Source organism: Malania oleifera, chromosome 11 (genome assembly GCF_029873635.1).
Source record: "Malania oleifera isolate guangnan ecotype guangnan chromosome 11, ASM2987363v1, whole genome shotgun sequence".
Lineage (NCBI taxonomy): Eukaryota > Viridiplantae > Streptophyta > Magnoliopsida > Santalales > Ximeniaceae > Malania > Malania oleifera.
In genome coordinates this window covers 10,549,783-10,693,961 of record NC_080427.1, presented here as the reverse complement: position 1 = coordinate 10,693,961, position 144,179 = coordinate 10,549,783, and the positions used below count along the sequence as shown (strand labels likewise).

At 36.6% G+C, this 144,179-nt stretch overlaps 1 protein-coding gene and 1 long non-coding RNA gene across 4 annotated transcripts; one reads left to right on the top strand and one right to left on the bottom strand.

Annotated features, from left to right (window-relative positions):
* Window positions 1-39,778: 39,778 nt before the first annotated feature.
* Window positions 39,779-109,494, bottom strand: LOC131167960 (protein BUD31 homolog 2-like). Of its 3 annotated transcripts, XR_009140191.1 has the most exons (7): window positions 109,186-109,478; window positions 92,459-92,556; window positions 92,171-92,358; window positions 76,312-76,620; window positions 65,921-66,023; window positions 65,466-65,608; window positions 39,779-40,122 (listed from the first exon to the last, which is right to left on the bottom strand). XR_009140191.1 is itself a non-coding variant. In XM_058127060.1 (4 exons), exons 2-4 carry the CDS (start codon window positions 92,550-92,552, stop codon window positions 76,465-76,467), a joined length of 438 nt encoding a protein of 145 aa, XP_057983043.1. In that variant the 5' UTR covers window positions 92,553-92,556; window positions 109,186-109,494; the 3' UTR covers window positions 76,209-76,464. The 3 variants fall into 3 exon arrangements, 1 of the variants encoding a protein (XP_057983043.1); XR_009140190.1 differs by lacking the exon at window positions 65,466-65,608; XM_058127060.1 differs by lacking the exons at window positions 39,779-40,122; window positions 65,466-65,608; window positions 65,921-66,023 and having other exon boundaries at window positions 76,209-76,620; window positions 109,186-109,494.
* On the top strand, window positions 64,275-69,757 carry LOC131167961 (uncharacterized). Its single transcript, XR_009140192.1, has 2 exons — window positions 64,275-64,941; window positions 69,008-69,757. It is a non-coding gene; the product is annotated as an uncharacterized LOC131167961 (long non-coding RNA).
* Window positions 109,495-144,179: the final 34,685 nt, after the last annotated feature.

Sequence of the window (144,179 nt, the reverse complement as noted above, 5' to 3'; positions counted from 1 at the left end):
AGCTTAGGGTATGTGATGCCCGAAGGCTCATACCCCCGCAATAAAATCATAGGGATAACATACACACGAAAATAAATAATGCTATAAAATAATAAAAATAAATATCATAATACATAATACAAAATATGAATATACCCAAGAATCAAAAATACTAAAAATATTTAATATTAGTAATAATTAAAAGTGATGACAATATTGACAATAATATTACTATAATAATAGTCCTATACTAATAATATCATATTAATATTGCGACGCTACACTATAATAGTAGTATATAGTATCATAATAATACCATACTAATATACATAGTAAATATAATAGTACTAACAACGAATAAATAACTATAGTAAATAATAAATATGATAATAATAGTAAGTAATAAATGATAAGGATAATAATAAATAATGATAGGAATAATAACAATATTTATGGTAATAATAATATACATATTTTATTTTCTTTAATATTGACACCCGGTTAAAGATTCAATACACACGTATATTGGCAATTAATTAATGAAACAAATCAAATTAAAGACAAACAAACAATGAACTTATGGAAACCTATTCAAGCCCTTATCAATATATAAACAATGAGTATGGTAACTTCTAGACTTATAGTAATAAATCAAATCAAATCCAATATACAATCCTACATAGTTAACATGATAATTTACATTACATACCATACAAAATAATGAATTATATCATATACATGATAATAGAAACAATATAATAAACCTTAATATACCTAAATTATATGTGCATAACAACCTTATAACCTAATAAACCATAATAATAAAAATAATATGAAATAATATATTACCACATTACCTAAATACATACATGACAAAAATACCAATAAACAACAATATTGCAAAATACCATTAAGAGCTATGACTTAAATAATACAAATTCAATAATAATCTTTAAACATCAAGCAAACATCCAATATGAACAAAAATCCTACACCAAAGAAATATAAACCAATTAGTATTTAATATGCCTGAACAAGAATAATAAAAACTTAAATATGAACCAAAATCCTGCACCCAAGAAAAGTAAATTGATTAATATTTACCATTATGAGAATAAAAAAAAAAAAAGGGTATTAAACAGTAAAGATAATAGTAAATAATATTGATTATATAACAAGTATAATAATAACAAGTAAAATAACAAGAAAAAAAAAAACTTAACTAAATAATAATAAACAAAGGTCAGTGTGTGCATATACAGCATGCATAAAAAAAATAAAAATAAGAATTTCAACTTTGTAAAATGCAAACTGAACCTATATATATTCGTGTGTGTGTGTGTGTGTGTGTGAGTGTGTGTAAGTGAGTGCGTGTGTGTGTGTGAGAGCAGGGAGGCTTACCAGAGGGGCTGTGTTCGGGAAGGCAGCAGCAGTGCTGCGTGGGTGGTCTGCTGGAGGCTGAGCAGGAGCTGTCTGGGCTGAGGTTTGCTGGAGGTGCGGCCGAGCGACAGAGGAGTCTGTGGCTAGGAGTGAAGGTGGTCGCCGGAGCAGTGGTGTATTGCAGAGTTGGAGGTCCCCGGTTGCTCGGGCTCGTGGTATGGTGCTCGGGTCTCGGCTGGCCGCGGAGGGTGGCCAGAGTTCCTGGAGGGCGGCGATGGTGACTAGGAGTGAAAGTGGTCGTCGGAGCAGAGGTGGATTGCAGAGTTGGAGGTCCCCGGTGGCTCGGCCCGTGGTATGGTGCTCGGGTCTCGGCTGGCTGCAGAGGGTGGTCTGGCGGTGATGCAAAGCTGAAGGTGGTGCTTGGGTCTGTACTGGAGGCTGCCGGAGATTTTGAGAGAGGGAGGTTGGATGGCCGTCGAGTGGGAGGGTGGCTGGAGATGGAGGTTGGCAGTGGGGGTGCCCGCGGTGATGATGGCCTCTCGGCTGGATCGTGAGTGAGGGAGAGAAGCGTGAGGGCGATGGGAGAATGAGGGAGGTGCTGTGGTTGGGAGGCCCTGCGGGTAAGAAGAAGAAGATGGAGAAGGAGGCTCGGAACGGAGAGGCGTGGCGGCTGTGCGTGAGAGAGTTGCTGGCTAGGTTTTTTTTCTTTTTGGTTCCCTTGGCCGTGCCCAGCCTCCCCCCAAAAGCCAAAAGAGACCCCCTTTTTAAAAAAAAATTTAGAAACCCTAATTTCCTATTTCCTTTTTGGTTTATTGCATTTTATTACACATTTTTTTTTTATTTTTCTTTTGGAAATAATATAGATGAGTATAACTACTAATATGGTAATAATAATAATAATAATAAGGTAACAATATATATCTATATATATATATATATATAAAATAATAATAATAAATAAAATAATAGTAATAATAAAAAAAATACTAATAATAATGATAATAAAAATAATAATAATAATAATAATAATGAAAATAATAAATAATAATAATAATAATAAGACTAATTAATAATAATAATAATAATAATAATAATAATAATAATATGGATAAATGAAATAATAAGAATACTACTAATAATAATAAAATAATAATAATAATAATAATAAATACTAAAAATGTTAACAAAATTAATAATAATAACAAAAATAAATAATGATGATAATAATAATAATAATAATAACAGGATAAATAAATAATAGTAATAATAATAATGATAATAAAGGTACTAAAAATAATAATGATAAAATAATAATAATAATAATAATAATAATAATAAAAACAGGAATAAATAATAATAATAATATAAATAGAAGTAAAAATAAAAATAATAATAATAATAATAATAATACTAATAATAATAAAAATACTAATAATCATAAAACAATAAGGGAACCCCTTGTTCTATTTGGTTAGGGCAAAAATAGGGTGTCTACAGTTACTAATAAGTGTCTTTTAGTGACAAACCTAACTTATCACTAATACCACAGAAATCGTCACTAATATTTTTCTGAGATAATTTATGCGCGAAAAATGTTTTCCCGTGATATTTTCCACTTTTTAGTGACGAAACTATTAGTGACGGTTTCAAATCCGTCACTAATACCCACTTTTAGTGACGTAATTGAATCCGTTACTTATAGTTTCGTCGCTAAAAACCAATTTTTTTGTGGTGGCAAGAACAAGAAAAGGTTAGCGAGGAGGCTAACCTTGCGGAAATTGAACATGTTGCTGGACAGTCATTGATGCTAATGGCGCACAGCTTAACCCAGGACCAAAGTGTTTGGTACCTCGACTCTGGATCGAACAACCATATGATTAGCAGAAAGAACCTATTCATTGAACTTAATGAGAAAGTTTAGGGGGAGATCTCTTTTAGTGATCTCTCTAAAGTCCCAATTTGAGGGATAGGAGATCTTCTAATCAAGCAAAAGGCCAGAGATCACACTTTCATCTCCAACGCCTACTATGTGTAGACCAACATCTTGAGTCTTAGACAACTTGTGTAGAAAGGCCACAGAATTAGCCTTAGAGATAAGCATATGGTGATATCAGACGCTCAAGGTAAGCTTGTCACTCGAGTCACAATGACAAAGAATCGGATGTTCTGTCTTGCCATCTATCACGACACGCCAAGGCATCTAAGTGTTGGCCTAACAAGGTCTTTCAATCGATTTTGGTGATAACGAACAAAGGAATACTTAACTTGGAAAGGTTGAGTTTTTATGTTTCAGGAAATAAAGTTCAAGTATGGTTCAAACAAAGGTCAAGTATGGTTCAAGAAAAGATCAAGACTGATCAATGATCCAAAGAGAAACTCAGATATTTGTAGCTTAAGCAAAGAATTTCAAAAGCCAGATTAAGGAGAATATCAAGCTTGTCATACCAAGTTTTTGGGAAATATATTGTAAGAATTTCAAAAGCAAAAATATCTTTGAAATATGTTTTGAAGCTCTTTCAAGAGATTATAAGGACTTAAAGATCTATTTAAGAACATTGAAACAAGTCTTGTTAAAAATCATAAGAGAAAATCAGTTTTTAAAGAAAAATATTACAACAAGTTCTTAGCAGATCGGATGACTGAGCTTTTCAGTTCAGATATCTGAAGTGGCAACTTCAAATGACTGAACTTCATGTTCAGACATCTGAAGATTAAGTGCAGACGTCTGAAGATTTTATAGAACAAAACAGAAGCAGGCAGTAGCAGTTCAGATGTCTGAATTTGCAACTTCGGACATCTGAACTTGGCACCTCAGACGTCTGAACCTCCTCTTTAGATATCTGACCCTATGTCCAGTTAAGTTTTCAAAGGGTTTCAGGAACTTCAGATGTCTAACCTCGAATCCTTAGATATCTGAATACTGTTCAACGGGAAAATTTTTAAAAATCTTATTTTTTAAATTATAGCCATTTGAACCCCAAATTTTCTAACAACTTGGGAAACTCTCCAAGGAAACTCTTGCAACAAGGAAAATTGCTTTGAAGTCTATAAATACATGGTTCTTGTAAATCAAAAATCACCCCTAGTATTGAAAATCTCTCAAGCTCTCTTGCTCTCAAAATCTCTCCTTGATCAATCTCTTGCAAGCTGAAAGTATTGCTGTTCTGATTTTCTTACTCATCAATTCCTAAAGAAAGATTACTGATTTCTCATCTGGAGAAAAGGAATTTGTTGAAATCTCTGTTAAAGCTTCAAAAGTTTGTTTCTTTCTTAATATTTATCTTTTGAAGTACATAATTTCAATTTGTACTAATCTGCTCCTTGTGTGAGCATCTCTTGTACACCAGCTTTTTGATATCTCTCTTGTAGATTTTGGACGATTCCAGGCTGTTGGACCGTTGACCAAACAAGGGTATATTGTTTGGAGAAGGCGGCGGGCTCTAACCTTAGTCAAGGAGTGGTTGTAAACAAGCGTTGTTCCATTCAGTAACGGAACTGCTATAGTGGAACCCTTCGGTGTTTTGCCAAGGGCGAGGACGTAGACTGTATTGAAGCTGAACCTCGTAAAAACCTTGTGTTTTTCTCTCTTCTTTACTTTCTATATTCTGTACTTGCTGTTGTTGTATGATTTAAAAGTGCAAGTTGCAGGTTTTAAAGTGAGAAAGAAATAAAAACTCTTGATATTTAGAAAATACGTTTTGATTAACTGTTTGCAGAAACCCAAAAGGGAGTACGTTGATTAATCTATGGAAATCTTGATCAAGAGAAGTGCATATGAAGAAGTCGCTCAAACAAGGTGGTAAACAATCACAGGGAAATTGACTAATATTCTTGGTTGAGTAGTTGAATTGTTTTGATTTCATTGATTGGTATGTGAATTTAAATTTCAGTATTTTCAAGTGTGATTATCAGTTATTAATTGTGTTTCTCTTGGTATCATAAGCAAAATCTCAAAAACTATTAAAATAAAAAAGAATCCAATTCACCCCCCCCTCCTCTTGGGAAGCTATTCCTAATTTCACTAAGGGCCATCATCAACAACAAAGATTGGATGTGGCATCTGAGGTTTGGACACCTCAACTTTGAAAGCTTGAAGCAGTTGGGAAGCAAGAAGATGGTGAACAGCTTACCCAACATCCAGCATCTGAATGAGATATATGAGAGTTGTGTTCTGAGCAAGTAACACAAATATAACTTTGGGAAGTAAGCCGACTAGATATCTACCATGCCGATCCAGTTGGTACACACAGACGTGTGTGGTCGATTGAACCCGTTTTCAAATGGACAGAATTGATACTTCCTCACCTTCACTAATGATTACAGCAAGAAGGCTTGGGTATACTTCACTATAAAAAAACAGGTTTTTAGTGACGAAAGTATTAGTGACGGTTTTAAAACTATCCAAATTCCTAAACAAAAGATAGGCTTAATTTAATGTTAAACTATTTTTAAAAGGATGAGTGAAACTTAAGAATCATAATAAATGAGGCAATATAGACTTAGTTCATTTAGAACGGACATTCATTTACATGTTTTTCGTCCGATAAGCTTAAAGCATTCATTGTCGTGGCAAAAACATTGAAAATATTATATACACTTGGCTGAAGATTTGAAAATTTTAAAAACGCATAAGTTGAATATATATATATATATATATATATATATATATATATATATATATATATAAAACTCACAAGGAGCATCACTTTCATAATCATTTGAAAAAGACATAATTAGGGATTCGTTTGGACATATGAGTTGCAATGTCACTGTAGAAAAGAACCAAAAAAAGTGGAATAATACTTGTCTACGAAACAATAAAGCATGCTAATTGGACACGTGTCCCCGGCTAGATTTATTCGCTGCATCCCCTTCCTTACGCAATGCTAATACCTTATTGAGTCATTGTGCAAATCCCCCATAAACTAATCTCACGTTGCGTTCCAGAGCATGCATTTTACATCTTAAGTTTAGATTTAAATACACTTTAATAAATTTCAATATAATTTTATGCTCCTCGTGTTTCGAGACACTTTGAACTTGAATTTACATTGAATTTAAATAAAATATAATATTAAATTGTATTAAAATTTGTCCAAATCCATTCAAATGTTCAAAATCTATGCTCTCGAACACAACATTACATTTTTCATTATTGATATTACTACCGTACAAATTATGTAATATGCATGATTATGAAATCTTTGCCAATTTGTTATATCATATAATTATTTTTCCTGATTATACTTAGCATCAGCTCTCCTCAATTTGGTATACTAAATTTTTTTTAATGACTCTTAATTTTTAGGATTCGCGGCTATCATAACATCAGCAAGATGTCATGCATGCATGCACTACAGTCGTCAGATGCAACTTTTGACTATTTCTTTATAATTTTTATTGTTATTTGAACAAATGGAGTTTTTGTATTTTAATTTGAATTTGTATTAGCATTTGTATTTGAATTTTGAATATTTTTAAATAATTTTTGTTATCTGAACATATGTTATTTCTTCATTTTAATTAAATTTGTATTTAAATTCAAAATTTTGAATGATTTACGAATTTTGTAGTAATTATGGTTTCAGTTTATATATTCGAAAATGTAATTATAGATTTTTATATAAGAATTCATGATTAAATAAAATTAGTATAAAATGTTGTTTAATTTTTCTAATTATTAGTGAAGGATTCAAATTCTTCGTCACTAATACCCTACTATTAGTGACAAATTTTTTATTCGTCAATAATACCATACTAGTAGTGACGAATTTCTAATTCATCTCTAATACCATACTAGTAGTCACGAATTTTTAATTTGTCAATAATACCACACTAGTAGTGATGAATAACTAAGTCGTCACTAATATCCTACTAGTAGTAACGAATTTCTAATTCGTCACTAATACCGCCCCTATTAGTGACGAATTTTTGATTCGCCAATAATACCACACTAGTCGTGACGAATTTCTAATTCGTCACTAATACCATACTAGTAGTTACGAATTTCTAATTCGCCAATAATACCATACTAGTAGTGACAAATATATAAGTCGTCACTAATACCCTACTAATAGTGACGAATTTATAATTCGTCACTAATATCCCTTCTAGTAGTGACGAATTTATAATTCATCACTAATACCCCTACTATTAGTGACAAATTTGAGTTGAGCTGTTATATACTATATAGTGACGGTGTTAGGGTTTTAGTGACGGATTAATCCGTCACTAATACTCCATTATTAGTGACGAAAATTATATTCGTCACTAAAAGTTAGTAGTAATGGCATATATAGCAACTATTTGAAAACCGTCACTAATACTCATAAATTCGTCACTAATACTATGAGTGACGAACTTATGACTATTAGTGACGGATTTTATTCGTCACTAATACCTTAATTTTTTGTAGTGCTTCCTGAAAAGGAAGTTAGAAGTGTTCAATAAATTCAAAGAGTTTAAAACTCTTGTCGAGAAACAGAGTGGTTATCGCATCAAGTCAATCCAATCAGACCAAGGAGGAGAGTACAACGATGAAGCTTTCCGAAAATTCCTTAGGCAACAAGGGATTTAAAGTCAGTTCACACCATCATAAACTCCCCAGTTAAACAGTGAAGTTAAGAGAAATAACCGCAGGAACCTTAACATGGCCAAGAGCATGTGCATAAAATTTTTTGGGCAGAAATAGTAATATGTGCAGTCTATCTATTCAACAGGTGTCCTACAAAGAGTTTTGATACAAAGACACCAAATGAAGCTTGGAGTACTCTCAAACCCAATGTGAGTCATCTTAGAGTGTTTGCTTTCATAGCCTACGCCAAGATCCTAGAGCCAAGAAAGACAAAGTTGGAAGACAAAAGAGAGAAGAGTATCCTTGTTGGATACGGCAACAATACTATGGGATATCAACTCTACAATCCCATCAACAAGAAATTCATTTTCAACCGGGATGTCATTTTTGAAGAAAATGAATCCTAGAAGTTGGACTAGGCTGAATATTCCAAAGATGCAGAATTAACGCTTGAAAGAGAAGAACCCATACAGACAAGAGAAGTGGCTATCAAGTCACAAGTTCCCGAGCTGCAGATAGCTCCACATGGTTTCCATTCACGACAGAGGAATGAAGCTTCATCACCAATTGAGCGCGAAATTTCATACATAAGGTCTAAAGGAGCTCGTACCCTAGCTGATCTATATAAAAATGCAGAAACTATAGGAGAGTATGTTACTCTATACTGTCTGTTGATGGCTAGCGACCCAATTAGCTTAAAGGAGGCTAACAAAGAAGGCAAATGGAGAAAAGCATGAGGATATTCGATCCATCGAGAAGAATAAGACTTGGGAGCTAACAAATTTCCCTAAGGGACATAAGACTATTGGTGTGAAATGGGTCTACAAGACCAAGAGGAACGCTCAAGAAGAAGTTCAGAGATACAAAACAAGACTTGTCGCCAAAGGCTACAAGTAGAAAGAAGGGATTGATTATGGAGAAACCTTTGCCTCAGTTGCTAGCCTTAAGACTATCAAATTACTAATTTCACTTTCTACAAAAAATGGATGGAAGATTTACTAGTTGGACGTGAAATCAGCATTTTTGAACAGTTTTTTGGAAGCAGAGATCTATATCGATCAGCCACCTTGATATGTGAAGAAGGACAAAGAAGATAGAGAGTACAAGCAGAAGAAAGCACTCTATAGCTTGAAGCAGACACCTCGTGCGTGGAACATGAGGATTGATGACTATTTTCAAAAGAATGGTTTTGAGAAGTGTCCCTACGAGCATACGTCATACATGAAGATTAAGACAAACGAAAGCATGCTAATTGCTTGCCTATATTTTGATGATCTGATCTTCACCAGCAACAATCTAGAGATGTTTGTCGCTTTTAAGAGGAGCACGGTCAAAGAATTCGAAATGATGGATATTGGTCAGATGACTCATTTCCTTAACATAAAAGTTGGGCAAAGTAAGAAGGGAATCTTCATCTCTAAGAGCCACTCAGAATGATAAAGTCAGGAGAGTCAAGTTAAAGGGGAAATGTTGAAAATTCAACTTGACAGTGGCAGCAAAATTTGATGGTGGCAGCTCCTCCAACCCCAGCCCACTGCATGTTGTTGAATCTGCAGTGGAGAGTAAGCAGCCAACCTCACAAACTCCAGTCACCTTTATTGATTTTAATTTCCACCTACCATCTCTATCTTTGCTATATGTGTAGATGTATGCGTGTGTGTAAGATACGTGGTGTAGAGAGGGAAAATAACCAGTGAGAGAAGCAATTTTGTTTTTTTTTTTATAATTCCTCTGTAATTTCCATAATAAAATCAAATGTGTTTTATTGTGCAATTGAGTGTTTGTGTGCAATTTCTCACTGAGTTCAATCACAATTAGTGATTGAGTCTCCTCCACCCATCAGAAATGACAAAAGAATTGTGTAACATTTGTAGAATACTATGTATGATATAAAATTAAAAATCCTATAAATGGTTGCAAGTTGCAATATATTTTGGTGTGTGTGTGTGTGTATACCTATAGGTGGGGTCGTTATTTGATATCAATTTATTTTGACTTGTTTGTGACATGTATAAAATATGTTGCAATGGGTTCAATGAAATTAAATATTGCATTTGGTTTAATAATCTTTTTAATAATAATAATAATAATAATAATAATAATAATAATAATAATAGAAAGGGAAGACTTTTGAGTCACGGGACTACGTGGAGCCAACCGACCAGCCAATGAACCCCCCCCCCCCCCCAAACTCCAAATGTTTCTTCCCAAAATTAAAGAAAGAAATATTTTATAATTCCCCAAACTGTCAATGCCAATGCTTAATAGATGAGCAGTGCAACCTCTAAAAAAATAAAATAAAATAAAAACAAATGAATAGTGTAATTATCGGCCTATAGTTTTTATTCAAACCTCAATAATGTGAGAGATATATTGGGTATAGACACCAAATTTAATATGATTTTATCGTGTGTGTGTGTATAATAATTAAATTAGGCAATTTTTTTACACATGACAAAAGCATATTAGACTCGATGTATATACTCAGTATACCTAATATTTTCTTTAATGATGTATTGTTTCATCCCATCTTTTTTTTTTTTTTTTCTCCTTGCTTAATTGTTGCCCTAAAAGTTAGAATATTTATATATTCAATACTATTTAATTTCATTTTATATCTTTATTTTTTTTTATCAATGCATATAGGATATTGACAGGTTACCTGTTCTATGTCTTAAGAAATATTATGTTAATATTTTTGTCTTTTCTTGACCTATTAAAAGTGTAAAACATAGATTACAACATGAAAGATATCTCATCTTTCATTTCATATGTATCTCTTAAATTTTACCTTCTTTCAACGTTCAAACCTGATATATTCAACGTATTAAAAGTTTCAGCTCTAATAGTTAAAATGTCTCTAAGGAGATCATGCCAACACTTTTCAATTTAGATGATGTAATTAGAAAACCAATGATACAAAATGTGACGGGTGTTTTTAAAGTTCCATCTCGTGACATATAGAGACACTCCGAAGAAAAATGGGGAAAAGAAAAAAGGAAAAGGAAGTAGCTTTTTAGAATTTGAGAAAAGAAGTTATTAAAAATTTAAAAAAGACTAAAAATTAAGACAAAAACAAAGAATTGATCTCTTTAATTTTTGAAAAGAAGGAAAAAGCAATGACTATAAAAAGTCTAAAAAGTCATCAAACAAGCTTGAGAGTCTAGTTATATGTTATGGAGATGTTAGGTGCACTAACAACATATTTTTTGAAAAAAAAAATATATCTTTTTTGAAAAACTTTGTCATCACTAATTGTGATAGTCTAAAAGAAATAAGAATTTTAAAAAAGACTTAAAAAGCGAATCCTACAAATCTAGTCAATACATCAACATGATGTATGGTCTCTCATTATTATTAGTGGCTAAGGAACAATTATTTTTGTTATAAAACCTTGTTCCAGTTAGGGAAAACAAAGAAAAAGAAAAAGAAAAAGAAAAAATTTTATGTGTTGATTAATTAAGCTTTATTAGGGACTTGGCTTTCTATTGATTTCCTAATCTCATATTAGAAAAGATTATGAGTAGTACTTCAGTTTACAAATGGTATATTTGGAATATATAGGGCATTGAAGATAGGTTTTCAAATTCAGGTGCACACATCCCCTGATCTTACCTTGTCTCATGGGCCGAACACTTCAAACTGTGCGAAGGGCTATACAGCAGTAATTGTGCAACATATTTTAGCTAGTTAGTCAAAAGTAACTACGGAATTACCATATCATGAACAAGTCCTCTCTCTCTCTCTCTCTCTCTCTCTCTCTCTCTCTCTCTCCTACTACAATTTCTATTCTACGACTCTCCATCTCTTATTTCACACGGTATTCTTTTATTTGATAGGATTATATCCCTATACCTAAAGGGGATAGACGTAAGATTACAATCTACCAATTTTCATAATTCTTCACCATTAATTTTCCGTACTAGAATGTTTTTACACCCAAAAACGATTAATCTTCAACAATTAACTCTCTTCCCCCACTTTGAATACTTAATTAGGAAATTTGAACATAGAGAAAATAGAAATCTTTTCATGGATAACATTCATGCTTGGAACTAACCTCCTAGTAAAGTGTCTTCTAACTCAAACCATGGTAGAGTTTATTACTTCACTCCCCACTATCTTACGTCAATTCCCTTTGCTGATGCTTAGCTAACAATGATAATAAATTCTTCTCTCCTTACCTGTACATTTTTAAAATTTTTCTTATAATTCTTCTATCTATCTCAATATATATGTATGTATGTATGCATTCTTTCAATTTACAGTATGTAAGGTAAAAAGAATTTAATGGAATCAAACCAAATACAATCAAATTCATCATTTAATTTTTTCATGCTTTCGCTCATGCCACAATTTATTCCGTAAATCAAATATGATGTTAGTATCATAGGGGCCAGGATGAACCAATTATCACTGGATCCCATCCCATGTCCTGTCCTGATCTCTATTAATTTTTTTTTTTTCACTAAACTAATGCTTGCTTCTTTAACCCATACAGGAACTTGATAGTGACTCAACTGGGATCAATTTAAAAAGCCTTCTATGACTCTCCATCTATCTCTTCACATGCATTATTAATTAATAATATCATTAATTACCTTCCATACGTACAAGAAGACTACATATTGACCCCTCGGCATAAGCTCTGGTGGTAAGGAGGTTTTCCCAAAGATCGCTTACAACGGTGGATCTAGAATTCAAACCTTACCGCTTGTAGCGCACCTCTGAATTTACCTCTTACGTGTTGATTGTGGACACGGTTGGCGTGAAATTAATCTAGTGCGTAAGCCCAAGAAACATTAAAAAAAAAAAGACTGCATATTGGATGCGTCTTTTGGATGTCAACCTGCACTCTTCAATGTCCATGCAATCATCCAAAAACTAATTTATATATATAGACACCAACCCTCTAGTTTTAAAAAGAAAAAAAAAACATAAAAGAATATAAAACACACAAAAAAAATACAAAAATTAAAAACCAAACACCAAAAATAAATAAAGAAAACTTTATCCATGCATCACAGCCTTAGCTGTTGACCACAAAATTTCATACTCATTTATTTTCCAACAATGATATAGAATTATTTCTTCAACGTGCGTGCTTCCGTGGCAGCATATATTGTATACACACAGATCAATCGAAAGCAAATATATATTAAATTGTTAGATCTTAGGTGGATGATGAAGTTGATTCTGCGGTGGGCCTGTCCTCGTTGGATTTCTTACATAACCCAAATTTAATTAAGCTGAAAACTGCAATACTCTGCTTCTGTTTTTTTAATGATCATAATTAAGATATTATACGTATTATTGAGGTTGTTCTGATGGCCCCATTACGCTATTTCTCACCTACCACTGCCCTGAAAGCAGCGGGCGACCTTTCGTCTTAGGTCGTTTTCCCTTAAAAATATTCCAGTATGGCATGCAGGGTGACCTTCGAAGTACCCTCCCCAAAGTCAATCTACCCTACAGGCGACTCGGCCACAGTCAAATGTGACCGTTTCGACGAAAGGTGGTGTGCGGCGGCGGCGGCGGTTGTTGAGGGAGAGTCAATGCATGTGCATTCCCTTCCATGCACCCGGCCTGGCTGAATTGCTTTGTCCTTTGTTCTCCATTCTTTGCATGCTTTTCTTCCACGTTGGATTTTTTATTATAATATCATTCGTAGAGGCAATTCAAAATATTTTATTTATTTTCGTAGTTCTGACTCACTGGCCATCAGGACCTCTGTTTAATTGTTATTGTGTTATTAGTATTATTATTACTATTATTGAAGATCTCAATAATTAATTAATCTCATTTAATTAATTACACTTCATCACAATGTTCATTTAGATATGAGTTCACCACTTCAGAAATTCATTTCAAGATATTTGACTATTTCTAAAACTCGCTTTACTACTAATTTACTTTCTCAGGATAGTGTATGATTGTACATGAATTTAATCTACCATGTTAAATTGTGATATTACATCATTAGTGGGACCATTCAATTATTCAAAAAGGGGGTAAAGAAAATATATTGTTGCTATGTCTGTAGAAATTAGGTTATGATGCTCCTATGTTATAAAATTCTCCTTCTAAAATTTGTAAGCTAAAGTTCATGCCATTAACTTAATGTTAAACGCATTTTTTGACATGTTGATATGTATGTTTCAAGGTATATATGCACTCTTCCACGAAAAGAAAGTTACTTTTGTTGATGAAGTTGGTGACATAATTTAATCGATTTGAAGCTAATCAATCAAGAAAATCAAGTACATGTTTTACGATAAAGTGGTACAATAGAAAATAATATAAGTAATTAAAGATGGATGGATGATTTTTCTATCTAGTTGATTATGTAAGTGAATCTAAGTGGCCGAGCACCACAGTTAGGGGTGTAGAAAAATTACTGAAATATAGAAAATCATATCGAAATCGAACCATTTAATATTAGAATTTGATTTTTTGATTTCGGTATTCGATTTCAATTTTCTAATTTAAAAAATGATTTTTTGATTTCGGTTATACGAAAAAAAAAAAAGTAGGGATTAGAACCTCTATGCATGAGCATGAGAGGCTTTCTCCCATGTTATTTGGATGTGCAATGAACCCCTCACTCTCATACACACACACTAACACATGTACCCCATGCCTTCCCACTCTCCCCCACCCCCCCCCCCCCCCTCTCCCTTCACTCCCTAAGCCCAACCATTGCCTAGTGACCCAATCCCACTCCCAGCCTTCACCCTTCACATTCCCTTGATTCCCATGTCCCACATCGGGTGGCCATTGCTTTCAGGGGAGCCTGTTGGCCCTAGAGTTGAGTCTAGAGGGGGATGAATAGGCTCTTCTGCATACTTTCGCTTTTCTCTACAAAATATAAATCTACTTTTGATACTTCTAAAACTCACTTTACTACTAATCTACTTTGTCAAGGGGTAGTGTATGGTTGTATATAAATTTATTATGTTAAACTGTGATGTCACATCATTTGTGGAACCATTCAATTATTCAAAAAGGGGCTAAAGAAAATATATTATTGCTATATCTCTAGAAATTAGGTTATGATGCTCCTATAAGTTAGATGATGTCTTGTTATAAAATTCTCCTTTTAGAATTTGTAAGCTAAAGTTCATGCCATTAACTTAATCTCAAAAGCTTTTTTTTGACAAGTTTATATCTATGCTTCAAGATATGTACTCTTTCACAAAAAGAAAGTTGTTTTTATTGATGAATTTGGTGACATATTTTAATCGATTTGAAGCTAATCAATCAAGAAAATCAAGTACATGTTTTGCAATAAAGTGGTACAATATAAAATAAAATAAGTAATTAAAGATGGATGGATGATTTTTCCATCTAGTTGATGATGAAACAAAGAAAACAAAATGATATGAAACAAAATTTTATTATTTTCTTCACGTTCATTTTCATTGATGCAGGTTGCAATTTATATACATAAAGAAGAATATTCTTTTGTAATAGATTTCATCACTGCAAATGGAAACATTACACATGTATAATAGAAATTTATTTAAGAATTTTGGCTTGGCACATCTTCAGTATTTTCTAATGAGGTGTCCTTTGGGGAGCTAATCATTTGTGGTAATGGTAGTACTATTACGCCCCTACAAACCAAACATGTTTGGAAGAACAATGAGGCTTGATCTAAGAGTTGAAAATTTAGAAATAGATAAGGGCTTTGCAAATATATCAGCAAGCTGATCCTTACTTGAGAGAAAAGAAACTTGAAGAGCTTTTGCTTAAATTCGATCTCGTACAAAATGATAGTCTCAATATCTACATGTTTGGTATTAGAATGCAGTACAAGATTCATGAATAGGTAAGTTGCCCCCAAATTATCACAGTAAAGAGTTGGGAATTTTTATAAGAAAATTCCCAATTCTGAAAAAAGAGGCTGTAGCCAGAGCAACTCACAAGTAGCATGAGCAAGAGCCTTATATTCTGCCTCCGTACTTAATCTAACTATAGTAGATTGTTTCTATGAGCTCCATGAGACCAAGTTTTTTCCCATAAAATACACAATAGCCACTAGTTGGTTTTCTGTCATCGGGGCACCCTCCCCAGTCTACATCGGTGTATGCAGCCAGAAATGGAGTAGAAGATGGTTGAAGAAATAAACCATAATGAAGTGTATGCTTCAAGTAGCATAAAATACGCTTAACACTACTAATGAGATAAGCATGAGGCTTGCTTGAACTGACAAACACTGTTGACAGAGAAAGCAAGATCTGGCCTAGTGAAGAGCAAGTCACTATAAAAAAAATAGGTTTTTAGTGACAAAAGTATTAGTGACAGTTTCAATTTCGTCACTAAAAATGTCTTATTAGTGACGGTTTTAAAAAAATCGTCACTACTAGTGTAAGTATACTGACAGTTTTTCAAATCATCACTAATAATTAACTTTTAGTGGCGAAATTGAAACCGTCACTAAAACCCAAATTTTCTTCTCAAACCATCGCGGGAAACCACTTTTTGTACGTAAACTATCTTGGGAAACTATTAGCAACGTTTTTGGGAGTGTTAGTGACAAATTGAAAGCATCACTAAAAGCCACTTATTAGTGATGGTAAAATAACCGTCACTAATAGTATTATATTAGTCACAGTTCTAGAAGTCGTTTCTAATAATGCATGTTGACTGTAAAAAAAAGTCAACAATATTAGTGACGGTTGCCAAGAACCGTCACTAATAATGCATTATTAGTAACGGTTCTTCTAAACCGTCACTAATAGTGCTTTATTGGTAACAATTTATATAACTGTCACTATTAATACTTTTGCTGACTAGGATAAAGTCAACAATATGAGTGACGGTTTATTAGAATCGTTACAAATATCCTATTATTAGCGACGAATTTTCTAAATTGTCACTAATAGTGTTTTTATTTAAAAAATATAAAAATTATTTATTTAACTATATTAGTGATGGTTTATGGAAACCGTTACTAATATGTTGGTATTAGTAACGATTTGTGGAACCGTGACTAATAATGCATTTGTTGACTGGTAAAAGTCAAATATATTCATGATAGTTTATGAGAACCATTACTAATAGCCTATTATTAGCGATGAATTTATTAAATCATCACTAATAGCCTTGTATTAGTAACGTCTTATGGAACCATCACTAATAATTAAAACAAGTAGTTTAACTTACAAATAATCCAAACCTAAAGGTAAGTCCTTCCCACATAGACAGAGATGGCCAAGGAATCACTTCGTCGTTCTAGACAAACATGCCAGCTCCATTAGTGTTCTAGGTCACTTAAGTGGCCAAGATGTATGCACAACAAAACCAATGCTACCCAAAATCATGTACATTTTGAATGAACAATTTAAGACACCTATGATACATGATTCAAACCAGGATTTGATCAAATATCCAAATAGATTCAAAAATCTCTGGGTATCATCCCGGCCCCAAAATCATTCTACTTTCCAAAGCAGCACCCGAGGATTTCCATTACCACTAGTGATTCATCTCTTACTTGAGCCTTGAAAATCGAGTTAAAACTAGAGACATGCTCTGGTACAGAGACTTTCCTCTAAAGATCTTTTTCTTTGACAACTTCCACTATGTCATATTCACATTTTTTTCAAGTCAAAACATGTCATTTCAACCCTCCAATGCTTGTATAATGTGCAAACTTCACCTTTCCTGGGAAGGATGGTATATTCACCCTTCTTATCAGTAGATTCCACTCTTACTTCATGAAGAAGTGGACATATAAAAAGAGTTGTTGATATTGTCCAGTAAGCAACTTGATACCACAAATGAGAATCTAGATGAGTTGAAGATAAAATACAAAGAGAAAAGCATGTTGATCCTAGGTTTAATGGGACCAGAACCCTTACACATCATATTATATAGCTTTTTCCCCCAAGGAAGTCCCACTTTCATCCTCTGCAAAATATTTTTCTAGTTTCTTTGAGACAGATAGACTTTGTTTTATTATGCAAAGGTGTCACGGAAGCATTACTTATTTTTAGCTTCTTGTATGAATCAAGTTCTGAAGATCTTTTCTCGCTTTTCCTAATAGAAGCAACCTTTTTCAAATCTAAAGAAAAGATCTATATGTCTGGTCATGGATTGGGATTGTTTTTAACATAGTGGACAAAAAACAAATGGATGAGCTGTCTTTGATAGTGAACATTGGTTGAAAAGATTCTCTAAATTTAAATATTTTCAAGTTCATACCTTTTGGATTGACCATGTATAGACCAGGGTAAGTGTGGTGAAGTTCTGCAATGATTGGCCTGATTTTTTAAATGCAATAGAGTTTGAGAGATCTTTTGAAGTTGTTCATCACGTATAGTAAAAAGGAATGGGATGCACAAAAGAGAAACAGAGTGCTTTGTTCAAATGTCTATATATGCATATATGGTTGGTTCCTCGTGAAAATGATTACAATTCAGTAGGGTGAGTAAGCTAAGAGGCTATCTTCGTAGTAGTGGACAGATAAAAAGAGTTACTGATATTGTCCAATAAGCAAAACTTGACACCACAAATGAGAATATGGATGAGTTGAAGATAAAATACAACAAGAAGAGCATGTCCTAGGTTTCCTGCATCCAAAGCCCTTACATATCATATTAGATAACTTTTCCCCCAAGGAAGTCACACTTTCATCATTTGCAAAAGATTTTTCCAGTTTCTTTGAGACAAACTTTTTAGTATTAATGTGCAAAGGTTTCACAGAAGCATTACTCATTTTTAGCTTCTTGAATGAATTAGATATTGAAGATCTTTTCTCACTTTTCCTAGTAGAAGCAACCTCTTTCAAAATTAAAGGAAAGATCTATATGTCTGGTCATGGATTAGGATTGTTCTTAACATAGTGGACGAAAAAATTGGAAGAACTGTCATTGATAGTGAATATTGGTTGAAAAGATTCTCTAAATTTAAATTTTTCAAGTTCATACCTTTACGAATGACCATGTACAGACCAACGTAGGTGTGGTGAAGTTCTACAATGATTGGACTGATTTTTTTTTAAATTCAATAGAGTTTGAGAGATCTTTTGAAGTTGTACATCACATACAGTAAAAGGAATTAGATGCACGAAAGAGAAACAATGTGCTTTGTTCAAATTTCTATGCATATATGGGTGGGTTCCTAATGAAGATGATTACAATTCAGTAGGACCACTAAGCTAAAAGTCTATCTTTGTAGTAGTGGATAGATAAAATGAGTTGTTGATATTGTCTAGTAAGAAAAACTTGACACCATATGTAATGACCCGAATAATAATGGGATTTAAATAATAAAGAGGAAGGGAAATGGAGATAGTAACAGGAGGAGGAAGTCGACTTCGTTGACGACATTGCACTTTGAAAGAAATAATCGAGGGAATCATCAGGGCTTCATCAACAAATACAAGGGATTCGTCGATAAGTGTATAAGAGAATTCATCGACAAATACAGGGTATTCCTCGATAAAGGTATAAGAGAATTCATCGATGAAGACAGGATTCTTCGACGAGGAAATACCGAGAGAGGTTTGAGCCAACTAAATTTCGTCGATGAGGACTGAATTTCGTCGACGAAATTATTAAAGGATTCGTCAACGAATGACGTGGCTAATCGACGAATCCCTTGCTCTATAAATATCAAAATCCATATTTTTAACTTTCTAAAGAAGCTAACACTTTTTTCTCTCTCTCCCCTTCGGTTCTCTCTCTCTCTCTCTCTCTCTCTCTCTCTCTCTCTCTCTCTCTCTCTTTCATTGATTTTGGGCTAAATTTACGCTAGATCGACAATCCGAAGCCACCACAACGCCCCTGGGGAAGTTCTCTCCAAATTTTCCGGAGCGGATCGTTGGTGAAAGTAAGTTGGAAATCATCTCTGAGTTGAGGTAAGGCTTTTTAAGACAAATTTGGTCTTGCTATAGTTATAGGAAATGATATACATGTAGAAATACTGAAGTTTAATACTGAGAGTTTTCATTTTCAAGGTATTGGTCAGGAAATCCTTCGGGTGTTAAACTAGAATATTTTGGGAGCTTTCTCAATAGTCAGGTAAGGGGATAAACTAAGCTAGTATTTTATGAAAAATATCTATATTGTTATAGCCTTTGATTCTAGGAAAATAAATATATTTATATACAATTTATATTTGGAAAATACTGTTGAAAATGATGGTATGTTGGATATATGAAAAACCTATTTCGTGTGGCATGAGTAGAAATGATAATGAAATACTATTTTCTGGGAATGTATTAATGATATGGATTTTTATAATAGAAAATCGGCGTACGGGCCGAGATTTTTATATGTTTTTCCGGCGTACAAGCCGTGCTATGGATGTGATTTGCTAGTGGACGGGCTGTGCTATGATATGATTTTCCAGTGTACGGGTTGTACTATGATTTGCCGACATACGGGCCGAACTACGATAAAATGTGTAATACCGGAGTACGGGCTGATGATTTTCATGATATACGTACATATGCAAGATGATATGATTGATCTGATAATTAATGATATGAGATATCCATGTATCACAGTTTCAGTATATGTTATATAATATCAGAACCTGGTTGGTTTGGTTTAGGCAAGCACTTGTACGGTATCGTTGCTATGTGTCCATGGTCTTCGTGATCATGATATTTGTGTTAACGCCGCTGCACGGAGTGGTGTGAGATTGGATGGTCAATGTGGTTTTTAAGAAGTATGTGAGCGCCCCTGGTGTACGGACCAAGTCTGGCAGACCCATCAGACTTACAGACTGTACTTTTGACTTGGCAGTGGTCGGTCAACCATTGTCAGGTCTGGCCTTCGGACCACACAACCCAGTCATGTGGGGGTAATACATGACAAAAGTCAGCTAACCTACCAGAAATGTTTTTGTGTTATTATTATTATATAAGATGAAATATATTTATGAAAATGCAGTATGTTCTGCCATGTTTTAATGATATATATGTTTTCCTAGATTTGATATAACAATTACCGAATATGTTCTGTATGGTATATGTATAATACAGAATACTCATGTTGCCACACACTAATATTAGTTTATTTCTCTTACTGAGAGGTGTCTCACACGAAAATTTTATAAATATTTAAGGAGCCCTAGATAGGAGAGTGGGAAAAGCCCCGCTAACCAATAGCTATTGTCTGCCTTTCTTTTGAAGGATAAGTTTTAGTAGGAACAATTGGATTTTTGGTGGGAAATGTCCCTAGATTTTGTTTTTGGGATGTATATATACTGAACTACAATTGATATTGTGACTCTAGTATTTATGGTAATGTGATGGATGTTTTCGAATTTATAATATTGTGATACTATGTTTCCTGCTGCTTAGACTTCCATTTTGTGTTCTGATGTATCCTTGGTACCTGTGGGTCCGGGTGGATTATGACCTATTGAGTTGGGATTTGTGATATTGACGTAAAAAAAAAAAAAAAACATGGAAATTAAGCAGGTCATCACACCATAAATGAGAATATGGATGAGTTGAAGATAAAATACAATGAGAAGAGCATGTCATAGGTTTCCTGCACTTAGAGCCTTTACACATCACATTATATAGCTTTTCCCCCAAGGAAGTCCCACTTTCATCATCTGTGAAAGATTTTTCCAGTTTCTTTGAGATAGACTTTGCAATATTAATGTGCAAAGGCTTCACGGAAGCATTACTCATTTTTAGCTTCTTGAATGAATCAAGTCTTGAAGATCTTTTCTTACTTTTCCTAATAGAAGCAACCTCTTTCAAATTTGAAGCAAATATCTATATGTCTGACCATGGACTCAGATTATTCTTAACATAGTGGGCAAAAAAAATGGAAAAGTTGTCATTGATAGTTCCAGGCATATATATATATAGAGTACCAAGCATATATACAAAGTACCATTTGAATACATTAATACTTTTTAGTATTAATGTGCTTGATGGCACATGGTGATGAGGTATTGTCTTCCTGCTCCTTAACTTCATATTATTTCAGATGATGATGATTATGATTCTAATAGCATGCCTACTTATAAAGAATTGCAATATGAATCTATTCGTGTGTCAAAATTTCTAGATAAAATCACTAAGGAAAATGATTTTTTGAAAAAGAAATGTAAAAATTATTCAAAACTTGTTGAAATGGGAATATCTATTCATTCTGCTTGGCAAGAAGAAAAGAATGTTAAAATAGCTGAACTTGAAAGAAAATTTGAGGATAGCTCCAAAATTATTTATAAATTCACTGAGGGCCAACACAATTTTGAAAAACTCCTTGGGGCCCAAAGAAACTCTCTTAGTAAAGAAGGTCTCAAATTTAATGGTATTGAAAATGTGAGATGACCTAATCTTTTCTTTGGACGTTTTACTCAAAAATCAAATTCCCAAATTCCTCCTAAAGATCCTCGGTGTCGATTGATATGTTTTAAATGTAAACAGATTGGTCACATTCAATTTGATTGTCCATATAGAAACAAGCATGTAAAAATTAAAAAGGTGTAGAGAGTCAAAGGTGAATCAGGAACTAACCCCTTTGGACCCAACAAAATTTGGGGACCAGAATAAGTTACTTAGATATTTTTGCAAGTATGCTTAAGGTTATCATCTTCCAAGGACAAATGGTACTTGGATAGCAGCTACTCACAGCACATGACTGGCGACAAAGCCAAGTTTGCATCCATCACTCCCAAAGAAGGAGGATTCGTGACATTTGGGGACAACACAAACGGGAAATTCATTGGTGTAGGTAAGGTTGGTAAGGAACCTTCTCTCGTTATTAATAATGTATTTCTTGTTGATGGCTTGAAACATAATTTATTAAGTATTAGCCAATTGTGTGATAAAGGGTATAAAGTTTCTTTTGAAAATGATAATGCATTGTCGAGAGTAAATCTGATAATAAAGTATTTTTTTTTATTGCTGAACGTTATGAAAATGTATACACCACTAATTTTGATAGTTTAGCTTCTTAATAAGTTACATACTTTTCTACAATAAACGAAACTAGTTGGTTGTGGCATAGACGTTTAGGACATGCTAGTACGGACCTTTTTTCAAAACTTGTGAAAAAGGATTTAGTCAAGGGCCTGCCAAAAACACATTTTGTAAAAGATAAAATTTTTGATGCATGTCAAATGGGTAAGAAAACTAAATCAAGTTTTAAGAAAAATAAATTCATATCCACCACTAGACCACTTGAAATGTTACACTTAGATTTATTTGATCCTAATCAAGTTCAAAATCTAGGTGGAAAATTGTATGCTTTTGTTATTATGAATGATTATTCTAGGTTCACATGGATGCAATTTTTTTCTCATAAAGATGAATCTTGTGAACAATTCACTAAGCTGTGTAGAAGAATTCAGCATGAAAAAGACTACAAAATCACACACATTAGAAGTGATATGGGAACTAAATTCAAAAATAATGGCATAGAAAACTATTGTGACCTAGAGGGCATTTCACATAATTTTTCTACACCTAGGAGCCCACAACAGGATAGAGTTGTAGAAAGAAAGAATAGGTCCTTGCAAAAAATGGGTAGGACAATGCTAAACGAACATAAGTTACCCAAATACTTCTGGACCGAAGCAATGAACACTACTTGTTATGTAATGAATAGAGTATTAATCAATCCCTCACTTAATAAGACTCCATATGAATTGTGAAACTACCATAAACCTAATATTTCCTATTTTCATATTTTTGGTTGTAAATGTTTTGTACGTAGAAATAATGAGCACCTAGAGAAATTTGACTCCAAAGCTGATGAAGGTATTTTCCTGGGTTATTCACTTAACAGTAAAGCATATAAAGTTTTTAATAAAAGAACATTAACTTTTATTGAATCTATTCATGTTGTGTTTGATAAATCTAATCTATTTTCTAAAAGAGATGATGAAGATGATATTGATATCAGAAAGGGACTAAACAAGTTATCTATTGAAAATAATGTGGAAAAAAATTCAGAAATCAATGATAAATCAATTGAAGAAAATAAAGTTGAAAGTGAGGTTCAAGAATTGCCTAGAGATTGGAAATTCATTAGAAATCACCCTTTAGATCAAATTATAGGTGAACCTTCACGTGGTGTAGCCACACGGTCTTCTTTAAGAAACCTAATTAGCCATTTTGCTTTCTTATCTCAGGAGGAGCCCAAAAATATTAAGGAAGTCATAGAAAATGAGTCTTGGGTGATGTCTATGCAGGAAAAGCTTAACCAATTTGAAAGAAGCAAAGTGTGATCCTAGTTCATAGGCCCGATGATCATACCATTATTGGTCGACCGAACCTTAAAAATGGTCGACCGACCCTCTTGGGTTGCTTGAATTTTACCAAGGTTAAAACGAAGTTAATTTTTACTAACCCTATTTAAACTTTTCCAAAAATACCAGATAAGTTCCAAACGGTTATAATTCTTGGTGTGTCTATATATACCCCCTCATTTGCATGGATTAGGAACCAATTAGCAAATACAATTAACAAATTCTCTCTAAAATTCAAAAACCCTATTTCTCATATTCAAGCTCCCCTCTTCCATTCTTACTTATCCTCATTGCAAAATTGTTTAGTAAGAGTATTCTTGTGATTATCTTATAAGGCTTACAGTCTCATATGCTCTATTTGATTAAGATTTATTTTTATTTGAGAGTAAGTTTAGAATTTTTCTTTAAGGCTTTGTCAATAAGTCTTCCTTGGGACAACTCCTTAAAGCTTTTGAGTTTTGCATCATCATTGCAATACTCAAGAGCTTGTATAGTATTTTGTTTGGGAAATAATTTTTACAAACCGATTTCAAATATCTCTTGTGCTTATTTTTTAGAAAAACATTTTTGAGATATTTGCTTCAGTATTGAAGATCTTTGTTGCCGCATCATGTGTTTGATATTATTATTTTGACACAAAGATCCTAACACTTACACTCTCACATTCTGATTGGTATATTAGCATTATATTTGAGCGTAGATATTATGACTACATTAAGCTTATCATATCCTATCATACTGTAGTGTGTTAATTATACTAGTGCAAATCTGCTTGATTGAGAAGCATAAACTTTGTACGCAAATTGTATTGTAAATATGTTGTATTCCAAGCGTGGCCTGAAGGGGTGATAATTTAGCCTAGAATGATTGTATAAGTTGAGGTCAACCCCGTTAATTGATCTAGTTGTATTAGGTGCCGCTCCACCCGTTAAGTAAGTTTTAGCGGAATCCTTGTACTTGTGAGCCAAGGCGGTGTTAGGAATATACGATCAAATTCCGAAACCTGTGAGAAACAAATAGAGAAAGAATAACGCCAAAGAAAAATTCAATCACACGCACAAGACAATATTTACGTGGTTCGGCAATTTTGCCTACGTCCACGGAGTTGCAGGGATTTCAATATTATCAGGAAGAAATCACAGAGAGTGTGGCGATACAATTCTCTCGCTCTCGTTCTCTCTCGCGGATACAACCATCGAAACCCTAATCACCCGAAAGCACCCTTTTATATGTTGCGCCTAGGGTTCCGTTCCGAATGGGCTCCAAAAAATTTTCCCCAGGGGCGTTGCCCCCGGACCCCCACAAGTACGGCTTGTACCGCTTAGTCCATGAGCGCTGCGGCTTGGGCCATGAGGCCCAAGCCTTCGCTCCATGGACTAAGCCTTAGGATAGAAATCTCTAATTAAATAGAGGTCGGGTCGTCATCCAAATCAAAACATAACTAGGCTCCACAAAAGCCCAACAGGCGGGGACATAGGCACATTTGCCGAACCTCAATAACATATTTGGTGTCTTACTTGACTTACTGTGCTTGCTTGAGTAATATTATTTATGCAATTTAATTTCAACTGCATTTATTGATTCATTTAATTATCTCCTTTAGATTGACCCTAGGGTTGTGTAATAGTGATGCTGGATATCTTACGTAGGAGAGATAAATTTTAAAATACCAATTCAACCCCCCCTCCCCTCTTGGGATTATAGTAAATCCAACACATAATTATGTTTTGAAATGAAGAAGAATAATCATCTATTAATTTAAATTAATATTAAAAATAAAAAATTCAAATTTAATTTATAATATTATCTCAACGTAAATTAATATGACAATCATATGCTATAAATATAAATTCAGAACAAGATTATTGTTAAACAAAAAATGATATTATATTATTATACTCAGTAAAAATATTCAAATGTTAATTAAAAATAATAGTTAACATAATCATTAATCAAATTTTCAACACAAAATTAATCATACATTATTTTACTATGCTTTGTAACCTATTAGTTATAAATAAAATATATTTAAATTCTAAAATGAATAAAAAGAACTATATATAAATTTAAATTATCATTAAATAAACTAAATATTTTAACTTAATTGTTAGTACCATTTTTATAATAAATTAATGGGACAATCATATATTATAAATATATATATTAATAACAAGAATATTTTTAATTAGTAAATAATATTATATTGCTGTACTTAATAGAAAATATTTAAATTTTAATTAGAAAATTAATATAGTTATCATTTACATTTTTCATTATAAAAATATTAATATTTTTATTTCAAATAATATTAATTATTATAGATCAATTATGGATTAAATAAGAACTATTTATTAATTTAAATTTACATTACATAAATTAAAATTTTAAATTTAATTATAATATATAATTTAATATGATAGTATTATGTTAAATATATACATTAATAACAATATTATTATTAATTAAAAATCTTATATTATTTTTTAATAAAAAATATTTAAAATTTATCTGTAAGTAATTAAAATAATCTTTAATTAAATTTTTAGTTAAGAAATATTAATATTTGTATTTGAAATATGTTTAAAAATATTATATAATATCATATAATAAAAGAAAGTATTCAAATACCACTTATTTTAAACACAATTAACCAAGGCTTATATGTAGAGACTTGGATAATAATAATAATAATAATAATAATAATAATAATAATAATAATAATAATAATAATAATAATGATATAAGGGAAAAGAAGAGAATTGGTTTGGTGTAGACCAAACCGTCAACGGTTTGGGGTGAGCTCAGAAAACCGTCGACGGTTTGGGGTGAGCTTAGAAAACCGTCGACGATTTTGAGTTACTGTCGTCAGGTAAGGGTAAAATGGTAAAAAAGGTTTGGTTAAAAAGGTCAAACCGTCGTCCCCTGTACCAACAGTCTATATAAAGGGAATCAAGCTCATTTTAATTGTAAAAATTAAATTTTTTTTCTCTCTCTCTCTAGTTTGCGGCCTCCACTCTCTCTTTCTTCATTTTCTCGCCCAATTTTAGCCCAAATTGAAGAAGGAACGTCATTTCGGGAAGCTGGCGAGGTTCTCTACAATTTAACCGGAGTAGTTTCGTAATTTAGACTTTCTAAGCACCACTCCAAAGTTAAGGTGAGGAAGTTATTTTTAAAGTTTAGTTAGTTATTGAAAGTATGTGGACTTAGGAATGTTGAATGGTTGTTATTCTGGGGTTAAGTTGATTGGATTAGGGTTTATGGATACAAGGTTTTGCGCATACGCCGCAGACACTATTTTAGGATCTCTGCGGGCCTTACTCTAGGAATCAGGTAAGGGGATAGATTATGTCAGGAATTTTTAGAAATTTACTAGTTAAAATGTAGTATTTAATTACAGAAATTATATGTATGATTTATCTGAATATTCAGGTTTATGGGAATGAAATTTACGAATTAATGTATGTTTTTGGAAAATTTTGTTGTTTAAACTAAGTAAATCATAGAAGCATAATTAATATTATTTTTCAGCAAAACATGTTTTTCCCAGACAATTAGTATATTATAGAATAACACTTACTCGTGTGGCATGAGTATGACAATTTTCAGTATGTATACACAAACCAGAATATTTTATGAATATACAGATCAAATGCAATATGATAATGATTTTCAAAATGATATAGACATTATAGAAAATATGATACTATTCAGTATATTATTACAGTTTAGTTGGCCTAGTGTCGTGATATTCCAACTAGCCTAGTTCCATGATATTTCAATCGGCCTAGTGCCGTGATATTTTAGTTGGCCCAATACCATGATATTTTAGTTGGCCTAGTGCTGTGATATTTCAACCAGCCCAATGCCATGATATTTCAGCCGGCCTAGTGCCATGATATTTCAGCCGGTCCTATGTCGTGATTAGATATATATAACAGTTTTAGAAATTTTTATATGGCAGATTTTATACAGAAGCATGAAACGAGTTATGTTACAGTTATTTATGAAATGTACTATATGATAGTAGAACCGTGATGGCTTAGTTTAGTTTCAGAGCACAATACCATAGCTATTAGTTCAGATTAGTGTCACCACACATCTCAAATAGAGTATTGGTGATTGAATAGTCAATCGAGCTCAGTGGAGAGTAGTGTGCCCCCTTGGCAATCCGAACCTGACTGGGCAAGCCAATCATACTTACAGACGAGTCAGTTTTGATTTAGTAAGGTAAGTCAACCATTGCTGCACAACCCAATCATGTGGGAGTAATACATGATATCAGCTAACTATCCATCCAGGGAAAAATTTCAATATTATACAGTATAGAAGATGATTTACATGTTTTTAGTAATTCATTATAACACAATGTGTTTTATGTCGAAAATATGGCTTTTCCATATTTTTATAAGTACAGTTTTTCCTGATTTATCAGATACAGTTAAATATGTTCCAGTTAATTATGTGCAGCATATATGTATGATACACAACAAAACTCCTATTGTCATACACTGATGATAATCTATCCCACTTACCAAGAGGTGTCTCACCCCAGAATTCAAACATTTCAGGAAATTCAGACAGACAAGCGAAGCGAGCTCCGAGATAAAGGAGACTTTAGTACTGCCTTAGTTTCAGGACAAGTGTTTGAGCTGGGATTTACATTTTGTGTAATCCCTAAGATATTTCTATGGATTTTAGGGATGTATATTTATAATTATGGAGATAGTAGAACTCTGGTATTGTATATAAGATTCAAGTATATCATGTTTTCCACTGCATTAATAGTATGTATTTATTGACAGGCATATACCCGGTACCTTACTTTGGGTCTAGGTTGACTTTGTTTATATTTCGTGGTATCAGAGTTTATTATGTAATATATATATAGCAGAATTTTTGGGTTGTGAGATTATAGCTTTAGTACTTGCTTAATTTCATAGTTATTATCAACACTTAATAGTTTTTTTTTTAAAAAATACTTATGATTCCAAGCAATTCCTTATATCGATTAAACATGCAGTAAATGGTTTGGTGAAAGATAGGAGTAGATTATTTTTTTTCTTTTTATAATTTAAGGATTTCAGCCACCATCGCGCCACTTTGAACACTAGGGGTGAAAGTTGTCCACCCATTGACATAATCCTGGTAATTTATAAGGGTAAACTCTAAGGGGGGAATCGAATTCATAACTTTGAAGTCACAAAAATTACAAATTGTCCTTACCACTTGAGTCAACCCAGTTGGAATTTATTATTTAACATACTCCACCCTGTGCTCAAATTTAGCAGTAATTAGGGTTCAAGATCATTAGGTTAGGGGAAATAGGCTTAAGCTTCAAATTAAAAATTTCACCAACATTTATTTAGAAGCTGACTGCAGCTAAAGAAGTCGTATTGAGAACCATCCAGGCAGCTGGCTAGCAGGCCCCAGAGAAGATGTCCCACTGCATTCTTTATCCTCTCCAGCTGCCTACAACTGCCGGATAAACTTAGCTTTCTCTTCCCTGATACATTTCCAGAGTACTCTAGCTGCTAGCAACCTAGTTTCTCTCATAAACTTAATTAGATTAATTGAACCTAAACATGGATCAATGCACTCACAGGTCGTCTAGTGGATCTGCTGGTTCCCATTGATGAGACTTGAAGAGAAAGTCAATTCATCAATAACGGTCGTAGCTGTAGTTTAGAAGTTGACTTTTAAAGCAAGGCACATAAGATAATTGGACAGTCAACGGATAGTGTTCCCACCAGAAAGATTTTGCCACCTATTCAGTGAGGTGGGAGGAAGCCCATGGCTGGCTGGAAACATATTTACTGTAACCATCTTACATTTCTTCCTCTTTTTTTATGAGTAAATTTATTGGATACCCATCGCCAGGTTATCCGATTGGATGTGTCTATGACTTTGCTCTCCCACCCTTTATTAAATTGCACCACTGCTCCATCCATTTTAATGCACCTCTCTTTGTTTAGCTCATCCATGCTTTACATCTTGAAAAGTTTCCCCGTCTTACCCAACTGACATAGCTAGTGAATTTTATAATTTAGGTTAAATAATTGTGAAATATTTAAATAGAATATTTTTCACTTAGACAGATGATGTAGTAACGATCACTATTTTTCAATGCTGGATCATTTGTACAAATAGCTTTAAAATGAGTGTTGACCAATTTGGTACGCGACTATAATGAAATAGGACCAATATTATGTTCAGCAGTAATACAATGTGAGGTTCCTACCATCCTCTTAATGTAATATTTTAATTGTTCATCATGCTACAAGTTTGAAATGGGAAAAAAGAAATGTTTTACTCTCTTGTATACATAATTTCAAATCATAAGCAAGAGGGATATACGAAGGAATTATTTGGAGCAAGGTATGAATGTCGTACAATTTATTTTAAGTTTTCATGGCATCTCAATAGATTTGGTTTAATTATTATTGGTTTATCAATATTAAAGTCGTTTTAATTTTAAACATCATGCATATGTGCGCCAATAAACCTCATGACCTTATTTTGCTTTGATATTGAATCTAAGATAATTTATTATGAAATCAAATCAATTTTGGTGAGTTCTCGCATTTTGTTTCATAGATTTGGATTTCAAACATCTTTAGATGATTTGAATGTGGGTGATTAGTTATAAGGATGTTAAAGTTGATGATAATGAACTCGTTATGCCATTCTCCATCGAAAGACTTGGGATATATGTCCTATTTCACAAAGGGTGTCCTAATAATATAGGAAATTAGGATAAAATGGTGTTGGGTCATTTAGTTTTGGGCTAATTGTATAAATATGTAAAATTGGTTTAAGCTACTTAAAGAATCTTCATACAATGTACTTTTACTCATTGTTGACTTTTTGAGTTTCATCCCTGTTTTGATAATGACAAAACACAAGTATCTTATGTGTGTATTTAGTATGTGAACAAGTTTATAATTCAGCACACATATAAGGGAACGAAAAATGGAAGCCAATGAGGGACTTGAAGATCATTTTGTGCCATATTCCATAAAGAATTGAAGAGCAAAAGGAAGAGAAGACATATATTTTTGTTTAAAATGCATTTAGATCTATTTGTAATATTGCATGTCTTACATGATATGATATTAAAGCTCAAAGGACTATAGACTAATCTTAGGGAACAAATTTTTCATGAAAAACCTTTACACACAAATTTAAACTTATACAAAGCTTTTAAAATGTTTTTGAAAACAAATCAGGGCCAAAATTCAAATTTTGTTAAGGCCCAGTTGACCGGATAAGCCAAAATTTAATTTTATATAAGCACCAGTCGACCGGCCTCAGTTAAGCCTTATTGCCCCAATCGATCGACCTTACACAATGCCAGAACCTTTAAAGTTATGTGTAACGACCTGTTTATCTTATCATATAATATAGCATAATAAGTAAAATAGTCAACCCGAATCCTTAGATAATGGGGACACCTGTCATACACAACAGAACCTAGGCAGCAGTAAATGTAAATCATCATTCTCATAACCACAAAATGCATAATACCATAGTCATAATCCAAAACACTGTGTTTATATATAATCTCCCAAAAATACACAAATCTCTCTAAGATCTCACATCAAAATCTCCTAATCCTAGTTCAAACTTACCCTCCTAATGGGGTAGCACAATAGACTTAACGGCGGCCTCGATCCGCTGGTCCTTTTGGGTTTCCTAGAAAATTATTTAATGTTCAGGGGAAAGACACTTCTCAGTAAGGAAAAATAAACTAAATACAGCTGTGTGGAAACATAAACATTTGATGTAATTATACATATACAGTAAATTTCATATACCTGAAAACATTCATCATAGCATACTGAATAATCATATACTTTTGTATTTTCTAATAAATCATAAAGTTCATAAAATGTCTGATATAACTGATAATACTGAAAATTTACCTAGGATGTATAGCTAGCTGATATCATATATTACCCCCCATGACAGGTTGTGCTGCCCGAAAGCGAGACCCGACAATGGTTGGCCGATCATTGCTTAGTCAAAAATGTCTGTAAGTACGATGGGCCCGCCACACCCTAGTCCGGACTACCAGGTGGACGTCTACAACTCTACACTGAAAGCCACATCGACTATCCATCTCACACCCTTTTGCATGGTGGTTAGCATAAGTCTGAATATAGATATTTGATCTGTATAACAACGGTACCGTGCTCCTGTAACTGAACTAAACTAGCATCCGGGTTCTAAAAATATATAATACATGATAATATACAGTTCGGCGTAAATAGATTGATAGCATTATCTATGATAACAAAATACATACGGCCTTGCGCCGATTACTTTCACATCTATGGCTTTGCGCAAAAATCATATATATACATACGACCTTACGCCAAAATCATACATCATACACGACCTTGCGTTGGCTATCAATCACGGCCTCGCGCCGAATATTTCATACATATCATTCTGAGGAAATAATTCATTTATCATATATTTTGAAACTATAATGCACTGCAATATTTCATAACTACTGAAAATCATATTTCCTTCATAAAATTGCTATAACATAATACTTATTATGTAAAATAATATTCATGTCACACAATGCTAAGTAAAATCATACATTTCATTCTAAAATCATATTTCCTATATAATAGTAGTATTTTCCCAAATATGCATTTTTCTCAGTAATATTCAAATATAATATATAATTTTATGAAAATTAATTGTTGATAAATAATAATAATTTGCATGAAAAATAACCGTTTTAGTTTTTTCCTTACCTGAAACTGAAAAGAAACCCCCTAAATGCACTGGTCCTGCACCCGTAGGGTTCCCCATTCAATACCCTGAAAACAACAACTCTCAGAACTAAACTTCAACATTTTTTCATGAATATCATTTCCTATAACTATGGTAAGACCAAATTCTAAGTAAATAGTCTTATCTTGATTTAGGGATGAATTTCAAACTAGCCCCACCGACGATCCACTCCGGCAAATATGTAGAGAACTTCCCCAGGAGTGTTGTGGTGGCTTCTAATCGTCGACCGGCGTAAATCCAGCCTAAAAACTTAGAGAGAAGGAAGGAGAGGCGAAAAGGAGAGAGAGGAGAGGGTTTCTGCGCGTTAAACAGGTGAAAAATCGCATTTAGGGTTATTTATACACTAGCCTTCGTCGACGAGCCACGTCACCTAGTCTACGAGGTCAAGAGATAATTCATCGATGAACTCTCCCCTTCGCTGAAAAAATTTAGAGTTGCCCAAAACACCCTCTCGGTATCTTCTCTTCGACGAGCCCAAAGTGCCACGTTTGCGTTCGTCGACGAAGTTTGCTACCGCTTCTTTTACTATTTCTATTTTCCTCTCTTTTTATTATTATTTAAATACCATTATTCTTCGGGTCATTACATTCTATGTGCTCAGTCGGCTAGCCCTCTCACATTTTACTTCCCCCAGTCGACTGCCCATGCTATATTGGCCTGAAATGTAAAGCCCAACCGACCAGCCTCTTTAACACACTGAAACCCAATCGATCGGCCTTCAAAGCCCAATCGACCAAATCATCAGGCTGGCATGTCGTTTCTCACTAATTTAAATTTTCGCCATAGGCCAGTCGATAGGACCTCTAGGGTTGGACAATTTTTCAAGCTGAGAAACAGTCAAAAATTCAAATCTAATATTATTTTAGTCCCCTAATAGTCAGAAAACGATCATATTTTTTAAAATACTATAAATACATGCCCAAAGCTCTAAAATTAGTTGTTGATTTTATTCACATATATTCTTTCAATTATTGGGCATTTATTTTTAAACATCAAAGCTTTTCTACTCCTTTATTTTGCAAAAATTCTTTGAAGAGCATATACTCCACTCTATCCCACTCTTCTATTTTGAACTCTTCTTAGGAGAAATTAAGACCACAGATTGACTTTAGATCCCCCAAACATCACATCATAAGGGCCCTATATCTTAGAAGTATTAATTATGTGAACAGGGGTAAATTCAAAAGAAAATTAGGACTTAAATGCACAATTTTTATACAGTCGGTTGATCGAACCTGAACCTTTATAGACTTTCGGTCAACCGAACCTTCCAGGGTCAAATGTTGACCATTTGGTTGATCGAACCTGAACCTATATAGACTTTTGGTTGACAAAACCTCTTAGGGTCAACAAGTTGACTATTCGATCGACCATTTTTAAAATGAATTTGACTTGTCTGGTCGACTGAATTGGCACGTGGCTGATTCTTAACACCCTGGTCGACTAAACTTATAGTTGAAAAATGACCTGGTTGACCAAACCTCTGAATTTTTTTAACCGAACATATCCTAGTCAACTGAACCTCGGAGGATCCAAAATCGCACAAATATGGTCAACCGAACCTACAATTCAAAAATGTCTCGGTCGACTAAACTTGGCAATTGGGTCAACTGAACTTAAAATATGATCCACCGAAACTCTCCGATTGAACTTTTATAATTACAATAAAACAAGATTAATTTTATTTAACCTTCATTAATCTTTTCTAAAAAGAGTCTTATGTCCCTCAACGGTTATATTTTTATGAATGTCTATATATACTAGTTCATTTGGAAAGATTAAGGGGTTTAGAAAATATCATTAGCTAAAACTCTCTGAAATTCAAAACCCTTATTTTTTTCATATACAAGCCAAAAATTCATTTCTTATTTATCCTACTTGCTAAAATCCTTTGGTAAGAGTATTATTGAGATTGTTAATATTAGCTCACACTCTCATTGTATTTGTTTGATATTGATTTTTTGAAAGTGAGCTTGAGTGTTCCCTTGTGATTTAATTCATAAGTCTTCGGTGGGAATACTCTCTAAAGCTTGTGAATCTTGCATTATTGTTGCAAGCATTCAAAGGCTTGTTCTTGTGCTTTTTGAAACACTTTTCAAAGAAACTTGATTTCAAAAATCTCCTACACTTTATACTTAATATTAGCTTTTGATATATTTGAGTGTACTCTTCAATTATTTGTGGTTATTGCTTGTGATTGATATACACATTTTTAACACAAAGATATACTCACACCACTCTCACATAGTACTTGATATTATTGACATTATCTTGAGAGTAGTCACATTTAGACTTCACTGAGCTTATACTTTCATATCATACAGAAGTGCAATTTGTAATAGTATTGAACATATCGTTGTACACATCTGCTTGTGGAGAAACATTGAAATTGTACACAAAATTTATATTGAATATCTGTTGTATTCCAGACATAGCCTGAGGCGTATTGATCTAGCCCGTAAGGATCAATTGATAGGTCCTTCTCCGCCCCGCAAGGAGATTTTGTAAAGGTTGAGGTCACCCTTGGTAATTTGACCTGGTTGTAATCGGTTCCACTCCACCCGTTAAGTGAGTAATAATGGAATCCTCGGGCTTGCTAGCTAGAGGTGAGGACGTAGGTAGTATTGGCCGAACTTCGATATCATATTGTGTGTTGATCTCTTCTTTGCGCATTTTATTTTCTGCACTTTGAATTCAGTTCATGTATGTTTACTTATTTATTGTCTTGATTGTTCTCACATACATTATTTGATTACTGTGAGTATTGTAATCCATTTATAAAGACCCTAGGTTATGAAATACTGACAATATCTGGTCAAACCTAGAAAGAAGTTTAAAATTCCAATCCCCCCCCCCCTATTAGGAATACACCAATTCCAACACATATTATTGAGAAAAAACACCAAAACTCTATTGAGCTTTAAATCCCTATCATTTGAGAGTGCATATAGTGTTTTATATTGTACACATTTGCTCATTAAAGAAGCACTTTATTTGTACACCAAAATTTCATACCTTATATCCCTGCGATTCAAGTAGTGAACCGTGTTCCAGATGTGGGGTATCACCTTAAGAGGATGGCACCATCCTGTAAGGTGTGTAACGGTTCAGCTTCCCCTAGTTAAAGGAGCTAGGGGGACTCCACCCTGTAAAGAGAATTTGTAACGGTTTGGTTCTGCCTGGTTAAGGGAGTTAGGGGGACTCCACCCTGTAAGAAGCTGTAAAAGGCTTTTTACTCCGCCCCATTAAGTGAGCAAGGTATGGAATCCTCAAACGGGTTGGCTTGAGGCAAGAACGTAGGTGGTTACAGTCGAATCTCGTAAAAAACTTGTGTTTGTGCTCTATTTTCTCTTTCTCTCTTTACTTTCAGTATTTGCATGCTCATATTTAATTCTTCGTGATTGTCATATTTGTTTTAAATATTTGAATGCTTAAATATTTAAGGGATTTGAGATTGCCTTAAAAAGTCCTAGGTTTGAGTAATACTGGTTGTGAATCTTAAAAATAGGACATACTTGACCTAAATATTTTTTAAACACCCAATTCACTCCCCTCCCACTCTTAAGAATACACCATTCCTCACACTCATTGTAGGTCAAATTTAAATCAATTTTACAATCACAAGTAGCCAAAAGCATAAATTCAAGACATTTTTAAACATTGTTTCTAATTAGAAATTCAAGATGTTTCTAAATACTTATAGTAAATTTGACTTAGTGACAAGGACAAACAAAAGGTTGAAAGAGGTCTTAAGTTCAATTCTGCTATGGATCTCCTCGACTTACTTAGGGGTTGGCTTTTATAGGTGTAGTCAATTCCTTCTTGGGGTTCGGTAAGGAAATAAGGGCCCAAAGGGTTCAGGTCACTCCAAGTTTCCTAATATTAAAAAAAAAAAAAAAATTTATGCCATGGATTTTGTGCATAGGCAATTAGTACCCATGCTCAATGTTTGTCTACTCTATTATTTGATGGCCAAGCAACTTCAGTCCCTAATGACTAGATGACCTTTGCCAAACTCAATGAATAGGTGACATTTATGTTATTGGGCAAGTTTGTCTTCACGTATCAAGGGTGCCCTCATGGCCTTTCTAGTTAGGGGATCGAGGCCCAATCCCCAAGTATGTCCAACTTAATTCCCTTACTCAATTATCTTCATATCACATCTTTAGGGATATATAAAGATTGCACAACATTTATAACAAATGAGAAGCATGATTTTTTTTTTTTAAATTGAAATGTAATTCCTACTTTGATAAGGATTTATACAAAATCTTTTGCTTTTGAGTGATGATTTCAGTATAGCAATGGTGTAAATCCATTATATAAGCAATGATTCATCTAAGGGGAGATAGAGGTGTGAGCAAAACTTTCTTCTTAGTTTTTTTCTGATAAAGAGCTAGAGAGTCAAACCCCCATGGATCATTATGATTGTGCATAAGTGATGGTACACCATAATCATGAAAAGATCAACCAGTGAGTGAGCTTGCCCTTTAGCACTTACATAATGTCCAATTTCAAGTTCGATATGATATAATAGGGGGCAAGGTATGTGGTTTAGTATGATAGGAGGAAGGGTTGGTTGCCCTATCAACCTAGCTTCCATGCCCATCAGGTTGGAAAGATAACACAAAGGCCAACTAAGGAGAAGTTAGGAGCATCTTTCAGCCATTATCAATATTTAGGTGCCTAACAATACCTTAAATGTTTGCGAGATGCAATAATTGCTTTCTTAGGTTCTTTTGGTGTAAAGATAGCATTAGCAAATACATTCTCGATCTAACTACATCTTCATATTTTTAGTAATCAACCTCATCACCTTTACAACCTCTTGAAAAGTGAAGATAGCCACAAGCACCGAATCAATTTTGGTGTGTGATTGGAATCAACAACATTGTGTTTACAATAATGATCTTTTTTACATCTTTGGTAACTAATAGAATAAAGTGTGTAATAAAGCATGTCAATCTATTGTTTCCAAAGTGGAAATTGGTTTTTTTTTTTTTTTTGTGGAAATAGGGTGGGAACTCAAGCCACCCCTTAAAAAATGCAAGTTACCTATCATGCGAATACTACCTCATAAAGATAAGGAATAAGTAAAATGAAATTTTAAAGTGATAAAAACTATAAAAGGAGAGAGAAAGAAGTTATGGAGGTAACTTAAAATAGATTAAAAAGGGTATATATATATATATATATATATATATATATATATATATATATATATATATATATATATAGAGAGAGAGAGAGAGAGAGAGAGAGAGAGAGAGAGAGAGAGAGAGAGAGAGAGAGAGAGAGAGAGAAGTGGAGTAAAAGGGATAAATTGAACCAAGGCCATGTCAATTAATTTGCTATATAATGTGCATATGTCAAGAGATGAGGTCTTTTTCTTCTTGAATTATTTGGCTAATTTATACACGAATTTGGTCAACTATTGCCTTGGTTTTAGATATCATAATACCTCTTGATTGATTTCCATAGAGTTCTTGCATATATATGCAGGGTCTGAGATAGGCATGGACCATGATAGGCATGTAGTACATAGTCTTGCCTTACATTTTTACAAGAGGCTGCATTCACACCTTGAAATTGTAACCTCCAAGCCACGCAGTGATAACTTTACCATTTTTCTTAAGCTCCCACATATTTCACTACCTTTGACTTTCTCTACAACCTTGTTGGGATTATATTAATTGATCTTGTATGTCCAAATCTTGTATAGATGCATCTCTTGATTAATCTTATGCTTTATTGCAAATAATCTTTTGCGATCCAAGGCCATATTTGTGGTCGATCTTGTGAAAGATTTGAAATTGGCCGATGATCCAATACCTAGGTGACCTTAGGCACAAAGTTTGTAGCCAACTCCTTAGCCTCCTTTATGCTTTGCTAATGCTTAGTGGTCAACATTATAAGACCTACATCTTGCCTTTTTTGGAGGTGCACAAATGTGACATAAATAGGACAAAAATCCAAGGAAGGGAAGTTCCAAACATTCATTGATATATCTTATTTTGCTTAATTAAGTTTGGCCAAGTGGTCAGTGCAGTTTGGCTTAGTGGTCAGTGCACATATTACCATCACGAAGGACATGGTTAAGGTGACAATCTCATTCTCTCAAGCAAGAAATGAATATTGCTTGACAAGAATAAGTAAGGATGATGAGGTGCCATTGAATTGTAAATGATGCAGAGAACTTCTTGAGAGTACAATTCTAAGATGATTTCATCCAATCTTGATTCCAGACAAGCTCAAAATCATTGTGGTAGAATACTTCAGAGCTTGATGCATATATTCACAAAATTATGAAGCATTTGAGAAATTCAAAATATATGGAATGCTTGTACTTGAAAAAAAAATATATATATATATATATATATATATATATATATATATATATATATCATTTGTTTAAGGTATGCATGTATTAAAATTTATTTTAAAATTTTCATGTGTGCATGTGTGTTGTTTGTGCCAAGAAAATGAGGGACTTGATTACATAAACATTGTAAGAAATGTCTTCATCATTATATGATTTCTCTTTAGAATAATATTTAAGAAAAAGAAATTAAATGATTTGTTGGATCTAATTAAGTTTTGAATATGAAGGATCTTGCTGGCTTCCAAGATCAAATGGTCTCCCATGCATGAGAGGGCTAGCTATAATATATAAACCAATTTATTTAATGTTTCTTATACATGCATGTGACGTTTTCATGTCCTAATCGTTGATAATGACCACACACACATATACCTTCAAATATATAACTACTAATCTGAAAACTGTAAACTAGAAGAGTTCCAATATAGACCTACCCAGTGAAATTAATTTAAAATGAAAGAACAAATAACTTGTTCCATGTAGAGTTCCCTCCTAATAATTAAGAATTGACTTTCCTAAGTACAAAATTAAATTTAAGACATACTATATGAAGATGTTTTGTATGTATGTTTGAGTAACTCCTAAAGAATGTCAAAGGATGCATATTAAGAATTGAAAAAAAAAAAAAAAAAACGAGATGAAGAAAAATATATTTTTTATCACCTAGAATTACTAGACAAGTATTTCTAATTTTCCTAGATAACGCTAAATTGAGGGAGAACGTAACCGATCCCATAGCTCCCTTTTAATACATCAAGAATCGGCATTCCTGCAAAATCAAACCAAAAACCTGCTATTACTATGAACCTTTCAATCTGTCTGTATCCGCTTGAATCTGAACGAGCGTTCCAAATGTAGAAACAAATTATAAAGCAAGAAAAGAAAGTCAAAACAATTAGTAGGAAGTTGAGATGCATGCATGTATGCATGTATGATGCGTGCCCGGATAGAGATGGATGAAGCAGAATAAAAAAGAAGAAAGGCACAATTAAGAAGGAGAATGTAAACAAGAAGTCAGAATGACAATATGAGAATTACTCTAAACACAGCTCCAATCAAGTGTTGTCAACGGAGTGGTTGGCTGAGGGATGATTGTATTCATTTAGACAATGTATAAGATTATTTTTCGTTTAGAAAATGTCTGCCTTCAATCTTCATTTCATAAGGAATAAAGCAGAGATTTCCAGCCTTAAATAATAATTAATACAACTGATCATAACATGCATGCGTGCAGTGTCATAAATGGACAATTGCATTCTTTATTTTTTCTCTTTCTGTTAAAAGTGAATAATGCTAGGAAAATAATAATCAACCTCAAAATCAAGATTTGTAAGTATCCTCAGTAAAAGCTTTCACTATGGTTGGGAACATGGGTTTTGAATGTTGAATTTGGATTTGCATAGAGTTGCACAAAATGTAATATAATTTTATTTTTATTTTTTTTTTAAATCTACACAAATCCAAATTCAAGAACTCTCCCATGCATAGGATTAGGAGTTATCCAAGTAATGAACCCCAATACATTTAGTATGGGCAAATTAAGTTGACAAATCCCTTTTGATTGACTATTGATCGGCATCTCCATACTAAGAAACCTAAAAAAAAAATCAAAGCACAAGTTGTTTGATTAAAAATAAAGCACCTTTTAAGGGATGGTATGGATTTAGATAGATAGATATCGGGTTGGTTGTGAATGGACTAATTATATCAACTCTCATCAAAAGTGTAAGGGAGAATCGTAGAAATCGTAAAATGAGTGAGAAAAGAAGAAAGTCAAAAGACTTAGATTAGAAAATGTAAGAAAACATAGAGAGGGAAAAGAGAAAGGGGAGAAAAAGTAAGAAAAAAAAGATGAAGAGATAAGAGGGATAAAAGGAACTAGAGCCTGTTTAGTGTTGGCAGGCTATTACTTGATGTTTGTTGAGTTGAATTAAAGATCCTCTTACAATAATCATTAGACTTATTTATACACTTTGAAGGTCAGACCTATATTGATTCTACGGTTACAAACATAAATTCAAAATCATAAATCCTAATAATGGATGAATTTTATAAAATATTTAAAACTTAATCATAAATTGGAACTATTTTATAGCATTAAATATCTAAATTACTATAGGTGATATGCTTGCTCAATGCTTATTCGCCTTGTCGCTTAATTATGGGCTACATTCATGTGATGAGTTAGGGGACCCTTATCTCTATTGACTCTATGTTCTCTGTCACTTGGATGATATGCAATTTTATCACATAGACAATTTATGTCTCGCCTGTGGTATTTAACTTACACCTCTTCTAGGTGGATCTCCATTTAGTCACTTCCTTGATGAGTTGGCAACACGTGATTCACCCAGCTAGGCAAGCTTTTTTTTATGGCAATTATCTTAGTTAACGATCACATCACATTCCAAGGATCTTCACAAGGATGGAACAAACAATGCTTCCCCCGACTGCTCCATTTAGTTACTTGTAATGCTTATAAATGAATAGTCGTAAATCATGACCTCAATTTTAGCTGATAAAAAATTATTATACCCCTAACACGTTTAAGGGGTACATTAATTATGTAATCATCCCCTAACTGTTTGAGTACATTAATTGTGTCATTAGCCAAAAAAGTAATATTCGTGGCTTACATTAGTGCCTCTCTACTTAGTTGCTACAATAGTTAGGCGACTTTGAGGAGGCGATCGTGGTCAAATGATTGCCTAATCCACTACTGTTGCTTAGTTGCCAAAACAGCTAAGCAACCTTCCTTAATCACCTATTTTAGTCTAATCATATGATGGATTCTTCACAATATAAAGGTTAATTTTGAAGTATTCTGTGTTTCCCATTCTTTATTTAAACCTCCTTGTTTCTTCTACTTTTATTCTTGATCAACAATGTGGAGGGTACAGAATCTGTGGAAGCATTCTTTGTTTCCCTCCATTATAGGGAAGATGTTGCCATTCCTAGTGGGATACCCAAACAAGTCTCTTGAGTTGTGGGTCAAGTGAGATCAAACTGATATTGGGTATTTTTTTTTTTTTTTTTACAATGGAAGATTGGTTTGATTCCTTCCATGCCTATTTCTTGAAGTTTAAACTATTCACAAATTTAATCACACCCACCCTCTATTAGGTGTCATAACCAGTCCAACAAATAGAGTACCAACCTTGAGATCATTATGCAAGGCGTGGCCAACAAGAATCCATCCCTTGATAAATTCAGCCACTTTCATCTGCACAACCATTAAATCATAAAGAGCAATACTTTCAATGTGTGCATAATATTTTCCCCTACATTTTGATGCAAAGAACTACTTTCAATTGAAAACTTTAGAATTTTAGAATTTTAGTGTGTACATCATTTTAGAGGAGCAATGCAACTGGATACTGGTAAGATTGGCTGTCAATCTTTCAGTTTAATAAGACATTGTTTCATTGAAGATGTCAATGATCCTCCAGTACTCCCTAGATTTAATTATATTGTCATATGATAGAAAACAAAATAGTTGTTGATATATATATATATGATATATCATATTTAGTCCGAGAAAAAATTTTAAACAATAGTGAAAATACACATTGTTTAAATTTTTTTACAAACATATCTACTAATATATTCCCCACCAACCCCCCCCCCCCCCTCTCCAATTCTAAGCATATAGTAAGCGTTGCTCAGTTGATAAACTCAAGACTTAAATAATACAAAATAATGACCAACAAGAATCCATCCCTTGCTATATTTTAAGGTTCATCAATGATTTGGAATTGCTTTTTTGTAAGCATCATTGAAATTGTGTGTGCGGTGGACAATGTGAGTATTAGATTGTTGTGGGTGAAGTGCAAAGGGTAATTCCATTTCTGTTCTAAGACCAGGAAAGTTGTAGGATGGCTGCTCCATTACATTGGGCATCATTTATGTCAAGGTGAAAACATGATCTCTTGTGGAGCAAACTGCAGTACTTGTAACCTCTAAGTTGAATCCCCAACAAACCTATTTTTTGGGGGTGGGGGATTGACGAAAGTAAGTGTTTAGTCTCAAACATTGATTGAAATTCTAATTTTTGTGAATCAGGTTTAGAAAATAACTTGATCTGGTATTTGAATAAGTTCTGAATTATTTGTAATGGTATTCAAAGCAATGAATTATCTTCTAACTTAACTTATTTTGCCTTCTCTAGTCCTACATTATGCAATACTGAAGCAGTTTTTCTGCTGCTTTGCGTTACTGCACTTGCAAGAAACGGGCCATGTTTTTCCTTTTCTGGTATATAGTAATAAGATGTCAATCCTTCTATCAGATGGAAGATTGAGATGAATTATCCAAACGTCTCAAGCAATTTCCTTGTATCTGTTCCTTCATGAAATTCTGAAATTCACGTTTAGATTCAAGCTTGCATAGACCACTATGCTATATTGAGTTTGAGAGCATTGGATTTAAGTCCTAAATTTGACATTATATACGCGATATTTGATAAGCACTTTAAACAACTTTTGTATTTTATTTTGTGGAACACTACATTGATTTTTATATTTTGACTGTAAATAGACTGGCTACTTCTGGAAGCCTTTTATGTGTCCTACAGTCACTTCAATATGTAATTTCTTAACATCCTACATTATGTAATTTCTTAAAATTTTATTGCTGAGTGATGCAATGCATGATTATATCATCATGTCTTTCTTCTGGCCAAGGCATATATGTTCTGGATGAGTTCTCCTTATATTTAAAATTAAATATTGGGTATGCAATATTTGTAGCTTAATTTTATGCAATTAATCAAGATTAATTTCAACAAAATTAACTGCTATTTTTCATACTTTCTTAACAGGCTAAGCCAAAGGCATTTTAGTTTTGACATGCACTAATTAGAAATCTTGTAGATGAAATATTTACGAAAGATAGAGGTACTAGAAGTCATGCTATTGGTCCAAAACAAAGGCAACTTCAGTGGGCTAAGGAACAAAATGGAATTGATGTAGATAGTACTCATGCCGAGTCATGTGAACAACAATAAGATTTGACTAGAGTTGACAGTCAAGAAGGCTTAAATGTTGATGCTACATCTTCATCCAAAGTTGTGTTGGGTTCTACATTGAAACCAGCTAAAGAGATCAAAAGAAAAAAAAAATCAAGAGTTATTGATATTGTGAGTGAAGAAATGAAGACAATCAAGGCAGATTTGGATGCAATTGTCGTAGCACTAGATCGTGGTAATCCTTGAAACTATACTGAAGAGATATTGTTCAATGAGACTGTAAAAATTGATGGCATTAGTGACACATCTCACATGAAGGTTTATCAAACTCTTAGAGAGGATTAATAGGCTGCTCATGCAATCTTAGCTTGCAATTTTAGATGAATTCTTATTTGTAGATAAGTTGAATTGAACATCATATTTCTTATGATGGAGTGCGAGTAATTTGAGAATTATTCTTGTCCTAGAACACTGATTGGACTTCATTACTTTACCAATGAATGTTGGTATAATTTTTTCATTGAAATTGTGAAAATTTTAAATATTTAGTATATGCATTTTTTATTTTTTATTATAATTTTCTAAATGAAATTGTGGAAATATAATAAACAACGAATGTTTTAATTGTTTTTTCCCACATTTAATGTTTTTTTCTTAAATGACTCAATAGATTATGGGAGAACGTACAGGAATAGGAGTTGACTTCCCAGTTAATTATTCTAAAAAAAAAAGGTATTGTAAGGCCTTGCGAGGTCAATCTACGTCTGCAAGCCAAGCTAAGCAAACACAATTAATACGAAGCTGACGTGGATGCCCAGGGCTGAGGCCAGCTGCTAGGCCAATATGCCAGGTCAGAGTGACATAAGATACCCTAGGCTCCAATCGGATATCTTCAACAGAGTGGTTGGCTGAGGTGGCATTTACAACTTATTTATTTCTTTAGAATATTCTTGGATTAAACCATACGTCACCCTTTCATCTCCTGTCTCCACTGTAAACCAAAGTTAGTTGGTCACATGCGAAGTTTTGAATTGAAAGGGCAGAGTAAAAAAAGCATATGGGATATCATAAAAAATTAAGAAGTAATACTAGGATGATATTAATGATTTATTCAGCATAAAAAATGAAATAAAATGGAATAAAATGAAATTGTTCTTGTTTAACAAATATGTACAAATGACTTTGATAAAGAAGATTGTGTTCAGTCAGGAGTGTTAAAAACATGTTTATCTAATTTCTACACGAATACCTTTTAAATATGGTGTATGTATGATTACTTACGGGCAATAATGTATTTGGATGTGTTTGGGATCTTATCTGCCCACACCAGAGGTAGGAAAGGTTGTCCTATTACACAAGTGATATACTATAAAATAAGGGGTTAAATTCGTAAAAATTATAGAGAATTGTACAAGAATGGAGAAATAAAAAGGAGGTAAATAAACTCAACTAAGAAGGTATAAGGAGAAGATAGACGGAAAATAGACTAATGGAAGAGAATATATATATAGTAGGGAAGAGAAAGAGGGGGGGGGGGGTGGATAAAGTGGCGATGTGACCAATTATATTAGCACTAGGGACTTTAAATGTTGAGTTCAAAGTCTTACTCAAGACTAACATTACAATTATTTATACCCATTCCCATGTGAAGTTACAAACAATTCCTAATTTTTGGCCCAAATATAGTTCATCTTAAACTATCCAATGCTTGACACGCTCTAGCATAATAAATAAATCACCCTTTTAAATGTTGGTTTAAATTAAGTTTGCTACAATCTTGTCTTCCTTGTCATGGACGAAGCAATGTGAGTCCTCAAGAATCTAATGAGTGATATAGATCTTGGCACGGGCTAGTAGTCAATCCTACTGTTGCTCATCTAGGCCCTACTTGTATTGCCTTTTTCATGATGATGGCCAAGGTAAAAATTCCTCAACTTGTTTCCCCTTGTCCCTATTTGGGGCTCTGATTGTTCTTTTGACCTCCAAATGTTAATTGGTTAAAGATGAGATTCCGGATACTTTGTTCTTTAGGCAATGTCTGACTTGTCTCACTTAGGCAACCTTATCTCACTTTTGTGACCTTGAAAATTAAATGTAGGATTTTGATAAGTACCCTTTCTCCCCAAAGGTAGTTCCAAATTATAATTGGCCAATTGTTAAGCCCTACTATCTTATTTTGAGGAAGTGCAAAAAAATTGCACAAAAAATGCCCTCATGGCTATTTATTTTGAGCATTAAATGCTTATAAATGATCACCCATCATATGTGAGTATAGTTGCAAGAATTTATGGCTTTAATGTTCCACATGTCATCAATAGTTGTCTTTAACCCCCTTGAACCTCTTGCCAAGGGCGTTGTGTCAAGTGACTCACCTAAAATTCCAAAGGTCACATCTTTTGTGTTTTTCAAGGAGGTTCAATCATTGGGGTTTTGTTTTCGACCCAAAAATCTCACCCTTGGTCATATTAAAACCCCTTATTTGTATTCATTTTCTTATTCTTAGTTTTCTACCATTAACAATCCTTTGTGAGTTCAATGCGTCCTCTTTTTCTTTGCTTCAAAAAGATCCAACCTTTGCGACCTTTTTTGGACTCAAATTCTTTCATTCTTCCTTTTACCAATTATTTTCCATCCTTTCATCCATTTCACTGCGCATCCATCCTTTTCAAGGCTTTCAAGGGAAAACTTACCATTGTGGATCAATTTGAGAACTTTATTGCTCAAAGGAAAGGAACTTCACCTCACTCAGCTAAGGACAATGGAAGAAACACCTAAAGACGCTCTTAAGGATTTCAAAGCAAGGAATAATGAATCAAAGGTTCACTCATTTTTTACTAGAATAGAGATCCATTCATTCTTGGTTCATTTTTCACTCAGCTCCTTTCATTTCGCTACATGACACATCTCCCTTGTTATTACAAAGCACCAATTCTTACCAAGCAACATCCTTTGAATATATTTTTGTGGAGGAACATGTGTGGCCTCCATTTTATGTCCTTTTTCGCCCAAGACTATGTTTGTTGGATGGACTAAGTTTAGATTTTTTTTTTTTTCTTCAAAGCTATGGTTTACAACTGGCATCTTCTATTTGGGGCTCTTGCAACATGCTTAATATATAGGAATTGAATGGAATTAAAGAGAAAAAAAAAAAAAATCAACTTCATCTTTCCATTTCCAATTTTGTCATGCTTGTCATTTAAACTTTTATTCCATTTCTTTTCTACCCCATCACACCATACAAACCAAACATGATGTTAAGGTGATATATGAATTTCAAGCGTCAATAATTGCCATTTTCTAATGGGTGAGGGCTTTGCGTGTTTAGCATTCAAATTCTCGCTTGTTTTGTATAGGTTTGTAGAATAGTGTAACTCGGACTACGATAATCCGTATATTTCCCTTTCATCATCTGCATGTGTTTATCTTGATGATGCCATTGAAGCTGAAAAGCAAGCTGCAAGAGACTTGGTATGTGAGAGAAGAAGAAAGAGAAGGCCTTTTTAGAGTTCAAGAAGAATACACAAGAACGTAGATCTATTATTTGAGTCCAGTTCACATCTGTCAAGTCCTTTTTTCCTCATTTTGTTTCTCCATTGTTACATGTCAAAGGTTTTGTTCTTTGACTGCTATCATTTAAAACACAGTTTCATTTACTTTTTATAGTTTCAAAACTCCACAGATATTAAACTAGCGACCGAAAAAATAAAAATAATATCCAAGAGTTTGAAGGCAGGTAATAATGCAACCAAGGCGATACAAAGTGAAATCAGCTTGGAAGATGTTCAAGAACTGATGGTTGACACCACTGAACGAAAGCCTATCAAGTTATGAGACTAATTTTGGACTTCATTTTTTCCTGGAAATAGTATTCCACCTATTCTATTTGGCAATATGGCTGGGCTCAATCTGGCCTAATTCGTGTTTTTGAAAGATGCTAAAAATGCTTTGGGATTCGGTACCATTTTTTCCCCCTGTTGGATCATTTGATTGGGTATTAAGGATTAGTGTAGGAAAAGGTTGGATTACTTAACCAGAAAGACTTGAAAAAAAAAATAATAAATGTGTAAAAGAAAATCCCAGAGTTCTGTTACTTTTTTTTTTTTTTTTTTCAAACTATCATCGATATTGACTACACAAATTTGGGAATCCACTCCTTTCTTAACTTCTTATTTTTATTTGTTCAAGTATAACCTTTACTGCAAAAGCGATTTGGAAAAGCCATCTTAATTGAATCAACTAGAAAGTGAAAAAACATTAAATTTGACAAATCTTTAATCATTTGGTGCTCTTTCTAAATTTATGTCTAATATTTTGAAAAGTAAGATGCAGGATGTCGAGCATCTCTTGTTTTTAGGGTTGTGCCCATAATATGCTTCATAGAGTTCAAAAGTGATTTCCATAAACAAGTTTTTTTTCTTTTTAAAGAGATTAGAGAATGCACTATTCAAAGAAAACAAGTTCTTGATATTGAGAAATGACAGGATTAGGGGCAGAGAAGGAAAAAATACATAGCATGATCATCAATTCATCATATTAAATCATTTAACTTTACCCCCTCTAAACCTTTCCGATACTTATCTCTTCCATATCATGGTGCATGTTTTTGTTTGTTCTGAAATAATATTGAGCATTGCACAGATGATATCTCAGCTTGTATCATCAGAATGACCTTCTATCTGCACAAAAGCATCTCTAGTAACATTAGCTTTCATTCCCTTGTCATGTGTCTGACATGCTTTCTTTCAATTCATAACTATTGTTTTGTCGTCTCCTTGTTCTTGCCCACCAAGAATTTTTATCATTCAGCTTCCTTCTTCTAACTCTCATCTATCATCAATATCATCATTCATATGTTCTTCTATTTATTATGGATTTTCAAGAAACTAATGCTTTCCTGAGGGAGAAACTATCAGCTAAGAATGAAGAGGAAATTTAAGCACACCTTGAGAACCTGGAAATTCAGGTATGTATATTCTCTGCTAACAACTGCTCACAAGCCACATTCGTTTATTGGAAGCATGTATCTGCTCCTTATTTGTATAATCAATTTAACCTGTTAGCTTAAGATACCTTTCCATTCTTCTTTGATTTGTTATAATCAATGCTGCTGGACCCAAATTCTTTTTTTATTTTAGTAGCTCATACACTATTACCTTGGGGCTTTTGATAAATGCAATAGGCAGTTCATATATCTAGATTTCAAGAACATCATATAGTGCATTTGATGGGATGGATATTGGCCTTAAGAATACATATTAAGGAAAATGTCGTTTAAATTGTTATATAAAAAGATTCCTACTTCACCTAAATACTGTAAACAGTTATAGTTGAGAAGAAATAGCAGAAAATAAAAGGGGAAGCTTGTTCTTTTGGTACATCATGCCCTTGTGTCACGGTCCGACTATTTTCACACCGTTGTGAAGGGCCGTACGGCACTAGCGAAAGCACTCTTGCTTAACTAGCCAGCCTATCGTTTACCAACATTCATCCACGAAGTACTTTCATTAACATTCATTCAGATAGCAGCGGAAACAATAATCAATTCATGAAAGTCGTGGCAAGCAAGCAGTAACATTGAAGCAAACGTAATTCATTAACAAATCTTCCATTAACATGTTGTACTTAGCAAGGGAGGCAAGTAGGCTAAGCACGTTGACAATTGCTAGTGAGTTTTACAATGACTGATGAACACTCACCCTCCCCTAAAGAGGTTTTTATGTAATTATCATCCTGGCACTAGGAAACATCAAAGTGACCGAGGAATCATACTGCCTTATTTGGCTTACAAAGACTCTACTAGCAGAAAATAACCCTGCACTAGTATTTACATGATGGAAACCCATCCTAAGCACACGAGATAAGCAGTCACAGGCAAGCATAACGCCCTAAACAAGCTTAACTCGTGACATTCTCCCCAACTTACGCAGTCGACGTTCTCGTAGACTTTTGGCGGTAGGTACATTTCAACTTTGTCCACGAATGGCTTCAAATCTTCCGTAGAAATCCAGCTGATTTCTTTGTCATCAAGGCACTTCCACTTCACTAGGAACTTCTGCCGCTTCTTCCTTGAGGATATGAACTTTCTATCTGCGAGGATCTCTTCAACTTCATGTCTGTCAAGTTGCACTGTCTTCAACTCTGCGCCGTTTGACTGACTTCTGCTTAGGTCGTTGGTGTTGGCGTTGAATGGCTTGAGGCAGTTAACATGAAACTGTGGTCTTCTCTCCTGATCTGCCCACTTCTTTATCTGCTCAGAAGCTTTCTCCAGATAGGCTTGGGCAAACTCTACTTTCTGTCTCCCTTCATTGGTGAAGATGTATGCCCTGGGACTCTTTCGTCTGTACGGCTCGCCCACTATGTGAGGTAACAGTGGCAGCTAGCCTGTAACAAGCTCAAAAGGGCTCTTGTTGGTTGTTGAAAGCCTTTGGGCGTTGCCACAGAACGGAGCCACATCAAGTAGTTGCACGCCATTCTTCTGGTTGTCGTTGACAAAATGGCACAAGTACTCATCTAGCAGGTCTCTGAATCTCTTCATCTGTCCGTCTGTCTGTCGGTGATAACTCGAAGAGATGTCAAGATGTGACCTGAATATCCTGAAAAACTCTGTCAAAAAGTTGTCAGTGAACATTAAATCTTGGTCACAAATAATAACTTGGGGAACACCCCAACGTTTCACAATAGTCACAAGGAACAATTGTGTCGTCCCCTCTGCCGAGCAGTACTTTGGTGCGGCCATGAAAGTACCATACTTCTTCCGCTACCCCTTGTCTTGTTGGCAAGTGAGATAAGTTTTGGTATAATCAACCACATCATCCTGCGTGTGTGGCTAATAATATTTTCCCAGTAGTCCTGTCATTTGAGTCATTCTCCGCGAATACCCCTCAACGAACTTCCTGTAGTATCTAGTAAGGCCAAGAAAGGAACGCAACTCCTTCACTGTCGTGGGAATCTTCCGTTCTTGTATCATCCTTACCTTCTCCATACCCCTCCGGATACAACCTTGTTCAACCACTTGACCAAGGAATTTGTTGCTCCGCTGAGCAAAAGAGAAATTCTCTTTCTTCACATTCAGACTGTTTCCCCTCAGTCTGTCGAACACCTTCCGTAGATGCTCTTTATGTTTCCTCTAAAATGACACCGATGCTCCCAACAGTGTTTTGGAAGAGCGAACACATCCCGCTTCCAATTCATCAAGCTGTTTACCCAACCGTACTATCTCTCAAGGCGCAATCCGACATGGCCCTTTGGCAGGTGGTTTCACTCCTGATAACAACTCGATCTCATCCTCCACAGTCCGTCGTGAAGGCAAATTGTGAGGCAGTTTATCCGGCAACACCTTCTTATACCCATCCAACACTGCTTGGATGGTCGTAGGCTCCAGCTCTTGGCCTACTTCTTTGTCTACCACCACCGTGGCTAGACGTGTCTGCTCACCCTGACCCAATCCTTCATTGAGTTGTATAGCTGAAAGAGACTTCCTGTCGTCGCCTTTCGTTGCAACGACTTGCACCATGCACGAGTGATCTCCCATCAGACACAGGGAACCAGCCGAAGGCATCATCACTGCCCTCGTCCCTATTAGGAACTTCATTCCTAGAATGACTGGATAGTCATCCAATGGCACCGCTGTGAAATTCGCATTACCTTCCCACTGTCCAAGCTTTATAGCCACTTGCTTAGCTACTCCCAGAGTAGGCTGGGCTACAGAGTTAACTGCTTTCATGCATTCTGCATCCTTCTCTAAGGATAAGTTGAGTCTCCCTGCTTCCAACTGCGAAACAAAATTATGAGTAGCCCCCGTATCCACCATAGCGCGAGTACTCTTCCCATTTATCCGCAAGTCCACAAACATTAACCCTTTTGCTCGTGTAACTTTCGGTGTTTTTGCCTGCTTTTCCAATGCGTTCACCAACCGCACTGAACCCACCCTCGAGGCATCATCCTCTTCCTCCTCGATTTCCACCCCTTTTCCCGAAGTAGAAGCTTGTAAGGCATTGAGTAAACTTTTGTCTTGACACTCACTCATTTTGTGAGATCTACCACACAAGTAGCATGAAATTTTACTCTTCCCCTTTCCATTGGGTGTGTTGAACCCTTGAGACGACGAAGCTTCATTTGAGGTTGATGATTTATAGTCGGCTCCCCCACTCTTGGGTTTGCCATTCTTGAAAGACTTTCCACTGTTTCCCTCTTCGCCAAACCGTTTGGACAAAACAGTCTCATCACCAGCGTAGTCTGTCAAGCGTTCTGCAGCCGCTTGTGCAGTTGACAAGTCTTGAACCCTTTGCCTATGAAGTTCAGTTCTTGCCCACGGTTTCATCCCCTCAAGAAAATAGAACAACTTGTCCTTCTTCGACATATCCCAAATATCCAACATTAAAGCAGAAAATTGTTTCACATATTCACTGATCGACCCCGTATGCTTGAGATCTCTCAATTTTCTCCTTGCATTATACTCAACGTTCTCAGGAAAGAATTGGGCCTTGATCTCTCTCCTCAAGTCTGCCCAACTATCAATTACACAACTTCCATTTTCAATTTCTCTGTACTTGGTACACCACCACAGTTTGGCATCACTAACCAAGTACATGGTCGCAGTATCCACCTTTGCCTGTTCTGAGGCCATCCTCATAACGCGAAAGTACTGCTCCACATCAAACAAGAAGTTCTCTAACTCTTTAGCATCTCGGGCACCCCCAAATGTCCTGGGTTCTGGCACCTTGGTTTTGCTAACTCCCGGAGTGTTGGAGTTCCCCATAGCAAGAACTATCACATTCATCTTTGCATCTAGATCTACCATCCGGGCCTGCAAAGCTTCCACTGTGTGGCGAAAGTCCTCTGACAAGTTGCCTAGCAAACTTGTTTGATGTTTTTGTGATCCCATCACCTCATCAACAAGTTCTCTCATTTGGGCCACCTCCGCGGCCATAGTGTTGGTTGTCTCCTCAACATGTGCTTCCAGTGCACTAATTCTTTCAGCATTGTTTGGTGCCATGGTCTCTTACCAAAGCTTCCCAAATCCAACAATGAAGGTAATCGAATTCACGTCGCAACTCAACCTTGGGCTCTCACCAAGTGTCACCGACTTGGCTCTGATATTAAATGTCACAGTCCGACTATTTTCACACCGTTGTGAAGGGCTGTGCGGTGCTAGCTAAAGCACTCTTGCTTAACTAGCCAGCCTATCGTTTACCAACATTCATCCACAAAGCACTTTTATTAACATTCATTCAGATAGCAGCGGAAACAATAATCAATTCATGAAAGTCGTGGCAAGCAAGTAGTAACATTGAAGCAAACGTAATTCATGAACAAATCCTCCGTTGACATGTTGTACTTAGCGAGGGAGGCAAGTAGGCTAAGCACGTTAACAATTGCTAGTGAGTTTTACAATGACCGATGAACACTCACCCTCCCCTAAAGAGGTTTTTATGTAATTATCATCCTGACACTAGGAAAAATCAAAGTGACCGAGGAGTCATACTACCTTATTTGGCTTACAAAGACTCTACTAGCAGAAACTAACCCTACACTAGTATTTACATGATGGAAACCCATCCTAAGCACACAAGATAAGCGGTCACAGGAAAGCATAATGTCCTGAACAAGCTTAGCTCATGACATTGCCTTGTCTATAAAAACAATACACACACACACACACACACACATAAAGAACCACTCCACATAAAGCTGCAAACAGTTATACTCAAGATAGAAATATATAATGCACAATAGAAATTGACAGGAATAGAGATGCATCTTATAAAAAGAAATAGAAATTAATGTAGAAGCTTGTTATTTGGTTCATCTAGCAGTTGCATTGTTGTTAACTCTATTCCATGTAAGGGCTGCAACAGCCAACGAGTTATTTTCAAGAAGAAATAATAGTAATAAGACAAGAAGAAGGATACCTATTAAGACACAGTAGCTAGCAGAAAATTCTTGAAAGAAATAGAGATAAAAGACGAGAGAAGGAAATAGAAATGAAAGTAGAAGCTTGTTATTTTGGCTACTACTGTTGTCATAACAGTGATATATTTAGTTGTCAAAATATGTTTAGTAGTCAGAATAATCACATCAGGCTTCATATCAAGTGTTTGTACTGTGTTTGGGTAATAATGAGACGCATTTTCACTTCTCTTCTTGCTTGTCCAGTGGTCCAGTGGCTTGGAGCTTGTGAACAAGCTGTTCTCTTATTTGGAGAAGGCTAGGTTTACCTGGACTATTTAGAGTCCATTTTGTTGACCTCTCTTAGAGGTTTTGGTAGGCGAAAGGATTCTAGCAAACTTCGTTTTGTGCAGTATCTGCAGAATCTTGGAGCACTTGGTTAGACAGGAATGTGTCTTTAACGGCCAGTCTATGCCTTTACAATTTCTTTGTAACAGTATTTTTTTCAGGCCTCTCTTTGGACTTTTATGGCTCACTTTTTAGAAGAATTGGCTCCTTGGAATTCCAAAGGGGTTGAGTGAGATTGCTAGTGATTGTTTGACGTTTCTATTATTTTGTTCCTTCAAATCTTAAATTCTTCTCTTCTTTTGTTATCTTCTTTGTCCTCCTCATTGTAATTCCCTTCTCTTAATAATTTACATAAAAACATCAGTTTTGTTGTGACATTTTCTTTATCATTTTTTCTGTTTTTTTTTTTAATAAACTAAAAAATTATTGATATTTATGGGTGCATTTTGTGTTTTCCTGCGTTCTTTTTGTTTCTTTTTTTACAGTTTCATTTTTTTCCATTTCGATTTCTCTTTCAAATCAATTCCAAATTCAACTTCCCATGAGCTGTATGGGAAGCCTAGGCTCACAGTGCTTGGAGGACAAGAATAATTAGTTCAGAAACCTAAATAAACTAAAATTCTCATGTCCTGGAAAAATATACTGGAATTTAAAAGATATTACCTAAATAAAATAACTGAAATGAAAATTAAAAAATAAAATAGAACAAAAATTGCATTCCTATTGCTTGTGTGCTGCACCATATTCTTCCTTAGGAAGAACTCATCGCCAAATTTTAAAAAATAATAATAATAAATAAATAAAAATAGAAAGAATTGAAAGATTAAGAACAAAGATTGCAAGCGAGCTTAGGGAAGACCAAGCAATTTTCAGCCTTCAAAACTAAATATGATTGTATAGCAGAGATACAATTCAAGGTGCAACAAACAAATTAACCCAGAAGGATGAATTCAAGAGATTGTGGCTTGGGCTCCAATTTAGATACATATATAAGTTCGTCGTTAGACTCTTTAGTTTCAATACTAATTTCCCCAACTACTTTGCTTACTAAACTACTTTGCGTACTACCTTCCCTTCTGTGGGCTCAAGGGAAGGCATCTCTTCTGGTTTCCACTCTCTGGCACATTCCAGTTAGGATTGATAATGGCTATGAGAGTGCTAAACTTGGAGTCAAGTTCATTGATCCCAGCATAAAACTTGTCCAGATGTTAAGTCAGTCAATATATTTCCCTCAGTTCTGTTGCTTTTCCCCTGCTTTCTGTATGGTCTGACTTGTTCGGACAGACCATGGTTTGAGAAGTTAGGAGCTACAGGCGGACTGGGCAGTTCAAGAAGATCTGGTTCAGTGGTTGGGTGGGCTCAGGTCAAGCATAGATCAGAGTGCAGACATTATAATTGGATTCAGGTAAATCAGCTACTTGGTTTCTCTTAATCACTTCTTTCTCTGTCAAAACAAGACTACTTAATTCATCACAGCCCATTGACCTGATGGTGGCATGAGGATGAGCTGTGGGTGATGGCATTAAGATGAATGGTTGCAAAACAACCAGCAGAAAATGGTGATAGTTGATGAAAGATGCTGATAATGCTCTGGGTTGACTTCGAAGATTTTTCTTATGTGCAGAAGCCAATGCCGATGATTTTGACAGTTTTTCTTGGATGTGGGAAGCCAACTTGGCTTCAAACTATCTGAATTGAGGTGAACAAGCAACGAGTGTTGAGAAAGAGGTCTGATTGTTCATAATGAAATGACGCAGACTTCAGCATTGGTCGTCAACTGTCTAGCTTCTGTCAGCAATAGCAAAGGTTCCTCACAAAATCTCTTGACTCAATTGGGAAGAGGCATTTGGTTCACGGCTTCAAAAATATTCCCATAGAATAACATTTCTAGGAATCTCATTCTAAGAATAGAATGCTTGCCTTATGGAAAGATTTTTTGTTTGATTCGCATTATAAAATTCCACAGAGCATATATAGGATTCCCATGTCAAGGTTTACTTCAACACTAAATTCTGGTAGGCATTTCAAAAAGATGATCATTATATACCCTTGACATGTGTATAAATAATATATGAAGAATACTTTATTTTCAACACAAAAACCTACTTAGAATAAGGGGAAGCCTGGTACACAAAGCTTCCGCGCATGCGAAATACAAGGAACGGGCAGACCACACTTAGTCTATAGTATGCAACTTTACATTGTTCCCACATTTCAAACTCCGCGGCAACAACTCTTTCGTTGTGCCTATGCCCCCCTTCCGAAAACTACTATGAATCAGTACTTAATTAAATCCATGCCCTAAAGTTTTTAACAATCATAAATTTTAAAGATTCAACACTTAAAAATCCAATTACTGCTGTGGATTACTGTGGTTTCCAGCTGGCATAGTAGGATTCCAGTGAATGACCATAAATGTAATTTTAGATTTTTGTGACATCCTACAAGAGAGCTGACTCTGTATTCTGGATTGGCATCCCCTTGATGCCCTTTTCCTACAAGAGAGCTGACTCTGTATTCTGGATTGGCATCCCCTTGATGCCCTTTTAAGATATTCCTTTTACTGATAAAAAAAAAAAAAATACACTTAATAATCCAATTATAACAAACAACAGAACAAACAAACCAAGCCTTAAGTTCACTAGGAGGGCTCAGCTACATGAATCGTTTTCTGCCATTTTACATTATCTTGAGCAATTTCCTTCAAAATTTGAGGGCAATTAAATCCTCAAAGTCTCATTTTAAGTTATTTTATATCCACCCCCACCCCTTCTACTATCAATATCAATAATTAGCCCACTCCTCATCGATGCTCTACTTGGTTTATGTTGTAGGTGCCAAAACTATCTCAGTCATCCTTCCCTTATTTTATTTTTATTTTATGCTTAACTTAAAGTAAATATCTTCATTGCTTAATTTATCTTTTAACGTAACATCACTCATCCACCTTAACATTCTCATTTCGATAACTTTTACTTTTTGGATATGTTGTTTCTTAATTGTCCAAGATTCTAATCCATATATCATAGCTAGTTTAATAGTCATCTTATAAAACATTGCTATAAATTTGAAGGATATTATACTATTGCACAACACACCAAAAACATTTCTTCATTTTACTCTACCTGCTTCAACTCTTTGTATTATATCTTCTTCGATTTGTCCTTCAGCTTGTATAATAGATCCTAGGGTATTGAAATGTTGGGGAATAAACCGACCTGGAGTAATAATCACACACGAAGAAAAATTCAAACACACACAATGAACACCGGATTTACGTGGTTCGGTCCAAACTGACCTACGTCCACGGGAGCACACCACTGCACTATAATCTGGGAGAAATAACACACAGAGGAGCCACTGCTCAACTCTCTCTCTCACCACAACTCTCTGCTCTCTGCACTTCTCTCTGCACTCTCAGTACACAGCACACCTCTACTCACGCAGCTCACAAAATTAACATTTCTCACAACTCACAGCACATATATATATATATACATGAGAGGGAGTAAAAATCAAATATGATGGCTAGCAAATTCAACAAAGCCTGCAGAGCAGGTGGCCATCCATCTCCAGTGTCAAAGATGGTGGCTGGTTGTTGCGGCTGTCTGCGGCTCCATACCTGCAGAATTCAACAATCTCCCACTTGGAGGCGGAGACAGCATCTCAACCAGTGTATATGCAAATGTTGTGCTCATGTATGTCTTCAATCATGAAGACCAACTGAAGTTGAGCATAACTTTAGTTTCTCTGTAGTTACCACCTTTGTCAACATGTCAGCTGGATTTCTGCTACCTTGAATCTTTTCAAGTGTCAGTACTTCATCCTCTAATAGAGATCTGATGAAGTGATAACGCAATCCGATATGTTTGGTTCTGGAATGAAATGCTGAGTTCTTTGCCAGATGTATCGCACTCTGACTGTCGCTATACAAAACATTCCTCTCCTGCTTTAACCCAAGCTCCGTCAACAAACCCTGAAGCCAAATCATCTCTTTGCTGGCTTCCGTCACTGCTACGTACTCAGCTTCTGTAGTGGATAGGGCAACAATCTTTTGTATCTGCGACATCCAACTAACAGCTGTTGTGCCAACAGTGAATATGTATCCGGTGGTGCTCCTGCGGTGATCAATTTCACCAGCAAAATCGGCATCTACATATCCTTTGACTTTTAATTCTCCTTTGCCGAAACATAAGCACTTATCAGTAGTACCTTTGAGGTACCTAAAGATCCACTTCACTGCTTCCCAGTGAGTCTTTCCTGGATTAGACATGAATCTACTGACTGCTCCCACTGCTTGGCCAATATCCGGTCTGGTACAAACCATAGCGTACATGAGACTTCCAATGGCTGAGGCGTAAGGTACCTTAGCTATGAAGTCCTTCTCTTCATCAGTCTAGGGAACCTGATCCTTGGAGAGGCGAAAGTGTCCTGCCAAAGGTGTATTTACTGCTTTGGCGTTGCTCATGTTAAACCTCTGTAGAACACGGCCAATGTACTCCGACTGAGATAGCTGCAATGTTCCCTGTTGCTTATCTCTAGAGATTCGCATCCCAAGTATCTGCTTCGCTGAGCCTAAGTCTTTCATGTCAAATTCCATTGACAATTGCTGCTTCAATTTCCTGATCTCTTCTATATCTGGTCCTGTGATCAACATGTCATCCACATATAACAATAGAATGATATAGCTAGACTGATACCTCTTGAAGTAGCAACAGTGGTCGGCGTTGCACTTTGTAAAATCATTCCTGTGCATAAAGCCGTCAAATTTCCGGTACCATTGTCTGGGAGCTTGTTTGAGACCGTACAAGCTCTTCTTTAACCTGCACACCAAATTCTCTTTACCTTTCTCTGAGAATCCTTCTAGTTAATGCATGTAGATTTCCTCATCAAGATCACCGTGAAGAAACGCCGTCTTCACATCTAACTGCTCAAGATGTAAACCCTCTGAGGCAACAATACTCAGAACAGATCTGATGGTTGTCAACTTCACAACTGGTGCAAAAATGTCGGTGTAGTCAATTCCTTCCTTTTCTCGAAGCCTTTAACTACTAACCGAGCCTTGTATCTCCTGGAGCCATCATGCTCCTCTTTGATTCTGTACACCCACTTGTTGTGAAGGGCCTTCTTACCTTTGGGTAACTCAGCTAGTTCCCACGTTCTGTTGGAGGTGAGGGACTTCATCTCATCCTTCATCGCAAGCTCCCACTTGCTCGCATCTCCTGCCTGACATGCTTCATCATAGCATTCGGGCTCTCCTCCATATGTAAGAAGTAAATAATCTATATACCTTCTGTTTGGTATATGAGGCCGAGTAGATCTCCTAAGCTCCGGAGCTGGAGTAGGAGGCGGTGGTGTGACGAATTGCTCCACTGGTTCCTCTGCCTGAGGATTCTCGGCATTCTGCTGTTGTGTTCCCACACATTCTGGGACATTATCCGTATCTACACAGGTTGGTTCTCTCTAAACTGGTTCGGTGGGTTCAGCTGTGTGCCTATCTTTGTACATCACTTTTTCATCAAAAATCACATCTCTACTTCTGATTACCTTTTTGTTTTCATCATCCCAAATGCGGTATCCAAATTCATCTCCACCATAACCGATGAAAGTGCATTTCCGGGATTTCGGATCCAGCTTATCCCTGACATGATCATTGATATGTACGTATGCAACACAACCAAAAACTTTCAAATGTGAAAGTCTTACCTCTTTGTTACTCCAAACTTCTTCTGGTAGGCAATAGTCCAATGGTACTGAAGGACTTCTATTGATCAAATAAGCTGCTGTGTTGACTGCATGTGCCCAAAACATCTTTGGCAAGCCTAACTGCATACGCATGCTTCTGGCTTTTTCTGTCAACGTTCTGTTCATCCGCTCGGCTACGCCGTTGTGTTGAGGCGTGCCTGGCACAGTTCTTTCCATTCTGATGCCGTGCTCATAGCAGAAATTCTTGAACTCGGTGTCAACATATTCTCCACCGTTATCAGTTCTCAGCCTTTTGACTTTCAAACCAGTTTCGTTTTCTACCATCGCTTTCCAATTTTTAAAAGCATTGAAAACATCAGATTTATACTTCAGGAAGTAAACCCATACCTTCCGTGAATGATCATCGATAAACGTGACGAAGTAATGCTTTCCTACTGTAGACGAAATGGTTGTTGGTCCCCATACATCTAAATGGACTAGCTCAAGTTTCTCCTTCTTCGGGGTACTGATATTTGTCTGGAAACTAACTCTTTTCTGTTTCCCAAATATGCAGTCCTCACATATGTCAATCTTCACCGATTGTAAATCACTCAACTTACCCTTTGAGTGCATCACCCTGAGTCCCTTCTCACTCAGGTGTCCAAGTCGTTGATGCCATAGGTTGCTATCATCATTTCCTGTAGCAACTGTAATAGACATACATGTATCAGGAGTTACATAAAGAGTGCCACTTTTCTTACCTCGAGCAATTGTCAATGCACCCTTCGAAATCTTCCATTCATCACCAATGAAAGATGTGTTATAACCTTCATCTGCCAATTGACCGACTGAGATCAAATTCTTCCTCAGATCTGGAATATGTCTGACATCCTTCAGCTTCCATACTGACCCATTCATTTTGATCTTCACTGTCCCCTTACCGGCAATGTCGCAAGGATGATCATTGCCCAAATATACTTTACCGAAATTACCTGATGTATACTCCTCCAGGCAATCTCTGCTGCAAGTGGCATGGAATGAAGCTCCAGAGTCTAACACCCAAGACTCCTTTTTGCTCTCCAAAGAGCAGATCAACAAATCATCGTTCTCGGAAGCAATATTTGCTTTTGTCTTTGCCCTCAGATTCCTTTCTCGAACCTCTACACTGGTTTCTGAAGTGTCCGGTCTTTCCACAGTTCCAGCACTCAACATTCTTTGTGCCTTGGGAACCTCTGGGATCTCTGGATTTGGACCTCCTGGTCCTGGATCTGCCATGATTGTTAGATCGTTCATGCCTGCTTCCCTTTCCCCGGCTTTCCACATTCAAAGCTAAGCTTGAAGTGGAGTCATTGTTCGACTGCATTCTGATCTCCTCTGTCAAAATCATGCTGATAACCTCGTCGTATTTCAGTTTCGATTTTCCTGCAGAGCTACTGATCGCAGTTACAATACCTTTCCAACTCTTAGGCAGCTGGCTGAGAATTAATAGGGCACGGATCTCACTGTCAAAGGTAATCCCGACCGAGGCGAGTTGATCCAACAACTCGTTGAAATTATTCAAGTGCCTGCTGAAACTCTCACCTGCAGACATGCTCATTGTAAACAGTCGTTTCATGAGATGTACCTTGTTTGCGCCTGATGGCTGCTCATACATGTTCGATAGCGCATCCATAAGGGACTTGGTGGTTGTCAAGTGCTTGATGTTGAAGGCGACAGACTTTGCCAACGTCATCCTCACAACTCCGAGGGCTTTTCGGTCAAGCAACTCTCACTCGCTCTCCTTCATGGAATCTGGCTTCTCCATCAGTGGTAAGTGCAACTCCTTACCAAACAAGAAATCCTCGATCTGCATTTTCTAGAAACCGAAGTTCGTGCCGTCAAACATCTCGATGTGAGAGCATTTCTGGTTCGACATCTCGATTCACTGATCTAGAGATGGAATTTGCTCAATCGGACAGCATGGTTGGATCCGGAACGGTCAAAAACCCTAGAAATGACTTAAGTCGCTCGAAAAACGGACCCGAAATGGCTTCAAAAAGCCAAGTCAATCTTTCGGTCAAACTTGGTCAAAATTGGTCAACCCTGCTGACGTGGCACTGTGGGGCCCACTACTGATGTGGCGTGGGACCCGGCTGACGTGGTGATGACGCAGACGCGCTGACGTGGCTGTGCGCTTGGCTCCACGTGGCGTGGGCCCGGGCGCTGACGTGGCGGCTTACTTGGCGCCACGTGGCTCTGACGTGGCAGCTGACTGGCGCTGACGTGGCGGGATCTAGCTGACGCGGAGCTGACGTGGACGCTGACGTCAGCGTCTTCAACCTTCCGCTGGTCGCCGGATGTTCGCCGGCGCGTGGGGGCGCGTGAGGACCACTCCCGGCGTGCTGCCGGCGCGTGGGGGCGCGTGGGAATGTCCTTTGGACGTTGGCGGCGCGTGTGGGCGCGTGCGGCTTCGTCTGAGCTCTATTTGAGCTCCGGTTACTGCCGTTGGCTTCGTCTCGGCGAGAGGAGTTCGATGGTAGCCTCAAAATTAAATTTTGAGCTACTGGACAGGGGCTCAAAAATCCAGAATTTTTCTTGATCTGGCGATTTTTACTCCGATCAAAGCTCTGATACCAGTTGTTGGGGAATAAACCGACCTGGAGTAATAATCACACACGAAGAAAAATTCAAACACACACAATGAACACCGGATTTACGTGGTTCAGTCCAAACTGACCTACATCCACGGGAGCACACCACTGCACTATAATCTGAGAGAAATAACACACGGAGGAGCCACTGCTCAACTCTCTCTCTCGCCACAACTCTCTGCTCTCTGCACTTCTCTCTGCACTCTCAGTACACAGCACACCTCTACTTACGCAGCTCACAAAATTAACATTTCTCACAACTCACAGCACATATATATATATATATACATATATATATATATATAAATATATATATATATATATATATATATATATATATATATATATACATGAGAGGGAGTAAAAATCAAATATAGTGGCTAGCAAATTCAACAAAGCCTGCAGAGCAGGTGGCCATCCATCTCCAGTGTCAAAGATGGTGGCTGGTTGTTGCGGCTGTCTGCGGCTCCATACCTGCAGAATTCAACATGAAATCAACCAGTGCTATTAATTTCTTGAGCAACAAGCTTAACCTTTTCTTCCAATATTTCACCTACCATGACTGAAATTACTTTTTATATATTCTATTGTATTTCTACTTATCCTAAAACCTCAAAACTCTAAAGTTTCCCTCCATAGTTCTAACGTATACCCTACTCCACTTTGGTTTCATAAATCAAGACAATATCATCTACAAACAAGAATCATATAAAAGTTTGTTATAGGCTTAGAATGCTCGAATAATAACCAAATAATTCTAGAAACCTAAATAAACTAAAATACTAGAGTTTTGATCCCTTTCATCCTATTTGGAACCTACTTCAAAGCTTTTAAGTCAAGCATTTAAGATGCACAACAGAAAGGATTCTAACGCCAAAGGGTACTTATTGTAGTATTTTTTATCGGATATCAGTACTTTTTAATTTCAGCCACTAGTGAGATTTTCTCCTCTCTTTTTATTTATTTTCTTATTACTATAATTATTGGTTTTTCAATAGTTGATTAGCAATGGAGATTTTGTGTTTATGATTTGTAGACGTAATACATGCATTTTGTGCTTTCCATTTGCAAATCTTGGAATACACAAAATTTTCTCAAAAAGTACTATTGCATTTTTTTTTTTTTGGGTGATTTTAGTCTAGCTTGGATTTACATCCAAAATTGTATGCTTGAGATTTTTTTTTAAATGCATTGCATAGTTTGTGTAGTTTCTACTGATTGTAACTTGTAAGGTGTGATTTAGAAAATTGTCTATGAGAAATAAGTTTGAAAAAAAATAAATAAAAGACACTAAAATGTGTACTTCGCCTATATAAAACAAACATCTCTATACACACAGTCAGTCCCAAACCCGGATAAAGGAGCAAGGATGTGTTAGGTAGCTGACAGCCAGCGTAAAACATTGTAAAATCTCATTGTCACAGTAGTTAAAAGCGCGCCCTAGGCAGGAGGCGCAAATAGGCGAGGGGTGCAGCACCTCATCATAGGCGAGGCGAAGGGTGTAGAGAGTCGCAGGGAGGCGCTACGAGGCGCACTGATGCGCCAGGCAACATGAGTCGTGCCTGGAACTTTTCGAACCTGTTAAATAAAGAAATAGCTAGAGCAAAACAAGCCCTAACCCTATTCGATTCGAACCAACAAGAGAGCCAACACGAAACCCTTCTTCGACTCTTCGAAGCCCCATGACCCTTTGCAAGTTCGTCTTCGACCCTTAGAACCAGCAGGAGATTCGTGAGTTCGTCTCCCACACTTCGAACCAGCAGGAGCCCTTCGCAAGTTCGTCAGGAGCTTCGTGAGTTCGTCATCGACCCTTCGAACCAACGAGAGCTTCGTGAGTCTCCCCCACTACAAACCAGCACGAGCCCTTCGCGAGTTCGTCAGGAGCTTCGTGAGTTTGTCTACAACATTTCGAACCAACAAGAGCTCTTCACAAGCTCGTCTTCGAGCCTTCGAACCCGCAGGAGCTCTTGGCCAACTTGTCTTGAGCCTTCGAACCAGCAGGAGCCCTTCGCCAACTTGTCTTCAAGCGTTCGTGAATTCATCTGCTTCATCTGCTTTGAAGTTCAAGCTAGTAAGTCTTCTTCTTCTTCTTCTTCTACAGCCCTTTTTCCGTTCTTCATTAGTTCTTCTGAATTTAGCTACTGTTTTTGTAATTTGTTGGAAATGTAGCAAGTCTTCTTCTTCTTCTTCTTCTTTTTCAGTTCTACTTCTTCTTCAGTTTTTCTTCTACTTCTTTTTCAGTTCTTCATCAGTTCAGTTGCCTGCTACTTCTTCTAATACTACATGTAATTAATTATGTAGTATGCAAGTTTATAGATTTGGTAGACTTAGTTGATGATGAGTGATGATTGATGATTGAGGAGGATTTTTAGATTTTATACTTTCAAATCTTCTATTGTACTCTTTATCTTTGATGTTGAACTATGTTGAATTGTTGATCCCTTTGGCCTTCGTCCTGGAAATTTCATTAAATTTCCAATTTTGGTATTGAATGTTTTGGCATTTTAAATTTAAATATTACTAGATATTCATATGTTCATATATCAATTACCCCAAATAAGCATTTTACACTATTTAAATAATTGTGCCACTCACCTTCATGAGGCGCGCACCTTCACCTGGCGCCTCACACCTCGGCTTCAAATGCCCTTTGCGCCTCGGCTCGCCTTGCGCCTCTGACTACTATGCTTATTGTTATGAATTCTCACCAAATTCAACTACAAGAGTATAAACTGGGTCTGTATAGAAAGGAGAGGACTAATAAGTTAGCATAGGAAACTAATATTAGATTAACAACTTGGAATACAGGGACTCTCACGGGCAAAAGTATGGAAATAGTGGAAATAATGTTTGGAAGGAAAATTAACTTAATATGCCTTCACGAGATGAAATGGGTAGGTGATAAAGCTAGAAAAATTGAAAAATGAGGATTTAAACTGTGGTAAGCTAAAAAAAAAAAAAAATTGGGGCAGCCCGGTGCACAAAGCTCCCGCGTATGCGGGGTCTGGGGAAGGGGCGGACCACAATAGGCCTATAGTATGCAACCTTACCTTGCATTTTTGCAAGAGGCTGTTTCCACGCCTCAAACCCGTGACCTCCAGGTCACACGGCGACAACCTTACCGTTGTGCCTAAGCTCCACTTCTTTGGTAAGCTGAAAAAGAGAAACATAAAAATAGGGTGAGAATTATTGTAGACAAAGACCTAAAAGATAATGTATTATATGTTAAAATAATAGGGAATAGGATCATTAAAATCAAGATAGCTCTAGGTCTAGAAATAGTGAGTGTCATTAGTGCCTATGCTCCCCAAATAGGCTTAGCAGAAAATCTCAAAAGACAATTTTTTGGAAGATATGGATAATAATTTAAAAGGGACACAAACATCAAAAAAGACATTCATAGGAGCTTATTTGAATGGACACATTGGGGAGGATAATATAGGTTAAGAGAAGATATATACAGGTCATGGATATGGATTATGGAGATAAAAATGAGACCGGTGATACAATCTTAGATTTTGCCATGTCTTATGATTTGGTTATAGTAAAATACTTGCTTTATAAAAAGAAAATAACACTTTTAACTTTCAAAAGTGGGCATAATAAAAGCCAAATAGATTTCTTCCTAACTAAACGGGGATTGTCTATCTCATAAGAATTGTAAAGTTATCCTAGGCGAAAGTTTGGCTACACAATATAGAGTCCTAGTATTAGATATACATATTAAAAAATGGAAGAAAAAAGAGTAACATTAATCGACACAAAGGATTAGGTGGTGGAGCTAGAAAGGAGATAATATGGTAAAATTCTAAAATAGAATGATTAAAGATTGTGATTGTACTGTAGAGGACAAGGTAGATGCAAATACTATTTGGACTAAAATGGCTAATTCTATCATAAAGATTGCAACATAGGTTTCAGGTAAGTCCAAAAAAAGATACTTGGGTAGTAAAGAAAGTTGGGGGTGGGATCAAGAAGTCTAAAAAACCATCAAGACAAAAAAAATTAGGTATAAACTATGGCAAAATTTTAGACATATATAAAATCTTAAAAAATATAAAGAGGCGAGAAAAAATGCAAAAAAATAAAAAAAAAAAAACTATTAGTGAAGCTAAACATAGAGCTTATGATATTTTATATACTAGACTAGATACAAAAGGACTAGAACTAGAGATAGAAAATTCAAAATTTAGGTGATGTAAAATGCATAAAGGACGAGAACGATAATATCTTAACTAGAGAAGAAGACATAAAAGAGAGGTGAAAAAGATACCTTGATAAGTTGTTTAATGAAAATCAAAGTGAAAGATTGAATTTAGAAGTAACAAATGAGGATAAGATTAAAAATAGGATATTTATTCGCAAAATTAGAGTTCTTGAAGTTAAGATAGCATTAAAAAAGATGAAAAGTGGGAAATCTATAGGACCAAATAAAATACCAATTGAAGTTTGGAAATGTTTGGGGCATTTGGTTAACTAATCTATTCAACATTATTATAAAAATCAAGAAAATGTCAAAAGAATGGAAGAAAAGTACGTTAGTACCTTCATACAAAAACAAAGGTAATATTCAAAACAATAATAACTATTGTGTAATTAAGATTATAAGTCATATGATGAAATTATGGAAGGGTATTTGAACATAGAATAAGACTATAAACAAGAATTTCAAAAATTAATTTGGTTTTATGCCTAGGAGATTAACAAAGAAGTTATTTATCTTTTAATAAGCTTAATGGAAAAGTTTAGGAAAAAGAAAAGGAACTTGCATATGGTTTTTATTGTCCTAGAAAAAGCTTATGATAGAGTACCTAGGGAACTTCTTTGATAGGTCTTAGAAAAGAAGGAGGTTTGCAGCAGATATACTAAAGTCATTAAAGATGTGTATAATAAAGTAGTGACTTGTGTTAGGACTTTAGGAGAGGAATCTAAGATTTTCTAATCACAATAGTTGTAATCAAGGTCTACCTTAATTCCTTATCCTTTTACTTTAGTAATTGATGAACTTACTAGGAATATTCAAAATAAGAACCCTTGGTGTATGTTATTTGCAAATGACATTGTGTTGATTGATGATAGTAGGAGTGGAATGGAATCTAAGTTAGAACTTTGAAGAGCCATACTACAATCTAAAGAGTTTAGGGTAAGTAAGAATAAGATAGAATATATGAAATGTAATTTCAGTAATACAGGATTAGTAGTGAAGAGAAGATTAAACTTGATAATCAAAAGATTAATAGCACTAATAGATTTAGATATCTTAGCTCTATTATGCAAGTGGACGGGAAAATTGAAAAAGACGTAGAACATAGAATTAAAACAAGTTGGATAAAACGGAGGAGTGTGACAGGCATGTTGTGTAATTGTAGAATATCCTTAAAATTAAAAGGAATGTTTTATAAAACGACTATAAGGCCGACTATGCATTATGGTTCAAAAATGTTTGACAACTAAAAAACATGTACAAAAACTAAAAGTTACTAAAATACGAATGTTAAGGTGGTTGAGTGGTATAACATTAAAAGATAAAGTAAAAAATGAGCATATACGCAAGCCCAGTAGAACACCTGTGAGGAGGAGTTAATTAATGTTTCTAGCATGAAACACGGTAAGAGTAGGCCTAAAATAAATTGGAATAAGGTAGTGAGGAAGGATTTAAAAGTCTTCAATTTAATAGAGGAAAATGATATTGATCGGGTAAATCATATAGCCGATCCATCCTAATGGGACTAAAGGCTTGTTGTTGTTGTCATTATTGTTGTTGGAAATATGAGTCAAGGAGCACACATACATACTGATGTTTATGTTTGTTGACATGGAAACTATAAAATCAATGGGAAGAGGAAGATATATATTTAGAATTGTTACCATTCCAAATTATGATCCACCCAAAGAATTCAGAAAGGAGGTGATTGAACCCCATCCATCACTTTCCAAACAGATAACCTAAAGGAAGTTCATTCTTAGAAGCCAAAGATGACAAAGGCCCTAGAATCTTGGCAAAAAGTTTAAAACTTCAGCTTGGTTAAGATTATTTCGAGCCACTGTTTAATGTTTCTTTGCTAATGGTATTATATTCATCTATAGCTTAAATTCATATTTGTTATTTAACAGGCTATGTTATTTGTCTGTCGTAGGTACAATTTTTCTACATAAGCAACAACCCTCAATATTTGTGATTGCAGATGAAGTTTGTCTTAGGTACAAGTCTCTCTTTCACGGGCGCGCGCACACAGACATGCTTAACTGAGATAAAACAATTTTCTATAACAGTTTTGGAGGAATCATTGCTTAGTTGAGGGGGGAATATGTTCCAACAAGCTATGGAAACAACACGCGCACACAGACATGCTTGACTGAGATAAAACAATTTTCTGACAGTTTTGGAGGGATCATTGCCTATTTGAGGGGGGAACATGTTCCAACAAGCTATGCTGCTATGGAAACAACAAACACATCTGTCGCCCCTGATTGTTACTAATTTCACCGAATGATTCCTGGTGGCTTGCTATTGGCTGTCGCATGGGTGCACACACAGACAAGCTGGACTGAGATAAAACAATTTTCTATGACAGTTTTGGAGGAACCATTGCCTGCTTGAGAGGGGAAGATGCCCAGCCTGGTTGCTACTTCCATTGCAAGCTGCGAAAACTACAGACTAGTCTGTCGCCCCCAACTATTACTGATCCCACCAAATGATTCCTAGTGGCTTGCTTCTATCTGCACATGTACTATTTATTATATTCCCCTGCCATCACAACCTCAAAACCCTCCTTTTCCTCTCTTTCCCTTATAATTTGGTTCTCCTCCCAATTGTATTCACAACACTCTTTAGTACCCGTTTGGAACTCGAAAAATAATAAAGGGAAAGAAAATATGAAAGAATCCACCTTTTGTGTTTGGTTATCATGAAAAGTGAGAAAGAAGAAAAAAAGCATGCCAAGTTAACAAAAAAAAAATTAATTTTACACATAATTAACATTTGATTTTTTTTAATTTTTAATCACATTAGAATAAATTTCATTTTTAATAGAATTTGATATGAAGAGAATATATAATCAAAAATGAGTTTCCTTCTTACTTTCCTTTCCTTTTCTTATTTTTTTCCAAATAAAATCTTTGATCCAAGTAGATCCACAAAAATCTATCTTGCTTTCTATATTGTGATTTTGCATGCCAATGGAATGGAATGACTTTATTTTTCGTCTCACACTTCTTTGAAAATTGTTAAATACTTGAGTTACGCTTAGTTTTCACCGTAAAATATTGTGGAAACAGAATAGATATGATATAATATAATAGTTCAAAAAATCACTATTTTAAGTCAAATGAACATGAAAATTTGGTCCTCTTCTAACATTAGGAAAAATTCTATTAATTTTAAGTCAAGTAATTGTAAGAGCATTTATTTTTTTATATCTTAAAATAGAACTATAATTTTTAACTGTTATATTTGTATACAGTGATTATTTCACCCCCTTATTATTTCTTCTAGCAAACCGACGTTGGGATATTTCTTAAAACAGTGAATTGCACCTAGATGCATGTTTGGCTAGTGAGATTAAAAAGGAGTAAGCCTAGTATAATGCACGGAACCTTAAGGAATAAGAATGGAAAAGGAGTGACTATTTCACTCCCTCAGGGTTTTTAGCCATTAAACTGCCATTTTTCCACTATTATGATTCATTGCGCAAGGGACAGCCCTCATGACCTCATTCCCTAAAGTGGAGGATTTTTTTTAAAAAAATGTATTGGTTTCAAAATAAGAAAATAAAACTATCTTAACACTTTATTTGCATCAAGCATTTTATTTGAGAAAGAAAAGAAAAGAAAAAGAAGACGAAAAATTTTTTTTTTATTATATATTCTCTCTATATATCAAATATTAGTAAAAATAAAAACTAATTCTAAATTATCAAAAATTAAGCAAAAAAATTTTAATCATGCGTAAAATTAAATTTTTGTTAACTAATTTTCTAATATTGCATTTTTCTTTGACTTGGTAATCAAACATGAAAAGTGATTTCTTTCATATTTCCTTTTTCCTTTCTCTAATGTTCTCCAAGTTCCAAACAAGGCCTTAGTCACATAGGATCAGATTTCTATTAAAATGTTTCTAGTAGCTAGTGGAAGAGTCAACCCCATTTTTTATATGCACCATAGTAACATTAATTTGCCCATTTATATGTTTCTTCCTCTTTTTCCTATTAAATCATAATAGTATTAGTCAATTACAATAACAACGCTAGGTGGTTACTGTTTTCTCTAATGGGGTTGTCCAAGAGCAACAATTCTACTTTTATTAGCTTGTGCCAAAAAAGGATTGGTCAAAGATGACTAAAAGACTTCAGGCGTATTTCTTCAGTTGTTCTAGTGCACAAACTTTTGATTCATGTTTTCCACTAACTAAGCTTTATGAGGTGATCAACAATACTACATTCTCAGTCTTTAGTGAATAAATGAGCAAGCTAAAACTCATACTTCACATAAGTGGTCGTAATAAGCTTCTATACAAGTTTCTCCCGAATAAAGTGGCAATCAACTTCAATGTGCTTTGTCCGCTCATGGAAGCCCGAGTTGGAGGCAATATGAATAACTCGATTATCACACCTTAACTCCATATGCTAAGAATGTGGAAAACCTAGTTCTTTCAATATGTTCTTCAACCAAATAAGTTCACATGTAATGTGCACCATAACCCTATACTCTGACTCAGCGCTTTACCTAGCCACAACAGTTCGTTTCTTAATTTTTCAAGACACCAAATTACCACCGACAAAGATACAGTAGCCAATTGTGGATTTTCAGTCGGGCTGCGACCCTGCCCAATCTCCATCTACATATCCCTGAATATAAATGTGGCCCCAATCCTGATATAAGAGACCTCTCCCTGGTGCACCTTTGAGATATCTCAAAATGCGAATTACTGCATCCCAGTGACTAGTTCTCGGGGAATCGAGAAATTGACTCACAACATTTGTTACGAAGGATATATCTAGTCAAGTTACTGTAAAATAATTCAACATTCCACCAAGTCTTCAATACTGTCCTGGGTTAGGCAACAAATCGCTCATATTTGGCAATAACTTACTATTAAGATCCATGGGTGAATTAACAAGTTTGGATCCCAACAGTCCAGACTCATTTAAAAGATCAAGAACATACTCTGTGACAAAATGGTTCTAATACGAGATCTCAATACTTCTATACCCAAGAAGTACTTCAATGGTCCCAAATCCTTTGTCTGAAACTAGTCTGCAGGAAATGCTTTAGGCTCTAAATACCTTGATCATCATCAGTGGTAATCACAATATCATCCACGTACACAATAAGTAGAATCCTTCCGGATGGAGTATGACGATAAAGTACAGAATGATCTACTACACATCATTGAAGGCCAAACTCAAGTATTACAGCACTCTAGCAACCAAGCCATGCCCTCGGAGACTATTTTAAACCATATAGTGACTTCTTAAGCCAACACACTAAGACTAACTCCCCCTAAGCAACAAACCTAGGTGGTTGCTCCATATAGACCCCCTTCTGAAGATCACCATGAAGGAAAGCATTCTTCACGTCTAACTGGTGTAAAGGCCAATGATGGGTGGTGACTAAGGAGATGAATAAACGTACTGAGGCAAGTTTGGCTACAAGGGAGAACATGCCTAAGTAATCCAAGCCATACACCTGAGCATATCCCTTAGCAACAAGGCAGGTCTTCAATCGAGCCAAGGAACCATCTAGATTAACCTTCACAGTGTACGCCCAACAACAACCAGCCACAAACTTATCAAGAGGAAGACATACTTAAGTCCCAAGTATCATTATCCTGTAGAGCACACATCTCTTCTATCATTGCATTCCTCCACCCAAAATGGGACAAGGCTTCAAAAATAGATTTTGGTACAATAACACAAGACAAAGTACTAAATAAACAATAATATGAGGGTGACAATAAAGCATAACAAACAAAATTAGAGATTGAATGTTGGGTACAACTATGTTTACCTTTTCGAATAGCAATGGGTGGATCAACATCTTGCGAAATAGGATCATCTAACGAGGGAACTAAGGGAGTAGAAGTGGAAGCTAGAGAAGGCTCTCCTCCCTTGAGTCGCCATGTGTATACCTGCAAATTGGAATGATCCAAGTGACGAGAAGGACTCAAACTGGATGAAGATGTTGGAGGATTGGGCACAGTTATTAGGTTAGGATTTGGAAGACAGGGCAAAGGAAGGAACTCATTAAGGTCAACAAAACTCAAGGAATCTGAGTAATATGGTGTAGACTCAAAAAAAGGTGACATCAACAGAGACAAAGAATCGATGAAAATTAGGGCTATAACATCGATATCCCTTTTGAGTATAGGAATACCCTAGAAAAATGCATTTGATAGTGCAAGGATCCAACTTATCCGCTCCTGGAGTTAACTGATGGACAAAATACAACCAAATATACAAGGACGAAGGACAAAGAAGCCTTAGGGAAGATAACTAAATATGGGATTTTACCATCAAGGAGAGAAGATGGCATTTTATTAATGAGAGAGCAAGTAGTGAGCACGACATCGCCCCAAAAAAACTCTAAGGACGTTCATTTGATACAATAGAGTACGAGTGACTTCGAGAATATGTCTGTTTTTTTCATTGTTCAACTCTATTTTATGGTGGAGTGAGGGCACAAGAAGACTGATGGATCATACCAGAATTAGTCTTATAGATACTAAATTGGGTACTAAAGTACTCCTTAACATTATCACTATGAAGTATCTCGATTAGCATATCAAACTTAGTCTTTATTTGAGAACAGAAGGCACAAAAGATATTAGCAGAACGATCTTTCATTAAATACAACCCAAGTCATCCTAGAGTAGTCATCGACAAATGTAACAAAGTATCGAAACCCCAATTTCAGCACGACACGAACTAGACCTTAAACATCACAATGGACAAGCATGAAAGGACTATCTACCCTTTTGTTGACTCGGGAAGCAAAGGAAACACAACAAGGTTTTGCCAACTGACAAGACTTGCACTCAATACTAGACACAGAACTCAAGGTAGGGACTAGTTGTTTTAATTTGTCCAAGGACGGATGGCTAAGGTGACAATGGATTTGAAGAGACATAGCAGCGGCTATGTAGGCAATGGGAGAAGAGAGCGACTTATAGTAAAGTCCACGGGCCTCATGTCCTGTATCAATTATCTTCCTCATCTTCAGATGCTGAATAATCATAGAATTAGGAAAGAAGTTTACAAAGCAATTTATTGCCTTTGTAAGCTTACTAATTGACATAGATTGAATGGGGACTTAGGATTGTATAAAACAGAAGAAAGAGAGATGGAGGGAGTAGGATTTACTGTTCCTATCCCTTTAACTGTAGTTATGGACCCATTAGCAAGGGTAACTTGAAGTAGATTTTTACAATATTGGAGGGCAGAAAAGAAGTTGGTTACACCTATAACATGGTCAGTAGTAGCAAAGACTAGATTAACTAGTGGGAGAGATACCAAATGACGTACAAATTGTAGGATTACCCTTCTGAGCAAAAGATGCAATGTGATGAGATGCTTGTTGGGATGTTTGATACTATAGGAACCTTGAATACTCTTCCTCCGAGATAGTTATAGTACGTTGTTCACCTGAACAAATGCCTAATGATGGAACACACTTTTGGGAATAGAGGATGCCATCCCAACACACACAACCTCAATACAGCACCAAATTAGAAATACACAGCAAACAAAATGCTCTTGGGATTCCAAAAGTAAATTTCTGGACCAACCAAAAACAACCACAAGTGAATTTCAGACCAATCGAACCAAACACAAACAAGTCAACTGTTGATTCAACCACGAACAAGTGACCAAAAAATGGACATAGCACTGTCACAACCCTACAAAATCAATGTATAAATGCTGCCACCGATCCAAACGACTTCAACAACTGGACATAGCACTGCCACAACCCTACAAAATCAATGTATAAATGTTGCCCCTGCTCCAAGAGACTTAAACACATCCCCAAGAAACCAACATGCAGCTGTAACAGTACCAAACAGCCTCTATACAGTAGAATATCAGAAGTACACAGTGAACAACATCCTCCTGGAATTCATGGACACCATCCCAATCACACAACGTTCGACAACTGGAGCAAACCACAAGCAACCAATGAACAAGAAAGATTAAAAACAAATCATGAACACAGCAATATCACTGTTTCAAGCCTCAATGAACTCTATAATTACTGACCAACAGCTTCAGGCATTAGCAAGCAAACACTCCCAGAATGCCACACAAGAACACCTAAAAAAGGTGATACCTTCGGACAAAAAAATGACAAACAACTTGATTTTATGGTGTGTGAGGAAGGATTCAAAATATTTGGGAGGAAATCAGAGCAAAATGGCGGCCCAAAAATTTCTCACGCGCAGATGTGTGGGGTTGGCACAGCCGGCTTTCTGCTAGCACTTGGGGGTGCAAGGAGGATACTTTGACTATGAAATTTTGAGGGCTGGCAGATTATCAAGTTCTGTGGCTTGCTATGTGGTTAGTTCTGCAAAATATGAGGAATTTTTTGAGGTGTTGAAGAGGACAGCAGCATACATGATTTTTCTGGCAACTGCAGAATTTTCCAGCAACAGCTGAAGCTGCTCCTGGACTGGTGATGCTGATGACCCTTCCACTGCAGCAGGTTGCATGGTATTATGATATTTAGGGTTTGATTTAACAGCAGTTATGCAATTAGGGTTTAGGTCGAATCTTGCTCCGATACCATGTTGAATAATCGGGTAAAATGAAAGGTCTAACCTCAATGATAGGTCTCTCTCTCTACTTATAATATATGTCAAGTACAACACCAATGACCATAATACCCTTACTAACTCACAATTATTAACATAACTCTAACGCATAATAATAATAATGCTGAATGACTAAATAACCACTAACATTAACAAACATTTTGGTGTTTATGCTGAGCAGTGAATTTTGGCTTCTTTGGAAAACATTCTCTCTCTCCCTTTTAGGGACTTTGGTAGGAAGGAGAAGGCGGCTCAGATGTGCACTATTTTCGCAATTGTGGAGTGCATTTGGCTGGGCAGTGCATTTGGCTAGAGCATAATGCTCACATTTTCAAGGATACATCAGTTTCCATTGATCATTTGTGAACCAAAGTCGTATTTCAACATCACATTGGACATCAATGAATGTTTTATTAGAGGAATCTCTTTTATCAATTTGGAAGGGTTTGGCAAGCATCTTTTGCTTTGGTTTTATTTGTTTTACTTTCCCTCTATCTGTTTAGGGAGGAATCTTATCCCTTTTGCATATTCCATTTTTCATGGTGAACATAAAATAAATATCAGCTCAAGGTGAACATAACCAAATGAGTCGAAATACTGAAAGCACAATTTACTCTGTTAAGCATAATAACTAACCTTCACAAGAGGGAAGCTTGCAAAAGCAGCCCACCCTGTCATGAGCTTCGGTTTACAGGCATTGCCAACATCAATTATAAGGTACCCATAAAAATTCAGAAGGCTAGGAAGCAGCATCAGCATCCAATTTTCCAATGCATGGAAACATCCCAATCAATCTCCACTAGCACAACCCCTGCAACCGCAATGTACACATTCTATAACCTTCTCCTCCCTCAGGTGCTTGGGAACCCGACACACACAAGTAGTGGCAAAGTTGTGATCCCGTGGCTGCATGCATCTTAGGCAACAAAGGCGCTCATAACCTGGCTGCATTTCCAACACAATGAAAATGAGTTCAGGTAAATCCATTCAATTACTTCTAAAAACTCTCAGGTAGTGTATGGATTTCGGAGCTTGGATTTGAACGTGTGACTTTGAAAAAAACTCATTATCATTACCATTATCATTATCATTACTACTACTACTACTACTACTAGTAGTAACTCAGTATTTACTAGTTAATCATAAAACTACTTTGTAAACCCATGAAATGCACAGGACATGCATACATTTAATATTATTTAGCAACTCTAAAACATTTGGGATTACCGGTGACAATGTAATAGTCATTTAGTTAAATTTTACAACACATGGTGTCGCCAGTCAAACACTTCACCCTACCTAAGGGCTCTGCAAAACTAATTCTAACGCAGAAGCTTCAACTAGTCATGCGAACGTTAACCTCAAATACACCAAATAAACACATTACAAGTACACAAGCTTCCACTAGTCACTCGAAAGTTAACCTCAGACATACCAAAGGAACACATTTCAAGCACACAAGCTTCAACTAAAGTAGAAATTATACTTTTGGTCCCAATATTTGAGAATTGTGTCAAATTGGTTGCCACTGTTTTATTTTGGACATATGAAGCCCCCAAATGTTTCAACATTGTCACATATATGTGCTGCACTACTACGAGCAAGGTCTTAAATTTCGATTTCGACTCAAATGTCGAAGCTCCAAAAGTACAGAAATTTCGATTTCGATTTTGATTTGAAACAATAACAGAAATTAGTAGTAAAACATGGAATTCTTTGTGAAACTTTAGAAATGGTTAACAAACATAATAATATAAGTTTTAGGACTAATATATTACAAATTAAATACATCTATGTTTTGTATGAGGTGGAAAAGTTGTAAAATAGTATATCTATCAAACATATTTGTAAGATAATCTACTTCAAACATATTCAGTTAATACAAATGAAATTCATAAATCATTTAAAATATTATTTATTATACAAATAATGATAATTTAGACATGAATGGTTAAAAAAAATTTTACTATAACTTTATTTTTTCATATAATTTCAAAAGCACTTGTAATAATCTTTTTTTTCAATAAAATAAATTAAGATAGAAATTTCACTTCATCCTAAATTTCATCGTATAGTTAAAATTACAACAAGTTTCGCTAAAATTTCGAGATTTCGATAAATTTCAGATGATTCGTTAAGATTTTGACAAAAATTATGCAAGACGGAAATCGACTACCATTTCGATTTTGAGGGTGACAGAAATTGGAAATATCGACAATTTCGTGGAAATTTAAGACCATGACTGTGAGTGCCATATGAATCTAACCTAGTAAGGCATTGGGTACCAAATATCAAAAGTGTAATTTTCCCCCTTTCTATTTTAGAAAAATTCTCTGTCTTAATTTTTTTCAGAGTTAAATCCTCAAAAAAGGCAATTGTACCTTGAACTTCAAAATTATACAATTTTTTTAAAATAATAGTTTTGCCCTTGTGTAAAAAATTCCATGATTTGTAATTTTTTTTCCCAAATAATGGTTTTTATATTTGAATCAATTAAAAAATTATCATGAAGACCAATTTTCAATTTTTGGTAATTTTGAGTTGTTGAAATTGTAATTCTTACGCCCTCTTATGCCCAGGTCACAAAATATTTGTATAAGGAAATTGTTATTTTAAAAAATTTTGAACTTTTTTAAATATAGATTTTGAAATAAACTCAAGAAAAAATTTCATGTATGGGTGGGTTCAATTGTCTTTTAGGCATTTATAATCCCACGGGCTACTCTTTCTTGTTTGTCATCTTCCCACGCCGCCATCATGATGATTGATAGAATGTACGACTAGGTTGTAAGTTTGTAGGGATGTGTCTGTTTAGCTTGAATGACAAGAACCGATAGAATTTGGGAGATCTAGATCAAAAATATTGGCTGTACGCTTGATAAACAAAGATCCTCTATCCTCTCTTGAATAGCTATCTGATCTAATAGATTTCTCTCTTTACAAGAGGTGGTATAATAATAGTAATAATCAGGCTTTTTCCATGCATTGTTAAAGGAAGACAGATTATGGATGCAGGCTTCATTGCCTTTGAAATTGTGGATCTAGGGCCAGCAGAACATAGAAAAAGCATTTGATTATGCCTGCCAGGATTTTCTTCTCTATATCCTTAAAAAATAGCTTTGCAGGATTTATGATGCAAATGGATTAAGAAATGCATCACCATGCTGTCCATCTCTATTCTCATTAATGGCAGCCCCTTCAGATTTTTCTACTCTTCCAAAGGCTTGTAGAAGCATAATCCCCTCTTTCCTTTGTTACTTGTTAGGGAAATGGATGTTTTGAGTATTTTTCTGCAAAATTGCTGAGGCAGGTCTCTTTAAGTCGCTCAGTGTTGGAAGAAAACGAACAGAAATAGAAGCATCTCATCTCCTTTTGCAGATGACACCATCATATTTTGTGTGGCAGTGACGCAACAAATTCTCAACTTGATATGCATCTCCTCCGTTTTGTAGCAATCTCATGATTGAAATTCAACTTGGGAAAGTGAGCTTATCCCCATTGGTGATGATACACGCTTCGTCTTCCCAGCCGGTATTTTGAGCTGTAATTTGGGGCTTTTTATTATTTAGGGCTTCCTCTCACAGCCAAGTGTAAGGATAAAAGAGTTCGTTGAGAGATTCAAGAAAAAAAATTGTAGGTTGGAGAAATGAAATTACTTAAGGTGGAGTCACCCTCATGAAGAGCACTCTCTCAAATCTCCTAGTGTTATATGTGCCTTACTACCTCTTCCCCATCCCATGCCCAAGCCGAAAAACTTGAAGATATTTAGAAAATCTTCCTATAGGGGAAACGCAAGTGAGGAATTCAAATATCACTTAATTAAAGTAGGGGTTGTAAAACAATTCAAACACGTGGCTTGCGGCTCAAATCTTTCATGGGAAAAAAACACTCACCTCCCCTAAGGCTTGGCGAAAAGATAAAGACCTCCTCTGAGATTTCATAAAATGCCATAGACCTCCCCTGAGATTACAAAAATGTTACAGACCTCCCTTGAGGTTTACCAAAAACACACTGACCTCCTTGAAAAAAAAAAAAAAACTTGTCTTTCTGCAAAATACAAGGGAAGATTTGTGTCTTTTTGACAAATCTTAGGGAAGGTCCCTAAAGTTCTTGAAACCTCAAGGTAGATCCCTGAGAATTTTGAAACCTCAAGGGAAATCATTGTCTTTTTGCCAAACCTCAGGGGAGGTCAATGTCTTTTGTCCATCTTTTATTGTGTTCAACAAAGCCCTCCCTAGTAATGGCTCTGGATTAACTATATTGGAGAAAGACTACTGCTTCAAATACAGCAGCCTTGAGTCCTTGACCGCTGACTTTCCTAGTGAAATGGAGTTTAAAATTTGATTTTGAAGAGCATTAATTTTCATCTTTTAATTTGAAATCAAGTTCCAAAAATTCAATTTTACTAATGGATCAAATTTATAAAATTCTATTTTGTACAAGTGCCATCTCTCAAGAAAGAAATATAGAAATTCCTAGGATTAACTTTTCTAAATCTAGTTCTGTGGGGTCATATCTAAGTGTGCAAGATCTATCTCATTATGCCTTTTTAGCAGGGTACAAAATTCATGATTGGCCTTTGACTTTTTTAGGTCTTCCGCCAGGAGGTAATCCATGTAGCATTTGTTTTTAGGATCCTATGGTAGAGCAGGTAGCTCAAGTGTTGGATGGGTGGAAGCTTAGTAACATTGTTGTTTTTCTTTAGGTGGTTGTATTACCTTATTTCTGTTTATCCTTCCAGTATTCCCATTTCTTGACGTCTTCTCAGGATTCCTGATAGGGTGGCTGAAATTTGGAAAACTAGATAGGAGATTTTCTTTGGATAGGAGCAGGGTAGGAAAGAAAGGATCATTTAGTGATTCAGGGAATTGTGAAAAATAAAATAAAATAAAGGGCTGCCCAGTATGTATGCAAGAGTCGGGGCATAGTGAAAATAAAATAAAATAAAGGGCAGCCCGGTGCACAAAGTTCCCACATATGCAGGGTCCATGGAAGGGGCAGACCATGATGGATCGATGGTATGCAACCTTATTTTGGAAGGATGTGTGGAGCTATAGGCCCTTTTGCAAAGCTTTCCCTCATCTATAAAATCTGATATTTTATTAAACATTTATTCTACATGTCTATAGTTGGGATGCCCATAAAATCGTTCTTGGAACCCTTTTTTCCCCCATAATCTCAATCTTAGGGAGGTGAATGAGTTTAGTTCCTTGAATTCTTCTTGATTCTTATCGGTTTCAAATTTCTCAGAACAAGAGAATTCAGTATTGGTTAGTACAGGTACTATTTTGTAAATCCTTTTATTCTTCATCTTATTAAGTCCCTAACTGATCTTCCTTTTCTCTTGATACTTTTACTTGGAAGGCCAAGACTCCTTTAAAGGTTAAGGCTTTTGTTTGGTGCATGGTTTTAAATAAGGTACATAGTAATGATTGTTTGTAGAGGCAGCGGCCTAATAAGGCTTTATCCCCTTTTTTATGTGCTGAGCAAGCAGAGTGGTGGGAGTGCCACCCACTGTTTTCTACATTGTTCTTTTATTTGAAGATAATGGAACTGTTTTCTTAACATTGCTGAGGAAGAATGTTGGGTCAGCTCTAGCAAGGAAATTTGAGGTCGATTCATGCTTTGATGGCCATGGTGTGGTGCATTGGTTTAAAAGGACTTCAAGAATCTTTGAGGGTTAAACCCGAAAGTAGCTTTAGGAGATTTATGCTTCCCTTCAAGTTTCACCGCATCAAGGTGCTTTTCCACAAGTTCCCATAGTAGTCAAAAGTGCACCTCCTAGGTGCAAGGCACAAAGGGGTAATGGGGCTACCGCCTCAACAGGCCTACAAAAAGGTGACCTGCATGATGCACAAGTAGGCACAGCGAGGCATATGTAGGCTCGGTAAGTCTTCTCACTAGAATTGAACTTTACCCTCTTTTTTTCACCTTTTAATAAAAAATTTTACTTCAAAACCTAGCCCTAGCCTTAGCCCTAGCCCTAGTGCGAGAGCTAGAGCCCTTCGTCTTCGAGCCTTCAAACCAGCAAAAGAGAGCCCTGCCATCTTCTACCCTTCAAACCAACAAGAGAGCCTTCACCAAAGCCTTTGTACGAGCAAGAGGCTTCAAGCTCTTCTTCTTCGTGATTCATCTTCTCTAGAGCCTTCATCTTCATGGCTCATGAGCTAGTACAGCCCTCGCTTCGTCTTCGTGAGTCATCAGACTTCTTCAAGCAAATCATCTTGTTCTTCCTTTTCTTCTTCTTTTTCGAGGGCTTACTGCTCTATTCTTCATCATCATCTTCTTCTTCTTCTTCTTTTTCATCTTCTTCTTCTTCTTCTCTGCCCCACTCTTGGCCAGTTAAATGCAAGTTAATATATTATATAATATGTAATTAATTAATTATGTAGTATTGTAGTTTAATGCAAGTTAATATATTTTTTACTGAATTTGGTTGTTGTTTTGTTTGGAAATATAGTATACATTTTCCTAAATTTAATTTATTCATCAATTTAAGTTTATTAATGAAATACAGTATATACTTCTTTTGCATTTAGGATAACAAAGCTTAATCTAAAATGGATTCCGAAGGCACTGGTTCTGCAATTTAAGATCCTGCATGGAAGTACGCACATTTGGAAGATCAAAAAATAGAAATAATTTGACTTGCAATTTTTGGGGTAAAGTCACAAAGGGAAGAATGTTTCAGGAAAAACAACATATTGTCAGAAGATTTTGAAATGTAAAAGAATGCTCTCTAAGTGCCCTACTCATGTTCGTTAGGAGATTAGGGAGTATATGTTAAAGAAAGATACAGAGGAAGAGGAAAATGAGTTATTGCCTAACTTTGACATAAATCATTGTGGTGAAGATGAAGAGGATGAACTTTAGGAAATTGACACTTGTGGAAAGAGAGTGTTTAGTAGTGGAAGTTGAAGTTCATACCAATCCACCTGGATGAAACCAAAACAAAAGTGGCTTATAGACTTGTTTTTTTACTCCTGATTTAAAGAAAGCGGTTCAATCTAGGAAAGAAGGGAAGATGAAGCAAACATTAATTAATAAGGTGTGCAAGAAAGAATTAAGACAAAAAGCAATGGTAGATTTTGCAAGGTGGATGTATGATGTTGGAATACCATTTAATGTTGTACGTTTGTAGAGCTTTGCAGTGGCACTTGAATTGATTGATTGGGCAATATGGTCCTTGGATAAAGCCGCTTAGCTATCATGAAGTGAGAGTTCCTATACTAAAGAAGGAAGTTAGTTGAACGAAAGAGTTGATGAAGTTCCATAAGGAGGAATGGGCAAAATATGGATCCTCGATTATGTCCATTGGTTGGAGGGATTCAATTGCTAATAAGGACATAATAAACTTCTTAGTGAACTCTCCAAATGGATTAGTGTTAATCAAGTCTATTGATGCTTCTAATATTGTCGACAATGCAGATCAAATGTATAGATTATTGTATGAGAAGGTGCAGGAAATTGGAGAATCAAATGTGATTCAAGTAGTGGCCAGTAATGCCTTAGACTATGTTGCAGTAGGTAAGAACTTATTCCTAGAAGGCTAAAACTACATTTTATAATGTATATATTGTTTATATTAATATTTTAATGGCTTCACCCCTTGATTTTTGGGTAGGGAGATTGTTGGAAGCAAAGAGGCCGCATTTATATATTAGGATTCCAAAATAAATTACCAAATCAATTTGGGATTTTTAATTAATATGAGTCTTAAATCAATTAAGAATCTATTTATGTCAAGGATTATTTAATGTTTGTAAGGACTCCCAAATTAGTAAGGATTCGAGGGGATATTTTACAATCCTAATAGGAGTAAGTTTCTCTACCCTATATAAGTGACCCCTACAGGGCTTTTGGCATTCAAGCAATGAAGCAATAACATAATTCATAGCCTTTGGCTTATTTGAAGACAGATTTCCTCAAAGTGATCAAACCCAATTTTCCATTCTTTAAATTTCCCCAATTTCTCCACAATAAAACCCCAAGGTCTTATCATTTGGTATCAGAACCAGCGTTATTGTGGATGTCATTAACTTGCCAACAAAAAAGATCTTGGAATTCTTGATCTTCACTCATACACAATGGCCTTAAAAAATTCAATATAGTCTCCGATAGAAGCTAGGCTAAAGGTTGAACTTAGTAATATGTTTATGTCTCAATTTGAAGAGATCCAAGCATTGCTCTCTAAAACTACTCAGTACATCTTCTCATAAAGAGAGAGAAGATGATGTCTCTACATCAGCTAATCGTAGGGCGCAGCCGCACATGCGTAAAGGACGTTACCAAGGAGAGCGTGATCATGGTCCTTCTCGTATGAACATGGAACTTCCTCGATGGGGCAGTGATGACCCTATCGATTGGTCTCTAGGACTGAAAATACCTTCGCTTTTACCGCACTCCAGAAATATCTAAAGTTGAGATTGCTTCTATTAGTCTGGATGGCAATGTTATTTAATGGTATAACTGGTTTGAAGTTCGTAATGGAGTGCCTTCATGGGCAAAACATGTTTATGGATTACTTGTCAAATTTGGGCCCACTAGATATGAGAATATCAATGGAGAGCTTGCTAAAATATGCCAAACTAGCACTATCATGAAGTATCAGACACAATTTGAGCGCTTATCAAACGGGAACTAAAGATTGGAATGAAAGCCAACTTGTCGATACTTTATTAAAGGTCTCCTACCTGACATTCGACATGTGGTCGAAGTACATCAACCACAAAATATGATTGTTGCAATTTCCTTTGCACGGTTAGAAGAAGAGAAGTTGGGAGAAGAATGACGTCGCTCTAACAAGACCATTAGCAAGCACAATGAAAGCAACACTATCACACCACCTGCTCCTCACAATACCCCTGCCAAATGATTGACTCAGGAGGAACTTAAAGAGCGAATGACAAAAGGACTGTGCTGGAATTGTGATGAAAAATGGCACAGAGGGCACCGTTGCAAAAAAAGATGACTCTTGAGGAACCAAAAGAGGGTGAGAATGACCCCCCTTAGTCAAATCAAGAAGGTATGGAATCTAATGATAATGATGAATCTATCACTTCATTAGTTCATGTTTTACCTAGTTATGCTAATCCTCAAACCATGATAATTAGTCGCTTCCCAAAACACCAACCTATTACTATCCTAATTGATATGGGTAGCACTAATAATTTCATGGACTCTAAAATTGCTAAACGGCTAGCCTACTCAATGGAGCAATGTGAAAAGGTCAATGTGAATGTTGCAGATCGAAGGACCTTGACATGTCATAGCAAGTGTCTGAAGGTTAAACTTACTATGCAAAAACATCGATTGTATGTGAATTTCTTTTTGCTGCCACTAGAAGACTATGAAGTGGTTTTGGGTATTGAATGGATAAGGACTTTAGGTGATATAACTTGGAATTTCTCTAAACTGGTTATGACGTTCACCGTGAATGGTAAGAAAGTGACACTAGGCAAACGTTGTGGTAATGTCACTACAATTTCAAGCCAGCATATGGAGAAGCTCCTTAAAAAGGAGTGACATGGCTTCCTAGTACAACTTTGAGCATCAAAGGAATTACAACATCAACCTGAGCAGGATGAATGGCTAGAATCTCTTATTTCAGAATTTTCTAACATATTTGCGGAGCCACGGCAATTACCACCTCAGCAAACACATGATCACCGCATTCATCTATTGCCATGCAGTGTCCCTCTTAATGTCCTTCCTTATCACTATCCTTATTTTCAGAAAGCAGAAATAGAAAAGATAGTGAGAGAAATGTTAGATGCTAGCATAATTCAACCAACTATCCGTCCATATTCTTCTCATGTCTTATTGGTGAAGAAGAAGGATGACTCTTGGTGGATGTGTGTTGATTATAGAGCACTAAACAAGAACAATGTGAAGGATAAATATCCTTTCCTTGCTGTGTATGAATTGTTAGTTGAGTTGGGAGGTGCCCAACAGTTCACCAAACTCGACTTGAGATGAGGCTATCACCAGATTTAGGCAAATGAAGATGACATTCATAAGACTGCGTTTAGAACTCACAATGGCCATTACGAGTTCTTGGTTATGCCTTTTGATATAACCAATACGCCTTCAACCTTCCAAAGTCTCCTGAACGACATTTTCCGACCTTATCTATGCAAGTTTGTTCTCATATTTTTTTATGATATCCTAATATATAGCTCATATTTTGAAGATCATTTAGGTCATCTGCGAATTGTACTCGCCACTCTTCATGAGCATCATCTGTTTGTCAAGAAATCTAAATGCAGTTTTGCTCGATTGCATGTGGAATACCTTGAGCATATTGTTTCCCAAGAAGGTGTTTCAGTTGACCCTTCTAAAATACAAGTGATGACAAACTGGCCTATTCCATAAACAATAAAAATGATGCGAGGATTTTTGGAGTTGACTGGTTACCACTGCAAGTTTGTCAAGGATTATGGAAAGATTAGGGCTCCACTAACCACTCTACTGAAAAAGATTCATTCAAATGGAATAAGGAAGCTAAACAAGCCTTTATCAAGCTTAAGCACGCAATGTCCACCACACCAGTTCTTGCCTTGCTAGATTTCAACAAGGTATTCATCATTGAGTTTAATGCATTGGGAGTTGGCATTGGAGCAGTTTTAATGCAAGACAGACGCCCCATTGCTTTTACAATTAAGGCTCTTTCTCCATCCCATATTGGCATGTCTACTTATGACAAAGAGATGCTAGCCATTGTGCATGTAGTTACAAAGTGGAGACTGTATTCAATTGGTCAGCATTTCCAAATCCAAACTAATCACAAGAGCTTGAAGTATTTTATGGAGCAATGAATCTCTTCCATTGAACAGCAAAAGTGGGTTACTAAGTTGTCATGCTATGACTATAAGATTATTTAAAAGAAAGGGACCAAGAAAGTGGTGACAGATGCACTCGCTCGACTTCCTAAATAAGTTAAACTTATAGTTATTTTTGTACCTGCATATACTGCTCTTGAACAAATTAGGAAGGAATGGTGGCAAAATCCAGAGTTAAGAGGTATTGTCTAAAAGCTACAAAAAGAGCCAACTTCAATCCCTCTGTACTTTTGGGATTCTTTAACTTACTATGTAAAGGGACGATTTTGGGAGAATTTTATTAGCCCCTAACTCAGACCACAAGCAAACCATATTGAAAGAATTACACGCATCACTGGTTGCAAGTCACTCTGGATTTCTTAGAGTCTACAAGCGCATTTCTTAAACAGTTTACTAGATGGGAATGAAGAGTGAAATCAAAAATTTGTGACAGAATGTGATGTTTGTCAACAACAAAAAGGGGAAACCATGGCGAGTCCAGGCTTTCTACAACTTCTTCCTCTCCCAAATGAAGCTTGCATTGATATCTCCATGGATTTCATTGAGGAAGTACCATCTTGTCATGGTAAATCTATCATTTTTGTTGTTGTGGACCGTCTCACAAAATATGGTCATTTTTGTGTCATAACTCACCCTTATACTGCTATAAGTGTTGCTCATACTTTTGTTGAGAATATTGTCAAATTGCATGGAATTCCTTAGTCCATTGTCAATGATCGAGACAAAGTCTTTACCAGCAACTTTTGGAATGAGCTTTTCCGTTTGCAAGGAACACAATTGAATATGAGCACTACATATCATCCACAATCAAATGAGCAAACTGAAGTTGTTAACAGGTGCTTGGAGACTTATCTTAATTGCTCTACTAGCAACAAACCAAAGGATTGGATGCGATGTATCCCATGGGCAGAATGGTTGTGTAATGCCACTTATCATTCCTCCATCAAGTTGACTCCATTCAAGGCTGTTTATGGTTGAGCTCCTCTTGTTCTTGCTAGGTATTCAACTGGATCATCTAGAGTTGATTAAGTTGACAAGGAGTTACATGATCGAGACAAAGTGCTTCAACTCCTCAAGGAAAATCTTGTAGTAGATCAAGCTCATATGAAGCAGCGAGCTGATGAGCACCATAGTGAAAGGGAATTCTCAGTAGGAGATTGGGTATTTCTCAAGCTACAACCATATAGACGGATATCTGTGACTATTCGTTCTTCAATGAAGTTGTCTCCTTGGTTTTACGGGCCTTATAAAATGCTGCAACGTATAGGCCTTGTGGCTTATCGTCTTGACTTACCAAAAGGTTCTAAAGTTCACCCAGTTTTTCATGTCTCTTACCTCAAAAAGAAGTTAGGGGAGCAAGTTTCTGTGCAGCGCCACTTGCTGGATGTTGCACCTGCTGGTGAGGTTCAAGTTCAGCCACAAGCAATTCTGGATCGCCTAGTGATCAAAAGTAGAAGTCAAGACATCATAGAAGTTTTAGTTCACTGGTCTCACTTACCATCTAAAGATGCAAGTTGGGATACTTATCAATCCTTGGAGGGGAAATTCTCGGAGTTTATTGTTGCTCAGCCTTGAGGGCAACGCTGATTTGAAGGGGACTAAAATGTTAGGATTCCCAAATCAATTACCAAATCAACTGGGCTTTCTAATTAATGAGTCTTAAATCAGTTAGAACTCTATTTGATGTTAGGATTATTTAATGTTTCTTAGGATTTCCAAATCAGTGGATTCAAGGGGATATTTTACAGCCCTAATAGGAGTCAGTTTCTCTACCCTATATATGTGAACCCTATGGGGTTTTTGGCATTCAAGCAATGAAGCAATAACATAATTCATAGCCTTTGGCAAATTTGAAGGCAAATCCCTTCGAAGTGATCAAACCATATTTTCCATTCTTTAAATTTCCCCAATTTCTCCACGATAAAGCCCCAAGATCTTATCATTATATCACAGGAGGAAAGGAGCAACTAAGGTCTGCAGTTATAAGATTTGCAACTACCTTCATCACTCTTCACTCAATACACCTTCAAAAGAACAACTTGAGTAAGATGTTTACTTTTTAGGATTGGAATATTAGTAAATGGGCAAAAAGGAGGCAGCTAGCGAAACAGCAACTAATATTGTTTTGATGCCCACCTTTTGGAGCATCATTGTCTATGCTCTTAAATTGACAGGCCCACTTGTCCATGTACTCCATTTGGTTGATGGGGAAAAGAAACCTACAATGGCATATACTTATGAAGCAATGGGTAGGACTAAGGAAACCATAACCAAGGCTTTTGGTGAGAGAGAGGATAAATTCAAGGAAGCATTTGAAATTATTGATGCGAGGTGGGGATGCCAACTCCATCAACCTTTACATGCAGCTGTGCACTACTTGAACCTAGAATTTTACTGTTCAAATCCCCACACTTTACAAGATGAAGAAATCATGACAGGTCTGCACAAATGCATTACATAGTTGATGCCAACCCTTGGATTGCAAGATAAAGTTTCAAGTGGGTAGGAAAATTACACTAGCGCTAGTGGCCTCTTTGGAATTGATTTCGCAGTGAGACAAAGGAAGACAAAAGCACCAAGTAAAGTAGCATTTTTACTACCACTTCCTATCTAGAATTATTTTTGCTAGTTCGCTAGTAGGTATTCATTTGAAATTTATTTAATAACATCAAAATGATAGATATCATTTGGATCATCAGCTCTAAACTTGCAAAAGTTTTCTATGAAAATCCTTCGCTTCACGTGTAGTGCTACCAGCTGCAAAATAAATTGGAGCATATTCCAACATGTAAGTCACTAGGAGAGTGTGGATTAAAGAACATGTATTACTAGTCTCCTACTTCTTAGAATCATTATTTACTATATTACTTTAAACATCTTGCACCTTCATAGCTAAACGAAAAATAGGCTAGCCCAGCAAGGCTTGAATGCTTTGGTACTTGTGAAATATAATCAAATCTTGAGGCATCAATACAACAAGTGTGACACCATTGATCCCATCCTTCTATAGGACATTGATAATAGAAATGAGTGGTTGATTGGTAGGATAGCTGGCGATTCCAATGAGGACAATGAACTTGTTTTTGAAGATAATGCTTTAGCATGGGGTTCTATCACCAGAGCTGCTGGAGTAAATGACCCCTTGCATCTCCCTAAATCAAGGTCAAGTGCGAATGCATCATTATCTTCTAGAGGAAGAGCATCATCTAGCACTAGTAGGGGCTAGACCACAATACTAGAACTTGTAGATGAGTATGAGATCCAAGTGGGTTGCACAAAGGAGACAGAAGAGGAAGAAGATGTTGGAGAAGAAAATTCTAATGATGAAGAGGAAGATGATGATATCTTGGCAGACTTAGTTGATGATGACGGAGGATTTTCAGATTTTAGACTAGAATCTTTTATTGTACTCTTTGTAGGTTGAAGCTTGAACTCATGCATGCTTAATTACTTATGTTGAACTTTGCTTGCTTGGCTTGGAACTTGGTACTTGGTACACATAATTTCTATGCATTTATATTTTGGTATTGAATATTTTTGGCATTTTAAATTCTTATATTATAGTTGATGTGTTCATAGATCAATTATCCACCAAATAGGCATTGTACACAATTTCAATAATGGTGAGGCCCACACCTTTGCCTCGCACCAAGGCACAAAGGGCCTTGCGCCTCAACTCCAAGTACCCTTCGCGCCTTGGTGTGCCTTGTGTCTTTGACTACTATGGGAGTTCCGTTGTGTCTGTTTGGGTGTCAATGATTAGTCATATAGATTTTATTATGACTACTACTGTGTTCTTCTTCTTCAGGTTGCTGGTTTTGAGAGGGAAGGGGAGGCAGCATGGTTTTAATTAACGGTAATGGTCTAACAGTAATAGCATGGAGAAAGGGAAGCAGCCATAGCAGACATTACATAATGGATAACGGACACTGCATCCATGAATTCATTTTTTGCATTAGCAAACTTGTTTAAAACATATAGATTCACATGTTTTGATCCTAGAAAAAATTCCACATACTGATACTTTAAATGATTTTAGTAAATTTTAATCAATTCAAATATAACATGAACTACAAGTATTGGATGCCTGGGTTGCTTTAGTGGCTATTGGCCGGAGCTCAGAAGTAACATTTCTTTGCTACTTTACTACTTTATTGATTATAAGTGAAGTTACTAAAAAATCGTGAACATAAATAAATATAAAATATTGAATGGCATCTTTTGTACTTCTTTAGTCTTCAATGGAATTTTGCAATCCAAAATAAATTATAGAATGTTTGTACATTAAACAAGAACAAAAATTCATAGCAATAGATCATGTTTTTCTCGCCAAATTAGGTGTAAGAAAAAAAAAATGAACGAACTTAGGATATGAATATATGTAATTAATGAGAGAAAAGGCTGGGTTTATTTAAATAGTAGCTACTAAAAAAATGCACACTAAATCTCAAGGAAGTTAAACATAAAAATGGATTTTTTATGAAAAAAAAAAGGGTTACAAACTAAAATAAACCAACTTAAAATTCAAAAATAAAATAAAATAATAAAAAGGACTCAAAAACCTATTCATTCACAGCCAGTCTAACACTGCAAATTGGGCTGGGCAAGGCAGAGAAAGGAATCATATTAAGCTAGTCAACAAGCAGGACTAAGAATCCATTTCTCTTTGGAGCAGCCTGGAGCAGTTACTTTATTGAGAATTTAGGGGAGAAGGAGAGAAAGGAATCTTAAAACACTCTTTCCTATCACCCAAGAGAAACTTTATATTTCTTGATGATATGACGGTTTGACTAAGGTGATGTTTCCTTCCGAAACTTAAGGTCCAAAAGGCTCATAGTCTCCATCTGCTTCTTCTTCAGGGGCCTCCCTTATCGACCATGTATCAGCTGAGACAGATTCTGACAAAAAATTTTTACTCAAACTGACTCCAACCTAGAAAAACAGAACGAAGAATTGTAACAGTCATCAATCAAAGGACTGCTGAGATATCACCCTGTAATGGTGTTGGAAGCCACTGATACTGTTACATAACAGCTGTTTGACACCAATTTTCAAAACTATAGGAGAGAAAGAAACAATGAGAGAAAAAGGTCTCACGTTACAGATGCTCCAACAATGAAGCTAGTAGCTTGCTGGCAAATTTCCCCTGGCCAAACCAATTTGCCAGCTTGTATAGCGCAATGGTCCTCTGGGTCCTCTATATCCGCAAAACAGTGAGAGAGTGAGAGAGAGAGAGAGAGAGAGAGAGAGAGAGAGAATAAATAGAATTCAGCACTGCAGGCCAGCAACAGCTCCAATGACAATGGCTAGTGCTCCCATTTGAAGAGATTGCTTAACCAATTCACGACTAGGTGTAACACCCTTAACCCTGAATATAGAACACTGAACAAAATTTTAATATTTGAATAATCCCCTAGCAATTGGGCCAAGGCTTTGTTGAGCACATTCTTTCTCAAATTTTTAAATTATTTGTGACAAACTAAGAAAGACGATTATTCTATTTCTCTACCATACATTATTTTTTTATAATTCCCTATTAGACAACTGAGTTCCAAAGTGTTAATGAGAGTAAGAAATTCAACATTACAAGATTCTAATGCAATACAAAACCATAAGAAAGGAGTAGAGAGAGAGAGAGAGAGAGACAGAGAGACCTTCTTCCACTTAGCGATTAGATTGCGGTCAGCATAGCCTTGTTCCATGCAGAACTCATACAATTCCTTCGATATTTCCTTCCTCGGGTGGTACAGATCAAAAATGTAGCGGCTCTTTTGATGCGCTACCTTAAAAATAGGCCATAGTGTCTCACATTTTCTCTTACCATCGTGTGGATCATTCTCAGCTGCTCAAGGAACATAGAAATAAAACCTTATATATTTTACAAACTTCTGCAAGCAACATTAGTTTATTGCTTCAGTATGTTTAACATTAGAAAGACCAACCTTCTCTCATCTTCGCCTGTAGTTCACGGAGAGTAGGCTCAATTAGTTCCCATCCCTCAGGATATTTGATGTGATTAGTCTTCACCTTGGGCATTCTCCTGATTTTATCAAGATGGCAAAATATGACAACAAGGCCTTAATTTGGAGGTCAAAAGAACAGATTAAGACAGTATTGCTACATTAACATGCAAAAAGTGAAAAACAACCCAAGCTTCTTTCACACAAACAAAATCTTGATATACTAATTCCAAACACAACACATGCTAATACAGGAGAAATTATACAGGGGACCTGTCCCTCCATGTTGTTTATATGTCTATTTTTTGGATGTGAAATATGTGGCAAATGGGTCCCACTTCTCATACATTCACTGCTAATAAATGTGGAAATCACTGCCACATGTTTCACATATAAAAACCAGGCACATGGACACCTGGAGGGGCAGGTCCCATTTATAATTTCTCCCATTACAGCCTTCAAAATCAATTACCATATTTAACTGCAAATACCAACCCAAAAACTAGCATTTCCAATTCCAATCTCCAAAACACGGGAAAATCTGACTCTTATAAAAACATATCATAATAATATAGAAAATAAATGAATGTCACCTAGCAGTGAAAACAAAATGTCACATGGGGAAAATATGATACACTATGCAATAAACCACAACTTTGAAATAAACCCAACTTTCCAAAGGAAAGTAAAACATAAACATCTTAAGCCCTCTAAGCCCCTGTTTCTTTGATAGAAAAGGAAGACAATTTTATTAAATCTGAGAAATGGAGAACATGATTGGAGGACAATCAAGGAGTCCTCCTCGACCAACTAGAAAAGCTGGGAAGACCAAAAAAAAAAACAGAAAATACCAAAGAAGGAAAAAACAAAATACAATCCAAAACTCCATTACAAGAGTGCTGCCTTGCAATCTCTAGTAAGGTCAGACAGCAGGAGACCCTTAAAGAAACCCAAAGAATGCACCCACAAGGAGGCCAAGAAAATCGCCCTATCCCACCAAATCCATGAGCAGGTAGATCGACTTATAAAAATCCTAGTGTACCTTTCAATCCACACGGTCCAAAGGATAGAAAGAACAACCACACACAATAGAGCTCTGTCGTTCCATTTCTTTCCAAAACCCCTAAAAAAACCAAAAGCAAGTCTTTCACCTTTTTCGGAGCCACCCACTCTTCCTTTGCTGGAGAGAAAAGGGTACTCCAAAGATGCGATAACACCTTGCAATGCACAAAGAGATGCATAATTGACTCATTATTTTCATAACACATGAAGCACATATCAAGACTAAGAGCCGTATGGGGTCTTCTCCTCTAAAGCATATCATGCATGTTTATCTTTCCCAAAATCACGGTCCAAACAAAAGCCCGAATCTTCCCCAGCACCCTAGCCCTCCAAAGTAAGAGGTTCCAAGGAAATGGGTTTGGGCTATGGGTTTTCAAAGATGAGATAGTAAAGATGTAGAAGTAAATATGTCTAAGGAATCCCCTCCCACACCCTCTCATCCTCACTAGAAGAATGAATGTGCTGGTCCAACAAAGAAAAATAAGTTTACTGAGCTCAAAGACCTCTCTTTCATTGAGATTCCTAAAAATGGAAATCCCAAGAAGGGACCCCCTCAAACAGAGTGAAAGAACTAATAAAAGCATTCTGAAGAGAAGAAAGCTTAAAAAATGAGGAACCTTCACCATCAAAAAAATCTCCCCACCAACACATCTTCCCAATAACGGACTCTTTTGCCATTACCTACTTTGAATCGAATTAGAGGAAAGAATGAATTGGCTACCTAAGGAAAAATTTTCCAGGGACAAGCATGAGAAATTATGTCATTGCTCCTCATCTCCCACTGTCACAGACCGATATTTCACACTTTGTGAAGGGTCGTGCAGCACTGGCTAAAACACTCTTGTTTAACTAGTTAGCCAAAGATTTCCACAATTTACCAACATAATAGATTCACAACAATTAAATGTAAAGTAAGCGGACACGGTAAGCAATTCACGAAAGCAAAAAACAAGTAAGTGGTAAACAATGAAGCAATGTAATCCATTAACACGTCTGTAGCAACATGTGTTTAGCCAAGAAGGCAAGTAAATTACACACATTTATAAAAGCTAGTGAGTTTTACAAGACTGATGAACACTCATCCTCCCCTAAAGAGCTTTATATGCTATTTTAGCTCTGGCACTAGGAAACATCAAATTGCCTGAGGAGTCATACTCCCCTTTTACACTAAGTCTTACACCTACTCAAAGCATAAAACCTATATTGCTATTACCCATCCCATGCACGAAAGGCAAGCAGTCACAGGCAAACATAATGCCCTGAACAAGCTCCACTTGTTACATTCTTCCATACTTATGCGGTCGATGTCCTCGTAGGCTTTAATCTAGGTACTCTTCAACTTGGTCCACAAACGGTTTCATGTCTTCTGCTGAAATCCAACTGATTTCTTCATCTCTAAGGCCTTTCTACTTCACTAAGAACTCGTGCCACTTCTTCCTTGGTGATGTGAACTCTCTATCTGTAAGAATGACTTCAACTTCTCTTCTATCAAGTTGCGCTATCTTTAGTGGTGCTCTAGTTCACTAACTTCTACTTAGACCTTCACTATTGATGTTGGATGCCTTGAGGCAGTTGACATGAAAAATAGGATGCACTTTCATCCAAGTCGAAGAATCAACCTTGTAAAAGGCCTTCCCAACTTTAGCCATGAAGAGGATTCCTTCATTTTTGCCAAGTAGTCTCCTATCTTGACCCTGTTGTGACCTGATCTATTCAAGATGGAGCTTGACAAGCACCAAGTCAGCCACATTGAAGAAGCTTCATCCCTTGATTTGTCAACTTCTTCATCCGCTTGGAAGCTTTCTCCAGTTAAACCCAAGCAATCTCTGCATTCTGTCTCCATTCATTGGTGAAGAAGTATGCTCATGGACTCTTTCCTCTGTATGGCTCGTCCACTATGTGAGATAACAACAGTAGTTGGCCTGTAACAAGCTCAAGATGACTCTTGTTGGTTGTTGAGATCTTTTGGGCATTGAAACAGAAATGTGTCACATCAAACAACCACACCCAATTCTTCTAATTGGTAGTGACAAAATGGCACAAGTACTCCCCTAATAGCCCATTGAATCTCTTTGTTTGTCCATCTATTTGTGGTAATTCAAAGAGTCATCCAACTGTGAACCGAGAATTCTGAAAAGTTTTGTCATGAAGTTGCTAATGAATCTTGAGTCTCGATCACAGATAATTTCTTGACGAACACCCTAATATTTCTTAATGTGTTTGAGAAACAATTATGTTGTCTCCTCTGCCGAACAATAGTTTGGAGTGGGCATGAAAGTACCGCACTTCAAAAACTTATCTATAACCACAAGTATAACCCTGCATCTTGGAAGGTTGATGATGAAGTCAAGCAATACACTTTCCCACAATCTCATTAGTACTTGAAGGAGCTCCAGCAATCCTACAATCTTCTTTTGCTCCAACTTGCCTTGCTAGCAAGTGAGACAAGTTCAAGTACACTATCATGCATTTGTGGCCAATAACACCTCTACTTTAGCAATGCCAAAGTGTGATGCCATCCTGAATGACCTACCTATATGGTGTCATGACACTCTCTTAACAATGTCTTTCTCAAATCTCCAGCTCGAGGCACAGAGTCAATTACCATGTGCCGTCAACAATCTGTCTTCTAACCAGAATTGGCCCGCTTCTCCCTCTTCTATCAACTTTATGAGGTTTGGGCAACTGGATCATTGGCAAGGTTCATCTTAATGTGCTCCTGCATTGTCATGATAACCTTACTATCAAGTGTGTTACCATCGGTAAGACCGCAAGTTGGGCCTTCCTACTTAATGCATCTGGGACTTGGTTCATCCACCCTGCCTTGTACTCAAATAAGAAATAAACTCTGCCAGGAATTCTTGCCGACAGGCCTACATGGGTGATAAATTTGGTTGGGTAAAAAAGTGACTAATAGCCGAGTCATCTATTTTCACCACAAACTTTGACCCAAGTAAGTAATGTCGCCACACACAAAGATAGTGTATCACAGCTAGCATCTCTTTTTCTTGAGTTGTGTACCTCCGTTCAGCTTTACTAGGCTTACGACTCTCATATGCAATAGAACGCCCATCCTATAACAAGACTCCCCCAAGGGCATGGTCCGATGCATCTATTTGTTCCTCAAAAAGTTTCATGATTCCCGAAAGAGCAAGTACTGAATCTCTCATCATGAAATCCTTCAAGTTTCCAAAGGCTCCCTAGCACTTTTCTGTCCAATTTCACCCATGATACTTCTTTAGAAATTCTGTCAACGAAGCAGTTTCCTCGACTACCCCTCCATGAACTTCCAATAGTAATTGGTAAGCCCAAGAAAGGAATGCAGATCCTTCACTATTGTTGAGATCTTCCAGTCTTAAATAGTTCTTACCTTCTCCATATCCATCTGGATATGACCTTGCTTGATCACATGACCAAGGAATTTAATGTTCCACTAAGTGAAAGGGCACTACTCTTTTTTCACATACAAATTGTTCTCCTTTAGCTTGTCGAACACCTTATATAGATGCTCTTTATCTAGAGTGGAACTGTAGACAACTAAGTCATCCAGGTATACCATGACAAACTTGTCAAGGTACTCATGAAATACTTGGTTCATCAAGGTGCAGAATGTTGTTGGCGCATTTGTCTACCAGAATGGCATCATCAAGAACTCATTTGCCCCATAACGTGTCACATAGGTCCTCTTTAGTACATCCTCATCTGCTATCCTCACTTGATCATATTCTGACTACAAGTCAAGTTTGGTGAAGTACTTTGCATGACTTAACTTATCAAATAAATCAGCAATTAGAGAAATTGGGTACTTGTTGCGCACAGTCACCTTTTTTAGCGCATAGTAGTCCACACACATTTGCTGCTCCCATCATGTTTCCTATAGAACAACACCAGTGCTCCAAACGGTACTATGGAAGGACATATATAGCCCGCTTCCAATAAGTCATCAAGTTGTTTTCTTAACTCTCCTAACTTTGAAGGCACCATCTGACATGACCCTTTAGCAAGCAGCTTCACTCCTGGTAACAACTTGATCTCATGCACCACACCTTATCGTGGAGGCAAGTTGTGAGGTAACTTGTTTGACATCACAAATTTATACTCATCCAACACAGCTTGGATGGTAGTAGGCACCTACTCTTGGCCTATGTCTTCACCTATCACCCACATGGCAAGATGTGTCTATTCACCCCTCCTCAATCCTTTCTTGAGTTTCATGACAAAAAGAAACCTATCATCGTCTCTTTTCTTCACAACGACTTCCATCAAGTGAACTAGAAAATGGCATTAGTACCGCCTTCGTTTCCCTCAAGAATTTCATTCCAAGAATCACTTGGAAATCATCCAATGATATAGCTTTGAAATCCGCATGTCCTACCCACTGTCCAAGCTTTACAGTCACTTGCTTGGCTACTCCTAAAGTAGGTTAAGCTATATAGCTAACCGCTTTCTTGCGTCATAAATATTTCTCTAAGGATAAGTTGAGTTTATGACGCTTGTGAACAAAATTATAGGTAGCCCCACTTTCAACCATAGCACAGGTGTTCTTCCCATTGATTCGCAAGTCTACAAACATTAACATTTTAGCTTGGGTAACTTTCGTCACTTTTTTCTACCTCTCCAATGCATTGACTAACCACATTGAATCTGTCCTTGGGGTTATTCCCCACCCCCCCCCCCCCCCATCCTCATCATCTTGCATTGTGCCCTCTGCAATGGAAGCTTGTAAGGCACTAAGTGATGACTTATGATGGCACTCGACAACTCCATAAGGGTATCAACATAAGAAGCATGTCATCTTACCCTTACAATTGGGTGTATTAAAAGATCAAGATGACAAAGCCTCTATTCAAATTAATGTCTGGGTGTCAGCTCTCCCATTTTTGGGTTTGCCCTTCTTGAAAAACCTTCCGTTGTTTCCACCTACACCACTCTCTTTAAACATTGTGGAACTTCTCCAACATAGTCAGCCAAGTGTTCTGCAGCAACTTGTGCAGCAGGCGACGCTTCAACTCTTTGTTAATGAAGTTTTGTCCTTGTTTATGGCTTCAACCCCTCAAGAAAATAGAACTTGTCTTTCTCTGACATGTCCCAAATATAGAACATTAAAGCAAAATATTGTTTCACATACTCCCTCATTGTACCATTGTGTTTGAGATCTCTTAATTTACATCAAGCATTGTACTCAACATTCTCATGAAAGAATTAGGCCTTGAGCTTTCTCTTCAAGTCTGTCCAACAATCAACAACACAATGTCCATTCTCAATTTCATTGTACTTAGTACTTCACCACAGCTTGGCGCCACCAATCAAGTACATGGTTGCAGTAGTTCCTTTCACTTGTTCTGAGTTGGTATTTAATCACACAAAAGTATTGCTCCATATAAAATAACAAGTACGCTAACTCCTTATCATCACAGGAACCCCGAAGCATTCTAGGTTCCAACACCCTGGTTCCTCTATACTCCATAGGATTGTACTTTCCCATAGCAAGAACCATTAGGTTCATTTTGGCAATCATCTTCGCCATCTGAGCCTGTAAGTTTCTATCGTAGGATGGAGTTCCTTTGACATTTCCACCATAGAACTCTATTGATTTTTTGTGATCCCGTCAACACGTTCAACAAGCTTGACCATTTTCATAGCTACATTGTTGGTTAAATCAGCATGCACCTCTAGCATTTCAATTTTCCCAATATTGGTTGGCATTGTCTCTTACCAATGCTTCACACAATCCCACAATGTGAAGGCAACTAAATTCACGTAGCAAGTAACTAAGCTCTAATACCAACTGCCACAGGCTGAATATTTCAAACCTTGTGAAGGGTCATGCGGACTAGCTAAAGCACTCTTGTTTAGCTAGTTAGCCAAAGATTACAACAATTTAGCAACATAACACATTTACAGCAATTACATGTAAAGTAAGCGAGTGTTGGCCTTACAAGGCTTAGAATCTTATTTTGATGAAAACAAAGCAAAGGAACTTAACATATTTGGTTAAGTGAAGTTTCAGGACTCAAGAGTGTTGATAAAAGACCAAGGTCAAGTGCTTGAAAAGTCTATTGAAAGCTTGTACTTAAAGAGTTGGTCCATGATGAAGCAAAAGACATTTGAAGAACGGAAGCTCAAAAGAATGGAAGCCACTACATGAAGACTTAGTGATTTAGAAAGTTCATAATATTAAGAGTCTCATGTAAGTACTTCATATTTTCAGTATAAATGTTTGAAGCTCTTTGGGAATGATCGTAGACTTAAAGACCCATTTTTTAATACCTTGGAAAATACATTTTTCAAGTTTCAAATCAAAAATTTCAAGATTAAAAGCTAAAAGAGTTTTTAGAAACAAAGTCTTAAAAACAGTAATTTGCATGCTCAAGCGCCTGACTGAGTATTCTCAGGCGACTGACCTTTTATATGGTTTTTAAGAAATGCAAGCGAAACCAAGATAGGCGCCTAACAAATCCTTCTCAGGCGACTAACCAATTTCTGAGGTTGAGTCAAGCAACTAACTAAACATACTCAGGCGACTAACACAGCACTGACTTTTGAAATACGCTGGATTTTTAAAGTGACAAGCGCCTGACACTTTTTGACAGGCGACGGACTTACGTAAAATTTGAAATAAAGCAGCGTGGGAAAGTTTCCAAAAATGATTGCTTGGACTCCAAACTTTGTATAAACTTGGGAAATACTCCAAGTAACTTGGGCAACACAAAAATTACTTTTAGAACTCTATAAATACATCTTGATTGTAGACCAACAATCAATTTAAAATCAGCATTCAAGCTTACATTCTTACTTTCAAGTTCTTCTACTAAAATACACATTGCTAAAAGTTTTTACTGATTCTTGCTTATCAAATTCTCATCGATTCTAAGTTTTCTACTGAAATTTCAATCCAAGGAAGAATCTACGGTAATATTTGCATTGAGCTTCAAAACTTTATATTGATTATATTGCTAAAGTATATAGATTTCAATTGTACTAATCAGCTCTGTTTAAGAGTATCTTTGTACACCAAATTGTATCTTGTTTTTCTGTTTATTTTTTACAGTTCAGGATTGTTGAATCGTTGGATTACCGAGCATAGGGTATCGCTTGGAGAGGAGGGCTCCATCCTACTTGAAGGTACAGTGAAATCCTTGGGTGGTGTACCTAAGGCGAGAACGTAGTCGGGTATAGCCGAACCTCGTAAAAACCCCAGTGTCACTCTCTTCCCTATTCTTTTTTAAATTTCAGCACATATAAAATGTGTGGAAATTATTTTGTGATTAAGAATTGCGGAAACCTTGAATAAAGGGGAGTACGTTGATTGAATCTTGAGGAAACCTTCTAAGGGAGTATGTTCATTATACAGGTCATTCATCAGCTACAGCTCAATATCAAAAGACTGAATCTTGGAAGCTTGCTAGAATTGTTATAATTGACTTATTGAGTTTTGGTTTAATTTGCTGAAAGAAGTATTGAGAAATTTACAAAACATTCAAATTGATATACTCATCCATTAAGACTTAAAATTATATTGATGCTTGGCTGAATTTGTGATTGAAAGTCAAACCATACATGTGTGAAGAGTTGAGAAAGAATTAACAAAAGAGGTTTCAAAGAAAATTTTAAAAACCCAATTCACCCCTCCTTTTGGGAATACACCTTACTTTTCAAGTAGAAGCAGTAAACAGTTCATGAAAACAAATGGCAAGCAACCAGTAAACGGTGAAGCAACATAATTCATTAACACCACCTCCATAAGCAACGTGTATTTAGCAAGGGAAGCAAGTAGGCTAAACACGTTTCCAAAATCTAGTTAGTTTTTACAAGACTGATGAACACTCATCCTCTCCCTAAAGAGATTTATATGCTATTTTAGCTCTGGCACTAGGAACTATCAAATTGTCTGAGGAGTCATACTCCCCTTTTACACTAAGTCTTAGACCTACTCAAAGCATAAAACCTATAATGCCATTAACATGATGATGACTCATCCCATGCACACAAGGCAAGTGATCACAGGCAAGCATGATGCCCTAAACAAGCTTGCCTCATTACACCCACCCATTCTATTTGATCTCATACTTACTCTTTACTACCTCATGCCAAAGGGATTTAGTTTCCAAAGGGAACCTCCAAAGCCATTTACCTCTAAGAGATGTTCTTAGATACCACATTCCCAAAACGCCGTCCCCCCCCCCCCCCCCCCAAAAAAAAAAAAATCCGACTTAGGTTTGCAAACCTAATCCTAGCTATCAAGGTGGTAACACCTACCTTCGCTAGGACCAAAACTCATCAACCTCTTTAAAGACTTGGCAACTCTAGAGGGAACTCTAAACAAAGAGATATCATAAATCAGAACAATTGATAGAGAAGCACTTATGAGAGTGGCACAACTCCCAAAGGAAGAATAAGCCCTCTTCCAACCCTCCAATCTACTAGCTACCTTTTCCCAGACAAGATACCAAAAAGCTTTAGAGTTTGGATTACCTCCAAGGGAGAGGCCAAGATAAACAAGGGGCCAATGAATGGATTCACAACGTGCACTCAATTTGAAATTCTAAAGAGTCCTTTCGCACATTTTAATGCCAGTTATACCACTCTTGGACAAGTTGATCCTAAGAATCAAGATATTTTCAAAGACTTTGAGCAACAGAATAGCTTTCCTAAACTTTACTAAATTGCCCTAGAGGAGAACCAAAGCTTCATCAACAAACTGGAGATGGGAATTCTCCACTTCCTCCCTCCCCACAGAAAAGCCTCTTATCAACCACTTTGCCTAAGCACAAAAGAACAACCTACTAAGGGTACCAACAGCTAAAGTGAACAAGAAAGGGGACAGAGGATCCCCGTGTCTAAGACCTCTAAAGGCCTTGAACCAATCTCTCAGTTGACCATTGACAATAAAAAGCAAATGGGACAAAGTGAAACAACCCTTGATCCACTTTCTCCAAGATTCCCAAAGCCTTTTTTGTTCATCACCTTATCTAAAAAACCTCAATTGATCCTATCGCAGGATTTCTCAAAATGTACTTTTAAAATAATACCCTTTTTTCCCCTCCACTTCACATCCTTTATCACCTCATTGGCCACCAACACCGCGTCTAAGATATGTCCGTCACAGATAACAACGGATTGAGCCAAGGTGATAGTTTATCCCTATGACAATTCTAAGTTTATCGGCAAGGACTGTAGACATGATTTTATAAAGGATAGTGACAAGGCAAATTGCTTTAAAGTCCCCAACTCTTCTAGCTGCCCTCCTTCTTAAGGACAAGGGTGATAAAAGTGGAATTAGCACTAGTATTACCACACCCTTATGATGAAACTCTTCAAAAAAATTGGGATATCTACCAATAACAAACCCCAACTTTATCAAAAGAAAGCCATCGAAAAACCATCCAGGCTAGGGGCCTTGTCTCCACTCATTTGAAAAGTCTATCTTTAATTTTCCTCAACCTCAAAAGGTTTTTCCAACCACCAAGAAGAGTTCTCCTTAATGAAAAATCAAGGCTTTTCACCATTGGTCTATTTGAGATTTCCTCCCAAAAAAAAAGGGATTTATAGAAATTGGTTATCTCTACTCTTATCTAGTATTTACCCCTTAACACCTATCCAAAATCCAAAATCAACTCCTTGATGTAACTTTTTCTCCTTCTCCCAATTGATACCTTATGGAAATAACCTAAATTGCAATCCCCCTCTGTAACCCATGTCACCACTAGATTTTCAAAACCAACTCATGTCTTCTCTCAAAAGGAGGATATCTAGCTCATTTCTAAACTTGACCTTCCAACGCCTACCCTCTTCCTCCAGAAGACCACACTATTCTAACCTATCCAAAGCTGCAATCTCGAAGAGGATCCCATTTTTTGCTGCTATGACATTCCCAAAAGTCTCTATATTCCAAGCTTTCAATGATTTCAGGAATTTCAGCTTCTTCAAAAATTTAAAACCCTCCATCCGACAATCATTCACCAATTTTTAACATTCTCTTGAAGGGAAGGATGAGTTATCTACATGTTCTCAAAGCAGGAAAGAGTGGGGCCCCACTGCATAAAGATTGGACTCTCAAAGAATAGGAAAGTGATCAAAGATAGGCCTGGGGAGGATTTTCTAGCAAGATGAGGAAAAGCATCCTCTCACTCATTAGTGAACAAAAATCTGTCAATACGAGAGCAGGCCCGCTCTCCCTAGAAGCTCCCCAAGTAAAATAACCATTATCAATAGGGATACCTCAAAGCCCACACTCCCAGATGAAACATTCAAACATCCTTATGGTCGCAGAAGTCCTAAACTCCCCAGGATTTCTTTAGCATTGCAAACCACATTGTAACCCCCCCCCCCCCCACACAAACCATAAATGTCCCCAACTCCTCAAAGAATTGAGCCGTCAGAGAAACAACATCCAGCCTGTACACCAAAGTAAACCACCACTCCCCTACACCTCTAATATCAAGGAGAATAGACGGGAAGAAGGACCCTTCAAGGGCTTCCTTAATGGATGCTACTATAGAATCCCACATAATAATCTAGCCCCTAGAAACACCCAACGAAGGAAGACATAACCAACCTCTATTTCTAATGTCTCAAATATTTCTGATCAGGAATGAATCCACCTCCCTTAGCTTAGTTTCCTAAAGGAATAAGGGGTCAATATTGTGTTTCGAGATGATTTCCTTAACCACTCTTCTTTTACCCCTACTACCTAAACCCCTCACATGCCAAGAAAAGATCTTCATTTGTACGTAAGAAATCATACTTAACCAAAGATGCCAACCTACCCAACCCTCCTCAGTTTCGTAGCCTTCTTTCTATCCCCTAAATCCCCCTTCCTAAGCCTAATTCTTACCCTCCTCCAATTAACCAAAGCAAAGTACATCTCATCCAAGAGACCTTGGGCATCATGGTCATCCCTCTCATCCACTAATAGGTTCAAGGAAAAAGAAGAACGCTCCTCCAAAGAATCCTCACTGCAAAGAGGTGCATTCAAGTTATTCTAGGATACAAACGGAATGGGTGGGTGGACTACAATTCTATCTTACAAGTCCTCTAGAACTCCATGACTCAGATCGCACGAGCTGAAGTCAGGAAAAGTATTTGGTACGACTGAGGACTCCAAATTTTCAACAAAAAGAACATAGTTCAAGGGTGCTCCTAGGCTATGATTTTTAGGGTTGAGAGCCCTTCTAGACTCATCAATCCCAATTAAAGAAGACTCGCCATCTTTTTCAGAAGATGGGATCCTTAATGTGTGACTATCCAATCCATTGCACCTATCAAGATCTCTAAGCATGCTCTTGCTGAGGAGACAATAATAAGGAGCCCTCTATGGTCTGAAGAAAAAGGAACAAAAGCAACTATTTTGTCCTCTAAAACTTCACCCTCTAAAGAAACAATTTCTTTGCCCGTATTCTAATCAAATCTCTCTCCTCCCAACCAAGCCCCGAATCCCTGAATCTTTTGCAAGCTATTGATAGTCTCATTAACACCTTCTCCTTTGATCTTGTACTGGCTGATTGCAAGGGATATTTCCTACTTTAATAATCAATATTGTAGTGGATTGGACGAATTGGCTCGTATGAGGACCTCCTTATAGGATTGAAACTCAGTAATTGGCTCCAACTTCAGACAAAGGTTGGGCTTACAATCCACTGCCTTGTAAGTTGTGTAGTTTTCCTTAAAAACAAGCATAGTTTTAAATGGCCTACAAGCTAAAACCACATGGTCGAAGACACCCTTCTATTTGGATGAAAGTCCCAACCCTTGATTAAGAACTTTTTCTCATATTTAGCTCTTCCCTAGTGAGGATTCCCCAAGCCCTGGAAGTTTTCCCTGAGATGCTAGCTTCCCCAAATTAAAATTACCCTTCAACTGTTCTTAGCAACTAACCTATGGAGCCAATCCTGAAAACACCCGATTTTATTTCATAGAATCTTGGAAAACTACCAATTTTAACAGACATCTCAATTGTTGGACTCTGGTGTCTCTTGCTTTACCTACAAGCACACACCTGGTAGCTTCCCAAAAAGCTCTATAGCCTTAGACCTGCTCTCAGTTTGGAATGCATATCGTACTCAAAATCCCTATGTGTGGGATTTTCTCTAACAAGATACATCTCCTAAAGCCATTTCACCCTCAACCGAAGCAATAGAATGTAGCATGGGGCTCTATGGATTCCCATCCATAGATCCATGGTCTATGTGAAAAGGAACCGATAGAGTTTATGTTCCATCCAACTATGATCGTCTTCAGAAATGGAAATTGCAAATCTTGATCATTTGGTCTTCTCAACAATACGCAAGGCATTACCATTCTCCTCAAAAAAGAAAACCTTCTCGTGAACTAAAAAGGTGGGTTCCATTTGGGCGGAAAAAAAAGCAGCAGAGATAAGGTCGGGACAAAAGGATTTCAAAGGAGGACGAAAAGAGGAAACGAAGACGACAGAAGTGAAAATGGATGGAGGTTAAGTTTTGAAGAGACATAAACTATCAATGGAGATCATGAGACACCAGGAAATTAGGGTTTTTGAAGAACCTTACCATTTTTGATGAAGAACGAGATGCAAAATTGAATACAGGTTAAAGTTTGGAAAGGCATTAGAATTGCAATGAAAATCACTAGACTCTAAAAGTGTTTGGGGTTTCTAAAGAAGCTTTTGATTTTGGGGGAAGTTTGTAAGGCATAGAACATTCTTGCGGGAAGACAAAAGGATGAAGATCAGAATCGATGTTGGACAAAGAATCAGGGATAGAAGAAAATTAGAGCATGAAGGAGAAGCCACAATGATTGCTCACTAGCTCTGTGGAAGAACCGACGGAAGGATTTGTCATACACTCGTGAGCCATCCTCACTCTTTCTCCAAATGTTAAATAGAATTTGATTCTCTCTTAAGATGGAAAAGATATGTTTGTTACTGAGCGTAAAAGTACTGCTAACCCTTGCACATGAAAAAGATTGAAGCCAATGTTTAGATGAAGCTTATAAACATTCATGTGCTCTCATTTACTTCAAGTAGAATCACAATTTCTATGCATTGCAATTTGCAAACATATTCCCCCTTCAACTCACTTCTTATTTTTAGACTTTTTAAAGCCCCAATATTCATGTGCTCCCATGCATTAATTTTCCTTCCCAGTTTGCATCCATAGACAAAATCATATTTAACAATAAGAACACGCACACCATGAATAAAAGTCACCAAGAATTCAAAAATGGTTTAACCCAAAAAAAAACAAAAAAAAAAAAAAGCAAAAAAACACAAGTTGGAGCAAATTTAAAACAACACCAGGTGATGTAGTGGTGGCCGCTAATGCACTGCCAGCAATGAGATATCAAGGGCTTGCTCGAAATAGATGTCGACAGTAATGGTCATGCATAGAGGAGATGGGTTACAATTGAGAGGCATGGGAGAGCAAGGAAGGAAGCAACTAAGAGTGGTTATTGTTGTTGGAAATAAGTACTTATAATGAGAAGTACTTAAATTAAGTGCTTTAAGGAGTGTCTGGCAAACAATTTATAAGTATTTATTTTATAAGTACTAAAAACTACTTTTAAAAAAAATAATAATTACTTATAGAGAAGTAATCTAGGACTTCTTTTTGGCCCCCTTAAGTACTTTATACTATAGAGAGGTAGTGGTAATTTTATAATATTGAAGAACTTATGGGGATGATTGGATTTTACATTTCCCTATCATGCTTTCTCTCTCGGGCTCGTCTCTCTCCTCTCACTCTGCTCCAAGCCCAAAAGGCACATACGCCTCCTCTCCACTCCTCCGCTTTCACCAGCTATCACCAACACCTCCTCATCCATTGCCACGGCATCATCCTCTTCTTTATCATCCTCCTCCGCCCCGATCCAAAGCCTCTCTCTCACTCTCTCGTTCCACCAAGTGCCAAGTGCAGTGACAAATCTAATTTGCTCCCTCCTAAGCAATATGCTCACTCTATGGCATCAATGGCTCCCCACTTGTCTGGTTAATCTACACAAGTCCGACGACATAGGTGGCAATCTAGCCTGAGACGACACATCCCATCCATTTGGAACGCCACCTTTTTCCCCTCTGTCTGGAACACTGCCATCAACCGCTCTGTTGGAACCTCACAGAAAAAATCAAACACAACCTCTCAATTATCACCGATTGTTTTTAGGCAGCAAAGGAGGAAGAAGAAGAATAGACTACTTTGATTAACTAAAAATTAATGATTAGGGGCATATCAATAATTTTTTGCTAATGTCTTTCATGCCCAGCTTCAGCGATGGCAGTTCTCATGCAGAAATGCTTCTCCTCATCCTTAGCAGCAGCAGCAGCAGCAACGGCTTCAAATTCTAGTTAGTGGCAGCCGTCATGACCGCTGCTAGGCTCACCTTGGGTGTTATCGTCTTCTACACTACTCATAGGGCGAAATGAAATCTCTCTCAGACACCATAAACCCTAGAAATTTTGTTAGATTTTTTTCTGTTTCAATGTGAGTGCAGAAACATGGTAGCTATTATATATGAAAGCTCTCCAACAAAGTCATGCTTAGTCATCGCCTTCGAGCTCTTCCTCATCATCATTGTGGTTCACTAGCAATTCTATTCGCCATTGCTTCCTCCTCAACGGCTTCTCGTTCCTCCTCTTCTTCTTCCAATTGGTGAGTCTCAGTTTCTCTTCAAGATTTTTCAGTGCTTTCTTTGAGGCTAGTCTAGTTCAGTATTTGCATTACTAGCATCAAATCTCAATCTCAAACTAATCAAAATCTTTATTCATTCCTGGTTCATCTCAAGCTCAATCACCTAGTTTTTTCTAGTTTGGCTTCCATTTCTCTAGTGGCTCTTGTTTAATCCGCATTTCTTAAGCTGCTCTATGCTTATTTCTAATGATTTTGTAAATAAATTGGGGTGCTTCTTTGTAAAAATTAGATAATTGAGCTTTAATTTTAATGGTGTTGTTTTATCTATTGGTGGATCATCCTGGTGGTCAAACCGTGACATCAACAAGATGTCATATCTATAATTATATATTTATATATAATTACACATATTTATAATTTCAATCAACTATTAATCAAAAAACCATAAGTTCATAATTATAGATAATGAAAAAAATTAAAAGATCAAATGTAACTTCCGATCTTCCCGGAATGTAATTAAATTCTGTGACAATAATACCCAGTTAAATATATGTAACTTAAATGATAGTTAAATAACTTAAATTAAATTCCGGGCATCAAATGGTAATGCCTATGAACCTAGCAATGAAAGGGAATTGATTAGGTGCTTTTGTTTGAAGAGAGGAAGCTTGTGCAGAATAGCAATATGCTCCAAATTCAATTGGCATTATTATATACTCTGAAACAGATTATTTCAAATTCAATGAGCTCTAGGTATCTTATCAATTCATTATTACAAACCACAACAGAAAATACCAAGATTTTCCAATAAATATTTTTAATAGCTTATACTTAAACCATCTACATTAAAATTGCAGAATTGGAGAGAGGGAAAACAATTGCAAGACTGCCAGGTGCGAAGAAATAGTAGTAGAACAATCAGAAAAAAAAAAAAAAAAAACCAACAACAATGTTGTTGTTGCGGATTCCTGTTATTGATAAATCATCCATATTGAAATTGTATGAGCATTATTAGCACGTGAGAGAGGCATAGAGACAGCTTACACTTTACAATGACAGTTCTGGACTTTCTGGTGTGGGAGACTGTCGCTAAAGAAGCCCTCACACTGGCCGCGGGAGGCTGCCGCGAGAGAAGCAGCCGCGGTCCAGGAGGCGCGTGGAGGGGACGGTTCTGGTCGTGAAGAGGAAACGCAGGACTGATCTGCCGTCTGCCAATGATGCGCCGGAGAATGAGACACTCTGCGGCGTGCGACGGAGAAGGAAGCACGGTTCCGCGTGCGCCGGAGGAGAAGGCGCTGTGCGGTAGTGGGAGCGGAAGTGCAAGGAATGGAAGGAGATTTTGGATGATGGGAACAGGTGAGTTTTTTCCCGTTTTAACTTTTTTTAAAAAAAATATATTAAATAATACCTCATTCTAGAAAGTATTTCCCAGAATGACCCTGACGTAATCTCACTACTCTAAGTAGCGATATTTAACAAAATTTCGCTACTTAAAGTAGCGAGATTTACCACGTGTCAACTGGTGAGTGGGGATTTTTCTACAAACAAATCTCGCTACTTGGAATAGCGAGATTTTCCATGTGTCAATTTAAGAATTAGTTTTGTAAAAAAATATTATTTAATATCTATATTTTAAAAAATGATAAATAAGGAAAAAACTCGGTTCCTTGTGCTATGGTGTTTTTTGGTTCGTTAGATGGATCGTCTCGGGTGGACAGCCCCAAAATGTGCAGAGTTGGATGGCCCACGTCAGCCCAGATTTGTCAGTATTTGATTGGACAATATCAAATGGTTGACAGAAAGTTTAGTCTCTTTGGACGGCAGCAAATCCCAAGATGGGATTTAAAATTTTTTATAGAAATAATTACTAAATATGTTTATATACATTATATTATTTTTATTGCTTATTAGTATTCGTAGTTGATGGATGCTAGCAAAAATAGGATGGTAGGAAATAATGGCTATATGCAGGCTACTGTGCATGCTCTGCAGCAACTGTTCAGAATTTTGACCTGCAGATCACATCCATTATACTGACATGCACAATAAAAATGTAATTCACCTTTTTAGTAATTCATTTCTTAAAAAAAAAAAAGTTTCTTTAATAGGGAGGCCTAAGGGTGGTTATCACTTGAGAATAATTAAGAAAGAGGAAGAGAATGTCATCTGTAACACAATTCCTTAGTCCCAATTTTAAGTCTTAGTTACTTTTAAAAATAAAAAATAAAAAAATTTAATTTAATTTTGTTGATTTTAGCCTATTTTTAAAAAATATCTTTACTCATATTAATATTTAAATTAGAAGGATCCGACAGTTTCATTTATTAAGTCAAATGACAAAAATACTTATCATAGATAGTGCTAGATCTTAGGGATAATAATAATAATAATAATAATAATAATAATAATAATAATAATAATAATGCAATTATAATTTTACAAAAAATTCATTAATATTGTATTGCTGCCCCCTTATGTTTTTGGATCCATTTAAATGTTTATTAAGATCAGGCAAGACAACAAAATTAAGAAGTGTATCCTCATTTCAAAATTATTTCATATACTATTCAAAATTTCGAATTTAATATTTTTCATATCAAATTTGTATGATATCCCCCCCATAGTACAAGCATGAAGTTATCTTTTACTTTACAAGCATGAAGTTAGACTTGAGTTCATGGACATATTAAACCATATAGAATGTTGAATTCAAGACCATTCAGTGTCAACCTGAAATCTTGAAGAGTTCAGACTTTAGACTAGACCAATGACATTATAAAAAGGATAAATGGCATGAAGTCTTGCATGCATGCCTTTCAGAGATAGCCCCATCACATATCATGATAAAATCAAGAATAAGCTTGCAACCTATAATCCCCAAGACTTCCAGCTTCTAAGCACCAGTCCCATGCATGATGATTAATGGCGCTAAATTATTGAGATTGATCTGCTCTTACCTTCCACATTTAAATTTACCAACAAATGTTCTAAACTTCAATTATAATTTCAGAATGGAGGAAATTTCCCCAACAAATGAGAACCAAAAAGCTCCCCAAACCCCCAGTGAAAAGATAATATAGCCATTGTTAGATTACCACTTATAGGAAATATAATAGTTTTAAAACCCACACAATAAACGCAAGCAACAAGACTAGACCCCAAGACCTCCTGGTAACCAGCTCCAATACCATGTTACATTATCACTTTACCTAAAAGGTTAAGCTATTATGTTTTGGGACAACAATGTATATGAAGCTTTAACATCCATATCCCTCAATATAAAAGAGACATAAATGAATATAACATTCCATATGTAACTTATGGTTGTATGCCTGTAAATATTTGTGAATGACTAATTAAGAGGGTTAAAAATACAATGAGATGAAAACACGAAGAGAAGTTGTAAAATAAAACATGAATGATCTAAAAGCAAGAGGTGAGTGGGGAAAAGGATGTCTCTAAGGCACCATGTATTTTACAAGAACTTGGCTCTTACTCGGTTTAAGATAGAATGCGATTGTGTTCTCCAACCAGCAACTTGGGTCAAGGCACTCTAGTTTAATAATATAAACAATAATTCAGGAAAAAAAATGCAAAATATAATATATCTTACAGACAGTTCTTCCCCAAAATTTCTTCATGCGTATACTCTGTCAATTCAAGAAAGCTATCAGATGCAAATACCTGAACATCAAGGACCATATTGAGTTGATTTCCAGAAAAAAAAAATGCACAATATCACAAATTAAAATTGCAAACTAGACATTCCATATTGGTTGTAAAAATACCACTTTACCTAAAAGCTTAAGCTGTTAGGTTGTGGGCTAACAATGTATTGCAAGCTTTAGCACTGCCCCGCACATGCAGCCAGACAGCACGTGAAGAGATGGACACTGGATAAATAACCCTCATTACAGGGAATACAATAATTTTTTAAACACCACCACGGTAGGCATTAAGACTAAAACCCAGGACCTTTTGGTACCCAGCTCCAGTTCCAAGTTAGAATACCACTTTACCTAAATGCTTAAGCTGTTAGGTTGTGGGCTAACAATGCATATCAAACATTAATAGAGGCAAACAAATCAAGCACCATTTGGATGTAGAAACCAACAAGAGCTTGAGAAGAAATTTAAACAAATATATATTTAAATGTTATGTTCCATTTATTACCGCTATCTGTAGTACAAAGAGAGTCGATAATCCATCAATTTATCATATTGTTTTTTTGATAGAAAAGTAAATATATTGATCAAAATGAGTATTTACATGGAACACTGGGTAGATATAGGGGGGGAAATGAACTCCATCAAAATTACAAGCAATAAAGTTAACACTCAGGATCTTAAGAGAGCCTGAGCAAATGTAGGGACCTTTTGGCCTAGTACTGTGTATATATGTTTCTAAATGGTCACAATCAACTCCACTGGAGATATGAATTTTCCTTTAAACCTTTTCCTATTTCTAGCATTCCATATGAGATAAACAGTATAGGCCAAACCAAGTCTCTTACCAACCAAAAGGAACAATACAGGTTTCCTTCAAACCCAATACGCCTATCACAAGTACGTAGTATATTTATAATTCCCAGCAAAAGAGTGAAAGCATGTATAGGGGTACTTCCACTTTTCCAAACCACCACGGACCAAGGAACTGGTCCCGTAGTTCCTTTACTTATCCAAAAGTTATAGCAAATGAAAGAGCTAGAATGATCGAGGTCCCATTCCTCAAAAAGCTGAAACAATGGATCTAGGTGGTTCGCACATCTTCACATAATCTGATTCTTAATTCTATTGAGCTTTTTGTATAGTGAGAATTCATCATTTGATATCCTGGCCTCCCACAGACTTGAACCTTTCAGGTAGATTTCATTTACGCATTTGGACCAGACAAAGCCTTTTTAGAGTGGATATTGCAGAGTGTTTTTGTGAGCAAGGAAAGATGCCAGGCTTTCAGATCCAGCAAACCCAGACCACCTATCATTTCATATTCCCTCTCCTTTCCCATCTATAATTTCACAGTCCCTCTCTTTTCATTCAGTAGTAGTTGCAGGTCACCATCCGATGGAATGTCGTGCAGTTTTTGTTGGGAGAAGTGGGATGCATTAGGAGCCTTTACAGGTTTTTTTAGGCCCTCAGATCCCATAGAATCCATCTCTGATTAGCAATCACCCTGGCCAATTTGCTCCAAACCGTACCATTTGTCCAAGTAAGGGAACACCCTAATGATCTCAGATCAGATAGACTAGTCATTACTCCTCCAATGACTACTACAATCATACTTATGGAGTCTTTTGTTCATTTCAAAACTTATTGTTCTTTATGTTGGGAATTAACATGAAATTCCCCAAGTGTCAGCGAGGAAGAAAGTATCAAAGGCTGCAGCACAGAAAAGTCGTTAACTGTTACAGAGATATCTGATGGGGAAGATGAAAACGATGATTTCAGCGATAAAGATTTTAAGGTGGATGTGGTAGCTGGTTGCCCAGAATATGGAAAGAATGGGGGTAGATGAAAACATGTAGCAACAAATGCTAAATCGACAGCAACAACTGCATGAAAAAAAAGAGGACAACATAATAAGCAACAGCCTCAGCTAGTAGGCCAGAAGCTGCTGACGGACATTTTGATACCTGCAGAGAATCCATGTATTTCACCAGAGAAGAAGAGCAGTTCAGTGTCCTGCAGGGTAGGTGGTAATGAAGAGAAGGCAGCGAGGAGCTGAGAGAAGGTGAATTCTGATTCTGCTTCTCCTTCAGACGACAATCCCCCTTCGGATTCTCTTCACATTTCTGAATGTTAAACGGTTTCACCCTTCAAGAATCATACAAAATGAGCTAAAATTTGTAAATTATTTCCTTCTTCTATGTTATTAACATGTTCTAGCATATAGAGTTGGGACAACACTGTCCTACATTTAATGTTTTTTAACTTTTACTTCTTCATCATATATGTATCCATTATCGATAGGAGTTAATAGAACTTCCTCCTTTACAGATCATAGGTTATTATTTTCGTCTGGCTGATGTTTAACTTTCTACATTTTGGATTGTCATTACATTTCTGATTTAATGATTGGTTCTATTGTGCCTTTGCTTAGCATTTGGTTTGTGCATTCAATGATTCCAAAGTATTCCAATGTTTTCCCTCGTTTAGTTCGAATTCCATTTCATCGAAGCTATTCATTCATATCTAAATTCGCAACTTGGTATTAATTGACAAAGAATCTTACTTTATGTGTAAAATAAGAAGACATACCCTCCTTTCCATATCAATCTTATTATGAACAAAAGATTAATGTTCCATGTGAAGGAATCTATTAGCAATATGTTTATGGTCAAAACATTAAAATTCTTATGTTCATTAAAATTTTGTATCTTTAGTAACACAATTCTGAAGCATCCGAAAGTCAAAGGATACAATGATGCCACGAACCAACTGTTGTAGAAATACAAATGGCTCGGTATACACTCTTTAGGATTATATTTTTTTTGGTAGTTCTAAAGATAAATCATCATATCATACAGCTCTTTTACTGAGTATACATTTCAACCCTATTCAAGTTGAATTGCACCTAATTGAATTCTTTCCTTTTTCCTCGGGGGCCCGTTTGGTGTTACTTTCAATATTGTGAAATTAAAAGTAGAAATAAAACCTAAGAAACATACATAGAGAGACTAAATTATATTTCACAACGTTACATTCACGAGAATCGTATACATTGAACCTATCAAAATACTATACTAATTTCGGCAGAGTCCTGTTTAAAAATTGAGCATATCCATCCACGCACCTGTGCAAATAAAACATTATTCAAATACAGTTGATGTCAGTATGTTCACAACGTTACATTCACGAGAATCGTATATATATTGAACCTATCAAAATAGTATACTAATTTCGGCAGAGTCCTGTTTAAAAATTGAGCATATCCATCCACGCACCTGTGCAAATAAAACATTATTCAAATACAGTTGATACCAGTATGTTCACAACGTTACATTCACGAGAATCGTATACATTGAACCTATCAAAATACTATACAAATTTCAGCAGAGTCCTGTTTACAACTTGAGCATATCCATCCACGCACCTGTGCAAATAAAACATTATTCAAATACAGTTGATACCAGTATGTTCACAACGTTACATTCACGAGAATCGTATACATTGAACCTATCAAAATACTATACTAATTTCGGCAGAGTCCTGTTTACAACTTGATCATATCCATCCACGCACCTGTGCAAATAAAACATTATTCAAATACAGTTGATACCAGTATGTTCACAACGTTATATTCATCAGATTCGTATACATTCAACATATCAAATTAGTATACTAAATGATACCTGCTTGCCACTTTACCTGTTGCTGCTCTATAGATTCAGAATTAAGAAAATAACATTATGTACAAATGATGCTCCAAACAATTACATTATGTACAAATGATACTCCAAACAAGTAGAAATAAAGGACAAATGATATATTCTATACAAATAGATGTTGTGCAAATGAAGTCATTAATAAATACATTATGCCCAAATGAATAATGAATAAATACATTATGTACGAATGAAGCTGTAAACATATATCTGATGTACAAATGAAAGTATGAACTAATTAACAAATACAAACATCGACTACTCGGTACCACATGGAGGTCGTCTCCGGTGTCGGGGTGGCTGCCGTCTGCATCTGCCCTCACCTGGCTGCTCCTCCACGTCTGGCATCCGGTCACGTCGAGGGGCTACATGTCTGTCGTTTCCACCCATACGTACTGGAAAATCCCTCTCTAGGTGAAGCGGACGGGGAGCTATGTCATATGTAGTCTCTGGACGAGTCCGAGCTGGCAAGCTGGGTGCGTCCACCTCCTCTGCATCGAGAGGGTCGTCTAGTAAGTACGACATCGATAGCGTCGCGGCAGAGTCAGATCGATAATCCGCCGATCTACTGGAGGGTCCCGTAAAATCAGTAGCGAACGGCCCAAACACATACTCCTCATGTACAATGGGCGGTGAGAAGGCCGGACTCGATGGACGGCTGGAGGTAGCTGCTCGACCCCCTCGTACTGGAGCTACTCGACCACCTCGTGGGGCCGGGGTCCGGCATGGGGTAGGGATCCGTCGCCCGTCCTCGTAGACAATGTCCAAACCAACTCTCGCTAAATCGCTCACAGCGGGGTCTGATGATAGCAAGTCGACCTGGTGTAATACGTCCGCTTGCAGCATACGAAAATAGTGGTTAAAACATTGAACTACTAATCATCACGGTAACAAATTAGGTATTCGTTTGAGTAAGCGTACGAGGCTCATGTAGACCGCCGCAGTCCTATCTATGAAGCGTGTGATCGACCTGTACCACGCGTAATACGGATCCTCCGAACGCATCGGGCCATCTGCCCGCACTCCCTCGACAATGTAGTCGCGCCTATGTACCCACATACTCACGTACATGGCGTGCTCCGCAGCCCAATCTGTTTTCCCCCGACCGCGACCATCAATTTCGTGCAAGTCCTCCCCACGTACATCGACCCCCGAAGTACAGAAGCGATCGGGGATGACCTGTCGAAAGCCAAACTGGCGCATCACTCGTTCTGGGAGATGCCACTCGACAATATGAAAACATATGAGTGGTACTCGGGCAACCGAGAGGTCCGACCCAACTGCATAACCAGGTGGTAGGTCAGCAACAATGTCATCAGTGTAGGGCGCCCATAAGAACTGCGCGTAGACATATAGTAAATGTCAGAGGTGGGACGAGAATATATGCAAATCTTGAAAAATACTATCAATACACATAATCATCTGACTACCTTGTGCTCCCGGTGCATGTCCAGCTCGAATCTGTACCAGGGCAGCGTGTGTTGCGCAACATTAGGCGCCAACAACTAATCCCTCCACCTGTACACAATAAAACGTAAGTTAGCAAGGTGCAACCACTACTACGTACTACAACTGAAGCAAATGATTTTCAGTTGAGTTACTAACCTCCACGCGAGTGGAGCTGGGTCAATCGGTCGTCCGTCCTCATCCCTCTGAATAAGATGTCGGACACCGTGGCGCGTAGGAGCTAACGACGTGAATCTCTCCCACTCCCAAACCTGCAATAAGCGGAGTGCTCCTCCGATCTATGAGTGCGAAACGTCAGCGACGCGGCACATCTCCCGGTACAGCCAGGCTAACGTCGCAGCACCCCAACTATAATGGCGTATCTCTCCTCGCTCCGCGAGCAGTGTAAGGAACATCAAATGTGCGTAACTCCCCGATAGGTTGCAGAACAGCGTCCTACATATCAATCGCAGCATGTGGGCACGTGCGTGACATGCTATAGTCTGATCATCAGCATCAACCGGAAGCTGGCAAAACATTTCCCCCTCTAGAAACCGCATGCGAATACGGGCACCAACAAGCTCACCATCTGGGGGCACCACTCCTAACAATATCTCGCACAAGCGGCAAAGTCCTCCCCCTTGACCGACGCCTCCATCCTGTACTGGTCCAGCTGTACGACCAGTGACAGGCAACCCATCAATCGGTAGTTCGAACAACACCGCGACATCCTGTAATGTGATAGTCGCCTCCCCATGCGGCAAGTGGAAAGTGTGTGTCTCTGGCCTCCATCGCTCGACCAACGCGGTCACAAGATGCCAATCCAACTGGATATGGCCAATATGATATATCCCATAAAAACCCGCGTCACGTATCCAATCAATAATGCGAGGTTCTGCGCCTATCCTATCCTGTACGCTCTGACTGCCCCCTCGGCAATATAACACGTCAGCATGTGAATCGGTCCACGCCCGACTGGACCGGTGCCGATCGCCCATACATAGTACAGTAGTATCAGACGGCCCTGGATCGATCTTGCAAACAAGCCAGAATATTGAAAGCATATTAACATAGAAATCATAAGAATTGAGTATCTGTCCCCGGTGCTTTGTATGGTGGAACCGAACAAAAATCTCAAGGTTTATCCTATATGTGTACAAATGAAAATGTCTCACCAAGTTTTCATCTGAACATACACTATTCTCGATTGATGGACACAGTGACTCAATTGCTCAGAGACAAATTGAGCATGGAGCATTCGCGTGTTCACCGAAAAATGAAAGCGGTCTGAGGATTTAACATTTGGAAACAAATTTTTCAGAAGGAATGAGTAGAATGGCAGCTGAAAACTTGTCGTGACGCGAGGAGTAAGAGTACGCAAATCCCGGATAACTTATAAGTTATAGGTCAGTGTGAAGGTCCAGCTGCATCCCCAGGTTGGGTCCTTCTCGGACATCTTGTGCGGTTATGTCCTTCTTGACGGCATATGCTACATGTGATATGTTTCTGACCTTCCCGAGCATCCATCTCGTTATGTATACGTGAGCTCCTAGTCCGACCTTTATGTCTAGCGTATGCAGGATTTGCCTGCAAGTTTGGCAACGAGCAAGTTGGCCAATATGCCTCATGCATGATTGGATAAAATTCTGCAGCATATGTTGCATAGTGCTCGGCAGTGCTCCAATATGGCTCAACAAACTGGCTCGCATTTAGCCGTGTCTCGGCACAGGCTGCAAGAAGGTGCGAGCAGGGATAGTGTAAAGATTGCCACTTCCCGCAGAAGCATTTGCGCCTCTGGATGCTCAAAGTTTGGACATTGTTTCCTTTATGGGGTCTCCGCTGCACGGTCGTGATGCTAAAAATACCCCTAGACCGGTTGAACGTCGTGACTCGTTATCCGGTCACCTTTAGCTTTCTTCTTTCCATCGCTAGCAATATATGCGGAGTTAACGTATTTCCTCCAGATATTGCGTTACGAGCAAACTCCCGTCGGCTATTAAAGTAATGTGCAACGCGATAAAATGTTAGTTGCACGAGAGCCGTTATGGGAAGGCTACGTGCGCCTTTTAGGACGACGTTGAAACATTCGACCAGGTTGGTGGTCATGTTTCCATACCTCTTTCCACTGTCGTGGCACTGAGTCCACATATGAGGAGGGATCTAATCGAAGAATGACTTGGCTGGCTCTCCACCCTCATCGAATATCCTCTCCATCCAGGTGTCAAATTTTCTCACCTGATGGTCCCTTCCCGCTCGCTCAGCCATTCGCTTCATATTGACACTCCGCACTTTCGTATTAAAGTTGCTGACGACATGTCGAAGGCAAAATCGGTGGTGCGCACGTGGTGGTTGCCAATCAGGATTGTGCTACACCGCAGCGATAATCCCTGGATGTTGATCTGATATGAGGCAAATGTCGTCCCTGTCGGTAATCAAACGCAGAGAACACAGAAACCAATTCCATGTGTCGAGGCTTTCCTCTTGCACGATAGCAAATGCAAGGGGAAATATTTGCCTATTTGCATCGGGGCACGTCGCAATAAGGAGTTTGCCCTTGTACTTACCGTACAAGTGTGTCCCGTCCACATATATAACGGGAGGGCAGTGACGAAAACCCTGAATAGATGATGCAAATGACCAAAATACAGATACGAAGGTTGCGCTGTTAGTGCTACCTGGAACCGGAGTTGACCTCCACCTGACTGTAGTCCCAGGATTGTACGCGCGCATCGCTTCCATCCACTTCGGTAACGTTTCATACGATTTCTCCCAATCACCGAAGACTTGGGCTATTGCCTTCTGTTTGCCCAACCAAACCTTTTTATAAGAGATTGAATACCTGAATCGACGATCAATGAACTCCTTCAATGTAGCGATCGACATCGACGCATCTCCCCTGATCATATTCACTATCTCCCCAGCAATGAGGGACAACGTGATTTGATTATGGTCCTGCGATATAAGTTCATTCAGACACGTATGCGGATCACTATATTCGGTGATTTCAAAAAGACGGTGTATCATCCGATGCATGGCACGCAATCTCCACGCGCAATCGTGGTTCTTACACCTAGCAACCTACAACTTAGGAATAGATCACACCACATGGAAGTCATGGTGGGTGCGAGCGTGATATATACGCACTGCATCGATCAGCTGATCCTTTGAACCGAAGAGCATCCCCTTACTCAACTTAGAGGATTCTTCCCAACGAGTGACGCGTATGGGAAGCTCATCGACCGCAGTTAAATCTGCAACAGCTAAGTCAATATGACCGTACATCGGAAGCTCGCCGATGAATTGTGCGTCAAACGTTGCATCGTCCGTGTCATGGTGAGGTAAGTTCACATCATCGGGGACATCATTTAACCCTTCACCCATTTCCCGCTTGTGCATGTGTTCGTCTTCAATATGAACATCATTCGTAATGTTCATGCCCTCGTCTAATGCGTCGTTCGCAATGGCAAACAACGATGCTGGTACCGCACTCGGGACGTCTTCGCAACCTCCCTGCAGAAACGTGTGAGGAACAGGTGCTTCGTACTCCGACAGCTGGAATGACGATCCTGGATATTCATTAAAATCGACCGTGGACATAGCACGACCCTCCCCACCAACATTGACCTGATGTGTTTGTTCGGTGTCTTCATCAACTTCACCCAATTGCTCCGCGGGCTCATCTGGTTGCCTAACTGCAATTACACCCACTTGAGGAATAGTCTCGACATACAATTGCATCGTTAAATATGTCTCACCGACACAGTGTGCGTCCAATACAATGCGCAACCCATAATCATCTGATATCGGAACAGCCTCGTAGAACGCTGTATTATTTAACTCTCGCGCAGGGTATCTTGCGGTCACCCGCAATGCATATTGATTTGGATCAATATGCAAATATTTATATATCTTCGTATATAATTTACTTAATTTACACCTACGACCAATTCGAATAAGTCGAACTGGCCGACTACTATACCTAACACCATCTAATGCGATTATAATGTTCCCCCCTATATATAAAAATACCGTGACTGGATCATTGCTTGAGCTTCCTGCCATTTAGATCGGCGATCGAGAAATAAAAAAAACCTATGCAAGACAAAATTGTATGTATAAGTGATGTGTAAATGAGACGAAATAACTAATAACTATAAACCAAATAGATGTATAGAAATTCTAATGAATGAATGAATTTAGAGTTTGGACCTAACTTTCCCACCAAGAAAATAAATAGATGAATTCAGCGTCTATGAATAAATAACATGAATATGTATTGATTTTCCCCATATGACATATACTGCGGATTTTCCCAAAATTGTAATTCAACTTAGAATCCAAAGAACTATGAAATGGTGCTCTTAAGAGTAATTTTTCCAAAATGGTACTTCGTACTCTGCCTCATTATGGGTTGGGTTGCCACTTAATTTGAAGTTCAATTTTGTTAAGTAGCCTTTTGAGGATTCATTGCTAATCCAAACAACCATACTCAAAGGAGTTGAAGGGATCTTTTGGAAAAATGTTACTTAGGACGCATAACATCCCGATTCATGAAATGGGAATGGGATTGTCTTATGGCAAGTGCTTTAAAATGTGAACACTACATTTATATCGGTATATTGGTGAAAAATACATAAATTCGGGGAGGAAAAAACTCATTACTACTCTCCTCTAATAATGTGACCTTTTAGCTATCATCTCTATAGTGTTCCCAGTCAGCGTCATCGACGGTGACTAGTCGAGGCCGGCTTCGCCCTCGTACCGTTGGATCTTTAATGGTGCTCTGTCGACTGTGGCCTCCTCAGGCTCCCCCCACCCTAGGATCTTATACATATGGGGCTTTTTTCATGGAATTTTTTATTTTAATTTGATCCCCGAGGAACCGCATTTTTTAGAACTGCTGCACCTACCAAATAACTCGGGTAATCCAACTAATTGTCTTCTGCTACTTTCGGATTCTAATGATCGTCAGCTGTTCAAGCACCTTTCTTTTTTGGCAGTTTCTGTGTAGTGTAGCAGTTGCCTCTATTTATATATTGGTTAAAGCCATTGTTCTATTACATATGATGGACTAATGACAGAGGATGGGTGAGATAACCTTTCATAGCTATAGCTGTGATTCTGTGAACATTGCCTCTGTGTATGTGATTTTGGGTGAGTTAGAATTGAGTAGATTGTTGGAAACCAAGTAGTAGGCTTGTGAGTATTGGTGAACAAAATACACAAGAAATTTAGGCTATGAGCTTGGAGAACTAAGAAAACTCTTCACTCAAAGAGAACTCGTCAAACCTTGCCCATATGATCATCTGAGTCTAGGAGAGGGAGAACTCATTAATGTCCAGACAGCAAGTCACATTATAGCTGATTCTTGAGTAGACAGACAAAGAGGTAATGAATTTTATTTTATTTTCATAGCCTACACACACACATTCCCAAAGCAACATTTTTTTCATAGCCTACACACACACATACATACATACATACATATATATACATATATATATATATATATATATATATATATAAGTATGGAAAAAATCCCACCCCAAATACTAGTGTCAAAAACATGTTTTAACATTCTTCTCGAGATGGGTTAAAATTGGAGTCTCATGTATGAGAGAGAGATTATTGGAATTATTGTGAAAGGTACTAATAATCAATTATTAAGTATTTGGAAAGATTTATCCTATGAGTTAACTTTTGAAATTGAGAAGGAGTAGCATCCAACAATATATATATATATATATATATATATATATATATATATATATATATATATATATATATATATATATATGAATCATTGTGCTGTGCTGGCCCTAATTTTTTTTTTTATTAGTTTCTTGAAGAACCAATTCATAAATCTAAAAATAAAATAAAACTATTTAGTTAAAGATTAGAAAAGTGAAAAAGAAAACATATTATATAAATATGTTTCTTTATGTGGTCATTTTTCAGTTTTTATTTTAAATTTTTAACTGTTTATGAAAAAAATTGAAATAGAATTCAAATTAAGATATATATATATATATATATATATAAAATTATAAAAGCAATAATATAATATTTTTCACAATTTTTCAATTGTCATGTAAAAAAAAGATTTTATTATAAAATAAATTTGGATAGTACAACAATTAATTAAAATAATTATAATAAATTGTATTTTTATTTTTATAATATTTTTATTATATATTATTTGTAATTTTATTTTTAATTATATATTTAAAATATCAAATGATTTAAAAATAATACATAAATATTTTTTAATTAAAAAATTTAAGTTATATTAATTTTCATAAATATTAACCAAACATATTGTCAAATTTTAATTTTTCAAATAGCCCTAAATTAACTGGAGAAAAGAAAAGAATAAAGGGAAGAGAAAAGCCTAAGGATGTGTTCAATGTTTAGAAAATAATTCTCAATTTTCAGATTCTTCTTTTGTAGATTATAAAAATATCACATTTTTTTTTTTTTTTAGTTCTTTAGCATTAATATAAGAGTCAGAATTTTTTATTTTAAAATTTTCAACATAATTATTAATAACCCGGAAAATAAGGTATAAGATCCTAAGATCTTATACATATGACAATACAATTTATAATTATAATGTGCACTCACATTAACTCAAAGCATCAATTAAAACCATACAATTTACATGTTATGTTCACAACTTTAGTGGATGTGCCCAATTATATTAAAAACAGTACAAGAAAAATTAAGAATTGAATAACAAAATTTCCCATATTGAAAGTAAACCATATGATCTCATTATAATTGCACAATTATATTCAAAAGAGTAGAAGGAAATTCAACAAATTTAGTGAGTGGAGGAAACTTCAACAATTTCTAGGGTAGGAAAGATAATGCATTTTACAATGAAACAACAATCCAAAAAAAATAAATAAATATTGAACAACAGTTTGAATGGAAAAAATAAAATATTATCAGCAAAAAATTAAATTCAAATACCCAAACAATGAAATACAAATAAAATATTATCAGCAAAAACTTAAATTTAAATACCAAAACAATGAAAAACAAACCTTAAGAGTAATATTTGCCCACGAATCTTTTAACACAAATCACAAACTTTCTCTCGGATTATCAAAACTTTCGATGAAATAAAAATAATGTAAAAATCTAAGCATTGAACATGAAAAACATAGCTTACCCCATCTCCTTATATAACTTTCGATTTGATGAAGCCCGCAACGGTCACCTGCTCCGGAGTCTTCCTTCAATGGTCACCTGCTCGACTCTGCAACAGGTACTCTGTTTGCGCAAAAAAGGAGGTAGAGCGGGCGAAGTTATTCTGAAGCAAATCTCTCTACTTGGAGTAGCGAGATTTGCCACGCGTCGAAAGCCGGGTGGAGGTAATTCAAAAGGCGGTTGGCAGAGTATTAATTATCCCAACAAAATCTCGCTACTCCAAGTAGCGAGATTTATCACGCGTCAAATTATGGTTGGCAGAGATTTACCACGCGTCGAAAGGCGGCTGGCAGAGCATTAATTCTCCCAATTAAATCTCGCTACTTGGAGTAGCGAGATTTGCCATGCGTTACCACGAGCCCTTCATGCAAAAGTAAATCTCGCTACTCCAAGTAGCGAGATTTTGTTAAATATCGCTACTTGGAGTAGCGAGATTACGTCAGAGTCATTCTAGGAAATACTTCCCAGAATGAGGTATTATTTAATATATTTTTAAAAAAAAAGTTAAAACGGGAAAAAACTCGGGAACAGGTGGTGGTCCAGGGGCTTCTATGCAATTATAATATTTGTGGAGCAAAAAAGCCAATAAAATATAAAATTTTATATAGACACAAATATTGAAATAAAATGACATTGATGGACAATATTTTATTAATAATAAAATATTTTATAGGAGACATGCATTCAATTTATCTTTTTTTTAAAAAAAATAGTAGTGAAATTTGTCACGTGTCATTCCAGAAATTATTTTCCCAAAAATAGTATTATTTAATATATTTTAAAAAAAATAAAATAAATAGAAAAAAAACTCTAGTCCTGCAAAAGTAAAGCCTATAAAAAATGACACTTAATTGCTCACTGCCACACCTAGAGCTTTTTCCCGTTTTAACTTTTTTTTAAAAAATATATTAAATAATACCTCATTCTGGGAAGTATTTCCCAGAATGACTCTGACGTAATCTCGCTACTCCAAGTAGCAATATTTAACCAAATCTCGCTACTTGGAGTAGCGAGATTTACTTTTGACTGAAGGGTTTGTGCTAACGCGTGGCAAATCTCGCTACTCTAAGTAGTGAGATTTGGAGTAGCGAGATTTAATTGGGATAATTAATGCTCTGCCAGCCGCCTTTCGACACGTGGTAAATCTCTGCCAACCGCCTTTTGAAGCGTGGTAAATCTCGCTACTCCAAGTAGCGAGATTTTGTTGGGATAATTAATGCTCTGCTAGCCGCCATTCACACATGGTAAATCTCGCTACTCCAAGTAGCGAGATTTTGTTGGGATAACTAATGCTCTGTCAGCCGCCTTTTGAAGAGTGGTAAATCTCGCTACTTGGAGTAGCGAGATTTGCTTCAGAATAACCTCGCCCGTTCTTCCTCCTTTCTTGCGCGAACAGAGTACCTATTGCAGAGCCGAGCAGGTTACCGTTGAAGGAAGACTCCGGAGCAGGTGACCGTTGCGGGCTTCATCAAATCGAAAGTTATATAAGGAGATGGGATAAGTTATGTTTTCCATATTCAGTGCATAGATTTTTAAATTATTTTTATTTCATCCAAAACTTTAATAATCGGAGAAAGAGTTTGTGATTTGTGTTAAAAGATTCGTGGATAAACATTACTCTTAAGGTTTGTATTTCATTATTTTGGTATTTGAATTTAATTTTTTGCCGATAATATTTTATTTTTTCCATTCAAACTGTTGTTCAATATTTATTTATTTTTTTTGGATTGTTGTTTCATTGTAAAATGCATTATCTTTCCTGCCCAAAAATTTGTTGAAGTTTCCTCCACTCACTAAATTTGTTGAATTTCCTTCTACTCTTTTGAATATAATTGTGCAATTATAATTAGATCATATGGTTTACTTTCAAAATGGGAAATTTTGTTATTCAATCCTTGAATTTTCTTCTACTGTTTTTAATATAAATGGGCACATCCACTAAAGTTTTTCAAGAACATGTTAATTGTATGGTTTTAATTGATGCTTTGAGTTAATGTGAGTGCACATTGTAATTATAAATTGTATTGTCATTTATCGTATTAAGTGCATATACTTTTCTATGAGTTAACGAAATTTAGAATTTAAATTTTGACTTATTTTATTTCCTACACAAACTTTAATAATTTTAGCTCATTTAAGAATGTAATGCCTATGATATATTTCATAGATAACGCATAGAGTATATATATACACATGCCTTTGATGTTTCTTATATTTAATTTCAAGCTTTAATTTTCCTTGAATTTTAGTTTCAATTCCTAATGAATCAAGCTTATACCTTGAACCAACCACATAATAAAGTTCAAGTTGAGCCGCATGTTTGAAACATTTGGAATAGATTAGAATAGAACTTTATAATTATAATATAAGGAGTATCATTTGTGAATTTTTTATTGTCAAATAAGAGGTCCTAGTGACGGGATTAAGTCCCCTCTCCCTCTCTTATGATTACTAGAATACAATAATTAATAGGATAAAAGATATTCATTTTTTTTAAGTTTGCTTAAAAGACAAATATCTTTCCTGAAATTTCAAAAATGTCACGAACGTCTCCTAAAGTATCAAAAATGTTAAAAACCTCATTTGATGTTTGTCAAAAGAAAATGAAATTTATCTTAAAAAAAAAACTTGTCTTTTTACAAATTTTAAAGTGAGATTTGTGCATTTTTAACAAATCTCAAGAGAGATCATTGAAATTCTTGAAATGTCAGCGGACGTTCTACAAATTCTTAAAACTCCTGGTATAATATTTAAAATTCTTGAAACCTTAGGATATGTGATTGTCTTTTTATCAAAATTTTGGGAAGATTAGTGTCTTTGTCTAAATTAATATACTTTATTAAAATTACTTAATAATTTAGTTCACCAATCACACTAAAAAACTGAAACTTGCAAAAATTATATTTAAAATAAAAATAAATAAATAAAAATATCCAAAGGAAGTAAGAGCAGATAAGGTGGGGAATTCATCATGAGACAAGCCCCATATGTATAAGATCCTAGGGTGGGGGGTGCCTGAGGAAGCCATAGTCGACAGAGCACCATTAAAGATCCAACGGTACGAGGGCGAAGCCGGCCTCAACTAGTCACCGTCGATGACGCTGACTGAGAACACCATAGAGATGATAGCTAAAAGGTCACATTATTAGAGGAGAGTAGTAATGAGTTTTTTCCTCCCCGAATTTATGTATTTTTCACCAATATATCGATATAAATGTAGTGTTCACATTTTAAAGCACTTGCCATAAGACAATCCCATTCCCATTTCATGAATCGGGATGTTATGCGTCCTAAGTAACATTTTTCCAAAAGATTCCTTCAACTCCTTTGAGTATGGCTGTTCGGATTAGCAATGAATCCTTAAAAGGCTACTTAACAAAATTGAACTTCAAAATAAGTGGCAACCCAACCCATAATGAGGCAGAGTACGAAGTACCATTTTGGAAAAATTACTCTTAAAAGCACCATTTCATAGTTCTTTGGATTCTAAGTTGAATTACATTTTTGGGAAAATCCGAAGTATATGTCATATAGGGAAAATCAATACATATTCATGTTGTTTATTCATAGATGTTGAATTCATCTATTTATTTTCTTGGTGGGAAAGTTAGGTCCAAACTCTAAGTTCATTCATTCATTAGAATTTCTATACATCTATTTGGTTTATAGTTATTAGTTATTTCGTCTCATTTACACATCACTTATACATACAATTTTGTCTTGCGTAGGTTTTTTTTATTTCCGGATCGCCGATCTAAATGGCAGGAAGCTCAAACAGTGATCCAGTCACGGTATTTGTATATATAGGGGGGAACATTATAACCACATTAGATGGTGTTAGGTATAGTAGTCGGCCAGTTCGACTTATTCGAATTGGCCGTAGGTGTAAATTAAGTAAATTATATACGAAGATATATAAATATTTGCATATTGATCCAGATCAATATGCATTGCGGGTGACCGCAAGATACCCTGCGCGAGAGTTAAATAATACAGCGTTCTACGAGGCTGTTCCGATATCAGATGATTATGGGTTGCGCATTGTATTGGACGCACACTGTGTCGGTGAGACATATTTAATGATGCAATTGTATGTCGAGACTATTCCTCAAGTGGGTGTAATTGCAGTTAGGCAACCAGATGAGCCCGCGGAGCAATTGGGTGAAGTTTATGAAGACACCGAACAAACACATCAGGTCGATGTTGGTGGGGAGGTTCGTGCTATGTCCACGGTCGATTTTAATGAATATCCAGGATCGTCATTCCAGCTGTCGGAGTACGAAGCACCTGTTCCTCACACGTTTCTGCAGGGAGGTTGCGAAGATGTCCCGAGTGCGGGACCAGCATCGTTGTTTGCCATTGCGAATGACGCATTGGACGAGGGCATGAACATTACGAATGATGTTCATATTGAAGACGAACACATGCACGAGTAGGAAATGGGTGAAGGGTTAAATGATGTCCTCGATGATGTGAACTTACATCACCATGACACGGACGACGCAACGTTTGACGCGCAATTCATCGGCGAGCTTCCGATGTACGGTCATATTGACCTAGCTGCTGCAGATTTAACTGCGGTCGATGAGCTTCCCATACGCGTCACTCGTTGGGAAGAATCCTCTGAGTTGAGTAAGGGGATGCTCTTCGGTTCGAAGGATCAGCTGATCGCCGCAGTGCGAATATATCACGCTCGCACCCACCATGACTTCCATGTGGTGCGATATACTCCTGAGTTGTGGGTTGCTAGGTGTAAGGACCACGATTGCGCATGGAGATTGCGTGCCATGTATTGGATGATACACTGTCTTTTTGAAATCACCGAATATAGTGGTCCGCATACGTGTCTGAATGAACTTATATCGCAGGACCATAATCAAATCACGTTGCCCCTCATTGCTGGGGAGATAGTGAATATGATCAGGGGAGATGCGTCGACGTCGATCGCTACATTGAAGGAGTTCATAAATCGTCGATTCGGGTATTCAATCTCTTATAAGAAGGTTTGGTTGGGCAAACAGAAGGCAATAGCCCAAGTCTTCGGTGATTGGGAGAAATCATATGAAACGTTACCGAAGTGGATGGAAGCGATGCGCGCGTACAATCTTGGGACTATAGTCAGGTGGAGGTCAACTCCGGTTCCAGGTAGCACTAACAACGCAACCTTGGTATCTGTATTTTGGTCATTTGCAGCATCTATTCAGGGTTTTCGTCACTGCCCTCCCGTTATATGTGTGGACGGGACACACTTGTACGGTAAGTACAAGGGCAAACTCCTTATTGCAACGTGCCCCGATAGAAATAGGCAAATATTTCCCCTTACATTCACTATTGTGCAAGAGGAAAGCCTCGACACATGGAATTGGTTTCTGTGTTCTCTGTGTTTGATTACCGACAAGGATGACATTTGCCTCATATCAGATCAACATCCAGGGATTATCGCTGCGGTGCAGCACAATCCTGATTGGCAACCACCACGTGCGCACCACCGATTTTGCCTTCGACATGTCGTCAGCAACTTTAATACGAAAGTGCGGAGTGTCAATATGAAGCGAATGGCTGAGCGAGCGGGAAGGGAGCATCAGGTGAGAAAATTTGACACCTGGACGGAGAGGATATTCGATGAGGGTGGAGAGCCAGCCAAGTCGTTCTTCGATCAAATCCTTCCTCATATATGGACTCAGTGCCACGATGGTGGAAAGAGGTATGGAAACATGACTACTAACCTAGTCGAATATTTCAACGCCGTCCTAAAAGGCGCATGTAGCCTTCCTATAACGGCTTTCGTGCAACTAACATTTTATTGCGTTGCACATTACTTTAATAGCCGATGGGAGTCTGCTCGTAACGCAATATCTGGAGGAAATACGTTAACTCCGCATATATTGCTAGCGATGGAAAGAAGGAAGCTGAAGGCGACCGGACAATGAGTCACGACGTTCAACCGGTCTAGGGGTACTTTTAGCATCACGATCACGCAGCGGGGACCCCATAAAGGAAACAATGTCCAAACTTTGAGCATCTAGAGGCGCGAATGCTCCTGCGGGAAGTGGCAATCTTTACACTATCCCTGCTCGCACCTTCTTGCAGCCTGTGCCGAGACACGGCTAAATGCGAGCCAGTTTGTTGAGCCATATTGGAGCACTGCCGAGCACTATGCAACATATACTGCAGAATTTCATCCAATCATGCATGAGGCATATTGGCCAACTTGCTCATTGCCAAACTTGCAGGCAAATCCTGCATACGCTCGACGTAAAGGTCGGCCTAGGAGCTCACGTATACATAATGAGATGGATGCTCGGGAAGGTCGGAAACATATCACATGTAGCATATGCCATCAAGAAGGACGTAACCGCACAAGATGTCCGAGAAGGACCCAACCTGGGGATGCAGCTGGACCTTCGCACTGACCTATAACTTATAGGTTATCCGGGATTTGCGTACTCATACTCCTTGCGTCACGACAAGTTTTCAACTGCCATTCTACTCCTTCCTTCTGAACAATTTGTTTCCAAATGTTAAATCCTCAGACCGCTTTCATTTTTCAGTGAACACGTGAATGCTCCATGCTCAATTTGTCTCTGAGCAATTGACTCACTGTGTCCATCAATCGAGAATAGTGTATGTTCAGATGAAAACTTGGTGAGATATTTTCATTTGTACACATATAGGATAAACCCTGAGATTTTTGTTCGGTTCCACCATACAAAATACCGGGGACAGATGCTCAATTCTTATGATTTTTATGTTAATGCTTTCAATATTCTGGCTTGTTTGCAGGATCGATACAGGGCCGTCCGATACTACTGTACTGAGTATGGGCGATCGGCACTGGTCCAGTCGGGCGTGGACCAATTCGCATGCTGACGTGTTATATTGCTGAGGGGGCAGTTAGAGCGTACAGGATAGGATAGGCGCAGACCCTCGGATTATTGATTGGATACGTGACGCGGGTTTTTATGGGATATATCAGATTGGCCATATCCAGTTAGATTGGCATCTTGTGACCGCGTTGGTCGAGCGATGGAGGCCAGAGACACACACTTTCCACTTGCCACATGGGGATGCAACTATCACATTACAGGATGTCGCGGTGTTTTTCAGGCTACTGATTGATGGGTTGCCCGTCACTGGTTGTATAGCTGAACTAGTACAGGATGGAGGCGTCGGTCAGGGGGGAGGACTTCGCCGCATGTGCGAGATATTGTTAGGAGTGGTGCCTCAAGATGGTGAGCTTGTTGGTGCCCACATTCGCATGCGGTTTCTAGAGGGGGAGATGTTTCACCAGCTTCCGGCTGATGCTAATGATCAGACTATAGCGTTTAACGCACATGCCCACATGCTGCGATTGATATGTGGGACGCTGTTCTGCGACCTATCGGGGAGTTACGCACACTTAATGTTCCTTCCACTGCTCGCGGAGCGAGGAGAGATACGCCATTATAGTTAGGGTGCTGCGACGTTAGCCTGGCTGTACCGGGAGATGTGCCGCGCTGCTGACGTGTCGCACTCACAGATCGGAGGAGCACTCCGCTTATTGTAGGTTTGGGCGTGGGAGAGATTCACGTCATTAGCTCCTACGCGCCATGGTGTCCGATGTCTTATTCAGAGGGATGAGGACGGACAGCCGATTGACCCAGCTCCACTCGCGTGGAGGTTAGTAACTCCACTTAAAATCATTTCCTTCAGTTGTAGTACGTACTAGTGGTTACACCTTGCTAACTTATGTTTTATTGTGTACAGGTGGAGGGATCAGTTGTTGGCGCCTAATGTTGCGCAACACACATTGCCCTGGTACAAATTCGAGCTGGACATGCACCGGGAGTACGAAGTAGTCTCGGTTATGTGTATTGATAGTATTTTTCAATATTTGCATATATTCCCGTCCCACCTCTGACATTTACTATATGTATACGTGCAGTTCGTATGGGCGCCCTACACTGATGACATTGTTGCCGACCTACCAACTGGTTATGCAGTTGGGTCGGACCTCTGGGTTGCCCGAGTGCCACTCATATGTTTTCATAATGTCGAGTGGCATCTCCTAGACCAAGTGATGCTCCAGTTTGGCTTTCGATAGGGCATCCCCGGTCGCTTCTGTACTTCGGGGGTCGATGTACGTGGAGAGGACTTGCAGGAGATTGATGGTCGCGGTCGGGGGAACACAGATTGGGCTACGGAGCACGCCATGTACGTGAGTGTGTGGGTACATAGGCGCGAGTACATCATCGAGGGAGTGCGGGCAGATGGCCCGATGCATCTGAAGGATCTGTATTACGCGTGGTATAGGTCGATCACACGTCGCTTCGTAGATAGGACTGCGGCGGTCTACATGAGCCTCGTATGCTTACTCAAACGTATACCTAATTTGTTACCATTTACATTAGTAGTTCAATGTTGTAAGCACTATTTTCGTATGCTGCAGGCTGACGTATTACACCAGGTCGACTCGTTATCATCAAACCCCGCTGTGAGCGATTTAGCGAGAGTTGGTTTGGACATTGTCTACGAGGACGGGCGACGGATTCCTACCCCACGCCGGCCCCCGGCCCCACGAGATGGTCGAGCAGCTCCAGTACGAGGGGGTCGAGCAACTACCTCCAACCGTCCATCGAGTCCGGCCTTCTCACCGCCCATTGTACATGAGGAGTATGTGTTTGGGCCGTCCGCACCGTATGCCCCATCGACAGCTGCTAATTTTTCGGGACCCTCCAGTAGACCGGTGGATTATCGATTTGACTCTGCCGCGACGCCATCGATGTCGTACTTACTAGATGACCCTCTCGATGTGGAGGAGGTGGACGCACCCGGCTTGCCAGCTCGGACTCATCTAGAGACTACATGCGACATAGCTCCCTGTTCGCTTCACCTAGAGAGGGATTATCCAGTACGTATGGGCGGAGATGACAGACATGTAACCCCTCGATGTGACCGGACCCCAGACGAGGATGAGCAGCCAGGTGAGGGCAGACGCAGACGGCAGCCACCCCTACACTTGAGACGACCTCCATGCGGTACCGAGTAGGCGATATATGTATTTGTTAATTAGTTCATTCTTTCATTTGTACATCATATATATGTTTACAACTTCATTTGTACATAATCTATTATTCATTTGGGCATAATGTATTTATTAATGACTTCATTTGTACAACATCTATTTGTATAGAATATATCATTTGTCCTTTATTTCTACTTGTTTGGAGTATCATTTGTACATAATGTAATTGTTTGGAGTATCATTTGTACATAATGTAATTTTCTTAATTCTGAATCTATAGAGCAGCAATAGGTAAAGTGACAAGCAGGTATCATTTAGTGTAGTAATTTGATACGTTGAATGTATACGAATCTGATGAATGTAACGTTGTGAACATACTGGTATCAATTGTATTTGAAGAATGTTTTCTTTGCACAGGTGCGTGGATGGATATGATCAATTTGTAAACAGGACTCTGCCGAAATTAGTATAGTATTTTGATAGGTTCAATGTATACGATTCTCGTGAATGTAACGTTGTGAACAGACTGGTATCAATTGTATTTGAAGAATGTTTTATTTGCACAGGTGCGTGGATGGATATGCTCAATTTGTAAACAGAACTCTGCCGAAATTAGTATAGTATTTTGATAGGTTCAATGTATACAATTCTCGTGAATGTAACGTTGTGAACATACTGGTATCAATTGCATTTGAAGAACGTTTTATTTGCACAGGTGCGTGGATGGATATGTTCAATTTGTAAACAGGACTCTGCCGAAATTAGTATAGTATTTTGATAGGTTCAATGTATACAAATCTCGTGAATGTAACGTTGTGAAATATAATTTAGTCTCTCTATGTATGCTTCTTAGGTTTTATTTCTACTTTTAATTTCACAATATTGAAAGTAACACCAAACGGGCCCCCGAGGAAAAAGGAAAGAATTCAATTAGGTGCAATTCAACTTGAATAGGGTTAAAATATATACTCAGTAAAAGAGCTGTATGATATGATGATTTATCTTTAGAACTACCAAAAAAAATATAATCCTAAAAAGTGTATACCGAGCCATTTGTATTTCTATAACAGTTGGTTCGTGGCATCATTGTATCCTTCGACTTTCGGATGCTTCAGAATTGTGTTACTGAAGATACAAAATTTTCATGAACATAAGAATTGTAATGTTTTGACCACAAACATATTGCTAATAGATTCCTTGGCATGGAGCATTAATCTTTTGTTCATAATAAGATTGATATGGAAAGGAGGGTATGTCTTCTTATTTTAAATATAAATTAATATTTTTTGTTAATTAATACCAAGTTGCTAATTTAGATATGGATGAACAGCTTCAATGAAAAATCTTTATTCTCGATAATGGAATTCGAACTAAACGAGGGAAAACATTGGAATACTTTGGAATCATTGAATGCACAAACCAAATGCTAAGCAAAGGCACAATAGAACCAATCATTAAATCAGAATTGTAATGACAATCCAAAATGTAGAAAGTTAAACATGAGCCAAACGAAAATAATAACCTATGATCTGTAAAGGAGGAAGTTCTATTAACTCCTATCGATAATGGATACATATATGATGGAGAAGTAAAAGTTAAAAAACATTAAATGCAGGACAGTGTTGTCCCAACTCTATATGCTAGAACATGTTAATAACATAGAAAAAGGAAATAATTTACAAATTTTAGCTCATTTTGTATGATTCATGAAGGGTGAAACCGTTTAACATTCGGAAATATAAAGACAATCTGAAGGGGGATTGTCGTCTGAAGGAGAAGCAAAATCAGAATTCACCTTCTCTCAGCTACTCGCTGCCTTCTCTTCATTACCACCTACCCTACCGAACACTGAACTGCTCTTCTTCTCTAGTGAAATACATGGATTCTCTGCAGGTATCAAAATGTCCGTCAACAGCTTCTGGCCTACTAGCTGAGGCTGCGGCTTATTATCTTGTCCTCCTTTCTTTCATGCAGCTGTTGTAGTCGATTTAGCATTTGTTGCTACTTGTTTTCTTCTACCCCCATTCTTTCCATATTCTGGGCGACCAGCTACCACATCCACCTTAAAATCTTCATCACTGAAATCATCGTTTTCATCTTCCCCATCAGATATCTCTGTAACAGTTAACGACTTTTCTGTGCTGCAGCCTTTGATACTTTCTTCCTCGCAGACACTTGGGGAATTTCATGTTAATTCCCAACATCAAGAACAATAAATTTTGAAATGAGCAAAAGACTCCATAAGTATAATTGTAGTAGTCATTGGAGGAGTAATGACTAGTCTATTTGATCTGAGATCATTAGGGTGTTCCCTTACTTGGACAAATGGTACGGTTTGGAGCAAATTGGCCAGGGTGATTGCTAATCAGAGATGGATTCTATGGGATCTGAGGGCCTAAAAAAACCTGTAAAGGCTCCTAATGCATCCCACTTCTCCCAACAAAAACTGCACGACATTCCCTCGGATGGTGACCTGCAACTACTACTCAATGAAAGGAGAGGGACTGTGAAATTATAGATGGGAAAGGAGAGGGAATGTGAAATGATAGGTGGTCTGGGTTTGCTGGATTTGAAAGCCTGGCATCTTTCCTTGCTCACAAAAACACTCTGCAATATCCACTCTAAAAAGGCTTTGTCTGGTCCAAATGCGTCAATGAAATCTACCTGAAAGGTTCAAGTCTGTGGGAGGCCAGGATATCAAATGATGAATTCTCACTATACAAAAAGCTCAATAGAATTAAGAATCAGATTATGTGAAGATGTGCGAACCACCTGAATGCATTGTTTCAGCTTTTTGAGGAATGGGACCTCGATCATTCTAGCTCTTTCATTTGCTATAACTTCTGGATAAGTAAAGGAACTACGGGACCAGTTCCTTGGTCCATGGTGGTTTGGAAGAGTGGAAGTACCCCTATACATGCTTTCACTCTTTCGCTGGGAATTATAAGGAAACTACCTACTTGTGATAGGCGTATTGGGTTTGAAGGAAACCTGTATTGTTCCTTTTGGTTGGTAAGAGAGTTGGTTTGGCCTCTACTGTTTATCTCATATGGAATACCAGAAATAGGAAAAGGTTTGAAGGAAAATTCATATCTCCAATGGAGTTGATTGTGACCATTTAGAAACATATATACACAGTACTAGGCCAAAAGGTCCCTATATTTGCTCAGGCTCTCTTAAGATCCTGAGTGTTAACTTTATTGCTTGTAATTTTGATGGAGTTCATTTCCCCCCCTATATCTGCCTAGTGTTCCATGTAAATACTCATTTTGATCAATATATTTACTTTTTGATCAAAAAAACAATATGATAAATTGATGGATCATCGACTCTCTTTGTGCTACAGATAGCGGTAATAAATGGAACATAACATTTAAATATTTCCTACTCAATAATAAAATATACAAATATTTTCCTATTTAATGAAATATAGTTAATATATTAGCATATGAGTGCTGAGCTAATTTCTAAAATCCCCTCGAAAAAAAATTATTAAACAATAGTTTTTGTTAAACTTATTTTTATTAAGCATTCACTTTTTATGTGTCTTATTGTAATTTTTCATTATCATTATGGAATCTTTTAAAAAAGAAAAATTGAAAGATTAGGAGTTAGGTAGGTAAAAGAGAAATTAAAATAAATCATAATTTTGGAATTTAGAGATGGATTTGAGTTTTAATATTTTATAAAAAGGGTAAAAAATATTTCCAATATATATTGTATAATACTTTAATTAATTCTTAGCTTGTAAAGTAAAAGATAACTTGATGCTTGTACTATGGGGGGGATATCATACAAATTTGTTATGAAAAATATTAAATTCAAAATTTTGAATAGTATATGAAACAATTTTGAAATGAGGATACACTTCTTAATTTTGTTATCTTGCCTGATCTTAATAAACATTTAAATGGATCCAAAAACATAAGGAGGCAGCAATATAATATTAATGAATTTTTTGTAAAATTATAATTGCATTATTATTATTATTATTATTATTATTATTATTATTATTATTATTATTATTATTATTATTATTATTATTATTATCCCTAAGATCCAGCACTATCTATGATAAGTATTTTTGTCATTTGACTTAATAAATGAAACTGTCGGATCCTTCTAATTTAAATATTAATATGAGTAAAGATATTTTTAAAAAATAGGATAAAATCAACAAAATTAGATTTAATTTTTTTATTTTTATTTTTAAAAGTAACTAAGACTTAAAATTGGGACTAAGGAATTGTGTTACAGATGACCTCCTCTTCCTCTTTCTTAATTAGTCTCAAGCGATAACCACCCTTAGGCTCCTATTAAAGAAACTTTTCTTTTTTAAGAAATGAATTACTAAAAAGGTGAATTACATTTTTATTATGCATGTCAGTATAATGGATGTGATCTGCAGGTCAGAATTCTAAACAGTTGTTGCAGAGCATGCACAGTAGCCTACATATAGCCATTATTTCCTACCATCCTATTTTTGCTAGCATCCATCAACTACGAATACTAATAAGCAATAAAAATTATATAATGTATATAAACATATTTAGTAATTATTTCTATAAAAAATTTTAAATCCCATCTTGGGATTTGCTACCATCCAAAGAGACTAAGCTCTCTGTCAACCATTTGATATTGTCCAATCAGATACTGACAAATCTGGGCTGACGTGGGCCATCCAACTCTGCACATTTTGGGGCTGTCCACCCTAGACGATCCATCCAACGAACCAAAAAACACCACAGCACAAGGAACCGAGTTTTTTCCTTATTTATCATTTTTTAAAATATACATATTAAATGATATTTTTTTACAAAATTAATTCTTAAATTGACACGTGGAAAATCTCGCTACTTGGAGTAGCGAGATTTGGTAAAATATCGCTACTCCAAGTAGCAAGATTTGTTTTTAGAAAAATAATTCTCCAGTTGACACGTGATAAATTTCGCTACTCCAAGTAGCGAGATTTGGTTAAATATCGCTGCTTGGAGTAGCGAGATTACGTTAGGGTCATTCTGGGAAATACTTCCCAGAATGAGGTATTATTTAATATATTTTTTTAAAAAAAAGTTAAAATGGGAAAAAACTCGCTGCACCCATATCACACTTCACAAGGACTCCTCAGGAGCAAGATTGTACCCTACACATGTAGGCCCTCTGCCCCTCTTGGCAATGAAGAGGCCAAGGTATTAATGAGTTGGATAATTTTCCAGAAATTAAAAGAACAAACATCATAATTTTCCCTATGCAATTGCTCGAGCATCCCAGAGCCAGCCATTCAACTAAAAGCTACCATATAAATTAATTATAAAACAATATTAATCTTCAATCTCTCATAATTTTTTTTTAAAAAAAAATTATGTGCAAAAAACTAAAGGAAAAGCAATTGTTAATTATACAAAAATAAGCTTCCAACTCTTGAATTGGAATCATGGCCTTTGAGATCTCATTCTAGGATCAAAATTGAATGAAATGTTTACTTTGTAATTACAAAAAACTATACTCACTATTTTAAACATTCAATAAATTAAATATCTATACTACTTTGTTATTTTTATTTTTTGGTTATAAAATTGGTGAGTAAAACAACAAAGAAAAAAATATAACTTGAAAGTTGAGAAAAGAAAGTAACCGCAAGATGCTTAAATATAAACGGTCGACATAATTATAAGTTTTATCCTTGAATATTTTACCTCCATGAATTCCTCTTAAGAAATCTCAATCTGCCTAACCTAATCATTATATCAAAAACGAGGATTGAAAGTTATGTTAAACTATTAGAAAATTGAAAGGAGTTTCAAATATAAGTTTGTGTCAAATGATCATTTGGTCCTTCTTGTTACAACTTTTTAAAAAAAAATTATGTGCAAAAAACTAAAGGAAAAGCAATTGTTAATTATACAAAAATAAGCTTCCAACTCTTGAATTGGAATCATGGCCTTTGAGATCTCATTCTAGGATCAAAATTGAATGAAATGTTTACTTTGTAATTACAAAAAACTATACTCACTATTTTAAACATTCAATAAATTAAATATCTATACTACTTTGTTATTTTTATTTTTTGGTTATAAAATTGGTGAGTAAAACAACAAAGAAAAAAATATAACTTGAAAGTTGAGAAAAGAAAGTAACCGCAAGATGCTTAAATATAAACGGTCGACATAATTATAAGTTTTATCCTTGAATATTTTACCTCCATGAATTCCTCTTAAGAAATCTCAATCTGCCTAACCTAATCATTATATCAAAAACGAGGATTGAAAGTTATGTTAAACTATTAGAAAATTGAAAGGAGTTTCAAATATAAGTTTGTGTCAAATGATCATTTGGTCCTTCTTGTTACAACTTTTTCGGTTACAAGGGAGAGGAAAATCTTTCAGATAGAATTAGGGCATTTTTTTTAGAGGGGAAAGAAGAGAAAAGATATGAGTTTTTATTGACTTCTCTTATATGATTCACATAAAATGAAGATGAAAAAGGAAAATAAAAGAAATACACCAGCATTCTTGACTTCAAATATTTTATGTTAAGTATGCAAACAAAGAATACCAGGATAGACCTATATGGGAAAATAAGGGGTTGGGGAAAGTTATTTTTTCAAGCCACTAAATAAATTTTGTTGGCTACTGAGGTTAGAAAAGATATCATCTCCTCCAATTGCTGTTGATGGAAATGCAGACCTACTAAGACCAGACACAGACCCAGCAAGACCAGATCCTAACCATAACTATTTATGAGTACTCATGATTTCTCTGTTCAGTGGGCTGAGTTTTGGGCATTTCATTGTCAGGAGGGGTAGAGGACCTACATGTGTAGGGAACAATCCTAGGAGTCCTTGTGAAGTGTGATGGGTGTGGCAATGAGTACTCATGATTTCTCTTGTTTTCCATCTTGGAAAGCTATAAATTTTAAAAGTCATTGTTTTCCTTCGGTAACTCTTAGGCATCTTATATATCACTGATTTGACATTGGTAGGAAAATTCTTAAGCTAGTGGTTCTAGCATATTAAAAACAACCGCATCCACAAAACCCCCATTCAACAAATTTGATACTCCGGTTGTCAAATTGGAGATCCAATTTTATTTTATTTTATGTGGCAACAATGATCATAAACAGCATATTCTTAGAAATCTTCAAGGATTTTTTTAATCCTCTTAAGAATTAATTTCTACATCAATTCTATTAAAGATGTCTTTAAGAAGTCTTTCAAACATTTTCCTAACATTCTTATTCTTTAACTCTTTCAAATAAATCATTTGGAGGAAATATCAAACACGAGTCAAGAGATATAAGGATTAGATTTCAAAGAGAAATATCAAATGCAGAGTCTATCATCTGTTGATAATATCTATACTAGGCCAACTATTTCTAGGCAAAGATCCTTTTTAGTTCCAACACACATAATCACAGACTTCGAAAAATCTAAACCATCGGCATCAAAGGAAGACCCTCTCATGAAAATGAAAGGAATACAAATCGAAGAACAAGTTGTCCAATCAATTTATGAAGAACCCAAACAAAACCTCTTGCCAACATAATATCAAATCTACGAATTCAATTTTTTAGATGAAGACTTTGAGATAGACAAATAAAAACTTATAAAATATTTTTTTATTTGAGAAAAGAAAAGCTTTGAGGAAAGGATTTTTCCAAAAAAATCCCAAGGAAAAAATTGAAAAATTTAGGAATAAATGGTATGAAGACATGATAAAGCTAAAAAGGAATATCTTTTTCTTGAATGGTTTAAAGATAGAAAGACATACAAATAATTGCTCTACTCTTGATAAGACAGGAAAAGTCTACAAAATAGGTAATGTTCTTGTTACTGGAAATCATCCTCCAAGAGAGAAAATTTTATCTCCAACATAAAGATAACAAGATCCAAGGCCTCCCCTTTGTAATGGCTGACAATCTAGTTCCAATACAACCTACCATGGAACAATATGCGCAGATTATGGTTAAACAAAACAACTATACAAATGAGTACTTATCCACTATAGGAGAGGAATTAGATAGAATAGAAAATTATGAAATTGAAAACCTAAATAATAAAAATAAATGGATAAATAAAATAGAAAAAAAAAACAAACAAAATGCAAAACAACATTCAAAAAAATTCATCTACCACAAACTTTTCTATCTAGTCAAAACAGTAATCAGGTAAGAAAAGAAAGAAGAACAAGGAGTAGGATTCCTTGGTCCTTCATGAATAAAATGATGTTTCAAAAAAGAAGAAATTTTAAGCCAAATAGAAAAAAAAAATTCAGAAATTCCCTCTTCCTCTAAGAACATACAAGCTCTTGATGAAAATAATAGTGAAGAACCAAGCCAAGAAGACTAACAACAACACCAACAACAACAATAAAACTAAGCCTAAAGTCCTATTAGGTGGGGTTGGCTACATGAAACCTTTTCCACCAATTTATGTAATCATGGAATTTTTCTTTCAAAAATTTAAAGCTATTAAATCCTTACTCATATCTCATTCCAAGTTATTTTAAGTTTACGCTACCCCTTCTACTACCCTTCACAGTAACAAATTCACTTTTCTTCACTAGCGTACTATGTGACCTACATTCGAAGTGCCCAAACCATTTGAGTCATCCCCCCTCCTTATCTTATCTTCTAGAGGAGCTACGCCTAACTTGCCACAAATATGTTCATTTCTTAATTTATCTTTTAACATTATACCACTCATCCATCTAAGCATTCTCATCTTCGTAACTTTTACTTTTTTGATACGTTGTTTCTTAGTCACCCAATATTTTGATTGATATTGCATAGCTGATCTTACAACTATCCTATATAACTTCCTTTTTAATTTTAAGGGTATTCTACAATAAATAAAGCACACTCGAAGCACTTCTCTGTCTTACCCAACTTACTTTAACTCTATGTATTATATTTCTTCATTTTTTTTCTTTTGCTTGCATAATAGATCAAAGGTATCAAAATCTACTAGTGCGATTGATTTCTTCATCATCAATTTGTCTCCAATATTCCTCCTACTATTACGGAAATTAAATTTTATATACTTTGTATTATTTCTACTTATCCTTAAGCCTCTAGATTCTAAAAAATCTTTCCATACTTCTAACTTAGATTCTGCTCCACCTCTAGTTTTATCAATCAAGACAATATCATTCACAAACAATATACACCGTGGAACCTCATTTTGGATACTTGTAGTCAGTTCATCCATCACTAAAGGAAAAAGATAAGAGCTTAAAGCAGATCTTGATGTATACTTATAGGGATTGGAAATTCTCTAGTCTCTCCGCCTATAATTTTAACATTACCCACTACTCCATCATACATATCCTTAATGACGTTAGTATACCTATTGTAATGCCCCGAACTCTTAAACCCAAGTCCGGTGCATTATACCTGATAATATCCTGATAATTTCATAATCCATAAATCAACCTATACGCAGCCGAAAACATAAACATAATCTCCATAAACGTAACATCATAATACCGTAATACCAGAGTTTACTATTCCTATCTAAATTCCATAAAATAAATCATCCATCACCTATATTTCCATATATCTACATAACTCCGAAAACATTTGCTCCTTTTTTCAACCATTCCTTACTTAACATCCTTAAAACATAACGACATAAAACATAAAGCATATACTTAAACTTAATACGCTCCCATAGTATATAAAAAATATACCCTTTCTCTTTTACAATCCTCAAAAGACTATAAACCCTCGAGCTCCCTAAGCCCGACCTCGAGGATATTTTGAAAAAGAAATAATCATATTCGGATGAGACACATCTCAGTAAGTGAAGAAATAACATATTAAAACAGTGTGTGGCTAACATGAGGATATAAATAGATATCATTTTAAATACATTTGCAAATCATAAAAGTAACACTGAAAACATTCTCTAAACCTAATCAATCACATGCAATAGTTTAACCCACGAGATTACCTAAGGATAGGGGTGATTACCTGCCCATACAAGTAGCACCCCTTTGCTCTGATACTTAGGCAACCCTAGGGTCGCTACTGAAGCATACCAGGGCACTCACCTTACTCATTAAGCCCTCAAGTATTAGATTGATCTCTTACTCACACAGTTTAACAATGGTTTACTAACAAGGCCTTAAGGATAGGGAAATTTATCCGCCTATATAAGTAGGTTCCCTCTGCCCTAGTACGTTATGTAGCTACTGCCACATCTAAAGTTACTACTGCACTCACCTTACTTAGCAAGCCCTTGGGCGAAAAGTACGCCTCACCCAATCATAACATGTTCTACATACATAGATACTTCTAGTATCATAATACATTATACTTTCTGTCATTATTCAATCATACACATCTGTTCATTTTCATAGTTTAAACATTGCATTGCATTACACTTTATGTAATCTTCATCATTACATCTTTCACATTAGTCATTTCATACCATGTCATTTCATTGTCATTTCATAGCATTTTCCTTTCTTTCCTTCGTACTACAGCTGGTCTTTAGCCATCATCAGTTAGTCTACAGCTCATTTTAGCTGTCATCAGTTAGTCTACATAGAAGTGTGCTAGATTTGCTAACATGGTTGTCTTTTCGCTGTCTTACATTTACATGATTGCATTTAACATACACATGTAACATAGTCCATATCACATTTTATTCTTAATACTTTACTTATTTAGCCAGCATCTGATACATTTAACATATATTCGCATAGAATTTACATTTACTCATGCCACACAATTTAGCAATAAAATTCATATGTATTTATGTAAAATAGGCCAACCCACATTTAACATTTATATGTTGAAAATACATTTCATTTTTTACATAATTCCTCAGAAATTACTTTTCACTTTCATTTTTTTTACTTTCACATATACATAGCTATATAAATAGTCCTAGGCTCATAAAACATAATTTTACATGGTTGACATTTTATACCCACATGGAAACATATATACTTAAATAAAACATAATTCATTTTAATTCATATT

Bases quoted from the DNA above. Each gene is read 5' to 3' on its own strand.
- LOC131167960 (XM_058127060.1), bottom strand. From the start codon at position 92,552: ATGCCCAAGGTGAAGACTAATCACATCAAATATCCTGAGGGATGGGAA. The intron at 92,359-92,458 runs GTTGGTCTTTCT...TTCCTTGAGCAG, and splicing joins ACAGGCGAAGATGAGAGAAG to CTGAGAATGATCCACACGAT. The intron at 76,621-92,170 runs GTCTCTCTGTCT...TTGGAAATGCAG, and splicing joins TAATCGCTAAGTGGAAGAAG to CCAGGTTATGAGCGCCTTTG.